Source organism: Aulonocara sp. 'chitande type north' Nkhata Bay, linkage group LG6, assembly GCF_057382095.1.
Source record: "Aulonocara sp. 'chitande type north' Nkhata Bay isolate Kocher_YH1m ecotype deep benthic linkage group LG6, A_spYH_male_GT1.1, whole genome shotgun sequence".
Taxonomy (NCBI): Eukaryota; Metazoa; Chordata; class Actinopteri; order Cichliformes; family Cichlidae; genus Aulonocara; species Aulonocara sp. 'chitande type north' Nkhata Bay.
Window position 1 is genome coordinate 39,797,366 of NC_141349.1, and position 144,179 is coordinate 39,941,544.

At 41.0% G+C, this 144,179-nt stretch overlaps 6 protein-coding genes across 11 annotated transcripts; 5 read left to right on the top strand and 1 right to left on the bottom strand.

Moving 5' to 3' along the window:
• Positions 1–3,269: 3,269 nt before the first annotated feature.
• frmpd1a (FERM and PDZ domain containing 1a) lies at positions 3,270–55,850 on the top strand. Of its 3 annotated transcripts, none has more exons than XM_086296897.1 (16): positions 3,270–3,534; positions 13,699–14,051; positions 29,182–29,304; positions 29,609–29,772; positions 34,765–34,867; positions 35,007–35,052; positions 38,249–38,353; positions 42,883–42,978; positions 43,425–43,550; positions 43,639–43,758; positions 44,268–44,404; positions 46,653–46,872; positions 46,977–47,159; positions 47,924–48,068; positions 48,150–49,421; positions 50,646–55,850. In XM_086296897.1, the coding sequence occupies exons 3-16, from the start codon at positions 29,186–29,188 to the stop codon at positions 54,065–54,067; spliced, it is 6,258 nt and encodes a 2,085-aa protein (XP_086153023.1). In that variant the 5' UTR covers positions 3,270–3,534; positions 13,699–14,051; positions 29,182–29,185; the 3' UTR covers positions 54,068–55,850. The 3 variants fall into 3 exon arrangements, with proteins under 3 accessions (XP_086153023.1, XP_086153022.1, XP_086153025.1); XM_086296896.1 differs by having other exon boundaries at positions 13,938–14,051; XM_086296899.1 differs by lacking the exons at positions 3,270–3,534; positions 13,699–14,051; positions 29,182–29,304 and adding an exon at positions 30,176–30,274 and having other exon boundaries at positions 29,635–29,772.
• Positions 55,851–59,283: 3,433 nt separating this feature from the next.
• LOC147328497 (multidrug and toxin extrusion protein 1-like) lies at positions 59,284–69,767 on the top strand. Its single transcript, XM_086296904.1, has 16 exons — positions 59,284–60,229; positions 61,723–61,824; positions 61,940–62,008; positions 62,127–62,275; positions 62,612–62,654; positions 63,190–63,234; positions 63,324–63,421; positions 63,965–64,062; positions 64,166–64,347; positions 65,162–65,270; positions 65,452–65,527; positions 67,220–67,289; positions 67,363–67,495; positions 67,611–67,705; positions 67,794–67,857; positions 67,958–69,767. Exons 1-16 carry the CDS (start codon positions 60,059–60,061, stop codon positions 68,197–68,199), a joined length of 1,746 nt encoding a protein of 581 aa, XP_086153030.1. The 5' UTR covers positions 59,284–60,058; the 3' UTR covers positions 68,200–69,767.
• A 1,189-nt stretch (positions 69,768–70,956) lies between these two features.
• Positions 70,957–85,095, top strand: LOC147328498 (multidrug and toxin extrusion protein 1-like). 2 transcript variants are annotated; one of them, XM_086296903.1, is made up of 16 exons: positions 70,958–72,010; positions 77,976–78,077; positions 78,167–78,235; positions 78,458–78,606; positions 79,644–79,686; positions 80,579–80,623; positions 80,724–80,821; positions 81,093–81,190; positions 81,469–81,650; positions 81,725–81,833; positions 82,363–82,438; positions 82,828–82,897; positions 82,991–83,123; positions 83,605–83,699; positions 83,777–83,840; positions 83,913–85,095. In XM_086296903.1, the coding sequence occupies exons 1-16, from the start codon at positions 71,837–71,839 to the stop codon at positions 84,155–84,157; spliced, it is 1,752 nt and encodes a 583-aa protein (XP_086153029.1). In that variant the 5' UTR covers positions 70,958–71,836; the 3' UTR covers positions 84,158–85,095. The 2 variants fall into 2 exon arrangements, with proteins under 2 accessions (XP_086153028.1, XP_086153029.1); XM_086296902.1 differs by having other exon boundaries at positions 70,957–72,010; positions 83,777–85,095.
• Positions 85,096–95,507: 10,412 nt separating this feature from the next.
• On the top strand, positions 95,508–106,620 carry LOC147328499 (multidrug and toxin extrusion protein 1-like). 2 transcript variants are annotated; one of them, XM_086296901.1, is made up of 16 exons: positions 95,508–95,729; positions 96,302–96,403; positions 96,493–96,561; positions 96,784–96,932; positions 99,053–99,095; positions 99,914–99,958; positions 100,066–100,163; positions 101,243–101,340; positions 101,766–101,947; positions 102,030–102,138; positions 103,285–103,360; positions 103,670–103,739; positions 103,833–103,965; positions 104,625–104,719; positions 104,797–104,860; positions 104,933–106,620. In XM_086296901.1, exons 1-16 carry the CDS (start codon positions 95,547–95,549, stop codon positions 105,175–105,177), a joined length of 1,761 nt encoding a protein of 586 aa, XP_086153027.1. In that variant the 5' UTR covers positions 95,508–95,546; the 3' UTR covers positions 105,178–106,620. The 2 variants fall into 2 exon arrangements, with proteins under 2 accessions (XP_086153027.1, XP_086153026.1); XM_086296900.1 differs by having other exon boundaries at positions 104,797–106,620.
• Positions 106,621–108,248: 1,628 nt separating this feature from the next.
• LOC147328500 (uncharacterized) lies at positions 108,249–112,288 on the top strand. 2 transcript variants are annotated; one of them, XM_086296905.1, is made up of 5 exons: positions 108,249–109,173; positions 109,442–109,538; positions 109,912–110,022; positions 110,471–110,637; positions 110,970–112,288. In XM_086296905.1, the coding sequence occupies exons 1-5, from the start codon at positions 108,296–108,298 to the stop codon at positions 112,012–112,014; spliced, it is 2,298 nt and encodes a 765-aa protein (XP_086153031.1). In that variant the 5' UTR covers positions 108,249–108,295; the 3' UTR covers positions 112,015–112,288. The 2 variants fall into 2 exon arrangements, with proteins under 2 accessions (XP_086153031.1, XP_086153032.1); XM_086296906.1 differs by lacking the exon at positions 108,249–109,173 and having other exon boundaries at positions 109,192–109,538.
• Positions 112,289–114,769: 2,481 nt separating this feature from the next.
• Positions 114,770–118,572, bottom strand: LOC147328501 (uncharacterized). Its single transcript, XM_086296908.1, has 12 exons — positions 118,048–118,572; positions 117,867–117,899; positions 117,682–117,771; positions 117,199–117,270; positions 117,002–117,090; positions 116,787–116,889; positions 116,429–116,531; positions 116,297–116,349; positions 116,110–116,188; positions 115,416–115,888; positions 115,023–115,216; positions 114,770–114,914 (listed from the first exon to the last, which is right to left on the bottom strand). The coding sequence occupies exons 1-12, from the start codon at positions 118,258–118,260 to the stop codon at positions 114,770–114,772; spliced, it is 1,647 nt and encodes a 548-aa protein (XP_086153034.1). The 5' UTR covers positions 118,261–118,572.
• Positions 118,573–144,179: the final 25,607 nt, after the last annotated feature.

Sequence of the window (144,179 nt, forward strand, 5' to 3'; positions counted from 1 at the left end):
CTGCACTCTCATGTAATACCACTTTAAATCACAAGGTGGTGCCACGGGTCGGTGTAAGCAGTGTTGCCAACTTAGCGACTTTGTCGCTATATTTAGCGAGTTTTCAGAAAAAAAGACGTGAAAGTGCATATCGCTTTTACTCTCAACAAGCAGCGGGTGCTGTAACGCAGTCAGTTCTTCTTTTACTCTTTTACTCTTATGCTGTTTTGTGGATCACAAGATTTAAAACTACTTATAAACACACACACACAAAGTAACTCCACCAGAGTGCCTATTTCGGGTCACTTTTGCCGGTCCAAGCCCGGGTAAAGGAGCAGGGTTGGAATTGTGACATTTAAAAAAAAACAATAATTGCTAAAAGAAATTTAATTTGTAGTTCTAAATAAACTCTAAATGCATTTAGGACGTTTTTACTCACTTTAAGTCTCCTCCACGATGTTATTTCTCTCTCCAACAACATAGGTTACAATTAGATTAGCATGACCAATTATGCAAATTAGGCGATGACGTCATTTAGCGACTTCTAGCGACTTTTAGGACAACCAATAGCGATTTTCCTTACTGAGGAGTTGGCAACACTGGGTGTAAGATCAGCATAGCAAGGCAAAGCCACACATCTGCAGCCGATTAGGGAGCGAGATTTAGACCTGCCCAGAGATGGTGGAGGTGTGGGTGCTGGGAGAGATGGAATCAATAAAAGATGAGTTCAAACCAAATCAGGCCTGCTGGGCTTTATCCACCATCAGCAGCAGAGTTTCAGGAGCTTCCTGATGAAGATGCAAGGAACCATGTGGAGGAGGGGGAAAAACGCTGAACCATTAAGTTTACATATGGTTCAATTCCCACCACTAACTGTCCACATGCTATCCAAAATCTACTTGCCCTTTTCTCCTTCTTACTTTGTCTGATCTTGCACTCGATGGCGCCTTTGATTCAGTCATGCTGGTGCGCTGGACTTCTAAAAGAGCTTTTTCTTTCTGTTCTTACTGTAATTTAAAATAGCGGGTTCTCTGCTTGTGTTTAGTACCAGCTGATAGGAAATCAATTCATCTATTTTAATTCAACACGGAAACATCTTGATTTGGAAATGTTTTTATCTTTACAACATTAGATAATATTGAAGCTATTATTACCTTTTGTACATAATTTATGCTTACTGTCATACTAATGTGTGATTTAGACTCCTGTGGGGAATCTATGCTCATGACATACATGTTAACCCTTCGCGTAACCGAACGTGCACCCCTGAGAAATATAACTACACGACGGTTATTGTATGGATGGCCGTATCCCATACATTGAGCGGGTAACCTACTAATCAGAAGGTTGGTGGTTCAATCTGCTCCAATCTGCATGCCAGATATTCTTAGGCAAGATTCTAACCCCAAGTTGGCCTAACCTGCATTTTAAATGAGGCACAAATCTTGGTTCTGCATTTGAATTTTACATTTTCTGTAATGTCTTGAAGCACCTCTCCACTCTGTTTCAACATTGCTCCACTCCTGATGATGATATTGTTAATCCCTGTTTGCATATTTGCACCACTACAGGATCTTCTTCTTCCTCAGGCTGCTCCCTTTAAGGGTCGCCACAGTGGAACAGCTTGCTCCACTGCATCCGATCCTTAGATCCTCTGTCATATACGTCCTCTGCATATCTTTGTCCACTACATCCATGAACCTGGATGTAGTGGATAACAATTTTTTTTAATGAGCCCATATTTTCATATGTGAAAAAAATAAAGTTTGAAAAAAGGAAATCTGTGAGAAAAGTACAAAAAGCTTGGGCTGCTGGGAGATCTTCCATGTTCCTGAATTGTTTTCCTTGATGATGCTTACACATCATGGATCTTTGCATAATCTTGTGTAGTCTGTAGTCTGTTTTTTCTCCTGTTTATTATCTTACTATGCTTCTTTTTTTATCCCTCAGCCCCATGCTGAGGTTACCCCTAACTTACTATTAAAGGAAAATCTCTTTTCTCATCACTTCGATGTACTTGCTCATAGGGGATTGTCTGATTGTAGGGTCTCTACCTTACAGAATAAAGTACCATAAGTTGATTGTTGTTGTTGTAGCGATGCTGCTCAGCATCACTATGTGCATCATCTTTCACTCCATAAAGGTGTTTGTATGTTTGAGTTCAAAATGCTGGATTCATTATGAGTGAAGAACAAAAACTGAACGCATACTTGATGCACATTTAATTGCAGATGACAACAGTCATTGCTAATTGTTGGGACCCTTATGCGCTCAAGTTTCCATCAAATAGCATTTAAATTAGCACAAAGTGGTTCTGAGTCATTGCCATTATCCTGTGATGAAATATTTCTATTCCTTTATCCATAATGTGCCGAGTGACTGGTTTGATGAAAACAAATAAATACAATTCTATGGCTTTCAGATTCAACAAACGGGAGAATTTAGATGGATTTTTTTTAACCTGTACACTCCATGGGAACCATCAAAACACACAATTATCCCCACTGTAGAGGTATGGAGTCTTCAAGAATCTATACACAGCTATACATTCGTCTTATAGTGTATCTGTTACCAGACTTGCCTACTACATTAAAATGCACCATAACATATTAATATTTTTTATAACATATTGATATTTTTACTTAAAGTCCCTCTAGGTTGTCCAGCTGCGAATACTGTAATTTGTAATACTGTAATTTGGACACGTGACCCACATAGGCTGTTTATTTTTGTGGTTTTATAGCAATAGAGCTACTGCTGTTTGGGGATACTTAACAAAACAGGTGGAAATGAAAAGATTAAGTACAACATGCAAACCTAGCCTTGGATATTTCAGGAGGTGAAACACAAACGTGCAACACAAACGCCAGTAGAGGGCGAAAGGGGACAATTTAGTTATCTCCACTACTTCTTTCTTATTTTAAGCCAGCTGGTCGTGTGTCGTGTGTGGCTTCCCAGTTTAAATAAAGCACAGGAAGGTTTTTTGTTTGAACCCAGTCCCCCCGCCCTGTTTGTATATCAGTATTCGGCATATTTGTATGGCAGCACTGGATGCGCGCAAGCGGACAAAAGATACAAAGAGATGCAGGTGTGCAAACAAGAGGGAGCTCGCGCCGTACGTTTCTTTGCTGTTTGTTTTCTCGTTAATGTCGGAGTCTGACATCACTGCTGAAAGTTCCTGTGAGTGTTTCAGAGAGAGAGAGAGAGAGAGACTGGGGAGGGTGAGGTGGGGGGAGAGAGAGACTGGGGTGGGTGAGGTGGGGGGGAAGAGAGACAGATAGAGAGGATTACCGTCGCCTAAGCTGTGCGCGCCTCACCCCATCCGCATCACACGCGCTTACCTGCGCGGGGACTTTCGTCAAACGCAACTTTTGCTTTCTGTGGGGGATTTCGAGCCTCTCGTTGCCCACACCCAGGTGATATGGATTAACTGCACTTCTTCGAGGTGCGGCGGGGTTTTTTGCGGCGCTTTTCGAAGTTGTTCCACGTACAGGACGGTCGGGACGGCCCGCCCTGCGCTCAGGAGGGGATTAGAGAGCGGAAACCCGCTACTCGGTAAGGTCTTTACACCTACAACCAACCAGGATGAACACTGAGCACACATAGAGGTGCTAGAAACATTTTCTGTGCACCGATATTACCTTTATTTCCCTTACGTGCATGAGCGCAAGCTCTCGAAGCAAATTAGACGGTGCTTTGGCTCAGTTGGCTGGACATTTGTTTTAAAAATCAAATAAGAAAAAAAACTTGCTTATTGTTAGCCTGCTAGTTTCACAGTGCAAAGAAAAGTAAAGGTTTAATTTTCAATTCATGTTCTTAATTAAAAAAGTTAATCTGCCACATTTAGAAGTCTCATTAACTTCCTCCGATCTTTCCCCTTAAAACACACGCAGCTTAAAGAGTGCAGGTGAAAGATGGCACCCATTCACAGCTTCACCTGTTTAAATCCATCTCAGTCAGATTAATGGAGGGGCGGAGGCAGGTGGATGAGGGATTTTTTTTTAAAGCTTCAGCAACAATCTGAGACGTAGACTGTGTAGAAAGGGCTGGAAGGCGTCCCTAATGTTCCACAAGTTCCACTCCATTCATTAAAGAGACATTCCCAGGCTGCTTTTAAAGCACTGGGAGTCGCTCAGTTTCTGTGTTCAACTGCTGCTAAAGAATTGATGAATAAACTAATAGTGCATAGTCTGTGTGAAATGAAAATGTGTTTTACTAATGCATCACTGCAACCAGAAACACACACACACACAGCTACATGCATTTTACAGTAAGATGTGTCTCCAGATATTTTGCTGCATCATGCTTCAGCCTTCACAGAGACTGGGCTGATGCCACTGTGTTTGGCTTATAGGTGGCACAGTCTGCTGCTGCTGCTGGACTGTGAGTCCCAAAATCGATTCGTTTCGTGCAGACACACTAATACAAAGCCTGCCCTGATGCTCAGGATTGAAACTGAAGAAGACTGTGGGGCCGACTGCGTTGTGATGGCTCTCCCGGGCTTTACTAATTTATGATGTTATTTTTAGGCTTGACTACATTTTTGATGCTGCCTATTTGTCAAGTTTAATAGCGAGTGAAAACTCGGGTGTGTCCGTCAACCTCTCTGTGTGCACACGTGCCTAAACTTGATCAGGCAAAAATGGTGTGTGGGGATACTTCAAAGGCCTTTCGGCACTTTTGTTCTGTCATTGAGGTTTGGTGTGTAGTACTGTTCAAACCATTAAAAAGTGCTTAAAATGACATTTCTCACCTATACTGAGAAGAAGCACTCTTCAACTTTAGCTCCAAATGTAATCTCCCTCAGCTCCTCCTTCACAGTCAGAGCCTTAAATCTTTACAACCAGCTAAAAAATATGAGATGGATTTTCAGCCCGAGATGGGACTTTTTGAACCCTCATTCCCAAAACTCAGCTGTCTTTCTGACTTCACATTGTGCTGTAGTTAAGCTACTTGAAACGTTGAAAGAGATAAATCCTTTCAAAAGGCTTCTCCAAACATCTGAGAATATGAAGGCGTTGGAAAATTAGAAGCAAAGAAAGCGAAAAACTCCCCAGCTTCTTACTGCAGAGAGGTGAATCTCAACCTCGGGATGGCTGCTCTAATGAGGTCTAAAAGGTTTTAGGTCAACCCTAATCTCCTCTGCCATAAAGACGGCCCTTTTAGACACGTTGGCTTCAGTGTGAAACACCTGATTAAAGAGTTTTCCAGCAACAGCAGAAGTAGTTCTCTAAGCGCTTTTACTGTATCAGAGGCTTTCCATCATTTCATACTGGATAGGGAGGATCACATGCTGACAGCTGTCTGTCTGCTGAGTTAGTAGAAATTTTTCTTACTTCAGATCTGATCTTCATTTGAGTGTTGGTGGGATTCTGGTCAGTTTAGCATAATGGGATGTGGTGTTTCAGTTGTGGGATTACACTTGAGTATATTATTACTGCTGCAAAACAAAAGATATACAGAGCGTAACATGCCATTCATTTTAAAGCACATAAACATAAAATATATGTCTCATTGTCTATTATACCTGTGTTTATGTACCTCCAGCTGGTGTATGAACAAAAAACATTATCACCTTTAGTCATTAGTCCTTGAGATTTGCATACATTTGCCTCTGACAGATATTTAATATTGGATTTTCTTCTATAAATAAATAACCAAATCTAATATTTATGATTTCTTTGTTTAATTTGTTTTTTTAGTTCTTTTAGAAGAAGATCTGATGATGTTTTAGAACCCATGTATGGAAAAATGTATTTTCCTGCAGTAGTACAATTAAATATGACATGACATTATTAATCATAAAGAGTATTTTAAGCTTTTTCTTAGGACTCACTCCATTGTCTTGTTGCCTGGAGCCGTCATACAGCTGTAGAAAATTTACATTTCAGCACTTTGTGACAGTTTACAGCACAGGCAGAGCAAGCTGACAGACACGCATATGTTTGCATGTTTGAGCTTAGAGACATAAGGTCACTCAACTTTTGGCTGAATGTCACAGTTTTGTCCAGTATATTGACACTCACCATGTCTCACACGCATACTGTGACGCACTGAAAAGCCACCAAACATCTAACAGATAGGACGAGAGTTGGGTCAGAGCAGTTTGAAATGCAACCAGTCGATTAGGACAAATTAACTTTTGACATTAGTGATGCAATTGATTGTTTTTTTTAAGTAATTGGAATACTTTGGATTACTAAATTACTATATCTCATACCAGAAAAAGAGGGACGTTCTATAGATAATAGTTTTGTTTAAACCTCTCAAAACATTTTTAGTGAAGATAATTTTTTTTATTATTGTTGTACTTTTGTTTACTCATGAATAGTATGTCTGACATTTTTTGTCGAGTTCCTTGCTTTGTGGCAGTACAAAAAAACCCTGTTGGTTATAAGCAACAACTATCAAGATCTGTGGGGTATGCAGGTCATGGAAGCAAAACTTAAAATAGCACACAAGGAACACAAGCTAACCAAAATAAAACAAAGTTTAAACACAGATACAGACTTAGACACACAAACTTGACATACACAAAATGTAAGCAAACATGGAGACATGAGCTACTACATACATGGGATGCCAGGAAGGACACACAAGACTCAGATGAACAAGAGATAACTAAGATACGAGAGTAACTAGAAACATGAAAAACGAAACTAGGAAACACTGGAAATACTGAACTAGATGACGAAACAATGAGAAACTAGAATACACTCATAATAATAACTCAGACTTGGATAAAGAACACAGAAAGTCAGAACACAAGAAAAAACTGAGGAACCGTGACAGCAGTAGTTACTCCTAAATAGTCCTCCATTTCTGCAAAAATGTGCGGCGCAGGACACCATATTTTAAAGATGTAAAGAAAATGTTATCAACTAATCCTCAGTCATGCAATTCTAATTACTAATTATATATAAAAAAATACATAATATGGCATGGGTATTTTTTTGTAATGAAACTACATTTAAACACTACGCATACTATGCAATTCTATGTATGAATGACTTGAAGGTTGCAGCTGCCGACTTAAAGTCACATTCTCCCCAGAAATGAGTTTCTTAAACATTACTTCTCTTGCAAGTTGACTACGCAAAATAAGATCTGCAGTTTGACACTTTTGAGCTTGTCAGCACAACACAGGCTTTTCTTTATTCACATAAAATCTGGAACCTATGAGCTAGAAGTGTGATGTGATGTCACTCTTATCCAGTAAAGCGTAATAATAATCTGGTAACTTGAAGCCTGATTTGCACATCCTGTGCTTTTAAAATTAACTTAGTTGTTAGTTAGCCCTGGGTAATTAATTCAGTTTTCTGTTATTTGGCTTCCAGCAATAAAGGAATAAAGAAAAAAAGATGATTGTGCAACACTTGAGTTTTTTTTTTATCGTTTTGACTCTATTTTCTGTACAGCTGTGTGCTTTCACCCCTCCGAAAAACTGAAACTTGCTCAGTTTTTGCTTCAACTGTCCCCAAGATGACTGCAAAAGAGCCTTATATCATCAAGACGTTTCTTGAAGGAGGAAAAGTGAGAACTTTTACATGGATTGATCAGCAGTGGCTCATCAGTGGTAGCTGATGTTGCACAATATTCATCTACCAGATCTTTGAGGGTCTCTCCTGCAGTTCAGTCTTAATAGTGTGCTGTAGAAGTGTATTACCGCCTACTCCCTTCCTTGGCTAGACTACCATGTAGGCGCCTTCAAGGTCTGTTGTTGCCTCGTGGTAGTGGTGTTGTGGCTGGTGAGCATAAGCAAATGCTCTTTTGAGATAGGCTTCACAGTCCAACACAATCACAACATTACATAATTATGGGAATAGACTCATTAAAAACAAAATATTATTCAAAGTGGAGTGTTTTTATACATCTGAGCTGTCTACAGGGGTCGGCACAGCAACTGTAAAGAGTAAATATTTGTTTCAAATGGATGGACCCAACCAACAAAAGTAAATACTGACAAGATCAGGTGAGCCATTTTAAAAAGCATCATCCTCATTAAAGGACTTAAGTTACCCAATGCAGCCTGCTTAAGTGGATAATCAACATAAAGTGATGTCAGGAACAGGAAGTGATGTCACTATTTGTCTCTTTCTCACAGATAATTCCTCTCAGTTTGGTGTGTTTGTCTTCCTCAGAAATATCTCTAAAATTCCTCTAAAAGAACGGCTGGTCATCTGGCCAGTTATCTTTCAAGAAGTGCAGCAGAAACAATGCATTTATTTAAATATCACAGGAAAGGTCAACATGTTCTGCTGCACATATTGGCTGTCGCACACTGGCGTTCGCTCTATTTACTTTTATGTAAGGCTAGCTCAGCAAATAATACTAGTGCATTAAATAGATGGGGAGCATAGATACTGGCTTTGTGTATAAGCCATCAGATAGCTTGTTAGCACTGGCAGCTTCGAGGCTGTCAACCTGCTAGTACACCAGCTCTGAGGCAGAACAGCAGAGCTGTGTTGCCCCAGGTACATCTCTGCACACACAATAGGTGACAAAGAAGCTTATTTAACACTTTACACTCTGTACCAGCAAGAGACGATGTCCTTAAGAGAGAATTTAACTTACTAGAAATCCTAATTCAGATACATAAGTGAAACAACATCAGCTGAACAGGTTCATTGATAGTATAACATTATCCTGGTTCTTAATTATTTCAAATTTTTTGACCTAATTTTATGACAACAGTAGGTAATAAGACACATTAGTTATTTTAGCAGTTGTATTTTTGTATGGAAAAAAGAATGGCTCAAACCCTGCAGTGATGGTAAAGATGCATTACCCTAGGTAGCCTTCTATGGTAACTTTTTAAAAAAAAACCTTCATTTAACCAGAAGAAGGAAGTCTTAAGATTAAAATTCTCTTTTGTCAGACTGCCCAGATGTAGATAGCATAAACCAGCATTCCTGGAGAAAATCCACACAAGCACAAGTGGACATGCGAACTCTACATCCAATGGCCCCACTTGGGTTTGAACTCAGGTTCAGCCTTTCTTGCTTTGAGCAAACTGTGCTAACTACTTAGTCACCATGTTGTGTGCATGTGCACCAACCTGAATGTAGAACAGACATTTATTTTAAACTGCATGTCTTGTTTATTATTGTGAGGAAAATGTGGTTTGCAACAAAGTGCACAGCAACTGGGAATAAGAATTAGCACCTGTAAGCACAAGGCTTTGTATCTCAGCTGGAAAAGGAAGGATTGCCCAAGTGGCAGAGTTTTAAGTACCTTGGAGAATTTCCTTTGAGGGAGGAAGACTGGAAATTGACAGACAGATTAGCAAAGCATCCGCATTACTGCAGGCAGCTGTAGCGAAGGAAGAGCTGAGCCCAAAGGAGCAGCTGTTGCTTTAGTCTTCGATCTGTGTTCCTACTTTTAACCCTGGGCATTAGCAGTTGGTGGCAATATTAAAATTGATCAGGAGTTAGGTTTCTGGGTAGATATGAGGAGATCTGCCATTTCAGAGGGGTGCAGGGTAGACTCTCTGCTGATGTAATTTGAACATCTCACTTGGATGCACTAGGCATACCCAGCTGGAAGGAGACCCGAAGCAGACCCATAAGCTGGAGTTCATCTTTCCAGGAAGAGTTAGAAGCGGTGGTGTATGACAGGGAGATCTGGGAACCGATGTTTCTTAGATTAGTGCTGTATCTACTCTGGATGAAAAGCAGAACAAGGACAGATGGTTGGAACGTTTTCTCATGCAGCGTATGAGACACACAACCACACCTGCATGCACAATAGGGGTGGGGGGAAAAATCGATACTGTCTAGTATCGTGATATTTTGTTCATTCATTCATTCATTCATTCATTTGTTCATTTTCAGGCACAACAAATACCTATATTGAACATAAAATGCACAAAACAAAAAACAAAAATTGCCTGAAAAAGGAGTGGGACGAAGAAAACTTATTAAATCCCACCCCTATACTCACTCATCAACAAAAAAAACAATAAACTTCCCGCAGCTACGCCCATCATTGCATACAGACCCCTCAACAGCCCCGGGCACATACAAGCATCTCAACGGCAGCTCGCAAACAACAATTAGAGCCTTCATAACTGAATACAGAATATATAAATTATAAATTGCATTACCACAGGTAACAGGCAGTAATAATTACAAGTAACAAACACACATACATATACATACATACATACATATATATCTACACACACATGCACGTATATATACATACATACGCACACTCTTCTTTATTTTTTTTTATTTTTTATTTTTTTTCTCTCTTGGAATCCATACCAGCAATGGTAAGAGGACAGACATTACAGAGCACACTAAAAACCATCATTGAGTATACTGTGACCAGACCAAATGTTTGTAGAGGAATTTAAATCTATGAATATTTTTGCATTGTTTCAATTGTAAACTCAGACTGTTCCAGATTTTCACACCACATACAGACACACAATTGTTTGCTAATAATGTATCGATACAGGGACAGCAGAAATCGATATTTTGACTTCAAAATGCTCTGACTTCAGAGCATGTTGATCAGCTCCCTTTTCTGAGCAAGAATCCTGACATTCCTTCACTGTCCAAATGTGTTTAACTTTTTTTTTGGCAGCAATAAACATGACAGTTTACTTATTTTAATTTAAGACATGTTTTATTTTAATTAAGTTTAAAACTTTTTTAATTAATGTAAAATTATATTTTGTTTTAATTTACTTTCAAATTCTTCAGTTGCTGAATGGGCTGCATAGTTTTCATAAATTGCATAGTTCAGAATAGCTATAATTGTACCAGATGGTTGCATTCAGTTAAGTTGGACTAGACTGTAATACAAACCGTCCAGTTTGTCACCAATATAACTGACTGAAATGAGAGAAAGACTGAGTGTGAGACTTTGATATTAGATAAAATGAATATTGATAAAGTTTACCTTTATGTACAGAATTTGAATATCGCAAAATATTTTTGCAATAAATTGCAATAATATCGTATCGTGCGTTAAGTATTGTGATAATATCGTATCGTGAGTTGTATGGTTAATGTTTTATTTGGGAACAGAATGGTGTGTATGTGTAAGTTTGGTGATGGAGTTTTTATTATGAATGAATGATGAATTTTTATGAATTATTATGTCTACTTTTTTATGTTCAAGGACAACAGATGAAATTAGCCTTTGGCTATAATCTGGCATGTTTACATTCATATATATATATATATATATATATATATATATATATATATATATATATAATTTTTTTTTTTTTTATGTTCATTAACATGCACTGTCCTAAATAAAAATAAAAAAAAATAAAATGGTGATTCCCACCTCTAATGCACAATGCTACACAGTCACCCAAAGTGTCACTTAACAATCGTGGGGTTCCACACAATCCTGGTAAGTGTGTGAACTCCTAATTGCATTCTGTCCCCACTGCTACCCTTCAAGCTGTGAACATAATTCATTAATGTCAAGAGGAGAAAGGAAAGAAACAAAATTAATGAGAAAACATAAACAGGGCACCAGCTCCCTGGGTCTAACAGGCCTCCCATATGCTGTAAAGCTAATGCAGAGGCCCACGTTTGTGTCCACCCTAAGGTCGTTTTCTGTGTGTCATGCCAAGGCTCTTTTTACTCAGCTTTCCATATTTGCTCCACCATCCTATCCCAGTAAAGGCTAAAAAGCACCCTAAAGTATTAAAGCATAAAGAGGCCAGTACACCTACCGTCTATAAGAAAATATTTTGTGTTTTAACGTAGGTTGTACACTGACCGTCAAATGTAAATGCTATTAATTAGAGATCTCTAAACTTGAGCGAGTTTGTTTTTGCAGCCTCTGTGAGCCAATTCTACGGTTTTACTGTGGTGAGACAAAAAGTAAAAGTCAAACTGTAACTGTCTATATGCCTGAGCAGCCAGGCAAAGGAAAGGAACACTTGGACGCTTCTTGCATAAACCCCACCCACCCTTTCTCAGAGGGCTTGAGCCCATGTGTGACATCATGGTTATAATTATCATGAAGATGCCATTTTTGTTTGTTTTTCCCAAGCAGTCAGAAAAATATCACACCTTTGTTTAAGGATTTAAAAGTATTATCTAAAGCTGCACTGTTGCCCACCCACATGAAGGTTCTTTTTAAAAACACTCTACATTTTCTCAGTAGGGTTAGAGAGAGCCCTCCTTGTGATTATTCCCATTGCAACTAAAGACAGGATTGTTTTCTGAAGCATGAGGTGGTGTACTTGCCTACACCATATAAAAATAATTTTAATAGGGTTTTCGGATGGAGCTTCACATATCAGAACAAAGTGACAGTGACACCCTCAGGAATTCTGCAAAGACCTACCATCTCACTTCCCATATTAAAAGCTAGATCATCATTCTGCCACATTCTTGCTGATGTTTGCAGTTTTGCTTAAATGTGGCTCCCATTCAACAGCCTTCCCCAGCCATATCCATCTGGACCAATTAGTGTACACAGCATTCATCAATGAATAAAACAATATGAAATTTAGTCTTCATCACAGAAATGAGCCTGCTGCAAGTCAGCTTTGGTTATGAAGCACCGAGATGAAACATACATATGGTTTTCCTGCCTCTTGCAGAACGTTGCACTGTTTCACCCTGTTCCTCTCCAGAAACATCTTTCCTCTTACCTGTGTTTCCTGAGAATTGTGACTTTCATAATGGTGTAAAACAACTTCTCTTCAATCAAGATCGCCTGACAAGCGAACCTAAAACCAGATTTAGAAATTATGAAAAACATAATGAAATATTCAAAATGAAGTGTTTTGTGTTTCTGAGGTATCAATTACATAATCAGTGGAGCACAGAGTAGGCAAACCGGATGTTCTCCATGCCCGTCAAACCCTAACCCTCTTGATCCCTTTTATTGCTCACATTTCTCTTTCTCATCTTTCTGTTCTTTGCAGCCTCATGCGTTTTCTCTCTCTCCTCATTCTGTCTTCCTTTGTGTGCGTCGGTATGCCTGTTAGTTGTTGGTAGAGTGAAGTGGCTGCATTATCTACATACATTATTGATGCTTGCAGCACTTTAACACACACATGCACAACCACACACACACACACACGCACACACAAAATCCAGCTTACCGCTCACATAACAAAAACTTACATACAGTTATACAATCACACACACATACAGTCACAAAGAGCACACGTAGCCTCACTTTTGAATGAAGAAGTGAGTGACAGCGCACACATGTTGTCGTTTTTTTAAAACAGCTGATTCCCTGTTTTAAGAAAAAATGAGGAAATTGTGACATTCTCAGACTAAAATTAATTCACAGTCACATGCTGGGCTAATAGGTTAAGACATGAATAGAAAGTGAGCGTTATGAAAGAGAAGAGACAGAAGGATTAGAATTTGAGTAGCAGGGAGTTGGAGATGGGAATAAGGGAGGGAGGGGACAGAAGAGTTCCCAGCATCTCTTTTCCCAGGGCTTTGTGAGGGCCTCATTAAATATGGATGGTGTTTGGATCAGAGCAGGGGTAAGTGGGACTCCACAAACAGCACATGCAGCCGATGCAGGCAGCCCCATCCTGCTGTGATGGAGCTCGGTGTGGTTTTTTGCTTCATCTGTCTCTCCGTACTCCTCCTCCCTTGATTCAGTTTACTGCCCTCAACCCTTTTGTCCAGCCCCTGTCGCTGCCATCATGTGGCACTGTCTGTCAAACTCTTCTTCTTTTTCTCTGCTTGTCTGTTTTTGTCTTTTTCTTAGACTCATTTTCTGTCTTCCGCCTCAGTGCCCCCCACTCTCATTCCATCTCCAGTTTGCTTGTTTTTCCCCATGATTCACCGATCTAAAAGGAAAGCTTTCCTCCATTATTCACACCCTAATCGTAGTTTTTCAGATGAGAAGATAAAAATCATGTTTCAAATTGTCAATAATATTACAATGCTGAGAGACTCAGGCTCCAACAACCCTAACTCTTAATTCTGATTCATGCCTGTCGTCAGGAGATGAAGACACGTCACCCTGGTCTTCTTCAGTGGAGTGATGGGCGAGCAGCGAGGGCAGCGGGACTGTAACTGGCACCTTCATGGAGCCCTGATACCCAGGGCAGAGAGCAGGTGTGTGAATGTCTGTCTCTCTAATACTGAAATGAAACAGATTGTGTTTGTGTATGTGATTTGTGTGTGCACACAACAAAAGATGGCAATATTAGAGGATTTAAAGACTGTGGGATAAACACAGTGAGACAGACGCACAGTGGAGAGGTAAGTGAGCAGTAAACTAGTGTCTGTCTAGTTTAGCCAGTGTGTTACTCCAAACAGACCTGTAAGGCTAAGGTGAAGCTCAGTCTAATCTGGCTCAGCAGGAGTGACGCACAAACTCCCTGTCACAGCCTGCAGACACACTCTGTAATCCCATTTGCCTACTCTGCGCGCCTGTGTGTCTCTGTGCGTGCAGTAAGAGTGTTAGGCAAAAGTTGTAAGTAATGCATGTTTCAGAATTTACTATACTCATCGTGTATGCATAGCTAATTTAGTTAACGTTCCAAAAATACAGAGAAGTCACAGGGAGGGTGCATGGGCGGATGGATTGTTCTGTGGAGTGCCAAGACTTGAGTTTGCAGCTTTTCTCTAGACCAGGGATGTTAAACTCATTTTATGTACACAGTAACCTGTAGGCCCACCTATAATCAAGTAACCTGTACACAGGTTACTTTGATTATAGGTGGGCCAGACTGGCGAAACTTCCCTTTCTGTCAGTGTAAAGTTTAACTATACATTTAATTCCTGAGATATTTTATTAAAGGAAAAAGAAGTGAAGGAAAGAAATGTGTCAGCACAACTATTTGGGCTTAAAATGTAATAAATAAATATGTAAAACTAAAGAAGAAAGTAATAGTAGCGCATTGGGCAGTGTCCTGTAATTTTAAAAGTCCCAGAACATGTCCTTTTGAAATTTCTTTATCCCAAAGTAAAACAACAGGAGCCTTTCAGTTATTTAGTTACTTTGGTATAGTGTGAAAAGCTGTGGGGAAGGTGTTTATCAGTAGGAAAACCTATAATACGTATTAAAATAGGTTTAAAAGTCAAAATATTTAAGCCCTACTTAACATTTTCTAAAGCAATTTAGGGGCTAGAGTTTTCCCGGACCAGTTCTGGTCCCTGGGCCTTATGTTTGACACCCCTGCTCTGGACATTTTGAGTGAATTGTGTTTTTGGATAATATTATTTATGTCATTATATTTCTTTAAGACTACAAGTGCCATCTGACTTTACAGACAAATTATTTTTTTTAGCTCAGTTCAGTTATATTAATGTAGCACCAATTCAGAACACAACAGTTGCTTCAAGGTGCTCGGTCTATTCCCAATGCTAACATGTTTGCTGTGTCAAAGCTACAAAATGTTTAGTGGTTATTACAGTGTTTCCCACACTTTAGTTGGCGAGGCCACCCAAGTATATTATCAGACGCCTGTGTATATTTTGTGACTTATTTTGGATTATTTGTATTTTCCACTGTATTTTGAGAGTTCAGTCTCTGCTCACAGCCTTTCCTGTCAACAGCAGCCACAGTCTTTTGAGAGACAAGAGACTGTCGTGTAGGGGTGGGTAATATAGCTTCAAAATGATATTGCAATGCTTCAGTAAATTTGCAATAAATACATTTTCAGTGATAAAAAAAAATCAAACAAAATAACAAAAAAAAAATACTGCGCAACAGTTGGGGAGTGCAGATTAAAGGTAGCAGGATTTAATAGTGCAAGTATAATCAAAGACATTTTCCATCCTTTTCCAATGAGTTTTTGCGTTGTTTTCCGATGTCTAAGGAGCTTAGAAAGAAAAGTGTCTGGACTTCTTTAAGTTGCTTGAAGACGTTTCACCTCTCATCCGAGAAGCTTCTTCAGTTCTAAGATCAAATGGTGGAGAGTCCCATATTTAAGCCCTATGGGAGTGTCCTCCCAGGAGCACAATGGACCCCCTAACGATCCTCTACCTAATCGCACAAGCCAAGGTGTGAAAAGGTCACAATCAGCCAAGGTTTCAGGTGAACTCATCGGCTGTATCCCAATTCAAGGTCTGCAGCCTTAAAGTACGCAGCCTCAACGATCCTCAAGGGCCGCGTACTTAAAGACCGCTAAGGCCGGAAGTGCAAGGCTTGTGAAATGGGACGGTCTAGCCTCCGTTGCACTGCCCAGGTTGCCTAGCAACCATGATACTAACAGCTGGAAACGTGTCATACAGCTTTGTTTGGACAGAAATGAAGGAGAAAATCTTTTGTTCATTTGTTTGTTTCTTTCTACATGAGCTTTGATCATTCTCTGTAAGATTAAGCTCAGCTATTGAACGGCGTATATTTTAAAGTAGAGGCTTTAAAACCAAGTTAGTACAAACGTCACTAATGTCACATAACTTTGCCGACATGTGGCCAACAGTAATGTTTTAATGTTTTCTTCGTTATTAAACATTTGCACATAAATAAGTGACATAATATTCAGTACTTACTTAAAGTTTACTCTTCGGGCACCCGTCATTCGCCGTTTTTTTTCGGCAAAATTATCCACACCCACCGCCGCGCTATGCATTCTGGGATACGTTGGGCCACGAAGTCTACACTGCCACAGCCTTAAAATTCAGGGAAATGAAGGACGCATTTCAGGGCCACATTTCAAGCAACCTTTGAATTGGGACAGCCTTCGGCGCGCCGCTGTGACGTAATCAGCCTTGAAACGCGTACTTTAAGGCTGCAGACCCTGAATTGGGATACAGCCATCGTGAAACCTAGCCCCACCCTATCATGTGATTTCCTAAGGTCAGAAGGCCCAGGATGTGAGTGGGCGTTAAGGCGTCTGGAAAGGGATCTCAAAACTGGATTATAGATGGGAGACAGTTGGTGTCATAAACCACCGCCTCTGTTTTATGAGGATCATTCACAGTGGACATAGATGGCTTCTTTCACTCCTCTTTCAAACCATCTGTCTTCTCTGTCCAAAATGTGAACATTGGTGTCCTTGAAGGAATGACCTTGGTCCTTTACGATGACCTGGATGATTGAGATGTTGTTTTCTGATAATCCTGAGGTCAGAGTGTGAAGTTGCTAAACTGGTTAACACTTTAGTTTAACAATAATTAAACTTATTTAACCTTATAACAATACAGGAGCTTCACAGTAATGTCCAGAATAAAATGTTTTCTACCTGGGATGTTGTATCTGGGGTTGACCTTTTTTGCTAACTGCTTTTAGGACTTTTACGACCATTTGGTTTGGAATCCTATCCTAGACCGATCAGTATGTAACCGCATCCATGCACAGTTTGCTTTGGCTCTCAACACAGCCCCAGAGCTATGATGATGCTTGGTGGTGTCATTTATTTACTTTTTTGTTGCACATCACTGGCTACCAGTGTCTCCACCTTTACGGTTGTACCTCAAGCAGTGAAACAATTTTGTTGTTTCCAGTTTTCCCAGAACCAGTTTTGTGGTGTATTGTGACGTATTGGAGGCTGTGGAAATGTTGCTCTCAGACATGTGTTAGCTTATCTCTTTGTTTTGCTCATAAATGCGGAGCTTTTCTATGCCATTGATGATTAATAGGACATTTTTATATAACAACTAAGAATGTAGTTTTATTGTCATGGACAGTATATACACACATACATTTTTACCATGATATACATGATATTCTTACATCTAGTATTGATTTAAGCGCAATTGCCACTGAGCATCATCCCCAGAGATTAATGTCACAACCCTCTTTCACATCATGGCTATACTACGATTCCCAGCATTCACCCTAACCATATTTGACTGTTTTTTTGTGGAGGCTTGAAATTTGTACACCACACTGCTTTAAGCTGCTAGTTTTTATGATGTCAAAAATTCTTTAGACGACTTCAATGTTTAACTTGTGTGAGAGGTTGACATGGTTCACATGGAGAAGAAGATGATAGAGGGAAATTCTAATAAGCATCTATTGTGTACAATTAAACGAGGCATCTAATGAAAATAAGCTTTTAATGGCCAAAAAACAAAACCAGGAAACAAAAAGACTGTAAGAATATAAACGAAATTACACATGAGAAAATAGAACTAAACAGAGTAGGTTTAAATTGCTAGCTATGACAAACATGTGGAACATCTTCTTCACAGAGGAAAGATCACTATAGATACAAACTCTGCAAAGACTAAGCTGCAGGTAATTAACACAGGTGAAGGACGTTAGAAAAACAGGAAACAAAATCCAGAAAATTAAATGAGAAGATCAACTCAAATCAAAGTAAATAAGAAACAACCAAAAGATAGCTATCATGGCAAAGTGAATGAATAAATGTACATGAGAAAACACAAGTGTGGGGAAGGAGAAGTGCTGCTGTAGCCCCTTTAGTCAGCTTGTGTGTGTGTGTGTGTGTGTGTGTGTGTGTGTGTGTGTGTGTGTGTGTGTGTGTGTGTGTGTGTGTGTGTGTGTGTGTGTGTGTGTGTGTGTGTGTGTGTGTGTTTCTCTGCAGCATTTCTTACCCTGCCCAGCTTCAGCATTAGGTAAAACTATTCTGGCAGAGATTTTTGTTTACTTCTCTAATTTTATAGCAGACACAGCTATCTGAAAAAAAACAACCTGAGCTAATATATATGTAATTTGATTACTGTGTTAATATTGTAATGATTATAGTGTGTATTGCATATCACAGTGTTGGGGGAAAAAACAACCTTGTAATAGATTTTTAAAAAACTAGGAAATGCAAACAGCACATTTATTCATAGTTTTCAGAGGATGTGTGAGGAAAAGCTCAGCACACCGGCAGTGGCATTTTACTCATTTACAGCCTGAATCATATTTTAGTTTCTAATTAAGCATTGACCGGCTAGCTCATGGTCTTATGGCAGGAGGCAGGACTCAACAAGTGGTAAGTCTGTTGTAGGGCCATGTTTAACTCACATTTTACTACACCAAACTGTAGACATTTTGTGGCATAAATGCATTCAGGGAGTCATACGGCATTAAAAAATGACTTGACTTTTCAACTAAATTTAACCGCAAAGGTTTTCTTCAGACAGATATAAAAAAAATGCCACTAATGATCCTGATCAATAACAACGGCACAGAGCCAACCTTTTTTTAACCTTTTTTGTCTGGATGAAAGCCCACTAACCAATTTCCAGTGGAAGCAAGAGTCAGATTACTGCACAGTCAAACATTTGACAAAAGTGATATCGTGTGCAAAAGGTAAATGTTTCTGAATCGCATCTTTTATCAGAACTAAAGTACATATTACACAAGATGAAGCCTCCATGTCATTGAAAAAATGCATTAAAAATGCATATTTTACTCTAATGTGACATCAAATTTGACCACACCCTATGGATCGCTTTTGAGCTCTTCTAACTCTGTGGAAACGGACAAAATAACAAAGGCAAAAACGTCATTCAACAGGAAAATGACACCATCATGCAGTGTTAATCTAAATAATGTTCTATAAATACATACACATTTTAGCATTGGATTAGAAAATAAGCTCCACTTTGAGCTGTTGCTAGTGTGTGTGTGTGTGTGTGTGTGTAAGCACACTGATGAGCATCATTGTATCACAAAATGAATTAAAAATTGTACTGAACTGGATGGTACTTATCAAAAATAACATAACAAAGCAATTGTATCAGGTGTAATAGACAATTTTCTGGTTTCTTCTTTCAGCTCCATTTTTCAGTATCGTTGAGACACAGAGAAAGCAAGAAACAGATGTGAGAAATCTGATTCCTCCCACATGAGCAATAATCTAATAGAACGAGATGGAAGGGGACACATGATTGAGTGATGACATGGTCAGTAGTTGGATGGCTGCAAGACATTCATGGGTGAAAAGGAGGGAGGAACAGAGTTACATGGACAGCACATCTTAGTTCCTGGTTATTTTGTTTATCATGCTTACTCACATTGATGTCATAAATATAATGTAATTAATTGTGGGCAAGTTTAGAGGTGATTCGGTAGACCTGAAGTTATTTTTTTGTACGACGAGTACCTCATAACACCTGTCCCAGCAGCAGGGTTGCCAGATTGGCCCTGCGTTGGAACTCTGCCAGAAACGACATGCAGGTCACTGGGTAGTGCTAATACTTGGCAGTGCATGCTGTTGCTGTCAGTACAGTAGAAGTATTTGTTGTGTTGTGGACAAACCACAAAATTATACAGTGTCTTTTCAGCTCAAATTCCAAACTCTGTTTAAATTTACATTGTACATACATTATTTATTAATGTAAAAACATTTTTTATTCATTGTCCTAAGGTCAGTTCCTGACTGTGTGCACAAGTTCCATTCATAAAAGATGATGGGAATGAAACAACATGTTAAAGCAGGTTCTGAGAGTCGCTTTTGCATCTTAAGCACCTGTTACCTGTAAATCTCCTAAGGCCAGTCTTAAAATCATGGACAAAAATGTCTTTGTGGTTTCTCAACACTCTCCATTATCTGGATCATCTAAAAGTATTGCTTTGGTAATGCAAAAAACCCAACACAGATTCTGGTTGTACTTCCTGGTTTTTGTATTAAGATGATGTTTCCTAAGTAGAGGCTATTACGTGAATCAAAACAAAAACAGCAAAGTCTATCAAAGATAAAGTCACTAGATGAGAGGTGGAATTGTACTTTTTAACACTATCAAATTTTAGATCATGGTCCATTATCTTAGCATTATTACTGGCTATCATTAGGCACAGTGATTCAGGTACAAATAACCTCACAATGCAACATGTGATGGACAGACAGGAATAAAAATGGGATAGATGGACACAAATATATGATATAAACATATATGTTTATATTTTACTGTAAAGTAGAGCTCATTGTATCTGGCTGATTCTAACTACACTACTGGTCAAAAGTTTTAGAACACCCCAGTTTTTCCAGATTTGATTGAAAATCATACAGTTTAATCTCTCACTGCACTCTGAAATGAAAGCATGGTACAAATAAGCAATTGGAGTTGAAAAAGAAATCATAGAATGAATATATGGACCAAAATGTATTCTAAACTTTTGGCTCATCAAAGTAGCCACCTTTGGCAGATATAACAGCTGAACACCCGTGCCATTCTTTCTACAACAGAAATCAAATATTCTTTAGAAAGCTCTTCCCATATCTGTTGCAGAAGTCCCCATAAATGTGCAGCACTTGTAGATTGCTTTTGATTTAATTCTTCTGTCCAGTTTATTCCAAACCAGCTTGATTGGATTTAAGTCTGGAGACTGTGCTGGCCATTAAATGTTTTCAAGCTTACCTTGTTATATGCACTTGCATATTAATAATCCTCATGCTAATCTATTTCTTTGTTGACTCTTTGTGACCATGTCATAAAAATAAATAAGCAACCTGCAGCAAATATCACACTGACGTATAGTGAAGTCTCCTTAAAACTCATCACATATGGAAACTTGTAAAAGATCACTCCTCATTGTGTTTAAATATACTGGGTAAGCCTAATTTTTTGAAGTGCAGGGCTGATCTTTTAGCTCAATGTTAATAAGATTATCATAGATTTAATGTGCCACCAAGTGAAAGCAGAAGTAAAAAGTGCAAAACACAGAGTTCCCAAACAGGATACAACCCGAGCTGACAGACATGTGACTTGTACCACTACGACACCAAGAGCCTCCGACTCTGTTCCTGTTTGCTGCACAATTGTGATGTATCAAGATGCCAGTGTCCCGTGCATTCTTTCACATTACCATACGCATTTGATTTCCCAAGATGAGCACATGATAAATTCACATAGTTTACTGTATTGTGTAGTAAAGTAGAGCAAAACAAACTAGATCTAAAGAACAACAATCTAGAGGTGTAGTTTCACAATTCAGCCTGAAATATTCCAATAACAGTCCATCCTATACAAATCACACGACTGAAAATGGATAAAATTCCTATTTTCTTAACTTTTCATTACGATAAACCAGGAGTTAGAGCTTTGAAACACTAACAATGGAGCTAGAATATTTATGAAAGAGATATTTGACATGTTGTATCATTGATGAGAGAGGAAAGTACAGTCTCAGTTTCCTTTGCTGCCTTGATTTCTGCCTTGAATATGTCCATTGGAAAATAGATTTTTTCCTATGTTTTACTGTAGTGAATTTAATTCCCTGGGCTTGTACTTCATCAGTATACTCAATCAAAGCTACTTAGGAAGGAAACCATGTTTATGGGATTAGAGGGGATTGGATGTAGATGAATGCTTTGTCCCAGTGTTTGTATTTTAAAATGCACAGACATTTGGCTACGATCCATCCCTGATTAATCTACTTTTAGAAGTAAGTCACTGCTCTGTAAATCCATTACTTCAGTGTCTCGGGGTCTGTACCTTTTCTTATGTAACCATTTAACTTGTGTGATCTTCGTGCTGCTGCGGTTCTTGGGTTAGTCAGTCCCTAGCAAAGCTGAGTACACTTCTGTTTTGGGTCTGTGCAACCTGAGAAGTGAGATACTGCAGATGAAGCAAATCGGTAGAGTGTGATATGGAATAGCGAGAAGTGAGGTGCCGATAGGATGAGAACAGAGGGAACAAGAGGAGGAGAGAGTTATTCACAGACAGATGGATGGATAATGTACTTATGAGTCAAGATCCCCCAGGAGCCACTGCTGTCTGCTTATGTCACTCACCACTTTCATCACTAAGCCCGCCTCCTGTCTCACCTTCTATCACACTTGCCTGTCTTCTGCCCTTTCATTTAGTTTCCTGTACTTGTCACACATTTCCTCCCGTCTCCTCTCCTCTCTAATCTTTTGTTTCCTCTATGTCCATCATTACACCCATCTGGGGGAAATTCCTTCCTGCAGCTGCTCACTGGGAAGGCCTTGTGAGATTATTCACTCATTGATTACATCTCTGAGTCCAAACTTTATTCATTAATTCATCCATCCTTCTGCTCATCACCTTGTCACAGGGCTAACTGTGCTTTACGTCATTGTTCCATTCAGAGCATCTCCTTATCCATTCATCAACCTGTCCAGTTACTCATTGATTCTATATGAAATCATTATCATTAATACATTTCCAAAATAAATCAGTCATTCATTCATTTGTTCACTTTTTCATTCACCCCTGTATCATTCATAGTAAGTAAGGTGATTCTCCATGAATGCTTACTGTCAGAGAATCTCTTTCCCAGTCATAGTCAGTAGGTTCAGCCCGTAAGGATGTGAAGGGGGTATAAGGTATCAGCTAATGCCCAGGTCTTTGTCTGACTGCTTCAGTCATCTGGGAGGAAGGTTGTGTGTGTGTGTGTGTGTGTGTGTGGTTAGGGAGTGAGGGAAGCCAGATTTATGGTCCCATGTTGGTTTCCATTTGCATAGCTCTTTGGTTGTGCAGAGAGAGGGATTGTGGGAATTCGGCCAGTGCAGAGGTAGTGGAGACTCACTTGTGTGCACTCCTCCAAAAAGCCAACAGAGCGTTGTGCATAGGTAGAATCCTGATTGGTTGAAAATTGAAACAAAAGGGAACCACAGAAGAAGAGCCATGAAATGGCACTCTATCAGCAAGAAGTTCTTCAAATATGGTGACTGTTGTCTTTTCTGTGGCAGGGGCTAACAAAGGACCAACAATGGCACAAACATGAGCACATGTAGCACAAATATACTGGTCCACATTCCACACAGTATCAACACTGCCACTGGGTGACAGCTAACAGCTACAGCATGTAGATGTGCATCTGCAAAGCTCTGCCTAGCATCTTCAGGTGCTACATTTAGGCTTTTTGAAAACCTGTTACTTTTCTTAAAAGACAATGGATACACCTTTCATCACACAATTAAGTGTGTTACATTTAATTAATTTAATTAAATGTGTTACATTTAATTGTATCAGTGGAGCCCAACCTATGGAACTGTTATTTTATGTAGGCACATGATCCATTTACACGATAAAAGCAGATCTGTAATCTGTAATGTTTCAGATGATATTTCCTACACATCCACTACAAATCTCATGTAGTTTGAGCTATTTAAGTTGTGTAGCTCGCCTCCTCTTCAGACCACTTTGTAACCCACCTTTACCTCAGCTCCTCCTGTTCATGATGTGCCTGACTTAATTGCTGTCAACACTACAGTTACTGATGACTGATCTTGTTTTTCTCACCCCGTTGCTTCACTGAATGCAACATTTCCTTTTGCTACTATCATCTGCCTGCACTGGATTTTATAGCGGCATGTAAGAGATGCATATGGTGGAGATCTGCTTTACGAACACCAAAATTGACTGGCTGCAGCATGTCATGGCTCGGCTGTGTGGCAGGCAGGAGGAGGACCCAAAATGCAAAACTCACACACACGGGGATGAACTCAAAAAGCAGCTTTATTGCTGATAAAAGATAATGGGAGATACAAAACTAAACTGGGAAAAACTAACGTAAAGCTCACCAGGAAACACGGGGGAATCACACACAGCATGAGGGAGAACACGACGCCGAACAGAGGGAGACTCAGACAGAAATACACAGAGGGTAAACGAGGAAAGTGGGCACACACGGGGAACACAGGTGACACTGATAATCATAACGAGACAGGGCGGGGTGAACTGAACATGACATGTAGAGGCACAGAGGTTCCGACAGGAGGAGAGAGAGCACGGGGAAAACACAGACATAACGGGCTGGGGAAACATGAAACAACCACAAAGGGAGACGAGGGCTCATCAATACATAGAGGGCACACAGGGGGGAGAGAGCCATGACGGGAAAACACTTAGGGAACGACACAGCAGGGCAACTCAGAAGACATGGCCTAAATAAGGAACGAAATACAGAAATACAAAGAACTAAGAATACTGGGCCCACATGGCCCAGGACCATGACATCACCCCCCCCCCCCCCCCCCCCCCTAAGGGGCTGGCTCCCGACAGCCCAAACCCGAGAAACAAAAACAAAAACAGAAAACAACCCACCCAGGGCGGGAGGCGGGGGACCAGGACGGAGGGACCAGAACGGGAAACAAAATAAACAACAGAAAACACGGGAGCACACGACCATAGTCAAAATAAAGTTCAGGGGGCCGACCCGGTGGGCACAGGACCAGACGAAGCACAGGCCGAAGCCGCGGCAGACGAGGCACAGGCCGGAGCCGCGGCAGACGAGGCTGAAGACTCGGAGGCTGCAGCGGACGAAGGCTCGGAGGCTGCAGCGGACGAAGGCTCGGAGGCTGCAGCGGACGAAGGCTCGGAGGCTGCAGCGGACGAAGGCTCGGAGGCTGCAGCGGACGAAGGCTCGGAGGCTGCAGCGGACGAAGGCTCGGAGGCTGCAGCGGACGAAGGCTCGGAGGCTGCAGCGGACGAAGGCTCGGAGGCTGCAGCGGACGAAGGCTCGGAGGCTGCAGCGGACGAAGGCTCGGAGGCTGCAGCGGACGAAGGCTCTGAGGCTGCAGCTGACGAAGGCTCTGAGGCTGCAGCTGACGAAGGCTCTGAGGCTGCAGCTGACGAAGGCTCTGAGGCTGCAGCTGACGAAGCACAGGCTGGACCAGGCGTAGCAGAAGGTGGCTGGATGGGCTCCTCGGGCCCTCCAGCTGATGTGGCATGGTGCTGAACGGGCCCCTCGGACCCTCCAGCGGAGACAGGAGGCTGAACGGGCCCCTCGGACCCTCCAGCTGACGAGGTAGATGGCGGCGTGGGAGCCGCGGAGTCCTGGATGAGCTCATCCGAGCTCCCAGCAGGAGCTGATGCAGAGCCAGAGAGATTTGAGACCCCTGGCTGGATGTTAAGCTGACCAGCGGACCGTACTGCTATCGGGGACTGGGCTACAGGAGCTACTGGAGCCTGCGCTACAGGCGGCACTGGAGCTACTGGGGCCTGCGCTACAGGCGGCACTGGAGCTACTGGGGCCTGCGCTACAGGCGGCACTGGAGCTACTGGGGCCTGCGCTACAGGCGGCACTGGAGCTACTGGGGCCTGCGCTACAGGCGGCACTGGAGCTACTGGGGCCTGCGCTACAGGCGGCACTGGAGCTACTGGGGCCTGCGCTACAGGCGGCACTGGAGCTACTGGGGCCTGCGCTACAGGCGGCACTGGAGCTACTGGGGCCTGCGCTACAGGCGGCACTGGAGCTACTGGGGCCTGCGCTACAGGCGGCACTGGGGCTACTGGGGCCTGCGCTGGAGACTGAACTGAGGGTGGCTGCGAGGGAGCTAACTGAACTGAGGGTGGCTGCGAGGGAGCTAACTGAACTGACCTGGGAGGAGAAACACGAGCAGGAAAAGGAGCAGGCTCAGAAAAAACTGTCCGAGAAATGGCAGGCTCAGGGTGCCGGCGGCGAGAGTGCCGCTTCTTTCTATCCGTGGAAGCGGGCGGGGTGAGCGGTGGAAGTCCCTGGCAACTCCGGGGACCCCCAAGAGCCAGTCGAGTACCCCGGAAAGAGCGCTCGTCATGATCAGGAGCGAGCCACGGCTCCCTCCCGAACTCTTCCACTAGCTGTGCGCCTGCGGCGTGCTGCTGCCCCTCGTGATCGACGTCCAGGACCCCCACAGCGTCCGCGGGACGTTTCGTGGAGGGCGAGACAGGACGTAGCAGTGCGCGACGGCGGCGCTGACGCCGGTTCTTTCTGGAAGTGTGTACGATGGATGCTGGAGCCACCGAAGCAGAGGGTGGTGTGGCGGCGATCTCCTCGTCGTCCGCCCACATCCTTGCCAGAAAAGAGGCAGGCGAAGTAAAGTCTGAGCAGTGTGGGGAGGGCGAGCGGCTGGTCCGAGGCGGTGCAACAGGTGTGAGTTCCTCCTCTGAAATGAGCCAGGGCTTCCAACGAAGCTCGTCCTCCCGTAAAGCTAGCAATACCTGCTGTCGCTCATCGTCGTCGAAATCTGTGGCCTCCACCATCTCGGTGCGCTGGGCTATGTAGCTTGACAGTGGCGGAGACGAACTGTGAGTCGATGGCGGTGCAGCGGTGAGCCTCAGAGTCCCTACTCTGACTGCCTCCGGCTCGCGAGGCAGCGGCAACGACAACCGTTTGCGGGTCGGAGTCGTAGGTGCGGAGGCGGCGTTTAACACCCTCTGGGCCAGCGTGCGGGCGCGAAGCTCCTCCTTCAGGGGGGCCAGAGAGTCGAACGCCTCAAAAAGCTGGGGAAACCGCCGGAGCTGTGGCGCTTGCTGAAGGATTGCGTCAATGGCCGCCAACCCGGTGGACACCACTCTGGGGTCCGTGCACCCACAGATGCGCGTCATGAGCCGGCAGAGCCGTTGCAGCTCCTCCCCAATCTCGTCCGAACTGTCCGCTGGGTCTGACATGGTCAGATCGTACTGGAGGTCCGCGGAGGGGTTGTGAACTGCTGGGTCCATATCGTGGTCGTGTTCTTCTGTCATGGCTCGGCTGTGTGGCAGGCAGGAGGAGGACCCAAAATGCAAAACTCACACACACGGGGATGAACTCAAAAAGCAGCTTTATTGCTGATAAAAGATAATGGGAGATACAAAACTAAACTGGGAAAAACTAACGTAAAGCTCACCAGGAAACACGGGGGAATCACACACAGCATGAGGGAGAACACGACGCCGAACAGAGGGAGACTCAGACAGAAATACACAGAGGGTAAACGAGGAAAGTGGGCACACACGGGGAACACAGGTGACACTGATAATCATAACGAGACAGGGCGGGGTGAACTGAACATGACATGTAGAGGCACAGAGGTTCCGACAGGAGGAGAGAGAGCACGGGGAAAACACAGACATAACGGGCTGGGGAAACATGAAACAACCACAAAGGGAGACGAGGGCTCATCAATACATAGAGGGCACACAGGGGGGAGAGAGCCATGACGGGAAAACACTTAGGGAACGACACAGCAGGGCAACTCAGAAGACATGGCCTAAATAAGGAACGAAATACAGAAATACAAAGAACTAAGAATACTGGGCCCACATGGCCCAGGACCATGACACAGCATGAGTAAATGTTTTGTGACCACTTTTGTAAGGTGCAGCCATTAGGGAGACAATCCAGAACCCCTGTTTTGAGGAGACGTGTATTTTAACTTTCATTCAACTGTTACGAGGCATCAGCAGCAGAACTTGATATTCTGTGTCAGCAAAGTGATGTCATGCTGCTTTTCTTTGCTGACATGTTGCAGAGGGAATTGTCAGGAAGAAAAATGCCTTTCTTACTCTTTTTTTTTCAGCCTGCTTAACATTCTTCTTAGAACTGACTCAACTTTCGCACGGGTTTTCACACAAAACAAAAGCTAGAATGTCCAAAATTGTGGAGATTTCCCCAAGTCTGTAGGTCTTAATGAGCTCACACGTGCATGTAAGCTGATATTGTATTACCTCAAATACTGTATGGCTCCACAGAGGCCCATTAACTTAGTATTGCATCATAGGCCCGTGCATTAGTCTGACCGAGCCCCGCAGACGCCAGAGGTGTCCCATGTCCATTACATCTCTCTCACCAACCAACAATCATTTATAAGTACCACCTGTCTCACAGCAACACAACAGGGACACATTTAAGGGAAACACCATTGTTATTGGAATGATAAACTACCAATATTGATGTTTATTGAGGCACCATGCAGTAAGTGATTGGTTCATAATTTGGGCTAAGAGCCTTTTAAGTAGCATGATGCAACAAGTAACATCATTGCTGGCCTCAGTTGAAATATTAAATATCTAATACCCAGTGTGTGTGTGTGCTTGTGTGCGTGTGGGTACTGTGTCTCCACTTACTGTTTTTCCTTTATTTTTTTGCAGGGTGTTTTCATTGAATTTGTATTCTGCATACACTAATGTAATAGAGTCTGATTTGTACCCCTAACATCATCATATCACAGCACAGATTTACGCATAAGCACACAAATGCCATGTGCAGGATTGTTTGCATCTGGAGTGTAGTCTTAGTGTTGCAGCTGGGCTTTCTTTAACACGAAGCAACAAAAGCTGAAAACTGTAACTCTGACCAGCTCCCTGGAGCTCTGGCTGAAGAGGGATTGTCTCTCCTGTCATGAGAGTGATTAAGGGCTTACACTCTTACATTTCATTCTAGTCAAACATGTGCTGCAGCTTTGCCAGGTATTGCCTCTTGTGTTTGCACACTTTTGTGAACGGTGCTTGTGGTCTTAGGCTTGTTTGTCACGTTCACCTAGAGGGAAAACAACCAGGAAGCTCTCCAGCCTCCTGTTTAGATTCTTTTATGAAACATTTACATTGTACATTGCATATTTGTTTAATGTGGAGCCATTTAACTAAATCTACGACACAAATGGCTCCTTTGATCTACAACCCCTGCCAGGTAAATGGAGGTGCAGGACAGGAGCCGCTCCCCGTCTCGCAGGACCAGCCGAGTAGAGCAGGTAGTGGGACGATGGCTGAGACGGTCCAGAGACTTGGGCAGCAGATCTCACTCTCTGAGCAGGTATTATGTCTTTTTTTTGTTTTTTGTATAAATCCATTATTTTACCATTTTTACTATCTTTGATATATTTTGCCTTGAGATGCACCTGTCTACAGTCATCATCAAAGGAAGCCCATATTTGTAAAACCTTCTAAAACAGGTTCTCTCATCCAGTAACAAATAAATTAATGCTTTAATCTGTGGCTTTTCACAATTATTTCCTTGTTTTTGTTATCCCCACAAATATAAGGCTGTTCACAGTAGTACTGCTCTGTGAGAAATACAGATACTGCAGTAAGATGTCACTCCTGAATTACTCCTCCAGGGATCGGGCTGCAGCAGAAGGGAAGACAGCAGAGTCCAGTAGCTCTGACCAGAGGAATTATCCCTTCCGCTTCAATATTCAGATCCAGCGCGACCCAAACCTCAACTCTCATGGCCTCACGCTTTCCTCCCAGAACCCGATTCTGGTGGAGGAGGTCACCTCAGGTAACGTTTGCAACAGCACCGTTCTAAGGAAATAGCCGTGACACAGATTTCTGAACTTTAAATCAAATGGGTCTCTATACTAAACCTTGTTGTGTTTATAAATAGCTATTCTATGCGGTGATCTGTAGCCCTCTTGTCCCTAAATCTACTGCAGCACTTTTCACTACCTTGGGAGTAGAAGGAGTGCATTATTAGTTTGAATCAGGGCCTTTTGTTTTAAAGCTGACACTGCATGTTCACCTGAGCCCTGCTATAGGAACCTCTTCACCAGCTTAGGCTTCTTCTCCCACAGAGACTTCATCCTACCTGCCAAGAGTCAATTTCTATTGCCACAGTCTGCAGAGCTCTAGTACTTTGTCAATGTCTCCCACCTAAAATCACACCTTTATTATTCTTTCTGTAGGTGAAAACTTACGACAGCGTTAGCCACTGTACACCTCATGAGTGGAGAGTAGCAAAGAACAAGTAATTCCACAGCCACAGCATAAATTAAAGGATTTTGGTATGTAAACCTACAGAATCATCATTTAATGCACCTCTGGTTTTATTCTACTTTATGCTTGTATAAGCTGCTATTACTAATATGTTTAGGACTGATATGTTTACTCAGCTAAAAGCTTTACTGACAACGAGGCTGTGATTGTTAGGAGGTAAAATACTGTATATACAGTTCACTCAGGAACAGAATATTGTTTGGCTCATTCTCCCTGTTGTCTCTAGAACCATGCCCTTATTTTGCATAAAGTAAATCTCCTCAGCAAATGAAGGCGTGGAGCTGTGCCAGACCCCTGCAGGCCTCTGGCCAGTGTACTGTGCAACACAAACTGACAAAAGTGAAGCCTCCAAGGCTGCAGATACTGCATACATGCACACAAAATTATATTAACAGAGGAAATGAACTGTGGTGCTTATGTGTTTGTGTGTGTGTGTTCCAAAACACATTTGGAAGGATTCAAGGAAGATGGCGTTTTTAGCCCTCGATTGAGGCTCTCAGGGAGCACATACATTCGGACGATGCACTGTCTCCAAGAATCACTTCCAGGCAAATGCCTGATATGCAATAGACGGATATGACTAAGATTAGAAGTATGGTTCGGGTTTCAAAGAGGTGGAATGTGTATGCAGCTGGGGGGTGTGGTTGGAAACCTTAAATCAGTCCTCTTAACTAAATTAATTTACAGAGATGTAAGGATTTGCCAGCACATGCTGCACAAAAGGCTTCCTCAGTCAGAACCTCGTTTTTTCCCTCTGGCAATAGCCTGCTATAAATCACTTCTAAAGCAGAGGTGAAATCTCTCCTTTAATCAGTTCCTTTTTAGAAGTCTGACGTTTAATAAATGTATACAGAATTTTTTTACGCCACACTATTAATCACAAAAAATAAAAAGGAAAATTATAAATATATAACTGGATGAAAAAATTTTAATTTCAACAGCACAACAGATTTTATTTCGGTTTGATGACACCATTCAAAATTGTTTTGCATATTTTAAAAAAAAAGAAGTATTTGTGAAAGAGATTTATCATGGAATCTATACAATTTTGTGAAGTACCGAGTACACTCCATGATTCAGTAGCGTGTAGAACCACTATTAGCAGGAATCTTTTTAAGTAGTTGTTGTCTGTATGACTTTATCAGTCTCTCAGATCATTGTGGAGGAGTTAGTCCACTCTTTAAAATATTTCTTAAATTAATTGAGATTTGCAGCTCTCTTAAGATCCCACCACATCAGAGTGGCTCAACCATGTTTTGTTTTTCTCAATTTGCGCCATTAGGTTGTAACTTTATTTTCACTGTATTGCATTTTTTTCAATCAATGGGCTATTGGAACACCTTTCTTCTTTTTCAGCCATTCTCTTGTAGACTTGCTTTTGTGCTTTGGATCATTGGCCTGTTGGATGACCCACTTTTGTCTGAGCTTTAGCTGTCGGACGGATGGCCTCATATTTGACTCTAGAATACTTTGTTATTCAAAGGAGTTCATGATTAACTTAGTGACCTCAAAATGCTCAGATCCTGTGACTGCAAAACAAGCCCAAATCGTCACCCCTCCACCACCGTGCTGGCTGTTGGTGTAAAGTGTTTGTGCTGATTAACTGTTTGTTTTTTAGCAAACTTGTCACTGTGAATTACAGCCAAGCGTATTTGGACTCTGTCAAACAAGACATAAGTCTGTTGTTTGTTCAGCTGCAACATTGCAAATTGTGCTGCCATGTTCTTGAAGAGAACAAACAGGGTTGTCATAACATAAGCTGTGTCCCAAAACGTCGGCTGCATCCTTCGGAGGACTCGGCCTTCACGGTCTACGTGGGCCGGGTCCTTCGAAGACCAAGAAGGCCAGAAGTGCGAGGCTGTGAAATGGGACGGTCTAGCCTTCAGATTTGCATCACCACTGTGTCAGTGAAGTTTAATAAACTCGGCCATCTGCTCCTTGCTATCTAAAATATAACAGGACACTGCCATAAATTCTTGACCGTCTCACACTTCTGTTTAATCAGTTTTCTGTTTGACTTGTATTCAGCTGTGTGAAAATCCCAGAGGAACCCACCTGATGGATTAATAAAGTTTTATTTAATCTAATAATCTAATAACTTTTTCACAGCCAAACCGATTTACTCCGGAACAAATAAAACACTGAAAAAAGCCAAACAATTACATTTTTAAGTTATCCGAGTGACTTATGTATCATGTTTAACCTCAGTAGCGAAAGACAGCAGGGGTCCGAAAACAATGAAACTGGATGAAACAATGAGTCCGCAGCTCTCACCGGCTCAAGTGACCATTGAACCCCCCGGCTAGCTGTTGAGCGGGTGGGTAACAGACGTCTCCAAAAACGTCGGCGCACTTTTGCATATATGCAATGTCTTGATAAACCAAGCAGATATTTGAAGTTTACACAGCTACTTTCTCGCCTGAAAATATGTTAAAAGTTTCTGGGATATGGTGGGCCACGAAGGATACACCCGACCCATCCTTCAAAATCGGGGAAATGAACGACGCATTTGTCGGCCGCTTTTGAAGGACTCGACGAATTGGGACAGCCTTCGTCGGCTGGCTGTGACGTAATCGGCCTTCAAATGCAGCCTCCGGAGGATGCAGCCTATGTTTTGGGACACAGCTATAGAGTTTCATACTCAATACTGATACCCAGGAAAATACTGGATATACCATTTTTGATAGCGTTGGACAGATAATGGCGCCATCCTGCACCTACAGAAGAAATGGTGAAATATTCACAGATGCTCTGTGAATGGCAACAAAAACCATTACACAGAGGTTTTTAGTAGTTTCTCCAGGCTTGTGTGTCTGAAGTGTTATTCTGTGACCCAACATTGTCACAGATCTGAAATGGTAGAAAAGTTATCATCATGTGGTCAGCAGCCTGATGACTTCAAAATTTCAAGAAATAAAACTATATGGTTTCTTTATGCATCCTAAAGTACAAAGATGGGATATCAAATACTGTAACATACAGACTCTGAAAAGAATCACTGAAATGTAACTAAACAACAGTTATTGCTATTAAAAGCATATCTGTATTATATCCTACATTTATTTCTCCTAGAAAAGCGCATGGGTCTGAATCCCCCTGAGGTCCAGGGTCAGATTACCTTCTTTCTCTTGTCCTCTTGGTCACCATCTGTTTCTGCCTGTCAGACACACACACACACACACACACACACACACACACACACACACAGTGGCCCCACCGAGTCTTGGCTCAATTCGTTCTCCCTGTCCGTCTGTCTGCAGCACGTGTTGCAGCATCTTGACTGTGAAATATGAATCCATTATTCGATAGGCTTTTTCAGGCCCATCAATATCGCCCAACATCTGTCTATGTTTATTTTAGTTATTTAATTGTGATAACATACTAGTATTCAATGCTTTCTCTGAATTATATGGTTACCTGATGTACAGAATAAACACATGTTGGTGGATGATATGGTTTATTAATAAGTAACAGAGATGATGGATGTCCCTCAGAATAGATTCACGTATGCTATTTGTGATCTGAGGCTCAGTTCTTTTGCTTTCCTGTTAGCAAGTCAGATCGATTGCAGTTTTATTTTTTAGCCGAAATCACAGACGGAGCTTCTGAAAACGGCTTGACTCCCATAATTTGTAAACACAGTAAACAAATTTCAAATGATTTTTTTAATCTTGTTTGCTAGTGTCTAGTTTTATGGAATATGATGTAATGTGCGTGCTGTTCCCGTTAGAGTTAAAAGCGATGATAAAGCAAGACATGCTGTGGGATGTGATTGACAAGTCACTACCCTATGAGAGTGCAGCATCTTTTGGTTTCTCATTCACATCCACCCTTTGCTTGTCACGCCTGACTGTAAAACACCAAATCTGCCGTGGGGAAAACACTGAGCTTAAAGTAGCACAGCTCTAACTGAAGTAGCTATTATATGCAGTCTATGGTGAAAAGTGTGATGTTGTAAAATGTAGTAATTTATCAGCTAACTGTATGCAACACAAAAATACAGTTTCTTTCACATCTTGTACCAGTTCAACCAGAGCATAGTTTAACATGCAGAGTTCAAAGGCACAGCAGCAGCAATAATGTGTAGTAGTTGAATATAATCTGTGCTTCTAATTATAGCTTTTGATCGCCACTGAAACACATTTACATGTTCATTCACCGAAAGGACAAAGATAACAGATGTCGTCAGTAGCGCCGACAGCAGCCAATCGTTTTTGGATTATAGAGATGATAAATAAAATATTATGTCGGTACTGAGAAGTACAGTAAATGAGGTGGAGATAGCACAGTTGTTATATGTGCCCAAAATTGGAAGCACAATGATTGGTCGTCCCACAGTTAGATTTGGAGAGCTGTATGAAAAATTATGCACTGAGTGAGATGAAAGGAAATCACTAGAATACAAGCTACAGCCTGTCAGCAGCGCCAGTTGCAGTATGAGCGCAGGCTGATTGAACACCCTCGGGCACGACAACACAAGGACATTTTGTGTGTGCAGGTGGGCCTGCAGATGGTCGGCTCGTCCCTGGCGACCAGCTTGTGAAGATCAATAACGTCTCTGTCGATGACCTGACCCCAGAGCAAGCTACTGAGATAATCAGGTCTGCACAGACAGCTGCATTCACAAACACACATGCATATGCCTGATGATTGGTACATACTCTGCAGTTATTTAAAATTAAGCAATGCATACCATGTGTCATCTTAACACCCTCCCTTTCTGTACTTTTTTTTTTTCAGGGAGTGCCCAGATACGTTGACTATGACGGTACTCAGAACAATGCTGGTGAGTCTGCCCTATCTATCAAAGAGAAACACACTTCAAAGACATACACAGCACAAACAGACTTACAGTTAAGTGGATAATGGCTGGTCCTCTTCCAGCAGCACTTTAGATGAACTTAATGTATTTCTTGTTTCCTGTTTTCATTAGGTAGTAAAAGCGCACTCGCACAATGTGTCTACTGTGTGCACACGTGAATACATACTGTCCATATACAGTGTTTTTATGTATGGAAGCCTGTCAGCAAACTTATTCAGATACCTCGGGATCAGGCATCCTTGCTTACAACAGTCCTGTCCTCAGGGTCTCACCGCTATATCCCCATTAACTGTGACACCATAGTACACACATTCAAACTGGCAGCTCTTCTTCTGCACACACATCTTTCATCAGTCAAACTGTGCGTGTGCGCGGGCACACGTTGTGGACCTCAGCCTGTATTGGTGAAGTTGACGTATGTGTTTGCACTGAGGTGAAATAGATCAGTAAATAAATGGCTGCATCAGCACTTTGGTGATGGAAGCGCCTCTACTGTGTGTTTCATAGCTCACAGCTCCCCCAAGAAATAATTACTGAACTCTAAGGAATTAGCAGCATTTCTTAGAAAATATTCGTCTCTGTCAAATCAAGAGTTTGAACCACGATAAAAAGAGACTTTTCTGTTATAATTAGACAGTGAGATAAGAGAATTGCTTGGCAGTTTCTTTAAGAGCTTTAATCTGCCAACTGTCACTTGTTGTGCAGCAATGAAGGCAACAATGTGTTTATCTTTGTTACCACACAGCATGATTCATATTGCAGTATAAATTTATGATAAAATAATTGTATATAAAGGCTTCCACTTGTATGGATATTCCAGTTTTAACATCTACTGTATACAGTATATGATTCGATGAGCACAAGATTCACTCAAAGAGCTTGAGAATTTTTTACAAGCAGCATTTTTAAATGTTAAACACAAATCCATAATATATTGCATTAGCACCATGTATTTGTAATGGACAACCCTGCATTTTGGAGGTCATTGCCAAAACCAATATTCTTACTTGAGTCCACATTCTTTGGAGTCATGCATTAGTTTGTTTAGATTTGTAGTTAAAGACCATCACTCGTAGTTAAGTCGTAGCAGTTTAGGATGAAGACATCACTCATTGTGGGGAATCTGTTTACTAGCTTGCTGATTTGAAACAGATTTTTCATTATCGCTGCGATATGATTATCTGTTTCAAGAGCCATGACCCATGCATCGTTCACTGTTTATGAATGCATTTTTCTTTTTAAAAAAAAAAGGTCCAACAAAAAAACAAACAAACAAGAAATCCTTGCCAGATGTAAGTTGATGGTTAATTTTGGAAAATTTATTCTCCCCTCTGCACATTAGCTTTTTAAATCCATGCATAAAGCTTCCTCAAACATTACTGGTCAAGATAACTTAGAATGCAAGACTTCAAATGAAAACCAGCTTCTGATACTAAAAAGATACTAAATTTCCTGTACATGCAAAGTTTGCTTATTCATATGCAGATATTTGTTTGATTCTGCACCACTGTAAATAAAGACACCAGAGCCATACTGGTTTATAAACTGTGGTGAAAGCTAAATTAGCAAACATCTTCCATGCAGTTTTTATAGGAGGCATATGATAACTTATGTGTAAGTAAGTAAGTAAAATTTATTTATATAGCACATTTCACAGATAAAAATTACAAAGTGCTTCACAATAAGATCAGACATACAAGTTAAAATTAATTAAAAGCCTGTTTGTATAAAAATGTCTTCAGCTGCTTTTTAAAGGAGTCAGTAGATCCCCACGTGTTTTAAATCTAGTACGTGGGACCACCAGTAGCCTCTGACCTGAACACCTAAGTGCTCGGGATGAAGCATGAGGTTTCAACAGGTCAGAGATATACTGGGAAGCTTCACCGTGCAGAGCTCTAAAAGTTACAACTAAAATTTTAAAATGAACCCTAAAATTTACTGGCAACCAATGAAGAGAAGCCAGAACTGGAGTAATGTGTGACCTCTTGTTTGTACCAGTTAAAAGTCTTGCCGCTGCATTCTGTACAGACTGAAGGCGATCCAGAGCTGATTTGTTGAGACAAGTAAAAAGACCGTTACAATAATCCAAACGAGAAGAGATAAAAGCATGAATAATCATCTCAAGTTCTGCCTTTGACACCAGTAGTCTGAGTTTAGAAATGTTTCTTAAATGATAAAAAAAGTTCAGGACAAGTTGTTTAGAGTGTTTCTCAAGAGACATTGAACTGTCAAATATAACACCCAAGTTTCTGAGACTCGACTGAAATGAAGGGTCTAAAGAACTGATATTCTGCTTAATTTCTGAGAGCGTGTGATCAGGTGCAATAATCAAAGTTTCTGTTTTATCTGCATTTAACTGAAGGAAGTTGTCATTAACCATTGTTTGATTTCTGACAGACAATTATTTAAGCAAGACAATTTATAAAACTCAGAAGCTTTGAAAGAACAGTACAACTGAAAGTCATCAGCATAGAGATGATAAGAAATATTATTGTAACGTCTGATAATTTGGCTTTAAGGGAGTATATACAGCAAAAAGAGAATAGGACCTAAAACAGATCCTTGAGGTACCCCAGAAGGCAGAACTGATGTTTCAGACAACACATGATTCATACAGACAGTAAAGGATCTCTGAGATAGATACGACATAAACCATTTTAAAACAACACCAGTAATCCCAAACAAGTCCTTCAGCCGATTTATCATGATGCTGTGATGTGATGACCAATATTACAATCATCACATTCATGAACCTTTTAGACATTTTTTACATATTAGTGTTGTTACATGTTATAAAGAACAACAGTAGCAAACAGTGGTCATTTATAACCTTGAATGTTATATATATATATATATATATAGATAGATAGATAGAGATAGGGAGATATATATATATATATATATATATATATATATATATATATGTATATGTATGTGTGTGTGTGTCTTATATATGAAACTCAACTCCATGTTATAAGTGCTTGTTTAAACTACAGCTTGGAAAAACAAAAGCCAGAGAGTGTCTTATAATGTCCTTACATGTATTTATACATCTCTGCACTGCACCAAATTCAGCCCTGATTAGATTGTAAGAAAGAAAGAGAACATACGTATCCTGTGAGAAACTGCTTCACAGCTTATTGACTCGTATTTCTCACAGGGCCCAAAGTCATCATTTATCACACCGGAGAAGAGGGCCAAGCTCAGGTCCAACCCTGTGAAAGTCCACTTTGCTGAGGAGGTGGACGTTAACGGACACACACAGGTGAGTTTGAAAATATACTATGCAGCTATTCGTAGCACTGCCAACTTTAAATCCTCTGGCTGCCTCTGTAGTGTATCATTGTGTCTCTGAGACAGCTTATGTGATTGTGGATAGATGATGTCACATTTGAAGTTTTATAGAAATGTCATGTGATGGTAATAGATCATGCTCAGCTCTCCACATTTACATCAGTGCACAGGAGTCATTAACACCCCATCTAAACCAGCTCTACACGGTCTGGGTGATCAAATCTGATGACAGCTATTTGCATTTACGTCTGTTATAAATAATTCTTCGTGTTATTTCTTTCTGCATTGTGTTCAGGATGCAAATATTATAGACTGATTTAATATAGAGAAGCATCAGTGTACTACAGTCTTGATTATGACTTGCTGAAGCACATTTTACACGACTCAGTTCACTGATTGTATTCAGTCACCTATTTTCCTGAATGGAGTCAAACTGCACAGATAATATTTAAACATGACTCTATATACATGAGGGTCTGACTGTTTTAACCAAAGGATATATCGTTACATGTTTGTCTTGCTTATGGCCAGGTTGACACTTTCAGTATTTAATTCATTATCTCCATCAAGGAGATTATGGTTTTCATAGCATCTGTCTGTAAACAAGAGAGGTCAAAATGTTGACTGTTAATTCTGATAAAACTTCATTTGGCTGTAGAGCGGGGTCATGTTAACAACTCATTAAAATTGGATCTACATCTACCAAGGTCTTCAAGGTCAGCATCATGATTTATTGGGTGAATATTGACAAAAAGCCTTATAACTTAGAAACTAGATTTCTTACAAATGCGATGTGTATTGTCAACATTTAAAAAAACACTGTAACATTTGACCTTTGGCCTCACCTTCGAAGTCAGATAAGGTCAAACTTTCATGTCTTTTGTCTTTAAAACTTAAAATTCTACTGCACTTGTTTGCATTGGCATCATTTAGGTATTCATGCTCACATATGGGGATTTTAAATATCACATTATAATCTGCATCTGAATGTCACACCACAGTTTTTATCTGTGATATCACTTTTACATTTCACATCTGCCCTTTTTTCAGGTTGGCCTCAAAATTTGTAGAAATAAAGTATTGTCATCACAAAGAGAATGAGCTGCCCAGAGTGTTGTAGTACAATAATACATAACAACCTCAAGTTATTCATGTCCAGCTATCTACAAATGAATACCTATTATCCATTATCTACTCCAAAATAATGTTTGTATACAAAATACAATGCTATTCCCTAAAAAGTAAATACTGCCCAGAGAGTGAGGGGCCTTGGTGGAGGTTTGCAGTCTCAAGAGTGCTTCTTATATTTTCGCTGTAACCTGATGTACATTTGGAATATACTGCATATACAAGTGGGCTTAGGCCACGGGCACAACACAAAATAGATCCATATAAGGCAGTACCAGAGTGCTGCATAAGCATCTCTGACCAATACATTGTCCAAAAATAGAAAATAATTTTATCTTTATAATCTTCACTCAGCCTTCCACTGTCAATAACGAGATAAAATACCAGATTAATGGACCTAAAAGCTCATAGTATTCTGATATATTTTTCAAAGCTTTTGAGACAAAGTCTATTTTTTCAGTTCTGAGACACTTCATGGATAATTTATTCTGACAGGTTTCCTGATTTGATGTGGGGTAGCACAACAGAGATGCCATTTAGTGAGCAGGTTCAGAGTCTGTGGTGTGCACATGCAGGCATGTAGGAGGTTGATTTAATACACAGCAAGTAAACATGGCTCTCATCAATGCTGCATTTAAAAAAATATATCATAATGTGTGTTTTTAAAAAAGGCATTCAAAGCTGTACTTAGATCTCAGTCATACACACTGTGTCGTTCTCTCAATAAGACTGAATGTAAAGCTCATTTATTTAGAAGAAAAGTACTTTAAGAGATTTTAAGTGCTTGAACCATGAAAATTTCTGACTGCTTACATTTAAGACATAATGTTGGTTTTTAGGATTTTTTGAAACTTTCTCAGATTTTTTGCACTAGTTTGCAGAACCGAAGTTTAGTTGATGCCATGTATCACAGTTCAAAATCAAAAGCTTTAATCCAGCCAGCTGTGGGTCATTAACAGTAGATCAGACAGCGAAGCAGACAATTAAAGTGAGCGGCAGGCAAAATCCAGAAACAGTCCTAGGTGTCATTCACTGTGAAAACAAAGAATAGTACAGGGACAATAAGAAACTGTAGGCAGTAGTTGGAAAAGCTCGACTGGTGTGAATATGGCACGCTTGCAACAGGAAGTATTGCACCAGGGGTATAAAAGGAAGTCTGACTGGCTAATTGGGAACAGTTGTAGCAAATCAAACACAGATAAGAACTAATAAAGGCAGGTAGTAAAATTATGCAAAGAGACCGGAGTTCTATTGAAGAAAGGGATATTAATGGTTAGTGGCCTCTGTGATGAGTTTTCAGTCACCCAAAGGTGGCTCTCTCTTTTTTATTTAGCTCGATCACCATGGTAACTAATGATGAACACATAACTCGGTTAGAGTTCAGATTTTTTTCTTTAAAATCGGCTGTAAGCAGGATCTTTCCTCAGATTCTTTTACTTACAGAATGCCTTAAGTATCATAAACATGTATTCTGTGCTATAGGAACACATTTTCGACACAACATACAATGCTAACAGCACCACTTGAAGTGGTGTGTCATATTTGTGAAGACCCAAAGAAATTTTTCATTTGGAATTTTATTGTCCTGAACAAGAAAATAGTGGAAACCGCAGACAAGCTTTAAAACGTGATTTATGGTTTCTAGATGTTCCTTTGCACTATGACGATGAGTGCTTGTCAGTAAAACCAACATTAGATTCAGCTTTACTGCAAACTCGATGCACTTTGTTCCTTTATAAATCTGCCTGTGGTTGTTCAGGGTTCCTACCCTGCAAGCGGATGTGAAATTAGCAGAACGAGGAAAACCACTGAGGCCGGAGAGCCCATTACTAAACACAGAGAAAACACAGATCAATATCCTCCCCATTCTCCGGTCCTAATGTCTGTGATTACAGGACAATAAATATCAGATTAAGGAGAAAAAAAGGGTAGAAGGAGATGGTAAAGAGACCAAGAGAGGTGGAGGGGAGGGGGCGGGATGTTTTTATCATCGTTAAAAGGAAGACAAAATATGTAACGGGGGATGGGAAGCTAGCAAGGGAGGGGTTGTCTAAAATTTGAACGCCCTCTGTTTCAACTTCAAAACATGTAGACATCAATGTTGCATTGTATCACAGTGTCAATACAGAAAAACACTTTCTTAAATCATAAAAGAAGAGGGATGTAGCGGGAAAGATGAGTCACCGCGGAGAACGAGCCGGGTAGACAGAAACAGGCCAGAGGATATGATGCGAAGAAAAATGCTCTGTGAGAAGAGCTGAAGATGAAATAACACTGCTCTCTCACTTTATGGTCTGTTATAATGTGCTAAACATATTCAGTATTCTCAGTCTGGATTGCCAGCATTTAAAAATAACAGTGGTTGTGTTCAAGCGACAAACATACGTCAGGAAAATTCAGCAAATCTGTCTCATGACCAGGACTCCCACTTGATGTGTCCCACATTTTAAAAGGCTCCGTTTTTCCCACTTTCCCCACTGGATGACAGACAAGACGAGCTTAATTCAAAGGCTGTGAAGAAATCAGGGTGACCGGGTGAAGCTGGCGGAAGGCAGTTCCTTGAGTTTTTTGCTTTTATTTTTGTAAAATTGATATATTTTACTCATAAAACATTGTTGGAGGTTTCATTCTGTTTTGGATGCCAGCGATGTGGCGGTACAGAGAACAGTGCAGTCGTCTCACAGCAAGAAAGTTCTGGAATTAAAACTTTCTGAAGAGTTTCTTCCTAAAAGACAAGCATGTTAGATGAAAAGGGTTAGGGTTAGATGCTATTGAAACAGCATTGAGTGGTGCATTTTTGGTGGGGTTCAAGATGGGTCTCTGAGGGTACACTATTTTGGTGATAGACTGTGATAGTGCTGTACCACTAATGTAACTTTCCCACCATGAATATATACCTACTGAAACCCAAAGATGATTATCAGACAGATCAGCAGCTAAAGTCAAAAGTAATGCAACATAAAATTAAACACATAAGTGTAAGAAGGTTGTTGTTTTTTTTATGGAGAAGAAACTTCCAGACTACAGCTCAATGATGGCAAGACAGGAATTACAGATTCAGACATGAACAGCTGTAGGCGCCACAGATCAGCAGTCAATCCTGTTATACTCTGAAGTCTGCCTGCAGGAAGCATGCCTCGTTGGTACATTGTAGTACAGTCTCTCTGCGGACAACCCTGTACCGTCATAAAAAATTAACAGGCACACGGACATTCGCTCCCAAGTGGACCCTAACAGACTCATAGACCCAGAAACTGCAACACACCTTTAAGATTTCCCACATTATTGCACACAGAAAGAGCCACCCTGCTCCCTGTCAGACTTTTACTCCTGAAACCAACTAAATTCAGACTGTTTTTATTTTCTTCACAGGGGAACTCCCTGCTCTTCCTGCCCAATGTACTGAAGGTGTACCTCGAGAACGGGCAGACCAAGGCCTTCAAATTTGAGCCCAGTACCACAGTCAAGGTACTCTGTAGCGATACTGGAGTGTGGCATTATAATGACACACACCTAGCAGCTCTAGCAGAGTTTCAGAGTTGAAGCTGAGGCTCGTGAAGCAGGAAAAAAATCTCAGATTTCCTCCTGAGACAAAAACTAAATCAAAGTTTTAAACTAGACCCTGTAGGAGTGCGTTTCTTCCTGAATGTCAATCAGTCTGACAGCAAGCTCCACATTAAACTGTAACCATATAACATTGAATTGAATTTACCAGATACAGCTGAGTGATTTACTCACTTCCTCAGCAGTTATTAGTATTAGGCATGCATTTGTTTCCTGGATTTGACAGCTACTCTGAAACTTTCTGTTACCACTCTGACACCTTAACACCTTAACTCAGCTCACCTCAGCAAATGTGTTCCCTGATGTTATAAAATATTATCTCTGAAGGTGTAATTTTCTTTGCACATCAGGACATTGTGATGACACTGAAGGAAAAGCTTTCTCTGAGCCGCATTGAGCATTTCTCGCTAGTGCTGGAGCAGCAGCACAGCATCAGCAAATTGCTGTTGCTACATGATGAGGAGAGGATACAGCAGGTATGCACACACACACACAAATTACATTTAAACAAAAAAAAAGGTATAAAATGCATTCCAAATAATATAAGCATCCGTGTTTCTGCAGGTGGTCCAGAAGAAAGAGGCCCATGACTACAGGTGTTTATTTCGTGTTTGTTTCATGCCCAAAAACCTTCAGATGCTGCTGCAGCAGGATCCCGCTGCCTTTGAGTACCTCTACCTGCAGGTAGACTGATGAATGTGCACACTGCTGGGCTTGTCAGATCACTACTCTCTTTTATTATCTGTTATAATTATTGTTTTTCTATTTAAGGATATTAATAGTTACTTTATTTATATGAAATGGCTGCTATTAATATCAATTCTGATTAATTGAGTCACTGCAAACTGACCTAAAGCATCAATAGAAAAACAGGATTCTCAACTCTGAATCAAATCAATAGGCAAAGTGTTGTAACACTTCCAAAAGTACACTTATTGCTGCAGTTGGCTCATTTCACCGTGATGCAAATCATCAGACTGAAAGGTCAGCTTGTTTGTAAGTGTGCAGTTTTTCATTAAATCCCACCTGCACCGTGATTCTCTTAAAAGAAGGAAGTTTGTGTTTGTTTTAATACCAAAGCTGACCCTGCTATTTTGGACGTTTTTCTCCAATTAGCTACAAACTGCTGCAAACAAGACAAATCAGTTGCTACACAATGATTAATTCTGATGTATGTTGTCTGTTTGTGCTAGGGGGTGAACGATGTACTGCAGGAGCGCTTTGCAGTAGAGATGAGGTGTAACACCGCCTTGCGACTTGCTGCACTACACATTATGGAGAGGCTAGCGAGCTGTGGACAGTCACCCAAAACCAACCTGAAGATGATCACGTGAGATATAGACACACCTTTATATGTGGACTGTACAGAAAAGATGGCGTAGCTAATGTGGAAGTGCTGTAAACCTGCTTTCTTTGTTTGGTCAGCAATGGCCGACAGTAGTCGCAAGAAGACATGCAGTTGTCTGTGTTAAAACCCTCAGCTGCCTGTGTCTGCGACTGTAGTAACATACTAATGTATTGTCAGAGGGCATGAAGCTGAATTTGTGAAGGTCCACCACTAATAGTTACATGTTACACTACAGCTCATGAGAAATGTTGTGTGCTGTCTATGGTGCTGAAGTTATAAGTTATAAGTTTAGTTTGAGTGTAATAAAACTTTATTAACAAAAAATTTGTTTTTTTATCTTCAAATGTTCAATAAAAACATGAATCGCTAATTCATAACGAAGAAAGCTTGGTAACTACCCTTCAAGGACCTGCAGTTCAAAAAAGCACCCTTTCAATAGCCAAACCCATCTGTTCTCTGATTGGATTGTTAAATTTGTGATTGACATGACATTGACCAATCAGATGAAAGGAAGAAAAATAGGGTCAAAATTTGTACTTGTAACTTGAAACTTGAGTGCAGTTTCACACGTATTTTTTGGCACACACAAATCTTTTTTATGCACAAACAAATTCTTTTTACACATACAACTCCTGATTTACAAGTGCAAAACTGATTTACAAGTACAAAATATTTATGACCGCAATTTGAGCCCATAGGGACCTCCAGGACAAGCTACTTTCAAAGCTACATGACCGTGACAGCTCATTATATCACAGCGGATTGCGATATAATGAGCGGTATGTATTATTGTAGAGTCTACCTTACAATATAAAGAGCCGACTGTTTTTGTGATTTGGCGCTTTATAAATAAAATTGAATTGAATTGAGTGGTAGATACAAAGACCTATACTGCCCTATATTGTACCATAATTATTATTTTTTTAATAATTGCGTGGAATGAGTCTTCAGTTGAATGTTTTTAACAGGCAAAAAATACTTCAATAAGTAAATGTTAAATTTTTGTCTTTTTTCTTTTTTTGCTGATCCGAAAATTGATCCGATCCGTGACTTAAAACCCTGATCCGATCCGAACCGTGAGATTTTTGATCCGTTGCACCACTAATATCAAATGCAAAAAATATGGCATGGACATCAGGCACAGGAAGTCTTAATAGCCCATTTTTCAATTTGATGTTTGGAATTTGTTTGTTCTGACCAGCACATTTACATTAATATGCTTTAAAATACGTTTTCCTTAATAAAGTTTTATTGCGCTCAAATTTAACTGTTCTAATTTCAGGACCATGGACAGGGCACACAGCTTTCTCATGAGCTGTGCTCTAACACGTTTTTTATTTCGAGCCTACACAAATTCAGCTGCGTGCACGTTGACAGTACGTGAGATGTAGATCACAGATACACACAAGACTTAAAAAACCTTCTTTTTTCTAAACAAATCACAATTAACAACCTGAGCCAGCCCTATTAGTGCATCGCCTGCAGCTAAAATCATCTCTTAGTTTGGGACCTTGTGGAGCCTCTGAGCCTCTTTTTGTTTGCAATGGTGCTGAATAGTTTGACAGGCAGGAGTGTCTTTGGACTGTGATGTTTGCAGACAACATTGTGATCTGTGGTGAGATTAGTTTAAACAGCTGGCCACTACCATTTAAAGCAGAAGACAGTGCACAAGAGAGTTGAAGAGGAAAGTGCAGGCAGGTTGGAGTGGGTGGAGACGAGTGTCTCAGATAGCAGCAATAGTGAAAGGTGAAGTTTACAGGATGGTAGTGACACCTGTCATGATTTATGATTTTAAGGTGTTAAGGGTTTCATTGGGTTTGTTCATAAGGGAGAGTATTAGAAATAAGTACATCAGAGGGACAGCTCATGTTGAGCGATCGGGAGACACATAGATGCAAGGCTGAGATGATTTGGACATGTGCAGAGGAGAGATAGTGGGATATACAGTATATGTTGAAGAGAAAGAAGATGTAGTGAAGGAGAGCATGCAGACGGTTGGTGTGAGGGAAGAAGATGCAATCGAGATGGAGGCAGATCATCTGCTGTGGCGACTCATAAAGCGAGCGGTCCAAAAATGAAGACGACCACAAATCTCTTTTTGCTTAAATGAGTGCCTTTCCCTGTTTAACATGCAGGTTTAACAGGCTAGTTGCTTTGTGTGTGAAAAAGTTTTAATATCCTTTTAAACAAAAACAAACCCTTTCAATCTGCATTTGTGTGTTTCCCTCAGAAAGACTTGGGGCATAGAGAACTTTGTGTCATCCACCTTGCTGAGGAACATGCGAGAAAAGGATCTGAGAAAGGCCATCGGCTACCACATAAAGAAGAGCCAATCCCTGTACGATCCCAAGCAAAAGGGCCTGTCAGTCGATCAGACACGGATCAACTATCTGGAGGAGCTGAGTGAACTCAAATCATTTGGAGGGAAATCTTTTGGTGCCACCATGATGGTAGGATTTGATCTGTATACTTTTATTCTTGAGATTTGGTTGTATATTATAATTTGAATCATCTTCTTTCTCTGCACTTTCTCCACCTCCTCTGTGTTGTTCAGCTCCAGGACAGGGAGTCGATGGTGACCCTATTAGTGGGAGCACGGCACGGGGTGAGTCAGATCGTCAACCACAAGCTGAGCATCCTGTCCACACTCACAGAATTCACCAGCATAACACGCATCGAGCTGCTGCCTGAATCGGAAAAGGTCAGCCTGGTCAAAATATACCTGCAGGACATCAAGGTGAGACCTAAAAGGATACACACCCAAACCTAATATGCAAGAGGAACAGAATACCTCATCTGCAACACTGTAAACACTTTCCTGATGACATTTCCTGTTAGTTTTGTGAGCTATGATCAATGTTAGTCAAAATGTCACCGGATGAGGAAGCCACCTCCCACAGTTTGTCACTCACCCAGCTTGACGTTTAGGATAGCCCTTCATTAAATAATGTCTTTCTCACATTAGCTAGATATTTTATATCAATGTCTATCCACAGTCTATCCATTTTTGTCAGCTCTGGAGGTTTCTGCTTAAGCTGGAAACTAATTAGTATTATTTTTCATCTCTTTATTGGTGCATTTTGTATTTAGCACATGTTGTTTTGATCTGCATGTTTCCCCTTTTCATTAGGTGAACACGAGTAATTGTGCAGATCCTTATCAGTTTTGCAGTTTGGAAACAGAGTTTTGTTCTGTTTGGATGATTGTTAATCAGCTTTAAAAGCTCTCTTAATAAGCTGCTGACTTCCAGACCTCCTTAACTGCTTAAGCACAATATTAATTAGCATTCATCTTAACACGACCCACCTTTACTGCAGTGTTTTAATGAATTAAGATGAACAATTTCTGTTTTTCATAACCTCTTTATATTATTCTCTGCACCCCCTTGCATACAATATACAAACCTCAGCAGAAACAGTGGTTGAACTTTATGCTAAGTGCCTTTACACTGCTGAATTGTCTTTCCCCACAACCTCTCTTTTTCCATTCTCTTTCATAAAGCCCATTACTTTACTACTGGAGTCAGCTGCGGCTAAGGATATGTCCTGCTTAATAGCAGGGTACTGCCGAGTGTTTGTTGACCCTGACCTCAACGTCTTTCCCTGGATAGATGACTCCAAGAAGCACAGAATCTCTGCTGAGGAAGGTACAAAGACAACAATGCGTTCATCACACCTGTAACAATCAATAAATGTTATCTCGTTTTAATTTGGATTCATGTTCACAGGTTATGTTTCACGGTGTGGCAGTGACTCCGATGAATCCTCAGACTTAGACATGGAACCGCTGGTCAACCTGGTGTCTGACAAGAAGCCCCGCCTTCGAATCAGATCTTCATCAGATCCAGATGGACGGAACAGAAAAGACAGTCGGAGAAACAAAGATGAGAGTGAAAAGGGAGAGAAACCTGGCGAGGATAAAAGGCTAAAAGATGAAAAGGGTTCTGACACTAAAAGAGAAAAGTTTCAGCTCGATAAGAATGACGAGAATGAAAGCTCAGAGCACAGGAAGGAGGTGAAGAGAGTGCAGGATTGTGGACAAATAGAGATCCACGTAACGGACAATGATTCGGGGAGACACGCTAGACAGGAAGGGGAGATGGGATGTGACGAGGATGTGCGAGCAGCAGAGGAGGAACCGTCTGTATCAGATTCATGTCATACGGACTCTCATGTCCTCACCAGCGCCTCCAGTGACACTCTCGATGGCCTGGAGGAAGATGACTTGATGTCATGCTCCTCTTCCTCTATCCACCCCAGTGCTGCTTCACAAAGTCACACCAGTGTCCACTCTTCGTTTCACCTTCACCCTTATTCTCATGGGCATGTACAGCCTCACCTGCTTGCCCCACCACCTGCGCACTCCCATCCCCTGATTCACCTCACAACTCCTGACAGAGGAGGAGGAGGGGCCTGCAGGAGATCAGGCGATGGAGCCGATCCCCAGCTCACCTCACCCGTCTCCACTTCTTCTCAGAGCCTTGCTGATGCCCAAAGATCTTCAGGTAACCTCTGCACTGATGACAGCTCCCTGTGTTTCGCGGAGCTCTCCCGCCTCGTGGACTTCCTGCCGAGCCCTCCAGAGGCCAGCGAGGAAGACGACGACGAAGAAGAGTTGAGGAGGAGGAGGAATGCGTTAAAAGAAACAGATGGGGGAAGAGAGGGAGGAAGTGTAAGCAAGGAAGGTGGTTTTAAAGAATATTCGTCATCGCCTTCCCCGTCTTCAAACACAGACTTTGTGTTTAACTTTGACCAGAGCGACGCACGCTGCTACTACAACATCTGCTCCAACATCACCCCCGACAGTGCACGCAGCCTTTCTCATAAACAGAGAGAAGAGAGGGAGGAGGGAGAGGAGACTCAAGATGAAGACCTGGAGCCAATACCCATCCTGCACCCGCCCCCTGGCTTTGGAGACAGCAGCTCTGATGAGGAGTTCTTTGACGCCAGGGATCGTTTCACCTCACCTGAAGACCCGACATCAGGGGCTGTGCCAAGAGGTGATTTACTTTTCACTGTGAGGCTGATCTCAAGAATTTTCAAGTCTTGTATACTGATCAGCAATAAAGGTTGTAAATTCTGCTTTGTTGCCATCTAGTGGCTGAAGTGGTTACTCCCTAAAAGAGTTAGAATATTTACTGGATTACTGAAAATGTTACATAATTGCCAGAACATGTTACATAATTGCCACACCTAACAATAATGGTAGATGTGGTCTACTGATCCTGATGACACTCTTATGCAAGAAAAAAACTGCCATTTCCTTTACTGCATCAGTCCAGGTGGGATAGAAGTATAGTCTAACTGCATCTGAGGGCTTTTATGATATGCCTCAAATAAATATTTCCAAAGTCCACTACAGTACTTCATACCGTCATTCTACTACATTTAAGGGGTTATGTTCTTACTGATTACTTTCCAAAGGCAAAGAATTACAGGGGATTATTATTGGAAAAAAAGTACCAAAGTGAATATAATCTTCTATAACTGCATGTTTTCTCCACACCCCATTAATATTCAGAAGACACCATCTTATTTATCTTATAATCTTTTGGTGGATGATCCAGCTTTGACTAGCTATAAAAGTTAGATTTCACTCTATTGACTCATCTATTAATCTAATACATAATTTGGACCTATATAAACATGTCAATGGAAGAACTATTTTAAATATAATTCATGAATAATGCTTATGTACTTTTCCTTTACATTGTTTAATGTTTTTGTTCTACATTTGACATGTAATGTTATGTTTTACCTCTACTCCCATGAAGGAAAAAGCTTAAACTGCTCCAATTTACGGGATTTTTTGTTTTAATTTGATTTGATATAAAAAGCAAGCTTATTTCAGAGAGGATGAGCTGATGGGCTACTCAAGGCCCCCTCTACTCTAGTAGAGTACAATAAAAATATGACACTGGAAATGAGCTGAATATATCCCCTTTAAGTAGAGTGTCCATCTACCACCACATTAGCTACTAACAGCAAACATTGGAGCAAAACTAATACAAAAAATTGCAGACAAATAGTTTAATGGCAACTGCTGTGCAAAACGAAAAACTAACCTTAAAGGAAAAAGTGATGCAAAACCTGTAATTTTCATTGAATGTACATTTATGGCCTATTTTATGTGTCTGTGCACTGCACACAGAAGAATATAAATTTTGTTGTGATATTTGTTCTGCTTTAAACACAAAAGCTGAAATTTTTGTGCTATCTTGCAGACATTTGCACAGAGATGAAGCTGGACTTCCTCAGCACACTGAGCCTCAGTGATATCAGAGTCTCTGTGCCGGACACAGACAAAGTTAGAGAAGCAGAAGATGATAGAAAATGGAGAGAGGAAGAAGGAGGAGGCAGAGAAACTTTGTTCCAGCTCAGGAAAAGATCGAAGAAGCGGCGTTCCTTCATGGAAACCGATTACACGTCCAGGGTGTCGTATCCAGAGCCAGATCCAGAGTCAAAGCAGGCCCTGGCTTCCAAGCGATGTCATAAAAAACATTTGGGAGAAGTCAGCGATGCCCAGATCCTCAGTTCAGATCCTGAACCTTCAGAGCAAACCAAGAATCCTAGCCCCACTGTCTCCTCACTTACTCACTCTGAAGGGGAACCTGCTCAGCTTGAGTCAAAGCCCATTCTGTTAACACTCTGCTCGCGTGCACCAGGTTTTGGTTCTCTTGATCAGCCTAGAGACCCAAAGCCTGCTCCCAAAACCAGGAAACAGGAAATGGAGATGGAACCTGACGCAATGGAGTCCAAATCGGTCACCGATCTGGTGAAATCAGTGTCTCCAACCATCACTGTTGTCCGCTGCCGTGTGGATCCAGACGGAAAGGAGAGTGCCGATCGGAGGGGTGACGGAAAGGAGGAAGGGGAGGGACAGGAGCAGGATAGGGAAGGGAAAGAGGAAGGGAAGCCGGAGTCAGCAGCTTTGACAGGGAATGGACCGTTCACTAGTCATATGTTTTTGCAAGAAATCACTAAACAGAAGATTAAAGAGGAGGAAGAGAAGAAAGAGGGAGTGGGAGCATACTCGTCTAGCTTAAAGAGACCACTTGTGGGTGTGCAGGCGCCACCAGAAATCCACATACTGTCTACATGTTTACCAGACGGGAATAAAAAGGGCAGTAACGGCCTTTTGGTGTCCAGTTTGATTGCACCAGAGGTGAAAGATGCAGAGGAATACATGCTTAAAGGCCCCTCATATTCACCACCACCACCCCCACCTTCATCCCCTCTACCCTCAGTACCAGTCCTTCACAAATCCCAGAGTGGCTGTCTAGTGAAGGAGGAAGAGGGCAGCGAGTACATGGAAATCCAAAACAAAATTACAGCTTCAGATTATATGGAACACAATCCCAAGACAAGCAATGACAAAGAACAGGCACACGTAAAAGTCACAAGCGTTAACGACGATGATGCCATCGGGGCTCTGACCATAAGCGATGAAGTTACAGACAGCACCACTTCTGACAATGTTTTTGATGATGATGATGATGAAGTGAGTAATTCACTGAGTGACAGGAGAGATGACAGGACTAAAGCTACAAAGTGTAGAGCTAAATCAGCAGGTCAAAGCGAGTCACAAATCAAGTCTCGCACAAGAATTCATTCTGATTATACTCGTGCTATAAACTCAATTACAGCAAAGCTCGGAGCTGCAACAAGCGCCACGTCTCCTACTTTTAATTCAGGTGTTGGATTGAAAAGCGAGATCACATTTCTCAGTGCTTTAAATCAAACCGTGGATAAACCCAGAAGTGAAACCCAAAGTGCTGAAGATAAAGAAAGTTTAGTTAGTTCTAAGTTAGAAAAAACTAGCATGGCTACAATCACCGATCTCGCTAAACAACCTACTTCTTCGACTCATTTCCTCTTCCAAACCTGTTCCCCTGCCATCATGGGCCGATTATCTGCATCAACGCTTAGGGGGAAGATTCAACAGCTGCCTCTTTATTTATCACGATCTCAAGAGTCTCTCAGTCAACCCGGGATTGGGAACGTGGCCCAGAGTCCTGCTGAGGACAACACCAAGGAAGAAGCAGAGGTCACCATTAAAGTAACAGACGTTAATGATGTCAAACAAAATGCTGACTTAGAAGTTGGCAACACTGCGGAGTCTGTAGAGTCAGATGATTCGGATACAACGGTCACAGGATCAGAGGTGGACGGGGAGTTTTTTGTAGAGCTAACATCAGCAAAGAGTTTTAATTCAGGGACAGAGGTGAAGGAGGAGGTCAGCTCTGACCTGCCTGTTCAGACTGAGCCTAAGCCCCAACATCGAAATTTGTTGTACTCTGGATCTGATAAGGACACACCAGGACCAATAACAGAGCCCCCAGCCTCCATAGTGAGCCAACTCCAAAGAGATGCCGCAGGTTTAAAGATGGACACTCCTGGTCCCATAAAAGACTCTCCAGAACCAAACTCCAAAGTCACAAGTCCAGATGCAGACGTACCAGGTTATAAAATAACCAATCGATCACCTTCCATCCCTCCTGCAATCGTGGTGACCACAGAGAATCTAAATGGGCCCAGGCTTCCTTTTCAGCCACAGAAAATAAGAAGGACAAGTAGCGACAGGCCTTTAATGGATCTTTGTAGACCTTCAGAGAAAGTTTCAGGCTCACCAAAAACACCTCCTTCAGGCTGCAGAGTATTCACTATCTGTGAGGATCCAACAGAGACAAAGGCCCAGGCCGAGGTGGTGTCTGCTCCACCTCTGAAGTCAGAGTTTGGATGTGGTTCTGTGCTATCTTCTGGATGCGAGTCGATCGTAGAGGGGGTGCAGGTGCCACTGGATGCTTGTGGTTGCCCAGCTGTTTACACAAACTGCTTCGGCAGCGAGGACAGCTTCGATGATGAGCTGACGGTCTACGAGTTCTCCTGCCGCACACAGAGCAGCGGAGTAACGCAGACTTCTGGGGCAGGTCTTCCTCTAATGAGCTCTTCCCCTGTTCCCTCCTTTCTTTCCCCTACGTCCTCCCATTCCCCCTCTTTTCCTCGTTCCATTCTTTTCTCCTCTTCTACCTCTGAGCTCAGCCCTCTCCTCTCGCCTCTCTCCGACACCTCTGACCCTTTCACTTCTCAAACGCACAAGGACACCATGAGTCGGCTGGGTCAGCAGCGCTACCCAGAACCTCCCACGGGTTTCCAAGTACTCCGCTTAGATGTAGACCAGCTTCTTTCCATTCTAGAAAGTAGCAATGCTGACCGATCTGTAGGAGGACACAGAGCTCGTCACCCAAGAGAAACGTGCCCTGCTCACTTTACAGAGAACAAAAGGGTGCTCCAGATGGAAGCACGGCGGCTGATGTCAGGCTGCCAAAAGGTGGTGGGGATCGGACAGAGCCCAGAGGAGATGCTTCACTCTCTGGCCAACAGTTTCCGGACCCTGGTGGAGCTGGCAGGCGTGTGCCTCTGGTTTTCTGGGTGCGACAGGTGCGACCGGAGGAACGCAGAGGCCGTCGCAGGTCTGGCAGATGTGGCCCGCTCATTCAGGGACTTCTGCCTGGCAGCGGAGCGTGCCAGCAGCAAACGCAGCTGCCAGGACCTGAGCACCAAGCTGCTAGCCAAACAGTGCACAGCACTCACCGCCTCAGTCTTCTGCCTCACTCAGCTGTTCCGCACCCTAACTGCACTCTGAGGCGACCACAGCCCTTCAAGAAATTACCTTCAGCCTTGCGACCTGTGGCGTTCAACTCCACATCCGTGAGGTCACCAGTGAGCTCACAGCTGCTGTAGGTGTGGATAAGTGTGACCTGGGACTCTTGGCTTGCGGTGCTGTTCCTAGGAAGCTCAAAAAACTGGGGCCGGTTAACAGTTTTTTTTCTGGTTATCAAGGCAGAGATTGCCGAGGCGCATGTGGTGACTGACTAGCTGTGCACGTACTGTACCAAACAAACCAGATGGATAGCCAAGAGCCAGACTGTAGAGTGCTGCAAGCTTGCATTCCAATATCAAAGCTGATGTACTTGAATGTATTCTATGTTATTATCTGTTTGTTTATTTATTGATTGGTTTATTTAATGAGATACTGCAGTTTGGAAGAAAGGAATGTCAAGGAATAAATATGGAAATGTTTACAGTCATAGACAGAGGAGCAGTGGTGTGTCAAAGTAGTGGGCCTTTTTCACACATGCACAAGCACACATGTAATCGATTCAGAGTAACTCTGACTCATCCATTCATACACTGGCCTTTTATTCAACAGACTGACCATTTTAACTCTTCTGATCATCTGACTGCAGTTTACGGATTCTTATATACTGTATCTTAATAGGACGTCAGTGAAGACTTTTTCTGAATGTTAATGTTTACAAAACCAAAAACTAGTGTGGGACATGATTTGATGATTTCAAGCCTGAAGCCATTTGCTGTTTTATAAACCTAGTAGTGGAATGCTCATGTATGCGCGTTGCAGGATTTTATGAAACGGCACATTGAGTTTTTTGTCCTTTTACACCAACATTTGATAGGATCTCAACATTTTCTTTCATTTATTTTCTCTTTGACTGAAACCTTCCAGTGCATGGTGACGTTACCATTACAGCTCCTTGCATTTATTTCCATATATTAATTTATTTTTGTATATTCCACAACAGTCCGCAGGCTACAGAAGATACTTATCAATAGGTATTTATGGTGTGTGACAGTTCTTGAGTTTCTGATTGCTTTCAAGATTATAAAAACCATCACACCTCTGCTTGAGTTCTGAGGATGAAGAAAAACGACTGTCCCTTATACTAAGTGCATTATTATGAATTTCCCAGTATGACTACAAGTACTACTTGACCAGTGACATAACTTGGCCACAGAATGCAGTATTGTTAGCTTTTTCAGCCTTTGACACATTATGTAGGCCGGTCAGACCCAGTGATTGGTTCACAGCCTCTTCTTAGTTTTCTTTAAAATTTGACACGAAAATTATGTAAAACGCTGATTTGTGGATAAGCTGCTGTATGGCAGCATTTTCACTGGGAATGTTTAACAGTTAAAAGGCTCGACACACAAGACCTGCATGTTCACTGCAGAAATAACCATCAAAACTCGTTTCACCACTTCAGTTCAGGGGATACAGTAAACTGCAAACGGTGTTTCTTTTTATGATAGCAGCCAAAACGCTTTTATTCACATTACTGTTTTGTTTCATTAGGTTCCAATAAGATATTTTCCTGTATTATTTTTTCCAGTTTGCAGAGAAGAATGGGTTTAGTTTTACCATTATCTCCGTGTGGACGTTTCCCTAAAAGTAATGATGGAAAACCTTTTTTTTTTTAAGTCCTCTGTGCTCACGAAGCATGCTGTTATAATCCATAAAATGCATTGTTATCTCTTCAGGGATTTTATCTGTGAATGACGGATAGATGAAGTCTGTGCTTGCTTTGTAATGCTCAATTCCCACCATTAAAAACTATGTTATGATCTTTTCATGATTCCTTTTATTGTTCATCCAATATCATCTTTGCTGAGTCAGACAGACAATGCAACAGGGGTGCAAACTCTGAGAAGGCGAGGGTGTCCAGATCAGCTTTCTCTCTCGTCCTCCTCAATGCAATATTAGAAGGATACCTTTATGATACTAACTATTAGTAATAAGCACTGGCAGCTCTTGTGGTAAGAAAACCAACTTTTGAAGATGAAAAAAGTGGACTCCCCCCTCCTGTGGGTCACAGTGGTTTGGTCCACTCTCTATATCCTTAATCAAAAAGGTGACGTTAGAACAAGGGACAGTATTTACATTCACCACTCAACAGATTAAAACGGTTATAACTATTCTGCATTTTTTTTCTTGGCTGCATTACTTCAAAGTTGAATCTTGTATATTATAGTGTGACCATATTGTTAAGATGCAGCTGCTTAATTCATGTTTCTATATCAGGAAAGAGGAACAGCTGAACATAACACAAACAAAGATAATAAAGAAGAGGGAAAAACAGAAAGTTGAACTAAACTGGGAAAATAATAAAATTAGGGAAAAATCAATCGTCGTAGTTCAGTGTGCACATATGAAAGAGACTGGAGATGCTGTGGGATCTGTCACATGTGCTCAGAGTGAACCTGCTCTCATCTGTGACGACAACAAGGCGCCAGTGGCAGTCCTGCCAGTTCTGATGTTCTCTGGCGAATGTCAGTTGATCTGTACCGTGCTGGGCTGTGAGCACGTCCCTCTGAAGCAGGGATGGCAATTATATTTCCCAAGAGTCCACATGAGAAACTGGGATTGTTGTGGAGGGCCCCACGTTGAGTCCTGATTTCTCATACAGCCTCTTGGGGAAATTAATTCCCCGCCCATGCTCTGATTCCATGCTCACAGATTCTGTTTCTAACATTTCCACCAAATACATGCACATGGGTTCTCACTGGAGGTCATTCTGTGGGACCCTCGTAATCATCTTCCTCTTCCTTCTTGAACAGAGGAGTAAATACTGGGCCTGCTGCTGGACTGATGCCCTCTACACACATGTGATGGCTTATCTCTGACGCTGTGCTGGGTGCTGGGCTAGCTGAATACACCATCTCAAGCTACAAAGACACTTTAAAAAAAAGCAAATCTGAAAAAAAGACTTTAATTTTCACCACAGCAGGTAAAAATGGATCCACAGTGGTCTGACTGACATCACTGAAGTTTAACTGACTTTGTGTTATAGGATACTGTGATGATTACATGTTGTCCTAACCTCTTTTTTAAAACAGGTGTACAATATAATTGAAAGGCAAAAGACAATAAAATCATGTGACTAAAAATCTAAAGGTTTTCCAAAAGGAAGTACTGAGAGATTTCACCCTGCAGACGCTTAATTCTGTCATTTCGGTTTTCTCTGTCACATCACATTTTTCAGGCTTTGCGGTCAGCAGCGACACAGCTGGTGGCATTAAATAGTTTTAGCACTAGAGGGCGGCAGTGCCACCTGATACTGTGTCAGCGCCTCAGGCACGAAGGCATGAGCAGAAACTAAACAAGCTGCTGCGTTTCTTGAGACTTCCCTGAGATTTTTTAAACCCAAATAAACAGAAGTTTAACAATTCTACAAACCTGCTGATAGAGATCATGTGACATGATTGAAAAGACCACATCTACTGCTGTAGTCACCTTAGTCATCAGATCATATGTTGTCTTAACCAGGGGCGATTTTAGCCTATTTTTGAAGGTGCTTCAGCAGCGCCCTTGCTGCCAGAGCGATGGTGGCTGAGCGGAGGTGGAAGTGCCTGGCTTAAAACAGGACATATTAACTGCATTTAACCTTCAGTTAGACAGATTTGCCAACCTCAAGGTGACACGGTGTCTCCATTTTTCTAATCTTTTAATAATATTTTGTACATTTCAAGGACTCTTCTATTTTTGGAGTGTATTTTTATGTATCTGTATTATGTTATACATACACTTTAAAAGTGAATCTCTGTCCAAAAAATGCACTCAGTTTACTTTTTACTCACTATGAGCATCATTCATTATTCTCCCGCAGTAATTAACGTTAGGATATGTATTTTTTTTTTTTAATTCCAATACATTTTTCTTTTGCTGTAGTAGTCTTTAGCAGCATTTAAATAACCTTTATCAGATTTGATGGTTTTGTTACAGACTTTTCAAAAAAGTGTTTTGCTTTTCTTTCACAAATGTGGGGATTAAATTGTGTTAAAGTGTACAAAACAGTGATGTCATGTTTTGTGACGAGGACCCAGGCACAGAGAGACTTGATGAATTTAAGAATCTTATGATTTAATAAAGAAATTCGCAGACTTGCACAGAGAGGGTAAAATTATGATGACTGATAATGGAGATGAAGACAACAGACGATGACAGGGAGGAACAGGGGTTTAAATGCACCAAGGAGACAGTCAGAGGGAACTCGGGACAACTGGAGACATTTAAGGATGCAGGGACTGACAGAGACAGGGAAGAAGTCTCATCATGACGAGTAAAGTTTACCTTGCCTGGACGGGCAGCTCTCTGGGTGCTCAGCACCCCCAAGCCTCTGATCCTAGAATCGCCCCTGGTCTTAACCCTATTTATCACAATGACAAAAAAATAACCAAACACTACTTAATTTATTGATTTGATTTTCGGCAAGCTAAGCTGCTTTTTGTGCACTCAGTCATGTTGCCAGTTAACTTGTTTAGTATCACTTACTTTTCCAGCGTTTTGCGTGCCATCCCAACTTTTCGGGGGGACTTATTCTTGTCTCAAACATGTTGTCAATTCCAAAATGAGCCAATATATATCATGAAATGGTAAAACATCTCAGTTTAAACAATTTTCAAACAGTTTTCTGTAAATAAAATATGAATAAAGTGAAATATTGTTTATATTTTACACAGAGTTCCAGCGTCTTTGGAACTGGGCTTTGGTCTGGATCCTTAATACAGAGGAAACTTAACTTCGAACAGAGTTTTGGATGATGTTTGGTTGCTCCTACCATGAAGAACAAATAATGTATGTAGCTCATCCTGTACCATTCAACTTATATCTGTCTTACTTCTGTGCAGACTACCTTTATGTACCAGCTGCAAGAGCAGTGTCTTTTGAAATCATTTGCTAAATGGTAAATGGCCTGTGTTTGTATAGCGCTTTACTTAGTATCTAAGGACCCCAAAGCGATTACTGTCTGCTAATGCATAGCCTCTGATGTGAAATCCAATAATAGCCCAATTGAAGTGTTTGGATCTCTGCTGATGTTTATAGTGATATGTTTGACACTTAAAATTCTGTGCTATATAAGCAACAATGAAAACGTGATTATGTATTTCTTTAAGTATTTTAAACAAAATTATCTCATTTGAATCTTTGCTGTGGCACAGCATAGAGAAGTAAACGTGCAGGGTGCAACCCACATACAGGGTTCTTTCTGCATTACATCAAAAGGAAGCCAAGAGGACATTGATGGGTGTGTGTGTGTGTGCGTGTGTGTGTGTGTGTGTGTGTGTGTGTGTGTGTGTGTGTGTGTGAGAGAGAGAGAGAGAGAGAGAGAGAGAGAGAGCTGAGATCTTTAGTCAGCAGGCTGTTAAAATGACATTCACACACTTTTTCCATCAGCTTTGATACAATTGTTTTCATAGTATTCCGATTAAAATCCTTCATACGTCAATCAGCAGTTTCCCAGTTTGTTTGTTGTTGTTGTTTGTTTGTTTTTTGTCTCCATACATGTCTGCAGATATCTCCATGAAAATGGAACAGCTGTCTTTACAGTATGACAAGCCTTTTTTTTTTTTTTACATTCTTCAGGACCATATTCGGCATTGGTCTCGTGATTCTGCTCGTGAGCGTGACGTGGCTGCAATGAAAGCAGAGGAAGACGATGTGGAATAATCTCACAAAAAGCCTGCCCGTATTTTTTTAAAATAAACTCCAAAACATAAATCACACACTGTTGTTTTGAAGACGTTTTTGTTTTAGCTTTGTTTGTTTGTTTTTGTAATAAAACACACTCATGTTTATCGTCAACAGCGTTTCCTAGACATTTACGTCACATATCGCGTCACGTTTCAGTGGAAGCACGAGGGGATTTCAGTGGATTTCTCCGCGTGGATCAAGCTGTGGGATATCTGCTGTGCCTGACATGTGTCCGTGACTGCAGGGGACGAGGCCGTAAATGGTGTCTGGGATCCAAGTCGGTTTAGAGCGTTTCGTTTCCTGGTCATGGAAGGTCTAGAACCGGTTACCGATTATTTAAGGGAAGTGAACGGACACTTGAATGAACTTCAGAGCTCCGGTGAAGGATGCTCTCCTTGCCGTAAGAGCACCCGTTGTTTGATCCCGCCGGTGTACTGGAATGAGCTGCTACAGCTTGTTAAACTGGCAGGACCGGTGGTAAGACGCATTATTGAGGCACTGAAAAATTATTTATTCCCAACAGTAAAGATGAAATTTTAAAAACCTGCTTCATTTTAAGCTAGTTCTGACCTGAGTGCAACTCCTGTAACAGTCTCGCAAATAAGACCTTTCCAATCTGGTTATGAAATGAAAAGTCAACACTCGGACATAAAGTCTTATTTTTTATTTTTTTTGCTTACTGTATGTTAAATCTTTTATAGCCTTCTGACATTCAGGCCTGAGTTACAACATGCTGCATACTGTTTAATGCTTTGATTCCACATAGCTGTATTAAAAATCAGCATTATAACTAGACTGTTGCACGTTTTACTAATTGAATGTGTTAAATCTGTTTATCAGAAAGTGGCAGGATCCTGCACGACAGAAGATAAAACACTAAAAATAGAAACTTTAACAAAATAATTTAAATTAAGTTAAATATCTCAATAAGAGACAAAGTGATGAAAATTATAAAATTCAAAAAGGTATAAAAAAAATAATACACATGCCTGCTTATTTCCCCTTAAATGATGCCACATTTCTGGGTGGTGCCCATCAAAAACTTAACAGCTTATTCTGCTATTGACTCGTGTTTTGAGTTTCTGGTACTCTAGATGCTGACAATGGGGTGCCTGATTGAAGCCTGATTGGCAGCAGCTGTGAGGGGACAGTTGGTGTCTGCTCCAAGCCGGCCATGTTTGACTGATCTGGATAGGACCTGTGCCTTGAAGGGCAAATTCAAGCTGGTGGTCTGCAGAATCAGGTTGCAGAATTATTTAGAGTGAGCCCTAGTACCATCTCCAATATAACGGGGAATGGTATGAGAACGGTCATAGCGAAGCATTGCGACAATAAAGAAAAGATCCACTGAACACATATCTTTGCTTTTTATGCAGTTTATTTATTGTAGTGGTTTACACATTACAGGCTAAAAGCCTAACAGGCTAAAGAGACACAAATCTGCCCTCTTTGGTGACCTGTTGTGAACAAGTTAGGAAAGTAAAAAAGAAAAAAAAATTAAACATCAGTCTGAAAATTGATAGTTTTTCAAGTTTCAGGCCAGCAGCATCAGCATGTTATTTTTCATATGTAAAAATGTATAACACTGTTTTAAACCACACACTTGGTCATTTAAACACTAACCATAAACAAACACACTTGTACAGTCATACTTGCGTACTTTATTGAAGCACAGAAAGAAAATTTCATGTCACAACATTTTAACAGTTCTAAATTAAATTCTTGGCTCAAATAATCTTGGTTTGTCCTTACGTCGGTATTAAATGATGAATTTGACTTCTGGTGCCTTCCTAGAAGCCTGATCTGTGCGTTTAAAAATATATGATGTTAAAAAAGACGGCAAGAAGTTTAGAAGCGAGTATATCATGAGCTATTTCTGACTAATGAAAATTCTAATGAAACAGTTCTTCCTTATTTATTTATTTATGATCTGCTGGATAATAATGATGCGTTTGATTTTGTTTTCCCAGCTCATTTCTCAGCTGATGGTCTACATGATCAGTACAGTCAGTATGGTGTTCTGTGGTCACATGGGGAGAACTGAGCTTGCAGGAGTGTCACTAGCAGCTGCGGTAAGGAGACGCACGTGAGGCGTACGTCAGCTCTTTTCTGTCGCTGCCTTCTGTAAGTCTTCTTTTGGATTCTGAACACATGCTTTTTTAAATGAATGTATCTATTTATTTGCAGGTGGTTAACGTCAGTGGTATTTCTGTTGGCACTGGTTTATCAGCAACTTGTGATACCCTGATATCTCAGGTTGGGGCCTATGTTTTTTTTAAACAACTTAACAAGGAGATTGTGGTATCAAGTTTGTTTTCCTGAACTGTTACTTTGTCATGTGATCAGTAAGTCTTTGTCTGAATGTTTCATGCAGACGTATGGGAGCGGTAACTTGAAGCGAGTCGGTGTGATTCTCCAGAGGGGAGTTCTGATTCTGCTGCTGGCCTGTTTCCCCTGCTGGGCCGTCCTCATCAACACTGAGCCCCTCTTACTCGCAGTGGAACAGAGTCCGGAGGTCGCCAGGTAAGTTCAACAGGAACAGCTAGAGCAGAATTAGACAAATTCATAATTATCATCTGTAAATGCACAATATATACTTTAAGTCAAAATCTGCACTACAGTAGAAGTAAAGCAGATGTGGTAGATCAAAAGATTTGCGACATTAATGTGCAGCTGACAAATCTGCAGCAACTCTGCAGGTCTTGCATGTCAAAATGTCTGAGAAATGTTTCAAGCACCTTTTTGAATTTAGGCCATAAAGAATCAAATCAGTTTTGTAGGCAAAGAGCACTTGTAATCACGCCTGCATTGTAGATATGTAGTTTTTTCACACATTGTGTTTGTCTCTCTGGCCTGAAGTCTCGCCCAGATGTATGTGAAAATCTTCATGCCTGCTCTCCCGGTGAGTTTGATGCATTCAGTTTTCCCTCATGATCCTGTGTGTGAACGCACAAGCTAATGGTGGAAGCTATCAGTAAAATCAGAGAATGTCTAAAAGGGAGAACACCCACTCTGAGCACTTCCTGTTTCGTAAGGGACACTTGCGAAATCATCCAAAATGAACCGGGCCTTAGGGAGGTGAACCACAAAAATGGAACTCTATTTTTTTTAAATGAGCTGTCTCAACGATCCACACAAGATTTGCCTTACTGTTGAACCCATGACATACATGAAACAAACGTAAAATAAAATATGTCAACAATATTAGTCAAACAGAACATAAGTTGCAGTTTACTGATCTTATATCACCTCCTTGATTGTATGTATCAGTTTTAAAATTTTAATAGCTATCCAATTAAAGTTTTTAAACACATTACAAAGTAACAATATACAAAGTTCTTAGAAACAATAGTTACAATCGGCAATCATACAAGAATCAACAGATGTGTTCAAAGACAAAAAAATGTTCAAACTTTTTGTCTGTTTTCTATCTCCAGGCTGCTTTTATGTACCAACTGCTTGGGAAGTATCTACAAAATCAGGTCCAGTATCCTAACATAAGACATGTATGACATTCATGACATGTAACAAAGTTAAGTTTAAATGGAAAACGTCTTGCTCTTCGTTACAGGGAATTATGTGGCCTCAGGTTATAACTGGAGCAATTGGAAATGTCTTCAATGTTGTCATCAACTACGTCTTCCTCTATCCCCTGGAGCTGGGTGTTGCGTGAGGTTTTTTTTGTTTGTTTTTTGTTTTAATCACTTTTGAATGATAAGTGGTTAGAAGGGTGCAGATATGTGTCTTTAAGTGTTTCACGGGAATGGTGTGTTAAAGCTTTAAAACAAAAACAAAAAAACAATTATTTAGTGATTTAGATTTTGAACCTGAGAGTCCATCACATAGTTCCAGTGGCACATCTGGACATTTCTTAGATTAGCAAAGACAGTGAAGTATAACTGTGCTCAAAACTGTAAACCTATTGATTCTGATAGATCCCTGACTTTTACTCAGGTATACTTACAGTATAGAATCCTTCCAGTTGATCTAATCTGGCAAAACCATAAAATCATAAAAAAAAAAATGTGCAGGAGAAGAAAAAACTCAAAGCAATTATGAAATGTTATTTTAAGACTCTAATTTAACTGCTTTTGTGGACGCTTTGTACATGTTTTAATCTTGATATTTTCCATTCATACTGTGTCGTTATATTTCTTAATAAGTGCCTACTTCTATTTTTGGTCACTTCTTCTGCTCATGGTACTACTGAAGTGGATCTGCAGCAGCCAATGCCATGTCACAGTATTTGCTGGCTTTGTTCCTATGTGCTTACATCTGCTGGAAGGGTCTACACAAAGCCACATGGGGAGGTCAGTTTTCTTGACCACAGCGTGATCTTCGAGTGAATGTTTAAAAAGCTGGCCGTCTTTTAATGGTGTTTGTTTTGTTTTTTTCTTCAAACTTCTGCTGCAGGTTGGACGCTTGACTGTCTGCAAGAGTGGGGTCTCTTCATCAAGCTGGCTATTCCCAGTATGCTCATGATTTGCTTGTCCTGGTGGATATTTGAAATCGGAGGATTCCTGGCTGGTGTGATAAGTGAGGTTGAGCTGGGAGCTCAGTCCATAGCATACCAACTCTGCATTGTAGCTTATATGGTAACTTTTTTTCATTTTTACCTTTCCTGTTTTTGGAGAGACTATTTCATCCATCCATTTATTTTCTATTGTTTTCATGAAACAGTGAAATTAATAACCTTAATAACCCCATTAATAACCTTTTAAATTAATCTTAGCTATAAAAATGCTTTAAAATATCTTAATAATCCTTCATAAGAACATATTTTATAAAAAGATTATAACAAAAAAATCTTTGTATAATCTATACTTGAGAAGAAGGACTTTGATCCCTTTAAGCATGACCACCATACAACTCTGTATTCCTGATGAATAAAGGACAATGAATGTGGGATTGTAAAATCAGTGACTGTTCACCTGCTGCATGGTTTACTTCCAGTTTGTGCAGCACACTGCACATGCTCATCAATGCTCACCACTCCAAGGGAACATTGTTGGATTATATGCAATGCAGCGCTGCAGCCCAGGAAAACTACCAGCCTTATTGGCAGTTTCCTTCTGTTCTTCTAATGAAGTTGGCAGTAGTTGCTTTGGTTTCTTTGTGTGTTTCTTCATGTGTGTGTGTGTTTGTGTTGTCTTCATCCTAATGGCAGTTTTATTTGAGCTTGTGCAAGTTTACACTACAACAAATCAGACTGGCTCTAGCATCTCTTGTTGTTTTCGTCTGTTTCTAATCTTTGTGCTAAGATAACGAGCTTCTAGCTCTACTTTTGAACTTATCATACCAATGTGGTAGTGGTGCCATGTCCCTTTAAACTAACTTTAATGAGATCATTTATTTTCATGAAATTCAATACTTCACATTATCACTGTGTAAATACATATCTTTTCACAGAGCCCACTGGGATTCTCTGTTGCTGCCAGTGTGAGAGTTGGAAATGCTCTTGGTGCAGGAAATCCAAAGCAGGCCGTGCTATCGTGCAAAGTCTCTATCATCTGTGCATGTAAGAAACGAGTAATCTTAAAAAGAAATAATTGAAAGCAAACGGCTGGTTACATGTGTTATCAACACGTATGCAAACAGTCCCTGAAAACACAGGTCGTGTCTTCACCTTCTCTCTTTGAAATTTCTACATGTGAGCTGTTCTCTCACGCTGTGCATTTTACTTTGTTTGTGCACCACAGTGGCAGTTGCCTGTTTGGTTGGGGCTTTCATCATCTCTACCAAGAACGTCATTGGCTACATTTTCACCTCCGAGCAGTGAGTGCACTCACAGACACACACTCAGTTTTACTTTGTTGCAGACACCATGGATGTCTAGCTGAGTCTGTGATGTTACACAAGTCCATTCAGACTATTATACATTATCTGTGGTCATCGTCTTCATGTTGATGCACAACGGTGATCTGTGACTGTTTAATGTTTAGCAGGTAGGTCCCTTTAACAAATCCTTCAGTTTATAGTTAGTGTTCATCCTGTGAGGCACCCAGACTTCAAATACAGTGATGTGAAAACGTTTTTGCCTCCTTCCTCATTTCCTATTCTTTTTGTATATTTGTCACACTTAAATATCTCAGCTCATCAAACAAATTTAAGTGGTAGACAAAGATAACACAAACACAAAATGCAGTTTCTAAATGATGGTGTTTATTAAGGGGGAAAAATCCAAACCTACATGGCACTAAGTGGAAAAATTAATTGCCCTCTCCTGTTATAGCATAAATTAACTGTGGTGTATCACATCTTTGGTTTAATTCCTCTAGCAACACCCAGGCCTGATTACTCTCACACCTACTCTCAATCAAGAGATCACTTAAATACGACCTGCCTGACAAAGTGGCAGATATCATGCCGCGATCTAAGGAAATTCAGGAACAAATGAGAAACAAAGCAACTGAGATCTCTCAGTCTGAAATAGGCTATGAAGCCATTTCTGAAGCTGTGGGACTCCAGAGAACCACAGTGAGAGCCCTTATACATAAATGGCAAAAACATGGCACATTGGTGAACCTTTCCAGGAGTGGCCGGCCAACCAAAATTATCCCAAGAGCCCAGCAAAAAGTGTGGTGGCACAAAACACTAAATCTTCCTAATGTGTGAAGCACGGTGGAGGTGCTATTATGCTTCGAGGCTTGTTCTCTCGGGGGCCAGAGGCCTTTTAAACAATTCCAACTTAATTAAAAGCAGATTTATAGGAGAATGTGACAGGGGTGAAGCATGAGCTGAATATTGTAAAGATGATGGCAAGATGATGACTGAAAGCATATAGGGGTTTTTGAAAATCCAAGTCAGAGTGCTGATTTTAACCCAACTGAAGCCAATCCTGTGGCATTCCCCGAAAATGACTGTTTAATTACAACAATTATTTATAAACTGGGAGACTTGACACAGTAGCCATCCTTGCAATTGTGGAAATCCTACAAGTGGTTCAAGTAAATGTCTGTAACTAGTTTTGAGATTCTTGCTCCAAAGGGAGATTCAACAATTTACTAAATGAAAGAGATCAGTTGCTTTTATGAGCAGTGTGAGTGGTTACTCGGTATATTCAATAAACACTCGAGACTGTCTATTTTTGGTTTTTTCAAATTGCCTTTATCATTAAGTACCTGGGCTCAACCATGAATAACTGGACCTTAGACGAAGATTGGACAATTTCAAGGAATCAAGGAAGGAAAACTAACACTTAATAATAAACTATATTGCCACTTTTTTAATTATGTTTAATGTTATGGTCTTACTAAATAATTAAGTCAAGCAGCTGAAGCACGCTCAATAAACTCCGCAGTGAGGAATAACAATGTCAGGTTCAAATGCAGTTTGACTGCTGCAGTTGAACTTGTTCCTTTTATTGGTTTGCTGACTAGAGATAGATGTTACATTGAAAGCATGAATATCAATTTAAAGTATGTTTCTAAAAACCCTTTTAAAGGTCTTATTTCTATATCTTTATAGAGACATCATTCAGAGGGTTGCTGATGTCATGCTTATATTTGGATTCATGCACATCTGTGATGCCATTGCGGTGAGAAATCATGCAGAATAACCATTCACAAAGCACGTGAGACATCCGCATGACCAGTGTTTGATACTTGCAGGGCGTGGCTGCAGGTGTTCTTAGAGGTGTGGGGAAACAGCTGATTGGTGCTTTGTGTAATTTTGTTGCATTCTACTTCATTGGCTTCCCCATTGGTGTGTCCCTGATGTTCGCAGCAAACATGGGGATTGTAGGTAAAACCAAACTGTGTGTGTGTGTGTGTGTGTGTGTGTGTTACTCTGTCTCAGAGGATTTGTTTAGCAGCTTTCAGGAACTTTTTTTTTTTTTTTTTTTTTTGATCGGTGACAGGACTTTGGACAGGACTTGTCATTTGCCTCTTACTTCAGATGATATTTTACGTCACTTTTTTGTGCAAACTTGATTGGAAAAAGGCTTCAGAAGATGTGAGTAGCTACATCAGTTGCTTTAAGTTTAAAGCTTTCTTATTTGAAGCTAAAATGTACAATCAGTGTCTTTGATGTCTGTGATCAGGCTCTTGTGAGAGCAGGGGTTCACATCACAAAGGAAAATGCAACAGCTGAGCTGGAACACTCAGGTAAGAACTGGTAATAAGAAACAGTCTTGCTTTGAGGCTCGCATGAACGTTTTGGGTTAATCTCAAATACTCTCTCTCTCTAACTGCCCCAAACCTCTAGATTCACATCAGAGTCAGGCCCAGGTCAGTGGAGCTGAGTCTGCGTGTTTGAGTGCTGAGGGAGGAAACACAGACCCAACTGTAGCCAGTTCAGGCAGTAGAGCCTTCACCACCACCACAGTGGGAGATGTTCTGTCTGTACCACAGTTGGCTGTATGGCGTGGTTTGGCATTAATAATCATGATCATCATCCTTCTTGCTGGAATAATCATCAGTCACTTTCTAATGAAGCTGTTAAAATGATGGATTTTTGAGTGTCATAGGGCTGCTCATCAGCTTGACCATACTGAGAATCTACTCCAGTCTTCAGCTCTGTGCAGCTTCCAGAAACTCTTTGATTTCCTGTTCTGCAGCCCTCTCATATTTTCTTTACTGCACACCAAAAGAGCGGATGCTAACGTCAGGCCAAATTCACATTTAGAATTTCTTGTATCAGGTATCAAAACCCAAAGACTGTATACAAAAGATGGATGATGCTTTCAGGTCTGAAATGTGATACCTAAAGTGTGATACCTAAAGTGTCTTACATGTGCATTCTCTATAACAGACAGCAGCAAGCAATTCTTCTGCTTGTTCTGCTTGCCCCAGTAAACATTTTCTCACCTGTGGCTCTGTCACAGGTGTTACATCTTATTAAATACAACATCATGTTCACTTAGGAAATTATGGTCCCATTAGCATCGCAAAGGAAAAAGGCAGTTATGCACTTCACTGTATGAGTATACAGTCCCACTTGGTTTCTTAGTGAGTCACCACTCAGTCCTTCTGTCAGTTTTCAAAACACGAAGATTGCAAAGGCTAAAATGTGAAGCTCTGAGTAACTTGTTTACTATCCAACAAGGGGCATCCAGCATCCAATTTTAGTATGCAGTCTATGAGGAAATCGAGTGAGTGAGTGAGTGAGTGAGTGAGTTTACTATTAATTGTAAGCAAATGGAAAATGTGTATTTTCTGGGTGGAAACAAGGAACTTAAACGTCCACCAGTAACATTTTATGCCAGCATTTTTCACGAGAACAAACATTTCACTGCACAATGTCTTCTTATATCTTCCTTTTGCTTCAAAAGACCATACTATGGACTTTTTTTTTTTAAATAGATGTATCAGAGAGATCTTTATTTTCATGATCGGTTTAGGCTTTAAACGAATAGATGAAGGTCTGTTTAGTCAGTGTTGAGACTTTGCTGAACAAATACATTTTTGAGTCATCTGCCATTCTTTTCTATTTCCTCTGTTGTTTTGATGTTTTTGAGTTCCTTCTGTTGGAAATCTGAAAATAAAGAGTTTACTGTTTAATAGTGAAGCATTAAACAATCACAAACTTGTAGCCATACTGGGTGGCTTTTAAGTGTGAGCGTGTATGAATAAATAACTCCTGAACAAAAAGAGGCTTTTCATGAAGCAAGCTTCAAAAAGTTGGCTTATGTAGGGAAATTCCACATTAACAGCAGCTCCATAAAACCCATTTAGAAATGACTGTAGGTCATCAGTCTCATCTCTGGGACAAACAGAGGTCTCATCAATTCACAATAAAGAAACCTGGTCCTGTTGATCAGTAGCAATGAGCTCAGCCACCCGTGGAAATGACTTCTGTCCCACTCAACCCCCCTCTTGGTTCAGTCATTTTCACCAGTTTCCAGATCATCTGTCATGAATGACTGTGTTCCCTTTCTGCATAATCACTGTTAAAAAGTAACTTGTTGCACAGACTGTCACGTAGTCAGGCCCAGACACATTATGTATGATTTGCATTTTGAGCTCTGTTTCATAACTATGACCATTTGTTGGAAATGTCATTTAAACATATACCATGCAGTGAAAAATTTCCCCCTTCCTGAGATCTTTTTCTTTTAATTTTTGCATATGTAAAAGGTTTAGGATTATCAAACAAATTTTAATATTGACAAAGCTCATCCAAGTAAGTACAAACTACAGTTTTTAGAAGATCTTATTTATTAAGGTGAAAAACAACTTTCCAAATATACATGGTCCTATGTCAAAAAGCGACTTTCCCCCTTTGCTAAATCATGAATTAAGTGTGACTAACTGCATTTTTTTTTTTTTTTGCAAGCTGATTTTAATTCCTCCACAGTGACGTGAATAACTCATTGCCAGTTCTTTACTACGGCGACTGTAGACCGCTGGAACAGCTGTGGCTCGCAGACACAGCGTGTGCCAAACTGCGGTTTATGTGTAACAGTTTGTGTTTGGTGAAATTTGCTGAGCAGTTTCAGACACTACATTTGAAGTTAGCTGCCCCTTGCTTACTTTGTACTTCTGTAGCACCAGCTACATGATGAAACGGCTCCATTAACTGAAGGTGCTCACTTTAACCACCAGCTGTAAAGACTATCCTTGTGGAAAATGCTGTGTCAGTCCAGCAGGTACTTTTTTTTAATCATGAAGGAAAGCTCTTACTGCGGGCCACTCTAATTTAGGTGACTTTCCCATGATAAGTCTAGTTAAACCAGATTAATTTCTTAAACTAAACCTCTTACTGGTAGATAATCTTTATCAACATTATAAAACACCCTGTAATTGTATTCCTAGACTAAGACGTATTCAGGTGTAGTGAACATGAGACGTAGAAGATCGAAATGACTCACGCCGAAATAAATACATTAAAAATCTGTACATAAATTTAAAAAAAAACCTTTAATTTGACCAATATTTTACAATTAATCTACATATAGTATACTGTTAGTTTTTTTGTTTATTTACCCATTATTTAGTTATCATTTATCAATATTTCCAGTCTTTTCTCTCTATGTTAATATTTATGGAAGTCCTGCACCACTTGCATAACCTTGTTCAGAGTCATTTTCAAGAGTTAAAAACATAGATTGTATATAAAAGAGGAATGTTGTGATATTACCATCTTATAGCCACAGATACCTCCTAAGTGCTAAGTAATATACAAATAATGCACAGCCTCTTGGGCAGGCGAACAACACACTGTATTATTATTATTTATCACGCCATTCTGATAAAATTGTTTAAAAGGCACCAACAACACAAACACAGGAGTGAGGATAGGTCAGAGGGAGAAACCAGGCCACCTACAGCTATCTGTGTCTGTGCGCCTGTCAAACAAAGCAGCCATGCTGCTATGTGTAGCACCTTCCTACTCAGCTGACCCAAACACACACGTTCATATATTGCTTTTATCTATACCTAAGGACTTTCTTACACACACACACACACACACACACACACACACACACACACACACACACACACACACACACACACACACACACACAAACAAACTCGGGGGTCAGTACCCAAGGATCCTGCAAGACAACCTGCTCAACCACCTGAACCAAAGTTGCCCAGATGCAAAACAATCCAGCATCGCAAACAGACTCTGCAGACAGTCTGACCTGCAAAAACTATTAATTTTCAACATTTTTTTCTGATGAAAGTATGTTAATGTATATTAGTTTGAGGACCGAACTTTATGCAAGTCAGTGTGAGGAAGACTGTTCTGTTTTTTTGCACCCATACTTCTACTGTTATGAAATTATTGTCCACCTAGATTTTTTATCTTTTTTCCAATTACTGAACTAAAATAAAAATTGTTTGTTTGGTTTCTCTTCCTTCCCCATAGATTAGACAGTGAGTGTTAAACACACACTTAGCGGGTCTGTCGCCGTGCTGTGGCACGCGCTATTTACAAGTGTAAACACTCCCAAACTTCCCAGCAGCAGTATACACATGCACGAGGACACTCCTCAACTTACAGCGCGTGTCTGGCCCCTCCTCATCGTGATCCCGTTATCAAAACATCAGCCTCTACTAGATACAGTAGCTGCTGAGAGCGAAGCAGTGACAGAAAGCAGTCCGGCTGTTTGCAGAGAACACTTGGATCTGTTCAATTATGGACGCTTCGGTAAAAACAGCAGGAAAATGCACAGAGGCAGCGAGGGGGGATTTAAAGGAAGGTGAAGTGGCACAGAGCTCCCGCGGCTGTTGCCAGAAATGTGTCCCTGGATTCATTCCGACAGTTTACCGCAATGAGCTTGTGCAACTTTTCAAACTAGCGGGACCAGTGGTAAGACTGTGTGGACACAACTGAATAGCTATATTTAACTGTAGTGGTGTTTTTATTCGGACATTATTTGGCATCCCTGTTTGTCGCTCTCTGTGTGATGTTACTGATTTACTACAGACGTTGTGCCATGTGTCAGTAAACTTGGGACTCGTTATTAAGACTGTGTTATATCTCGTCCCGTTTGTTTAAACTAAACAAACCCGGGACTGTAGGACCGAGCTGTTTATATCTGTTTAGTTGCTTAGACAGGTTTGTGTTAGGTTTTGTATTGTTGGTTGTCATTTATGCTTAGAAATATTTAACCATGTATGCTTAGAGGTGTATAATTAATTGTGTAGTGATAGGTTGTGTGATCTTTAACAGGCTGCAGAGGCTTGGTGTGTATTCCACACTAGAATGCACACCCACATCCTGGGAGCACGAGAGAGGTCGTACCTTCTCTTATTGTTTTATGGTAGGATTAACGTAGCTACGTCTGTTCTAGTCTAAGTGCTTTTTGTTTAGATGAGCTGCAGGAGTTCCTCACCATGTTATCTAGGGTGAACCATCTAGGGTGAGGGGGGGGGGGGCTACCCTCTTCCCGTGTCAAGGATGTTTACCTTTGTGCTTTCATGTATATGACCCTTTGATCAGCAGTACCACACACACACACACACACACACACAGTATTCTTTGTTCACATGTATACCTATGTAAGATGCTATATGTTAATGACCCTATGCATATTCATGTAACCACAATAAAGGCAAGGCAAGGCAAGTTTATTTGTATAGCACAATTCAACAAGGTGATTCAAAGTGCTTTACAGAGACATTAGAAACAAGAACAAATAAAAAGCATGATTTAAAATTGATTAAAACAAGCAAATAAACTAACTAACTAACTAATTAACAAACAAACAAACAAACAAAACAGTATATAAAATCAAAACAGATAAAATCAGAACAGTAGATAAAATCAGTAGTTAAATGTAAGTTTTGAAATTTAAGCTTAAAGTGTGGATTTGGTGCTTTATTCAAATGCAGCTGAGAACAGGTGAGTCTTCAACCTGGATTTAAATAAACTGAGTGTTTCAGCTGATCTGAGGCTTTCTGGGAGTTTGTTCCAGATATAAGGAGCATAAAAGCTGAATGCAGCTTCTCCGTGTCTGGTTCTGACTCTGGGAACTGATAAAAGACCGGATCCAGATGACCTGAGGGATCTGGAAGGTTCATACTGGGTCAGGAGGTCATTGATGTATTTTGGTCCTAAACCATTCAGAGCTTTATAGGCCAGCATCAGAACTTTAAAGTCTATCCTCTGACGGACAGGCAGCCAGTGTAAGGACCTGTGTTTAGCTGGAGAAAATTGTGGCACAACCAGTCATTGATTTCCTCAATGCATTTACCAAGAGCCTGTACAGGGCCTCGGTCTCCTGGTGACATTGTGATATATATTTGTGTGTCATCTGCATAGCTGTGATAGTTTATTTTGTTGTTGTTTATAATCTGTGCCAGTGGGAGCATGTAGATGTTAAACAGAAGGGGTCCCAAGATGGAACCTTGGGGAACTCCACATGTGATACTTGTCTGCTCAGATGTGAAGTTACCTATTGATACAAAGTATTTCCTGTTTTCTAAGTATGTTTTGAACCAGTTTAGTACAGTTCCTGAAAGACCTGTCCAGTTCTCCAGTCGTTTGAGTAATATGTTGTGGTCAACTGTATCAAATGCTGCACTGAGATCCAGTAAAACTAGGACTGACATTTTTCCACTGTCTGTATTCAGACATATGTCATTAAACACTTTGGTCAGAGCAGTTTCAGTGCTGTGGTTCTGTCTAAAACCTGACTGGAAGGCATCGTAGCAATTATTCTGTTTTAAGAAGTAACTGAGCTGTTGAGAAACTGCTTTTTCAATGATCTTACTTAAAAACGGGAGATTTGAGATCGGCCTGTAGTTGTTCATTTGTGTCTTGTCAAGATTGTCCTTTTTCAGTATAGGTTTGATTACAGCAGTTTTTAGTGATTCTGGAAACACACCTGATAATAAAGAAAAGTTGACGATCTGTAACAGGTCTGACTCTAAAGTCTTTGAGACCTTTTTGAAAAAACTTGTTGGCAGGACATCTAAACAGCAGGAGGAGGAGTTCAGTTGACCTAAGATGTCCTCCAGGTCTTTGCTGTTAATAGGTTGAAACTGTTTCATGGTGTTTAAACAGTTTTTTGGTGGACACAGTACATATCCTGGATCTGCTGTTGATGTACCAATTGCTTGTCTAATTTTTTGGATTTTTTCAGTGAAGAATTTGGCAAAGTCATTGCAGGCCATGGTCGAATGAAGTTCAGCTGCCACTGACACAGGAGGGTTTGTTAGCCTGTCAACTGTAGAAAATAAGACCCGAGCATTATGGCTGTTTTTAGTGATGATGTCAGAGAAGTAGGACCTCCTTGCATTCCTCAGTTGTAAATTATAATTGTGAAGTTTCTCTTTATAAATGTCATAATGAACCTGGAGGTTTGTTTTTCTCCATCTGCGCTCAGCTTTCCTACACTCTCTTTTTTCATTTTTCACCAGTGTGGAGTTTCTCCATGGAGACTTTTTCCTTCCAGAGATAACCTTCACCTTAATGGGAGCAATAGTGTCCATTACATTTAACATGTTAGCATTGAAGCTATTGACGAGCTCATTGACTGACCCTCTGGGCAGGTCAGGTGTTAATGGGAAGACCTGGTTAAAAATTGCACTACTGTGTTCAGTTATACACCGTTTTGTGATCACTGTTGTTGATATATTTGTGTGGGCTGAGATTTTACTTTCAAAGAAAACACAGTAATGATCAGACAGGCCCACATCAGACACAGTAACCTTTGAAATGCTCAGGCCTTTGGAGATCAGTAGGTCAAGAGTGTGTCCTCTATTATGTGTGGCCTCTGTTACATGCTGAGTCAGCCCAAAGTTGCCCAGAGTGTTACTCAGGTCTTTAGTCCCTTTGTCCTGAGGGTTGTCCACATGAATGTTAAAATCCCCAACAATAATTACACAGTCAAAATCAACACAGATCACAGACAGCAGTTCACTGAGGTCATTAAAAAAGTCTGTGCAGTATTTGGGAGGCCTGTAAACATTAAGAAACACAACTTTGGATGGGGCCTTCAGCTGTAAAGCCACATATTCAAAAGACTGAAAACTTCCAGGAGATAGCTGCTTACATTGAAATGATTCATTAAATAAGACAGCAACCCCCCCTCCTCTCCTGCTCACCCTGGCCTCACTGATAAAACTGTAGTTAGGAGGGGTCGTCTCGATGAGAACAGCTCCACTGTTACTTTGGTCCAACCAAGTTTCAGTTAAAAACATAAAATCAAGGCTGTGCTCAGTGATTAAATCATTAATTAAAAATGTTTTCCCAGCTAGAGATCTAATGTTTAATAAAGCCAACTTAAGTGTTTTAGAGGTATTACTTGTCCCCTCGTGTTTGGGAGCAGTCTGTGGCACACAAGGTATGTTTACTATGTTTAAAGATCTTTTAGAGTGCAGCTCTCTGTGTTTTGACCAGGCCACATGTCTCCTGTCACCTAAAAGTACAGAAATTTTAAAACCTTCTAGTAAACAGGGTCCCAGCTTCTCCTGGGAAAAGTCATCACTGCCATAATCCTCACAGCCCGGACCCTTCACACATCACGCATCAGACTGCGGAGACAGGGCATGAAGAGGAACTAAGGGGGGCGAGGCTGGGCAATGTGACTTCGATTGCTCTGTTGAGGGTGGGGCTCGATGGCGAACCTTTGGCCGCTCTGGTGGGGGGTTTATGGGGGACAAAAAGGGATTGGGACGGGGGGTAGATCTGAGCCCAGCATTGACCCGCTCCATCATCACCTCAGTGAATTTCAGGTGTGGGGAGGAGGGAGAAAGGGAGGGGGAGGAGGGTGATGGCCTGTCAGGGGTTTGGGGGACTGGGGAAGGTCGTGGTCCCTTGTCCTGGTCGTTGGTGTTGTTGAGAGAGTTGGAGGCAAATAGGGACCCCTCTTCTTGCCTTAGATGTCTCTCCTTTCTGAGGCTCTTCCTCAGATGCCATGGATGTCTCTCCTTTCTGAGGCTCTTCCCGGGTGGGGGCAAATGGAGCTCCTCTTCAAGGTTTCTGCTGGGCTTTGTCTGTTCTTGGAGTTCTGTTTGTTCCTCTTTATGAGATAACTCCTCGTTTATCTCAGCCTTGGCACCAAGCACGGATGGATGACGTATGAAATAAAACAAGTTGGAGATGAACAGTTTCACCCCTGACTTGTTAAAATTAAATCCATTTGCTTTGAACAGATGCCTGCGTTCCCAAAAAGTATTAAAGTTGTCGATAAAGTGCACTGAGTGGTCAGCACATGCTGATATAAGCCATTTATTCAGTGTAAACAACCTGCTGAATCTCTCGTCTCCTCCTCTGACCGGCGGTACAGGTCCACTGATGAATACAGCTGCATTCAGAGAGTTTACAGTATTTAATAATCCAGTAAAGTCCCGTTTCAGAACCTCCGACTGTTGTTTGGACACATCGTTTGACCCTGTATGCAGAACAATGTTTGTCACAGTTGGATATTCATCTGCAATTTGAAGAATTCTCTCCTTCAGGTTGTTGACCATATCGTTAGGAAAGCAGAGGACTTTAGTGTTCTTACCGCACATCCTTTGTACATCCTTTACGGCAGAGTCACCCAGAATCAGAGTTTCAGGCCTAGCCTTTAGCTTTCCCTGTGGCCTTTCACTTTTTAACAGATTTTCAGACCTTATTTCGCTGCTTTTAGATGGATGGTTGTCCGATATAGATCCAGGGTCCTTTGATAGTGGAGCAAATCTGTTCTGCAGTTTCACATTCAGTTGTTTTGGAGGTTTGTTGTTAACCTTCCTATTCACGGTTGTCCAGTCCTGTTTCCTCCCGTATACAGGGGTAGAAGAGCTTCTCTGTCTCGTAGGAAGTGAAGGCCAGTCGGTTTCAGAGATTTCAGCTCGCTGTGCCCTGCCTGTGATACGTCCTCCCCCTTCCAGGAGACATGATTTATGTCTTGGTTTTGCACCAAGACAGTCTAAGGGGGGATTATCACTTGAGGATTTATAATAATGCACAGAGTCTACTTTCTTGGTCATGTTATCTGTGCTCCTTAGCTGTGTACTAGCTTGCTCATCGCCATTGTTTTGAATCAAAGGCAAGGTTGTTTCATTTCCACACAGTCCATTTACCTCCACGTTTACTTCTAAGCGATGAATTTTTGTCTCCAGTACTGCAATCTTCTGCAGGAGGCTGTGGTAGTCATCTGTGGAGAGGGAAGGCATCTTGTTGCTAGTTAGCCTAGCGGTTAGCACCTTTCCAGGCTATTGAGGCTGCTCGGTGCCCAGACGCTGTAATCAGGCTTCAGCTGTGTCTAGGCCACAGACACACGGAGCGCTGAGGACAAGGTAACCATAAAATGTTGCTGTTTCTGTTAAGAACACTCTAGTCCTAATGATCTACAAGTGTCCAGAAGTTATCGCAGGTAAGCTCACACGGAAAAAAGGGAAAAAATCAGCCAGGAGTGCTATGGGGAGCCTGGCTGAGAGTCTGATGGAGGTCAAGTGGTGGGACGACACTTGGCTCTAGGCAGGTCTCCCTCATGCATGAGTAAACCAGAGAACTTTGGTGCCTTGTGTCTTGCTTTGCTGTGTAATTATATTGTCTTCAACGTTCCAGCGAATAGGTTCAAGCTACAAACCTATCAGTTTGGCATCATGTTTATTTAATTTTAGATGCATTAATTGTGTTTTTATGGCTTATTTGGATTATATGTCAAATTAGTCCAGATTTTGCTTAAAGCTCAACAACATACATTTGCTTCAATATTTCTTAAATGTTTAACATCCTTAAGTTACTAAATGTTTTAACCATATTCATTACTTATTTATTTTTCCTTTAAATGTATTTCTAAATACAACACAGAGTCAGTATCTCCTCTTCTGTGCTTCAGGTCATTTCCCAGTTCATGATTTTCATGATCGGTTTTGTCAGCACGGTGTTCTGTGGTCACCTGGGGAAAACTGAACTTGCAGCTGTAGCATTATCAATTGCGGTGAGCAGACATTTCAGTGCCTTTGTTGTTGAACTGTAAATATGCATCATTTTTTACCCCACTTTATGCATGTTGTGTTTCGTTTGCAGGTAGTTAACGTCACTGGTATTTCCATTGGCACCGGTTTGTCATTAACTTGTGATACCCTCATATCTCAGGTAGGGTCCTCACCAGAGCTTTCACTTTATTTGTGTAACCAAGACAAACACAAGCAGCACAGCTGGGTTCCCAGGTTCTCCTGGAATGCCCTTTTAAACATCTCAACACTGAGCTTTTGTGTGGAGTTATTTTTCTATGATCAGTCATACCCTTGTTCTTTGGTGGGATTCTGTGTTTTCCAACTTTTCTCACCCGAGCGTCTGTCTACCTGTTTCACGCAGACGTATGGGAGCGGTAACTTGAAGCGTGTGGGTGTGATTCTCCAGAGGGGAGTTCTGATTCTGCTGCTGGCCTGTTTCCCTTGTTGGGCCATCCTCATCAACACTGAGCCTCTCCTACTTGCTGTCAAACAGAGTCCAGAGGTCGCCAGGTGAGCTGTTATTAACCAGCAATAACAGACGCGTGGATGTTGTGACACTGCTGAGCATGTGTCTGTCTCACTCTTAAAGAAACACAAATTATGCAAAATGCCAAGCACTGTTAGTTTGTGCAAAACAATGCAGTAATCTAAAAGCACATTATACCTGCAGTGGCAGTGAACAGTTAACTGAGCACTGGAAAATTCAGACGTTTTCCTGAACAAAGGTTTTAGCTAAAGCCAAAAAGAAAAAGAACTGTGGTACCAGCTGTGTAAAAATATTTTTAAACCAGTTTTGTTCATTTGTTGAAGTATCATAGACTAGAAATGTCTGTTTAACTGCTAAATCCTCCACTTTCTTCACCACCGTTGTTCAGTTTTTAATCTGAACTGTCAGTGTGCTGGTTCTTACTGTTTACTGTTCACTGACTTTTTTCTAAACATAACACAAATATGTGAATTCAGTAATGCAAAGGCATGAATTTTTCATTCAGGAGAACAAATTATGACCTCTTCACACAGATTATGGAAATATTTAACTTTGTACTTGCAGGGCTTTAAAATTAAACTCAGGAAAACAGCAATTTGCATGTCAGCTGTTAAAGTCACTCAGCTTTCTATGCAAGTGAGTTTAGGGTTCATCATTACTAACCTGTGAGGAATAACTGGTTAGATTTGTGTACTGGTTTACAGCCCAGCAGCGTCTCAGACTACATGCTATGTTAACATGCCAGTGACATGTCTCGACTTTTGGGTAAAGTTGCAAAAAACGTAATTGACATCACGAGACCTGAGATGCATTTTCAGTTTGTCTAAACTATTTGGGATTAGTTGGATCTGATAAGTTCAAAAATGAAGCATCATCATTGGTCACACAGGGTTTATTTTACAGCATAACACAATGAAGTCACTGTTGTTTACCAAAGTAGGAAACAGTAATGTGCAGAATGAAGTAAAAGAACAAGAAAAATACAATGTGCCCATAATTTATGTGCAGTCACCATCAACAGTGTTGCAGGCTTACTTTGTCTTTTCATTTCCACATGAAGCCTTTCCCAGCTCTATGTGAAGATCTTCATGCCTGCTCTGCCGGTGAGTTTGATTTGACAGAGTTTTGAAAGGTGTTAAATAACCAATTTCAGCACAGCTAAAAGATCTGTTAGATCTCTGTTCCAGATGCAAAGTTCTTAACAGTTTAATAGATTTACACATGGTTAGGTTTGTGCGGTCTTTCATGTTTGACGCCTGCTGATCTTGGTTGATGACGACTTTTTCTCCAGAAGCAGCTTAACGTTTTAGGTTGTTATTACAATGTATTAACATCAAACACTCATTATTCCCAGAGGATTCAGTTCAAGCCATCCGTAAATTTTCTTCCACTTGTTCAAATCAGGGTTGCAGGGGCACTGGAACCTATCCCAGCTGTCACAGGTCTAGAGGCAGGGTACAACCTGCACAGTGTATAGCAGGGCTAATGAAGAGACACGAACCATTCACGAACACATTTATATCTCCAGCCAATTTAAAAATCACCAGTTAACCTAATATGCATGTCTCTGGACTGTGGGAGGAAGCTGGAATTCCCAAAGAGGACCCACAGGCACAGGGACAACATACAAGCCTTGCCTAGATTCAAAGGACCTTAGCTAACTGTCCAAATTCTTAGCTCAGTTCATTTTTTTAGCAGCTCCAATTCACAACAGTCACATTAAGGCACTTATATTGCAGAAAATCAGAAAGCAATCCCACAAACTCTGGGACAGAGTAGACAAGGGTTAATGACATTCAGTGGAGGCATATAAATGCAATGAATCTGTAGTAACTGTAACTTATTGTCATTTGACATGTTTCTCAGCTTTGGCTGTTTATTATCTTCAGTAAAAAGTGTTAGCGTGCTGATTAACCTAAGATCCGATCATGTGCTCAAATTTGTTCTTCGCTTCTGTCAATGAGTCTCTTATCATTTAATGTTTGCTTTCTTCAGGCTGCTTTCATGTACCAGCTGCAGGGGAGGTATCTTCAAAATCAGGTGCTTGAACGTGCATATGGCCCAACATTACCTTAATAGTTGGCTGTGCATTTAAAACATTAACATGAATGTTATGTGTATTTTGTGCTTTGGTGTACAGGGAATTATATGTCCTCAAGTTATAACTGGAGCAATTGGAAATGTCTTTAACGCAATATTCAACTACGTCCTCATCCATCAGCTGGATTTGGGTGTTGCGTAAGTTTTCCTCCATCATTCCTGTGACATCATTGGTTGAATGTAACTCTAAATTCAGTCAAAGAAAACTAATGTGTTTTAAATTCTTTATTTAATGATTCAGTGAATTTAACACAGATTGCACGATAGATTAAATGACTAAAAAGTCAAATAAAACTTACATTACCTTCTAATTTTAGTTTGGGTAGCTCTGTTGATAGCGTTTCATTTGATTGTCACTTTAAATATGTGGCATTAAATGTTTATTTTTTACGGTGTTTTTGTCTTTAAGTGGATCAGCAGCAGCCAATGCCATCTCCCAGTATTTGCTGGCAGCAGTCTTATTCATTTACATGTACTTGAGAGGTCTGCATAAGGCTACATGGGCAGGTCAGTCATTTTACTTCTACAGGGAATCTTGAACTTGCTGAAATGTTTTTATTTTGCTGTGTCATTCGTGACAGTTACTATTCTTTAACAGGAGGGTTTCAATAAACTTTAAGACATCTCTGTAATAGTTAAAACGTGTGGGATTTAAATAACATTTCATGGTAAGGTCAAATATATGTAAATCCTTCATTGGTAATTGTTGATCCTAGGCCTATCATAAAATTATAATTTAAACCAATAGTTTGAAAGATGACATATAGAGTCACTCTGACCCACAGGTTGGTCCCTTGACTGTCTCCAGGAGTGGGGACCCTTTGTCCAGCTGGCTGTCCCCAGCATGCTCATGCTCTGTCTGGAGTGGTGGATGTTTGAAGTGGGAGGATTCCTGGCCGGTGTGATCAGTGAGGCCGAGTTGGGAGCTCAGTCAATAACCTACGAGCTGTCCATTCTAGCATACATGGTAACTCCACTCAGTTTTGCTTGCATGTTGACTTGGCGTTACATTTTGGAATTACACATGGACTTTTTCCATAGATTCCACTAGGGTTTGCTAGTGCTGCCAGCGTACGGGTTGGGAATGCACTTGGTGCAGGAAACATCGAGCAGGCCAAGCTGTCAAGCAAAGTCCCCATCATCTGTGCATGTAAGAACCGACGTATTATTGTCTGTGTTACATAAATGGAAAGCACTAAAAATACTGATAACTGAGCAGTAGCAGCTCTAGTTTCATTTCATATTGAGCCTCATGAATAGAAAATTTTGAATAAAATATTGTTAAATAAGCATATGAAGCATAAATGTAATAAAATATAAATCCATCCGTCCCGCCACCTCCTTAACAGCTTATCCAATACCATATTGTTGATGGGAGCTTATCCCATCATTAGCTAACCTAGCATGGATGTCTTTGGACTGTGGAAGGAAGCTGTACCGAGCTATAAACCATGCAGGAAGGTACTTCACAGCAAAACGGTCATGGGTTTAAATCCACTGGCTGCCTGTGTCCTCTTGACCCATCAGAGTAAATCAATAAAAATGTAATCTAATAAACCTGGCTGCTGTATTTAAAGTGCTTTCTGTGTTCTTGTCATCGCTTTTTCCTTCAATATTAAAATTGAATGATTTTAAAAGAGTGTAATGCATTTTATTCTGGTTTCTTTTTCTCGTTGCAGTCATAATAGCGTGCTTTGTCAGCGCTATTTTCTGTGCCTGTAAAAATGTAATTGGATACATTTTTACTTCAGAGCTGTAAGTATAATTTCTGACCTTTAACCTCTACTCTAGGACGAGTTTCTCCGTTACTTATTTTGGTATTCTTGTATAGGTCACATCAGGTTGTTTTATGTGGCTGCTTGAACTGTTGAATGTTAAGTAAGGCTTTAACTTTCATGCTGACTCACAGACACATACGGGTGCCAAATTAAAAAAAAACAGTTACGCTTGTTATTCATCCCTTTGTCCCAGTGTCCATTTCATTAACTGAAACAAGACTGGTTTACATTGTTGATTAGATAAAAACGAACACAATAATCAAATAATTTCATGTTACATGGAGCTCATTGCATTGAAGGTCGTTTTTCAAGTTTGTGTATGCTTCATGGTGTTTGACTGTATTTTAACTGCACATATTTTTTTAGTGATATTTTGCAGAGGGTTTCTGACATCATGTTGGTGTTTGGTTTCTTGCATCTTGGTGATGCAATTGCGGTAAGAAATGATTTTACAGCAGTGATCAACATTTTAGGCTAATACTGAAAAATATAAAATGTGATTCAGAGAAATCTGTGTTTGTGTTTACAGGGCGTGACTGGAGGAGTTGTCAGAGGTGTAGGAAAGCAGTCGGTTGGTGCTCTGTGTAACCTGATCGGGTACTACTTTATTGGCTTACCCACTGGCGTGTCCCTGATGTTTGCAGCCAAAATGGGAGTTGTAGGTGAGGGTGGCAGAGCAGTGAAGTCATTCCAAGTTCTTTTATTTTCCTTCACAGTAAATTAATGTGACATATTCAAGATAAGAGAAAATATTATTTGCTGTTGTTGTCATCTTTCGGTGATTATTTACAGTTTTACACAAAATCATGAAATACAAAATGCTCAGAATTACAATTACATAGAAAAATAAATACATTAGATGTAAAGAAAAAAAAGTACTAATAGGAAAAATTAAATCTTTAACCTTTTAAATGAAACATTTTAGACAGTATTCTTTATCTAATCTTACCTTAAATTGTCTTTCATTAAAATGATGCATATACTGCTGACGCTATGCGAAAGCGACAATCACCGCATGTTAAGTCTTTCAGGTTATGCTGTATTGGGAACAAATGTGTGCAGCAGTCAGAAATTAAATGTACCTCCGGCCTGACAAGCAGGCAACCCATTAAAACTCTTCTTCTTCTGTTTTTTCTGCTGTAGGATTTTGGGCAGGCCTTACGGTTTGCGTGTTCGTGCAGTCGATCTTTTTCATCACATTTTTGTGCAAACTCAATTGGAAGAAGGCTGCTGAAGAGGTGCACACCTGCATCTATTGACAGTTTATCACACTTTCACTCATCAAAGCATGTCATTAACTGTTGTGTCTGATCAGGCTGAAGTGCGAGCGGGAGTCCGCGTCAAAGAAGAAAAAGACACGATCAAGATGGAAAATAGAGGTGAGTGGGCAAACTGGCTGAAACATCCCATTATTACAGTGTCTTATTCATACTTCTCTTTCCAAACCCTAGACTCTAATCTCATCCAGACCCCAATCAGTACTATTGCATCCAGTGGTGAGAGCGCCGAGGTGGACCACGTATTGATGGAGATGCAAATACCAGAAGAGAGTCAAACCACCAACACCACTACAGTGGGAGATGTTCTGTCAGTGTCACAGCTGGTGTTACGGCGCGGCCTGGCGATACTCATCATGATCCTCATCCTCGCTGCTGGAGTCATTACCAACACCGTCCTCACTCCACTGCTGAAATGATGCAAAGTTGACAGTTGGACAAAAAGCACAAAGTTTATCTAAGTAAAACAAATGCACCTTCTTTTGTGGGAGGGTTACTTACACTGTTGATTCAACAGAGGAACAGCTGTGTGCAGTCTGTGCCCCGTCTTACAGTGTCCGGCCACAGAGATGAATTCAATAAGATGAAAAGGGCGGAATATGTAGTAAACAAAGGACAGCTTTATTAAGGCCTTTAATGAAAATGTGTGTAAAATGAGGCCACTGTTTGATAATGATAATCAGTTTGATGATATTTTTACAGTCAATTTGTAACATACAGAACCTGCAAATAATTTAATGCACATTTTATGAAGCGTCCAGTCCTCTCATTTCATTTTATATTTTGCTGTAATACCATTCACACTGTAGCAGTATGTAGCAACTTTAAAGATATTGTTTGCATACAGTTAGTCACACTCCTTTTAAACATCACTGATAAACCTGTGTATCCTTGCTTGCAACTGTTGGAGCAGTCCACCTCTTTCCTTCATGTACATCTTAGGCAGGGTTAAGACAAGGAAACACAAAAGCACGCTCTCTTCACTGGGACTAGGCCTGCTCTTGTAGGCAAAAAGAAAGCACTGTGTATCTTTACACACTATATAACTTTTTTCTGCTGACCTTTGTCCAGTGTTGGTGCAGGACAGTGAGATCCAGGCCACATTTCAGTTTGAGAACAGAATATAACAGAACAAAAAACTTTTATTGTAGGGTGGAACTGGTTCCAGATTGGGCACTTGGTCTGTTTTGGTGGAAGGAAGATACTGATGTTTTAATACTAAAGTAACATTCTTTACAGTCTGTATTTTCAGAATAAAACTATGACTGTGGTATGAAAAGTGGGACGTCTTCCAGTAATGATTTATAGAAATATTGTTTAACTGTACTCGTTTTGTCAATAAAAGGTCGAAGTTACTTGACCAAAACAGAACTCCAGTGATAGTTTTGTTTGTTTTTTAGTTGAGGGTTCGTGCATGAACCTTGGGGTTATTGTTGTATATACAGTGTTGGGAAGGTTACTTTTAAAATGTATTCCATTACAGAATGCATGCCCCAAAATGTATTCTGTAACGTATTCCGTTACGTTACTCAATGACAGTAACGTATTCTGAATACTTTGGATTACTTAATATATTATCATGCTTTTTACAACTACATGAATGTACTATTGCTGTGTGATTTATTACTATTACTGAAGGTCCACGGCTCCGAACTGTAGTAAAGGGAGCTCTGACTACTACGGCGGGGTCCCTGTCGGCTCGTAGCTGAAAAATAGCTTTACTTTGTTGTGTGGGTCAACTTTTCTTGCGAGAAACAGAGAGAGGCGTTGAAAGGCTGCTTCAACGGAACTTATTGTTTTCGGAGGAAAACACGAACACGGTGTACAGTCGAGTCTTAATAGCTTACTTACAACTGGGCTCGTCAGGCACTCTTCTTGGCTGAAGTCGTTATTATTATATTTACATGCTTCCAGCTCCCGTTATTGCTCGATGACAACTCGTACCTTTCCACTCCCCTTTTTCTCCCTCCTCGCACTCACAGACACATAACGTGTATGGCAGTCCATTCTCCCTGCAGCACGGACTACACTGAACATGATGCTACATTCTTTAGAGCTATGCTTGTAGCATTCTGCTTGTTAGCTTAGCACAACAACAACAACAACGAAAAGGCGCTCTCTAACCCAGGAAACACACAGTCGCAGAGAGAGAGAGCGTCGCCCTGTAACCATGGCAACCGTAACGCTGCCGCCTGGAACAACAGAACGTAGCTGTCAAACAAAACCCAAACAGTCCTGACCCGCGACAATATGAAACAGGAAAGTACCGCAGTGTAATCCATTTATTTCAACAAAGTAACTGTATTCTAAATACCACCTTTTTAAACGGTAACTGTAACGGAATACAGTTACTCATATTTTGTATTTTAAATACGTAACGGCGGTACATGTATTCCGTTACTCCCAAACACTGTGTATATATGTAGTGTTTTGTATGCACACAAAATACATTTCAATGCCTTTGCCAGCATGTCCCCAAAACACATTGAATAACTGATTTCTCTGTGTAAAAGGATACAAATACCAAAGAAGATTTATCAGAATACTTTAGTGATCCCTAGGGGAAATTCTTTTTCGTTACAGTGCTCCATTATAAACAACCATTAACAAAGACAGACAATATGCTAACTAAGAATAGCACAATATATACAGGCATATATATACATAAAGGTCACTTGTTAATAAATAGCTGAAAAAGGAAGAACATGCGCAAAAAGGGTGTAGCTGTTGCCGTAAACAGTGTGTTAAGTGGATGCGTGTGTTAAGTGGATACGTAATTCTTTAATTACTTGTTATAGTCACGTAATTAAAGAATTGTTTTAATTTTGCAGTGTCTGTCTAATTATGTTTCCTTTTTCCCCCAAGAGGAATGAATTGTGAAGCTTAACTGAAGAACTATATCTGTTTGGTATCATGGCTGCAGCACACTGGATACAATCACAGTTAACAGGTGTTGCCAATAAACCGCTCCTCTACTGCATGACTCTTTCATCTTCACAACAAGACGTTATTGCCATGGTAACACCTACCTTTAGACTGGCGTGATTTCCCCTCTGGAGCTTTCGATTCCATCAGTGACCTGACTGTGCTCAAGCTTCAGTAAATTTAGGTCAGAGTAATGAGTAATAGTAACTAACTAACCACCTCCTGTTACCAGTTTAAATTCAATTATATACATTTTATATAAATAAAATGTATACAAATTTGGACATAATGTATATAAATATGTAACTTAAGATATTTGGGAGTAACTTAAAAAGGAATTTCTCTCATTACTGCAGTACTTTTATGGCCCACTTGGAGCCGCCCCACAGTGGGACTCACAGATATAGTAATGTTAGTCGACCTTTTGTTGTTTTTAGCCAGCGGTGAACACATTTACATGAAAGGATAGCGTGCTGAAATACCCAGCTAACGTTTGTTAGTGAGCTGTGTGGGTACAAAACACGAGTACAGATATTGACTATTTAGAGCGACAATTCTAGACAGACTGTCCATTAAAAATGCTCAAAGCCATAATTCTAGTGACACAACAATATAAGTCTGACTGACTCAAAATAGTGGACTTTAGGCCTTGTAGTTATCAATCGGATCAAACTACCTGCGTCCAGACAAATCAAAGCAGCCATACCTCTAATTTGAGTATCCCTGAGAATGGGGTTTCAAAAGTTCATGCAGTTGTTATCAGAGTGGAAACTATCCAGTGATGCCAGAAGCTGTGAAAATGCTTTTTAGTGCCTTAAGCTGTTCATGGGTCTCTCTGAGGACTGACACAGCCAGCCTCAAGTGGCACCAAGAGGAACTGCATTCCTGACTTAAGAAAAAAATTATGCATTTTTGTCAAACATTATAATGAGTTGACATCACTTGAAAAACACTTTGAATTTTGTGAAATGCCGGTTGCGGTTTGAGGAAGGAATCAAAGGGCAAAAGGGTAGATCTCCATTTGCTAATAAGATGTGAATGAAGTGGGGGAGAATATATAGAGCTGGAAGGGTGTGTATCGAGGTGTGGTTTCACTCCTGAAATTCAAATAAATTATCACCAAAGCAGGTCTCTTTGATGTTAGATCACAGAAATGGTGGCATTGTTCCTCCTGGTGACTGTTCAGATAAGCCAACTGACTGGCCAGTCTTCAACAAACCGTGAAGTTGCGTAATTATTCAGCCCCCTGAGTCAATACTTTGTAGAACCACCTTTTGCTGCAATTACAGCTGCCAGTCTTTTAGGGCAGCGGTCTCCAACCTTTTTTGCGTCACGGACCGGTTTATGCCCGACAATATTTTCATGGACTGGCCTTTAAGGTGTACAACAAATACAACAAAATAAAACTAGTACCGGTACCGAAAAAAAGAAAATGTATTCATAACACACGTGAAAAGACCCAGGAAAACCGAGTAAACGATAAAAACGATAACAAAATAACGCTGAAAACTGATAAAAACCCTGAAAACTATACATTTCACACCTGAGCCTCAACTCTCGCGGCCCGGTACCAAACGACTCACGGACCGGTACCGGTCTGAGGCCCGGGGGTTGGGGACCGCTGTTTTAGGGTATCTCTCTACCAGCTTTGCACATCTCCAGACTGAAATCTTTGCCCATTCTTCTTTGCAAAACAGCTCCAGCTCAGTCAGATTAGATGGGCAGTGTTTGTGAACAGCAGTTTTCAGATCTTGCCACAGATTCTGGATTGGATTTAGATCTGGACTTTGACTGGGCCATTCTAACACATGGATATGTTTTGTTTTAAACCATTCCATTGTTGCCCTGGCTTTATGTTTAGGGTCGTTGTCCTGCTGGAAGGTGAACCCCGCCCCAGTCTCAAGTCTTTTGCAGACTCCAAGAGGTTTTCTTCCAAGATTGCCCTGTATTTGGCTCCATCCATCTTCCCATCAACTCTGACCAGCTTCCTGTCCCTGCTGAAGAGAAGCAGCCCCAGAGCATGATGTTGCCACCACCATATTTGACAGTGGGGATGGTGTGTTCAGAGTGATGTGCAGTGTTAGTTTTCCGCCACACATGGCGTTTTGCATTTTGGCCAAAAAGTTCCATTTTGGTCTCATCTGACCAGAGCACCTTCTTCCACATGTTTGCTGTGTCCCCCACCTGGCTTGTGGCAAACTGCAAACGGGACTTCTTATGGTTTTCTGTTACCAATGGCTTTCTTCTTGCCACTCTTCCATAAAGGCCAACTTTGTGCAGTGCACGACTAATAGTTGTCCTATGGACAGTGTAGCACCCTCAAGGATTGACGTACGCACGATGTAGTTATAGAACAGGGTTTATTCTGGTCTTGGCAACCCGTGAGAACTGCTCACGGACAAAACAATAAAACAAAACACATCAAAATGCGCTCTTGTAAGTAGTGTTAATCAATCAAAAATCCTTGATTACAGAAAATAAAACACACAAACCTCGTGAGCTGACATCCAGGAGGTGCTAAATAGTCCTTTAGGGCAAATAATTACGCACACCCCGCTTTTCAGTTATTTATTTGTAAAAAATGTTTGGAATCATGTATGATTTTCGTTCCACTTCTCACGTGTGCACCACTTTGTGTTGGTCTTTCACGTGGAATTCCAATAAAATTGATTCATGTTTGTGGCTGTAATGTGACAAAATGTGGGAAAGTTCAAGGGGGGCGAATACTTTTGCAAGCCACTGTATTAGAAGATAACATGGTCACATCCGTCCGGAAGAAGAGACAGAGTTTGAATGCACAATGCAGTTTTTACTGTAAGTGTTTTTTATTTTCATTCACAAAAGGGGAGAAATCTAGGAGAAAGAACTGGGAGCAAAATCCGTGAATAGTGTGATTTATACTCTGTATCACGCTGCATCTGATGAAGCTGGACCATAGACATGATCAAGAAAACTAGTGGTGCGGGGGGCCCTCAGGCCTCTGGCCTCTGGGCCTGCGGCTTGGTTCACTCTGGCACAGCTGGCTGCCGGCAGAGCCGGCGGGCACGCCGGTGCAGCCCCCTCTAGCTTCTGCTCGGTGGCTACTGGGTGACGCCTTGTCTGGGGATCCTCAGCCCTTCCCATGAAGGTGGCACGGATGCCCCTCCGGTGGTCCTCCTTGGGCTCTCGCACTCTGGGGCCTCTGGATGTCTGGGGCCTGGATCTCCTCCATGCCTCCTTCATGCCCTGGGGGACGGGGCTATGGCTCTCTACATCCTCTTGCAGACCATTACATGTGGAAACCATTTGAATACAAGCGCGCTTAAATAATAAAGTTTAAATAATAAAAACAAAGGTCGATCAAATGGACCAATACGGCAATGCCACGTTGATCCATTTGGCAAAATAAATCCATTGGGTATCCTTGTTGGTCTTCAGACAACAATTCTGACGGCTAAAGAACCAAATGGGACAGGCAAAAAAAAAAAAAAAAAAGAAAACTAGTGGTGAAGTAACAGAGATGAAGAATACTCCATCATGGTCAGGAGTGGACCGAGGTTCCCTCTTTGTCCCCAGTGGAAAGTGGGTCCTCTTTCCCTTGATGATCCAACAATCACAAACTTCTGCTTATTCTCAGCAGCTGTTAAGTGTGACTGTGTGTATTTATATGTAATGAAACAGCTCCTCTGCAAACAGGGAGAATTTTGTAGAAATGACTGATGTCCCACTCAGCCCTCTCGTGGTTCAGATGTTTTCAGCTGTTTAGTGATTTATGAGTGTCAGTTCAAGTCCAGGATGACATTGTTTCTTTTCTCTGCATGATCACAGTTAAAAAGTAACTTCTTTGTGATACCGCCAGCAGACTGTGTTCAGGGCCAGATTTCCTTTTTTGAGTCATTTGACACCTGTTACATAACATAACATAACGTTTATTGGAAATATTGTTTAAACCTGCACATTTTTTTGTCAGTATTCAGCACTTTCAGTACAAATAGTTTTTATTCTCTGTTGTCATCTTTTGGGCCACATGGTGGAATGGTGGTTAGCACTGTTGCCTCACAAGAAGGTCCTGAGTTTGGCTCCACCCTCTGGCCACAGGTTTTCTGTGTGGAGTTCACATGTTCTCCCCATGTTGGTGCAGGTTCTGCCCAGTTTCCTCCCACAGTCTAAAGACATGCTGTTAGTGGGGTTAGGTCAATTGATGATTAAGCAGTGAATGGTTTCCTGTCGGTGTGTTAGCCCTACATCAGATTGGCAACCTGTCCAGGGTGAACCCTGCCTCTCGCCATATGGTAGCTGAGCTAGGATCCAGCCCTCCCAGCAGGAACCCTGATAAGGATAAACAGAAGAGGAAGGATCGATGGATGCACTATATATTTGTAATACTTTGTCATGTAGACAATATGGTGCTTGGAGTCATGCTGTCACAATGTAACTTAATACAGATACATTTTAATATCTAAGCTCTGTGTACTAAAAAAACCCCCCAAAAAAAAGCACATGAACCACTCTAGCACTGAGGCATCAGTTTTTAACTTTCATTTTAACGGTCAACTGGGCAAAAAAACAAAAACTAAAAAAAATTTCATGTGCAAAAGTCAAATCTGATTTTAAAAGAAAAATGTGTAAATTTAGAGTATAAATACTTTTCTTGTGAGCTGAGTATATTAGCTCTCAGAAAACATAGCTTTAAAATCCAGATTTGTTCCAGTTTCAATCCCTCCAATTAAATCAACAATTATGAATAAAAATGATAAAATGCTGAACTAGCTTCACATGAAGCGGCAATACATTCAAGCAACTCAGAACATTCATCTTCTCTGACTCGATTATCAATAATATGCACAGTCCAAGCTTCCTGTTAACACCTTCAATAATTAACCTTAATCTTAATTAACCTTAATCTAGTCTGGGTTTCTTACTGTGTCTTCTGCTGATTGAAAAAAAATTATATATATACATAATTTGGGGTTTTTTGCTGTTAAGATCACTTTTATTAGGTCACACAGCAAACCTGGATCCTGACAACCGGTCCAAGATTCTCAGCTAATCTGGTATCTGAGCTTTATCGAGTTTTCCATTACATATCTCCTATACTACTTCCTGCCTTAAGGCCAGTATTACTCCCAAATTTCTCATTGTGAGTCTTCCATCTTCACCTAACTTCTGCTATCAATCAATGACTTTCATCAGGTTGCATACCAGATCAATTAAATACAGCCTGTTAAAAAAAACTCCCTAAATTTCACTGTGTTAAAGAATTACAGGCCATTGATTTGTAAAATCCCCAAGGAAGCTGTGGCTCATCAGCTACTTGTAATAATGATTTTTTTTTTTTAATTAACATGAATAATCCTCACAGCAAAAATCACCCTTAAATAGAGTCATGAGTTGGAGCACAAAGTTTATCTAAGTAATAAAAATGCACCTTCTTTTGTGGGAGGGTTACTTACACTGTTGATTCAACAGAGGAACAGCTGTGTGCAGTCTGTGCCCCGTCTTACACTGTCCGGCCACAGAGATGAATTCAATAAGATGAAATAGGCGGAATATGTAGTAAACAAAGGACAGCTTTATTAAGGCCTTTAATGAAAATGTGTGTAAAATGAGGCCACTGTTTGATAATGATAATCAGTTTGATGACAGTTGATCTTTGTGACTCATAGAACTTAATGTACATTTTATCAACAATCCTGTATAAAGACAGTGAAAACAAGGAGATACAAAACAGAAGTATGAGAAAGCAGATGTCTTCAGGCACACTCTGTTCACTGGGACTAGACCTGCTCTTGAAGCAAAAAGAAGGCGCTGTGCATCTTTATACATTATAAAACTTTTTTCTCTTGAGCTTTTTCCAGTGTTGGTGCAGGACCATGGTGTCTGATGAGATCCAGGTCACATTTCAGTTTGAGAACAGACTATAACAGTAAAAAAAATTATGGTAAAATGCAAAGAAATCAAGGACAGAATCCCAGGCTACATTTGTGACTCATTGGTGGTTATTGTAAGGTGCAACTGGTTCCAGATTGGGCACTTGGTCTGTTTTGGTGGAAGGAATGTGATATTTAAGATGCCATATTTCAGCAGCTCAGGTTGGGTTACTGAAGACTTTACAGATTTGTTGATGCAAAGGTAACATTCTTTACAGTCTGTATTTTCAGAATAAAAATATGACTGTGATGTCACATGATGCCACAACTCAGGTTGGTTTAAAGTTTTTCAAATTGATAGCTTCGGTGCAGCTACTAAAATTCTTGGATGAGTTTGAATTTCAGTGACTTTGATCTCAAGGTCAGAGGTAACATTTTCTGAAAATGTCATGAATGCTGTAACTCAAGAACAAGAAACTTATATGTGATTACTCATGAAAGTGGCCACTTTCTCATTACTTTCATACATTGTTTTAGGAAGTATCCAAAACATACAAGTTTCATTATATAATTTTTCAAGGGATCTTATATCTGTTTTCACTCTTATATGCTTTTCATACAAGTTTCACACAAGACAGATACAAACTTTATAAGATTTATATATATCTGTTCCATATGGGAGGATTCTGAAATTGATAAAATCATGTCTCTAGTAGGATTTTTTTGTGAACTGTGGGGTATTTTTGTTGTAGCATTAAGCATAGAAACTGATTTGTCTGCCTAAAAGCTAAGTCAGAAGTACCAAAGAAGATTAAGGATTTAATTAAATTTTGCCCTGTCTGTCTAATTACGTTTGACAATCATTTATGGTAAATAAGACCATATCTGCATGTCTTTGTACAATCACAATCAAACGGGTGTACAGGTGTTCCTAATAAACTGCTCCTCTAGTGTGTGACATTCTCACAACAAGGGGTTGTTACCATGGTAACACTTACCCTCAGACTGACTCAGTTTCCCATCAATGACCTGACCCTGCTCCCTGATGCTCACCTGTTCGTCTCCACTTCTCCAGAATCAAATGTAAAAATTTTGGTTTTATATTTTTATGCTGGTGATTCTACTGAATTTAAATGTCCAGGTAACTGAAACCCTCTGAGGAAGTTGCTGTGTAAAAGTATTGTCCTGATTCATAATAATGTAACAATAAAGAGTCTGCAAAGCATTGAAGCAGTCACTTGATAATTTATGAATCACTGTCTTCTGGTCATACTGGGCAGCTTTAAGTGTGAATGTGTGTATTTATGTATGATTAAACAGCTCCACTGTAAAATAAATACATAAATAAGAATCTTATTGAAGCAAACGTCAAAAAGTCGTCTCTTTGAAGTCACTCAGAGCTCACTGTAAGTCATCAGTCTCATCTCAGAGACAAGCACAGTGCTCATCACTGAGCTACCTGTGGTAATGACTTCTGTCCCACTCAGCCCCATCTTGGTTCAGTCGTTTTCAGCTGTTTATTTATTTCTCATCTTCAGTTCAAGTCTGGGATGACAGTGTTTCTTTTCTCTGTTAAAAAGTAACTGTTTTGTGATGCAGCGAGCAGACTGTTACGTATTCAGGGCCAGACAAATTACCTCTAATCATTTGCATTTTCAAGCCATTTGAGGTCTGTTGCATAAAAGTCTTCAAATATTTGTGGGAAATATTGTTTAGAGATTTATATTGTTGTCAGTATCCAGCGCTTTTATTTACATGACATTTAAAAGAAGAGCCATTTTTCAGCTTTGTTTTCATTTCACTGCATCATATTTGAATATCTGCAATACTCTGTCAAGTGGAACAGACTTTTTAAATGAAATTTTGAGTCATTTTTTCACAGTGAAACTTAATAAAGATGTATTCTGGTATCTGAGCGCTGCATATTTTGATGACCCCAGGTGATGGGTGTCTCTGTTTTGTTTTTTGTGCTGTGCTTCGTTCTGCAGGAGCTGATTAAAGAAGCTTGCTGCTTGAGGTACAGCTAAGCCCAGTGAGTTTAACTATAAAAGCTCCCTCTTTCCTGCAGCAGATCCTTCCCTTGCTCTCTGGTTATCCTTTCCTCACTGCTATTGTTTGGTTTGGACACCAGCTTCCTAGACTACACTGGCTCAGCTACAACATGTGTTTTTGATTCTTACTGACCTTGTCACATGCTCATGCACGTTTTACACTACTGACTTGCTGACATACACATTCACCTTAATTATGTTCTGTAAATAAATCATCCTTTGCTACCTTTAGTTACTTTAGTTACAACCTCATCCAGTCTCACTCTGTTTCATTGGACCCTGTTTTATTTGCAGGTGGAAGGACCCAGTGCAATCGAGGAAAGGCTCTAATCCTTCTGGAAAGTGCTACTTTCCAGAAGGATTAGAGCCTTTCCTCGATTGGATTAGGGGACAATCGTGCCTCAAGAGTTGGGAGTTCGCCTTGTAATCGGAAGGTTGCCGGTTCGAGCCCCGGCTCAGACAGTCTCGGTCGTTGTGTCCTTGGGCAAGACGCTTCACCTACCGCCTACTGGTGTGGGCCAGAAGGGCCGATGGTGCGATATGGCAGCCTCGCTTCTGTCAGTCTGTCCCAGGGCAGCTGTGGCTACAACTGTAGCTTGCCTCCACCAGTGTGTGAATGTGAGAGTGGATGACTGGGTGTGTAAAGTGCTTTGGGGTCCCTAGGGGGGACTAGTAAAAGCGCTATACAAATACAGGCCATTTACCATTTACTAAGGAATATCACCAGCATCTTTTAACTGTCATTTTAATGATCAACTGTAAGTGAATGCTTTATTTGTACAAGTGTATTGAGTATTTTGCAATAGCAGAAATCACACCTAAACAGAGTCAAGAGTTGGTTGGCTGTAAGGTGAGGAGGACAGTATGTGTCTGGCCCCTCCTCAGACTCCTGCGCTGGTTATCAAACCAACAACATTTTCTTCTGCCTGAGTGACAGAAATCACCCAGAGCTGTTTGTGAAGAGGATCTGTATTTGTTCAATTATGGACTCTTCTGGGGAAAAAACAGGAAAATGCACCGAGGCAGTGAAAGAGGATTTAAAGGAAAGTGCAGCGGCTGCTTGCGCACAGAGCTCCCGAGGCTGTTGCCACATATGTGTCCCTCGGTTTATTCCGTCAGTTTACCGCAATGAGCTTGTGCAACTTTCCAAACTGGCGGGACCAGTGGTAAGACTGTGTGTAAATTTGAAGCTCATTTGAAGTTTGTCACACTCTCTGTCTGTTGTTACTGACAGGAAGAACGGATTTACTACAGAAGATGCACCATGTGTCAATAAACTGTAATTTGATTTAAACGTGGGACCTGGACCCTGGTTTAGTGTCTTATTAATAAATACATTAAATGTTATTTATGTTATTATGAAGTCCTGTTTCTGAATGGACCTCAAGCACTGTAGGACTGTACTGTGTATATCTGTTTAGTATTACAATCATTTAATTTTAAATTAAGTTACTATGTTTTTATGCATTATTTGGATTACATATCAAATTCCTCCATGTTTTCTTTAAGCCCCCAAAACATACAGTTGCTTATGTTTTTACTATTTTTACTCTTTATCGTGCTGCTGTAACACAGAAATTTCCCTTGTGGGAAGTATCCATCTATTTTAGATATTTGCTATATGTTTAACATCCTTAAGTTACTAAATGTTTTAACCATATTCATTACTTATTTATTTTTCCTTTAAATGTATTTCTAAATACAACACAGAGTCAGGATCTCCTCTTCTGTGCTTCAGGTCATTTCCCAGTTCATGATTTTCATGATCAGTTTTGTCAGCACGGTGTTCTGTGGTCACCTGGGGAAAACTGAACTTGCAGCTGTAGCATTATCAATTGCGGTGAGCAGACATTTCAGTGCCTTTGTTGTTGAACTGTAAATATGCATCATTTTTTACCCCACTTTATGCATGTTGTGTTTCGTTTGCAGGTAGTTAACGTCACTGGTATTTCCATTGGCACCGGTTTGTCATTAACTTGTGATACCCTCATATCTCAGGTAGGGTCCTCACCAGAGCTTTCACTTTATCTGTGTAACCAAGACAAACACAAGCAGCACAGCTGGGTTCCCAGGTTCTCCTGGAATGCCCTTTTAAACATCTCAACACTGAGCTTTTGTGTGGAGTTATTTTTCTATGATCAGTCATACCCTTGTTCTTTGGTGGGATTCTGTGTTTTCCAACTTTTCTCACCCGAGCGTCTGTCTACCTGTTTCACGCAGACGTATGGGAGCGGTAACTTGAAGCGTGTGGGTGTGATTCTCCAGAGGGGAGTTCTGATTCTGCTGCTGGCCTGTTTCCCTTGTTGGGCCATCCTCATCAACACTGAGCCTCTCCTACTTGCTGTCAAACAGAGTCCAGAGGTCGCCAGGTGAGCCGTTATTAACCAGCAATAACAGACGCGTGGATGTTGTGACACTGCTGAGCATGTGTCTGTCTCACTCTTAAAGAAACACAAATTATGCAAAATGCCAAGCACTGTTAGTTTGTGCAAAAAATACAGTGGTCCCTCGCTATACTGCGGTTCACCTTCCGCTGTTTCGCGGATTTTTTTTGTGCAATTTTGCATGTTTTTTTGTTTTTGTTTTTCTGTTTTCACAGTGCATTGTGTCCATGATCGGCTGTCCATTGTCAATCGATCTCCTCCGTGCCGTGTCTCCTGTACAGTACAGAATGCATTCAGCTTGTCAAATTTACATAAATCTTCGATCACTAGCAGTGTGACTCTGAAGTGCTGTACTGTATGTTTGTAAGTTTTCTCCCCAACAAAAACAACAATGTCGACGAAACGTTTTGCACCGTCAAAGGCACCTGCGGTAGCACCCAAGATACAGAGAAAGATGCTAACCATCTCACAAATGATGAACTTCTGGACATGCTAAAGGAAGGTAGAAGTTACCGTATTTTTCAGACCATGAGGCATTAGGCAAAACAAAACAGTCAGATGAGTTAAACTTTACTCAACTCATTGTTCTTGCTTCCTCTACTTCCGTACCATTGATTCATTAATGTTTAATTCTCTGGCAGCTGCTCTATTCCCATGTTCTGGACATAAAAACAGGGTTTGATCTTTGGCTTCATTCTTTAATACTGGACTTATTTTTCTACGAAGGTTTGAACTTTGAGAGTCTTTAAACAGGAGAGAAAAGTGTGAAAATGTTCATGCCTGTCAGAGAAAAGTGTATAAAGTGTGTAGTGACGGTCAAAGGAGCTTGCAAAGAAAAGCGTCTGGACTTCTTTAAGTTGCTTGAAGACGTTTCACCTCTCATCCGAGAAGCTTCTTCAGTTCTAAGGTCAAATGGTGGAGAGTCCCAGATATAAACCTAGTGGGAGTAACCCCCCACAGAGGGACAAAAGGACCCCCTGATGATCCTCTAATCGCCTGAGCCAAGGTGTGAAACTGGGTGTGGGTCCCAATCAGCCAGAGTTTCGGGTGAGTTCATTGTGAAACCTGGCCCCACCTTATCATGAGATCAGATGGCCCAGGATGTGAGTGGGCGTTAAGGCGTCTGGGAAGGATCTCAAAACTGGATTATAGATGGCAGAGAGTTGGTGTCGTAAACCCCCGCCTCTGTTCAAAGATGGTCGCTCACAGTGGACATAGATGGCTTCTTTCACTCCTCTTTCAAACCATCTGTCCTCTCTGTCCAAAATGTGAACATTGGCATCCTCGAAAGAGTGACCTTTATCCTTAAGATGCAGATGGACTGCTGAGTCTTGTCCTGTGGAGGTGGCTCTTCTATGTTGGGCCATGTGCTTGTGAAGTGGCTGTTTGGTCTCTCCAATGTAGAGGTCCGGGCATTCCTCGCTGCACTGTACAGCATACACCACGTTGTTAAGTCTGTGTTTTGGCGTTTTGTCTTTCGGGTGTAGTGACGGGTTTTACAGCCTAAAAACAACATATTTTTAGAACGTAACTCGACATAAACGGGGCGTCACTGTAATGCAGTAATCGAAAAGCACATTATACCAAACCTCATAGTTTGACCACCTGTAGCAGCAGAAACCAGCTGTTAACTCAGCAGTGGAAATGCATGGAAATGTGTGCTGGTTCTTACTGCACACATTTCTGACCTGTGAGAAATAATTCAGTAGATCCTTGTACAGGTTTACAACCCAACACTACTTAAACTACGTGCTGTGTTTGTTTGTTTGTCACATTGTTACTGTGCCTCGACTTTTGGATAAAGCTGCCAAAAACTTTTAAAAAGATAATTAACATCCTGAGACCTGAGATGCATTTTCAGTTTGTCTAAACTATTTGGGATTAGTTGGACCCAATAAGTATAAAAAGGAAGCACCATCATTGGTGGGCTTATTTTACAGCATAACGCATTAAAGTCACCATTGTGTAACACAGCATGAAACAGTAATGAGCAGAATGAAGTAAAAGAACAAGCAAAATGGTATGTAACCTTAATTTATGTGCAGTCAAATGTCACCATCATCAGTTTCACAGGCTTACTTTGTTTTTTTCATTTCCACATGAAGCCTCTCCCAGCTCTATGTGAAGATCTTCATGCCCGCTCTGCCGGTGAGTTTGACAGGATTTGATGCAGATTTGGAAGGTGTTCAATATTTAAACAAAAGGCAGGTTGATATCCAGAACTGAGGGTCTTAACAACAGATGCAGTGCTATTTAAGGTCCAGAGAGCATCGGTCACACCTCAGCACACGGGGTGGTAGAGAAAGTCATCTACTAAGGGTTAGGGTTGGTAGTTTGACCCCTTAGCTGCTCCAGTCTGCATGCCAAATGTCCTTCAGCAAAATAGTAACCCCAAGTTACTCTCCAATGAATCCATTGGAGTGTGAATGTTAGATAAAAAGCACTTAGGCATGCTCACCTAACCCTAAATGTGATCTCCTCCCTTTTGTCCCCAGATCTATGGGCGTTGGTGCTTAAGAGGTTAAGGATCGGATGGGTGAATGAGACGTGTTGTAAAAAGCACTTTGAGTGCTCTGAGAGATTAGAAAAGCACTTTATAAGAATCAGTGCATTCACCATTTATCATGTTTGACTTGGTATTCGTTTCTAAGGAGATTTACATTGTTCAACAATACTGCTCAATCTCTAACTTTGATGCCCCCCTCTCATTTATTCTTGGTTGAACTTTGAGGCATAAACTATCAGACAAAGTGGATGAGGGTTAATAACTTGCAGTGGAGGTGTATCAATGTATAGAATCTGTGATAAATTTTATTTCTTTGATTTATTACTAATTATTTGACATGTTCATTGTTTTCATTGAAAAGTGTTAGCGTGCTGATTAACCTAAGATCCGATCATGTGCTCAAATTTGTTCTTCACTTCTGTCAACGAGTCTCTTATAATTTAATGTTTGCTTTCTTCAGGCTGCTTTCATGTACCAGCTGCAGGGGAGGTATCTTCAAAATCAGGTGCAGTGCTTTTGAAGCATGCATATGGCCTACATTACTTTAATAACTGGTTGTGCTTTTAAAACATTAACATGAATATTATTTGTATTTTGTGCTTTGGTGTACAGGGAATTATATGGCCTCAAGTTATAACTGGAGCAATCGGAAATGTCTTTAATGCAATATTCAACTACGTCCTCATCCATCAGCTGGATTTGGGTGTTGCGTAAGTTTTCCTCCATCATTCCTGTGACATCATTGGTTGAATGTAACCTCAATTCAGACAGTGAAAACTATATGTGTTTTAAATTCTTTATCTAAATTCATGATCCAGTGAATTTAGGTGAATTACCACAGGTTTTATGGTGTGTTGGTAAATTTGCAGACCCAAATGCAGGACACAAGGATCAAGTGTCCTGCATTTGATCCTTGTGCACTTGAAAGACGAGAATACACTGACCGTCAAAGTAAAACAGGAAACAGACTGGGCACAGAACTAAACCTAAGAACTAGACACAGAGGCACCAGAAAAAAACCCTCAAAACTAAAATACAAAAACAGAACTCAGAAGGCTAGAAGTCATATACAAAGATGAAATCATAGAATAACACCAATAATACACAAAACACTGGGTCACCGATTCAGGACCATGACATCATGAGCTTGAGCACAGTAATATTTTTAGTGTCAGTGTCAAGGTATCAGACAACATGCTTTCAAACTGTGGCAGATGTGTGCGGATATAATTTCGTAGTTGAAGATATCTTAAAAAATGGCTGCACAATATTCCAAATCTATCTTTTAATTGTTGAAATGACATGAAGGTATCGTTTGATTACACGTCTTTTAATTTATGAATTCCCAGTTCATGCCACACGTTGAAAGCTCTGTCTGCACATGATGGAAGGAAAGAAGGGTTAGATGTAACAGGCATACACATTGATAGTGGTTTTAGTTTAAAGTGCTTAATTTGAAGCAAACAACATATATCTAATAAGAAATCAATACCAGGCTTCGGAAGACTATAAAACCCATAAGCACAAGGAAATACAAAGCGGCACTATTGAAAAAAATATATAACAAAATGTAGAACATGAATATAAATTGTTTCTCAAAAACCTAAAAGGAATAATGAACTGACAGCAAATTCGAAACCCATCCATCCATCCTCTTTCACTTGTCTTTTTACAGGGTTACAGGGGGCTGAAGCCTATCTTAGGGTGCTTGAATTGTCACCTGTAAATATGGAGCTTTAATTGTTCATTTTTTTTCCTTCTTTTAATCTCTAATGTTTTTATCTTCTAGTGGATCAGCAGCAGCCAGTGCCATCTCCCAGTATTTGTTGGCATCAGTCTTATTCATTTACATGTACTTGAGAGGTCTGCATAAGGCCACATGGGCAGGTCAGTCATTTTACTTCTACGGGGATCCTGAACTTGCTGAAATGTTTTGATTTTGCTGTGTCGTTCGCCTTATTTCCAATTCTGTCCAATAATTTCATCATGTTGCATCATTTAGCTTTTGGCCTTTCATACCTGAAGTTTTCCATTATAAATACTCAAGAGTTTAATGTTTGACAAAAATAGTCATACTCTATAACTGTGGAGTGCAGTGTGGAGGAGAGGTTATTCTTTAACACTGCGGTTCCAATAAACTTCAAGACATCTCTGTAATAGTTCAAATGTGTGGGATTTAAATATTGTTTAATAGTAATGTCTGATTTATGCAAATTCCTCATTAGTAATTGTTGATCCGAGGCCCATAATTAAATCCTAATTTAAACCAATAGTTTGAAAGATGACATATAGAGTCACTCTGACCCACACAGGTTGGTCCCTCGACTGTCTCCAGGAGTGGGGACCCTTTGCCCAGCTGGCTGTCCCCAGCATGCTCATGCTCTGTCTGGAGTGGTGGGTGGTTGAAGTGGGAGGATTCCTGGCTGGTGTGATCAGTGAGGCCGAGTTGGGAGCTCACTTGATATCCTACGAATTGACTATTACTGCATACATGGTAACTCCAGTGAACCTTTTGACTTTTGCTTATATGTTGACCTGGCATTACATTTTGGAATTACACATGGATTTTCCCACAGATTCCATTAGGGTTTGCTAGTGCTGCCAGCGTACGGGTTGGGAATGCACTTGGTGCAGGAAACATCGAGCAGGCCAAGCTGTCGTGCAAAGTCCCCATCATCTGTGCATGTAAGAACCAACACACTAAGTATTATTTTCTGTGTTAAATGAACAGAAAAAAGTAAAAATACTGCTAACTGAGCAGTAGCAGGATTAGTTTTATTTCATGCTGAGCTTCATGACATAAGAATATGAAGTAGAATACATTTCATAAAATATAAATGAACTATTCATCCATCCAGCCACCTTCCAACAGCGTAGCCAATTAATGGTAGATTAATGGTGGACTCTCGGTGCCAAGTCCATCACAGGGCCAACTCAGAGATAGACAACCATTCATATTCATGTATACAGTGACATTAGAGCCATTAACTAACCTAACATGCATTTCTTTGGTCTGGGAGGAAGCTCGAGTACCTCCACAACCCATACAGGGTCCATGGCTGTTCCGTCAACATAAGGGGTCACCACAGGGGGTAGCTTTGCATGATTGATCTGGTCAGTTTTATGCCGGATACCCATCCTGACACAGTCCCAAAGGGGATTTGTCTCCAGTTGAAATTGAACCAGTGACCTTTTGCCTATTATGGACCAGTTTGTTTACCCGACCCTGGGCAAAATAGTATGTAGTTGATATGCATTAGAACACATGTTGAATAAGCTGCAATAAATTTGTGGACTATGTATACTTCATGTAATTTTGAGCCTGCAGTTAAACTTGAACCCTTTAAATCCCAGCGTATCGTATTTGATACATGCCTTTTTGTGATCATCAGCGTGACTCCCCCCACCCCACCCCCAAATGATTTAAATTGCATGACACATTTTAATGACTAAATTGCAAAAATATCGCTCATGTAGCGAATGTGATTCAAGTTAAACCTCATATATGCTGATTAAAATTTGATATATATTTTGTCTAAAGGTTCAACAAACAGTCCATTATCAAAAAATGAAAGATTTCTGGCAGTTATATCATGGTTTAGGTTCTAAAGTGTTAACATAAATTCAACTTGTGCCTTGTTTTTGAACTTGTTTTTGTTGTTAAACGTGAATGCTGTACAATCGTTCTACTTTGGAAAAAGAAGAATAATGAAATTACAGTACATTTTTCACCACAACTGTATATAAACTGTAAAGTTGGCCACCTTTTGTGTTCCTTGTTTTTCTGTTTTTCCTGTGATTTTAATATTTAAATGGTTTTTCTCATTGCAGTCATAATTGCATGCTTTGTTAGTATTATTTTTGGCGTCTCAAAGGATGTCATCGGATACATTTTCACATCAGAGCCGTAAGTATCTTTGACCTTTAACCTTGATTCCAGGAAGAGTTCCTCTCTTATTTATTGCTTCTTTAATTACATGTATTATTCAAGATAATCATTTATACCTTTGTCTCAGAAACATGTTGCCCTTGTTATCTAGTTTCAGTTAACTAAAACAAGCCTATGTGAGTGCTATAATCAAATAAATTCATTGTTCATGTGTCCCATTGTATTAAAGGTCTTGTTTTCATTAAGTTTCATATGTTCTTGATGTTTGACAATATTTGTGAATGTACAGACAGATGTACTGAAGCTGAAACTGCACACTGTTTTTAGCGATATTTTGCAGAGGGTTTCTGACCTCATGTTGATAATTAGTTTCTTGCATCTTGGTGATGCAATTGCGGTAAGAAATGATTTTACAGCAGTGATCGACATTTCAGGCTAATACTGTCAAATATAAAATGTGATTCAGAGAAATCTGTGTTTGTGTTTACAGGCTGTGGCTGGAGGAGTTGTCAGAGGTGTAGGAAAGCAGTCGGTTGGTGCTCTGTGTAACCTGATCGGGTACTACTTTATTGGCTTACCCACTGGTGTGTCTCTGATGTTTGCAGCCAAAATGGGGGTTGTAGGTGAGGACTGAGTGAGGGTGGCATTCCAAGCTCCTTTGTTTTCCTTCATAGCATTGGATTGATATTACATATTCAAGACAAGAGAAAATAAGATATGTCGTACTTTATTTATCCCTAATTTTATATAATAACAATTAATTTTATTATATTCATTAAATAAAACCAGACATTTTGGTAGTTTTCTAGTCGAGTATGTTATAATAATGCCAGGGAGGAAAGACATCAGCAGTGACTTTGGGGAAGCATTTGTTGCTGTCCATGAAGGTTTGACAGAAGAAAGTCTCTTCTGTCCAAAAGGAACATTGCAGCATGGATTAGGTTTGCAATATTGCATCTGATGGAACAATGTTCTTTGGACAGACAAGAATAAAGAGGAGATGTTGGGCCATGCAAACTTCAATGCACACCACAATCATCATCCCAAGCAAAGCACCTCGCTTTTGCGTTTTTTGCTTAGTTTTTGCTAAAGACGTATCATAATATGCCATATGCTGCTATTCATCTACACATCTACATCTCTATATATAACCAGTGTATGTTGTGTCTTTCAGGTTACAGGTGGATTGTGACAAATGCGTGCTGCGGTCAGAAATTAAATGTACTTCCTGCTTGTCAGAAAAACTATTAAAACTCTTCTTCTTCTGTTTTTTCTGCTGTAGGATTTTGGACAGGCCTTACGGTTTGCGTGTTCGTGCATTCGATCTTTTTCATCACATTTTTGTGCAAACTCGATTGGAAGAAGGCTGCTGAAGAGGTGCACACCTGCATCTATTGACAGTTTATCACACTTTCATTCATCAAAGCATGTCATTGACTGTTGTGTCTGATCAGGCTGAAGTGCGAGCGGGAGTCCGCATCAAAGAAGAAAAAGACACGATCAAGATGGAAAATAGAGGTGAGTGGGCAAACTGGCTGAAACATCCCATTATTACAGTGTCTTATTCATGCTTCTCTTTCCAAACCCTAGACTCTAATCACATCCAGACCCCAATCAGTACTATTGGATCCAGTGGTGAGAGCGCCGGGGTGGACCACATATACATGGAGGTGCAAATACCAGAAGAGAGTCAAACCACCAACACCACTACAGTGGGAGATGTTCTGTCAGTGTCACAGCTGGTGTTACGGCGCGGCCTGGCGATACTCATCATGATCCTCATCCTCGCTGCTGGAGTCATTACCAACACCGTCCTCACCCCGCTGCTCAAATGATGTAATGGGTTAAATGTATTGTTGTGTATATACATACACGCTTAGTATATTTAGTGTGCACACAAAAAATACCACTTTTTATTTTATTTGCCTTAATCAACATATCACAAAAAGATATCAGAAATACCAAAAGAAAATTAAAGAATTTAATTTAATTTAGCTATCTCTTCTGTCTAATTATGTGTCTTTTACAGAAACTATGTATGAAATAGCATATTTATTTATAGCTAATAGCTAATAATAGTTGTATTTCTGATTTCATATAAGGTTTTTTTTAGTGTTTATTAATGTTTGCTAATTATATGTTTTAAATAAAGATTAGATTCACATTCAGATACATATCAGCCCATGCAATAAATGACATCTTCTCAGACAGTTTCATCAAACAACCAGTACTGTTAATTATCAATGTCCATAATAGCAAATCTAGCACAGTTCGACTCTGAAGTCAGGTTTTTTACCCATCTAATCTTGGTGGCTGTTTCTGTGCCTCCCTCTGCTAACCCCACATGTGACATTATCCACTCTGTCATAGCCAATTCAATTCAAATTCTTTATTGTCCCACAGGGTGAAATTAGTTTAGCAGGCAAAATAAAAGTAAACAAAACAATAATATAAAATAATAATGACAATAATAGTAATAGAAAGTCACAGGATGGTCATTTGCCACTAAGGAGATGGGATGCAGTAGGGATAAAAGAAACCTGGAGTCTTGGTCTTCCTCAAAGGTACTCAAAAACGGCGCCCAGAAGGCAACAACTCAAACTCACTGTGAAGTGGATGGTTCAAACAATTAACAATAGAATGAGCCTTCCTAAGCACATTTTTGTTGTAAATAGCCAAAAGTCCATCTTGCCAGCGCCCTGAAATTTTGCTAGTAGTTTTTACCAGAAGTCCCAACTTATTCTTATTCTTCACCGTCAGGTTACCAAACCAGGCAGCGAAAAGACATCATTCAATAAAACTACAAAACAAAGACAACATCTCAGATGAGACATTAAAGGATCTCATTTTCCTTAAAAAGAACAGTCTTTGTTGGACTTTTTTAGTAGTGGCATCAGATTGAAATGCAGCTGGATGCCTCTCTTGTGTCCTGGATTGTTGACTTCCGCCACTGCACAGAGACCTGTCATCTTCAGAGGTTTTCTGATGACTCTGCAGTGGTTGGATGGATCAGTGTGGGTGTTGAGAGAGAGAACCGGGCTGTGGTTGACTCCTTTGTCAATGCGGTGCGAGCACAATCATCTTGATTGTGGACTTTAGGACGAGCAGGAAACCTGCGTCCCCTGCTTCAATCCATTGCCACATACCTAGTTTCAGGGACTAAGATGCACGGAGAGGAATGGAGAATTTGCAATTTGAGAAATGAGACCCAATAAAAACTAAATGTGGAAGACGATAACAAATCACAGCACAGTGTGGTGCATGACCTTAATCATGTGATTTAGGGACGATCTGATTTCCTCGTGTCAGCATTGTTCCCACATCATCATAATTAATGTTGTTCCAGGTTCAACATTGCAAGTGACCAATCACCTTCTTGTGACGTCATTCCTTTGCGACTTCGAAATACCCGCCTTCGAGTATTTCGAAATACAAGTGAAGAAGCGAAAAACCGCCGCCTGTCCGCCGAATTTGAAGTCAATTCGCCTGTCCGCCGAATTTGAAGTCAATTTAGGATACTTTCCTTTAATAAACGGTAAGCATTATACATATGTTCCTCACTTGGCTTGCTGTTTGTTTGCTAGCGATAGGCTACTTGACGACAGCATTAGCTAACCAGGGACGATCTGATTTCCTCGTGTCAGCATTGTTCCCACATCATCATAATTAATGTTGTTCCAGGTTCAACATTGCAAGTGACCAATCACCTTCTTGTGACGTCATTCCTTTGCGACTTCGAAATACCCGCCTTCGAGTATTTCGAAATACAAGTGAAGAAGCGAAAAACCGCCGCCTGTCCGCCGAATTTGAAGTCAATTTAGGATACTTTCCTTTAATAAACGGTAAGCATTATACATATGTTCCTCACTTGGCTTGCTGTTTGCTTGCTAGCGATAGGCTACTTGACGACAGCATTAGCTAACCAGTGTTCTCTAGACCAGCGTTCCCCAACTTTTTGGGTGTTTCGTGGCCCGGGGGTTGGGTCAGGCAAAATTGCAGTAGCTTCCCTGATCATTTTACAAACATAAGTGAAGAGAATCTGGACTAAAAGGCCTAGACTTATGGTTGTGTGCTGAATCTATGAATCAAACTATCACCTGGAAACATAATTAACTGGTCCATAGCTGTGAAACTGGACATGAGTTCTTGATTCTATGGAGATTAACAGTAATCCAGAAATTTACAAATTTGTCCTGGTACATCGCGTAAATGTTGTCCCTGAGACATCGCGTAAATGTTGTCCCTGGGACATCGCGTAGATGTTGTCCCTGGGACATCGCGTAGATGTTGTCCCTGGGACATCGCGTAAATGTTGTCCCTGAGACATCGCGTAAATGTTGTCCCTGGGACATCGCGTAAATGTTGTCCCTGGGACATCGCGTAAATGTTGTCCCTGGGACATCGCGTAAATGTTGTCCCTGAGACATCGCGTAAATGTTGTCCCAGGGACATCGCGTAGATGTTGTCCCTGGGACATCGCGTAAATGTTGTCCCTGAGACATCGCGTAGATGTTGTCCCTGGGACATCGCGTAAATGTTGTCCCTGAGACATCGCGTAAATGTTGTCCCTGGGACATCGCGTAAATGTTGTCCCTGAGACATCGCGTAAATGTTGTCCCTGGGACATCGCGTAAATGTTGTCCCTGGGACATCGCGTAAATGTTGTCCCTGGGACATCATGTAGAAGTTGCCCTGGGACATCGTGTAGATGTTGTCCCTGGGACATCATGTTAAAGTTGCCAGAGACATACCATATGAAAGTTTAGCTTCTTTTAGCCCCTGTTTGTTTTATATTATTTTATATATATATATTTTTTAATATTATATTTAATATTTACATTGTATTGCAAAAAACCCCACAACAAGTTAAAACGAATTAATGAATATTGACTAATTAAACCTTCGTTATTTTTCCACCAGAAATGGACGACATAATTAGAAGAAGTGTTCTGAATGACGAAAAAAAAAAGAACTGGAAAAGACACACAACTTTGTGTGCATGTGTCACAATGCCAGGAGGACCCATTCAGTGTTGTGTTAGAAAAATTGAACTCATTAACCCTTCATGGACATTATAAATGTTTAAATGTTGCCTCAGGTAAAGACAGGAAAAGAGACTATTACAAATTCAACTGCATCAGAGCTGGGGAAAAAAGTCGAAACAGCTACAGAGCAGTGGGCTGTAAGGCCTATGTTTCATTTAAAGTACTCAAATGTTGGAAAGACCACACAGTCATCGTGCAGCGTACATATGATAAGCATGATGGGCATGATCCTTCGGACCCAAAAGACGCACATTTCAACAATATTTCCAGTGATTTGAGGAGGAAGATTGAGGAACTGCTTTCCCTTGGAACTAAGCCAGCCATCATACTAACCGAATGTCATAAATGGGCCAAAGAACATGGACACAGAGATCTTCACAACAGAGAGCATTTTGTCACACCACGTGACATTGACAGTGTTAGAACCTGCATGATGAGGAAGAAGCACTTTAACTGTGGAGACAGTCAAAGTGTACATACCTTACTTAATGGAAAACATCAAGAACATGTTCTCTTCTATCAACCATACACATCTGACCAAGAACTAATGATTGTTTTGCAGACACCTGTAATGAAATCAAACATGGAGAACTATGCAAAACAGTTAGTATTTGTTGACACCACGCACTGCGTTAACCAGTATTCATTTCCCTTATTCACACTTGTTGTAAGAGATGATCATGGGCATGGAGTCCCTGTGGCCTATGCTATTGTCAGCAACGAAAGTCAGAAAACCCTGGAAACTGTTCTTGGAATAGTTTGTGAGCATTTCCCAACTTCCCCGAGGTAAATAATACATTGACAGCTATTGATTTTGAAATAATTCCTTTTCAAAAAAGTTATAACATGCCAGAATCTAATGCTATAGCTGCAGCATGGGCTGCAAAAAACTTTCCTTTCCAGTTGTTAAAGTTATTCCTATAGGCTGTATGCAGTATTTTATATATCTACTTGTGAGTTGAAATGTTTAATTTGGCATTGAAGTGGTGCTTTGAGATAGCAAAAACATTTTCATACTGTTTAATCTCATTTAGTGTTTTCTTTTTTTCTGTAGAGCATTTATGGTTGACAAAGACTTTGCGGAAATAAATGCTTTGCAGAAGGTTTTTCCAGAGTCAGCTATCCTTCTATGCTGGTACCATGTCTTGCAGGTAAACCACATTGTTTTCTTTTCACGTTGTCTAAGATGCACCTGAAACACATTTTTACAACAGGGTCCTGTTGTCATGATTTGCCTCATTGTGATATTCACCTACTCAGGTTAATGAATATAAAGGGATAAAATGTTGAGTGACTATGTCCATCCATTTAAGACCACAGTGCACTCATCTTCTGGTGGCTGCTTCCCAAAGCTCTTTTTGACATTTAAAAATATGTTTGCCTGGTTGATTTCTGTAATGCACAGGTCCTCTTGTCCAGTGAGTGACAAAGTTATTTTTGGACGTCAGCTTTCTTTTATGCTTTTTGTACAGCTGCTCCTCTGTCTCTCTCTCCAGATTAACTTTTTTTCTCTTACATTCACAGGCTGTTAATCGATGGCTTTCAAAATCAGAGTCCGGGGTCCATGGGCTTTCTAACACCCAAAAGAGAAATGAAATCATTTCTTTCTTTTGTAAGCTGAAAGCTTGCACATCTGTAAGTGTAATTTGTCTATTTCACATTTTGACTTCTTGATTACACTAAGAGCATAATAACTTTCAGTTGCTAAAAAAAGTTACAGAGAGATACAAAATAGATTTTTGAAACAATTTCTAAAACTGGCTTCTTATCTTGCTTATCAAAACAAGTACTTAAGCTGTGCAGAACATCATTGTGTCACCCACTGTGCAGTAGAACTTGTGAGTGGGATTCTTTCACAGACAGATGCTGAAACCAAATATGCTTATAGGTTTAGTGTTCCTTCTTAGCCATTGTAAGGGAAGAAATAATTGCTTCTTAATACAAAAACACGACATATTATTAATAACTTAAAATTCTTAATGTTATTCAATAAAAGGAAAAGGGCTTCAATACATAATATTAAAGATTTCAATAGGTCTGTTAAATGGATTGAAATATATTCTGTTGCATCCAATTCTCTTAGGAGGACGACTTTAAAGCCACATCAGCAGAGTTCTGCCAGACATTTAAGCAATACCCTTTGGTGTGCCAGTATTTTCAGAAGCACTGGGAAGGCATTGGCCACATGTGGTGTGACTACGGCCGTCGCTTCAGTCACGCTCGTTCTGAAACAAACAATGTGATTGAAAGGTATGATTTATTATTTTGACCTCATTCGATTGTATTGCTGAAAAAAAGATATTATGCTTTAATCCAAGAGGCTAAACTGAGTAGGTTCGTCATGTCATTGCCAGAACAGGTTTTAGGCAAATCCTTTAAATTCTAGCAGCGTTTTTTATGTTATCACAACAAAAAACAGAGTAGGTGGATTTGCCTAAATCAGCTAAACCGGCACAGAGCATTCCTTTATAAAAGACGTGTGCAATAGGTATTCCAATTTTTAAAAAAATAATACAGTCTTGATTAAAACTTTAAATTCCTTCAATTACAGTTACTAATCATTTCAAATAACTGTTTTTCAGATTTTTCCACCGCCTGAAATATCAGTTTTTATCTGGCTACAAGAATAGGCGTCTGGATGATCTGATTGAAGTGCTCCTAGGGAAGGCCGACGACTACTTGTCAGTCATAAAAACCCTGCAAGATGTGGGCCGCATGAAAAACAGGTTTGCTGACACCTTGTCTCAAGTTTCAGACTCTGCTTCAAGACTGATGGAAAGTGGTTGGGCTCTTAAAATTACAGTCAAGAACAGCCATGGAGTTAATGCATATCAAGTCCCATCTGAGTCAAGAGAAGACATGGTGTATGATGTCTGCCCTGTTGAGTCCTACTGCAACTGTACATATGGCTTACGAGGACTTCTTTGCAAGCATCTAGTGTTACTTGCAAAATTAGCAGAGGCTGACAATGACATCTATCCAAACATGGAAACAGACATTTCTACCTTGGCAAGAATTGCAGTGAAAGAAAGGCATTACTTTGTACACTGTGAGGACTTGAAAGTGATAAAAATGCCAAGTTTGTTTGGAAATCTGTGTTTTTTTGCATCGGCTGCAACACTTCAGTGCACTTGTTGTACGTTCTCTCACTATAACACATGTGCTTGCCTGAAGGTGGCTTGCCATTTTAAACAAATGAAAAACTCTCTGAAAAGTCCTCTATCAACTTTGAATGACACTCCTGTAGTTGAAAGCACAGACAAAAAATGCACAGAAGATGCAGTTGGAAAACTAAATGCTGTTTTAGACACAGTTAAACAGTGGGCATTCATTCCAGAGGGTATTACTCCAATGATAGATGAACTGCATACAAATGTCTTAAAAACAAAACAAGTAGGCAAAAGTATATGCCAGTACGAAATAAAGACGACAGATAATGCACGCAAAATTAGGCCATTGTATTCTAGCAAGAAACGTTCGGCCAGCATCGACATTCCAACAGTCTGTGAAAATGAATGTGAACAGTCGATAACCACTGAAAGAGAGACATCCTCTGGAGAAAATGAAAACCTTTTGGAATACAAAACAAAAAAGAGAAGAGTTAAAGCTAAGTATATGCACAAGTAGACTTTTGTGTGACATTTCAAAGGGACTGCATCCATTACTTCTGTTTATTGAAACCTAAAGCTGAATAGCTGTCTTAACTTTCTGCCAAGGAACAGTTGAAAAGAAATTGTTTGGTCTCTCAAGCAGTTGTTATTTATGTGTGTTATTCATTACTTTGGCTTGGTTGCTGTTTTTGATACAAATTCATCTGTGCCCATTGTAATATTTTCATATGTTACTATTTTTATATTGCTATGCATTATAAATAAAGGATTACTTATTACTATTAAAGGTCTGCATTTGTAATTGTTGGTATTATTTATAAAATATGCGCTCTTAAGTTTTTTGCTCCATAAAACGATACCTGTCACTTTTTGGACATAGAGTATCAGCTGTTGAGAATCCTGGCTCATACAAAATAGAAGTAAAAGGTTTCAACATCCAGCCTTTTTATGATTAAATACAAAGTGTAATAACAGAGTTATTGGGGTGTGATTTTGTTAATAGTTAGTCTTAAGTATAAGTTTAATAGTAATGAGTAAGAAAATATAGCCGGAATAATGGAATGAGACTAACACCTGACCTCACACTGAGATTTGGTATGAAGTGGCATGTTTGTGCTAATGCTGACATTGGGGCTCAGAGTTCCTCTGTGTGTATATATTTGTGAACGTTAACTTGGCTAATGTCCAAGGGTTTGACTGCTTTCCTGTTGGATTGTATCACAAAGAACAGGGATAAGAGCACCAGTGGCCGTGCACACCCTCATCTCTCTCCTTCACCCGATCATTAGTGTTGGAAACCGGCATTAGCTCAGAGTAGCTTAGACTTCAGTATAGTGCAAGTGATTTGATTTTATGATTATTTGATTCAGTTTTTTCTGTGTTCAAGCTCAATTACTTTAATAAAATATGTTGAATTCAAACAAATAAATAAACAAATAAACTGTGGACATTACCCTTTTAAACCTTTCTGAAACAAGACAGGTAAAAACCAGTGTATAAAAGTTTACATAGGTATAAATAGCTCTAACACTTTACTCCAGCCTGGCGTCCACACATGTGGACATCACATTTTGGGTTATTTAGACCAAAATACTAAATCTTGATCAACAAGTGCCTGATATACAGTTATGAGGACATTATACTGCAACTGTTCTATCGAAATTTCAAATTAATGTCCTCATATGTGGCTCTCATTTTTCTCAGAAACAAAAATTAGGTAAAAAAAACAAAACCTGGTAATTCTTTCTTTTTACATTCATCGGGTTCCAATCGGCCCAAATATCAAAGAGAAATTAAAAATGCATGCCATGGAAGATTTCGGGTCTTAGGGGGTTAAAATGACCAGACCCCTCCGGCCTGTTTTCCAGGCCACTAAATTAAACCCAGTCAATTACCAATTGAACAGAATAAAAACCTACGAGGTCCACTAATAGTCCAAAAGTCCAAATCTTTAATAGAAAAGACAGGCAGAACTCAAACAAACAATAATCCAAACGAGGAGCATATATACACACTGGAAAGTAAATAATTATAAGTTATTAAATCAGACTAATTAAATACAGTAAAACTAATAAGGGAAGACGAACACACGGGAAATAAAAATAACAGTGTAAACATACCAAAACTCAAAATAAAACAGGAAAGCTACTACAAACCGAGTGTGACACAATTACATTCATATTGAAACATATGTGATAATTTTCTTTCTTTGTAGCATTTTTAAGATATGTGTTAGAACAGTCATTATGCTGTTTGGATTAGGAACCAATCATTTTTGCCAAATAGTTAACACAAACTTAGAACAACAATGAACAATTTTCAAGATTCTGTCTGGGTGAGGGACCAGACAAAGAGCGATTCAGAAGACCCCCATGAAAAGAATATCGAGGGAACAGTTTACCCTGCCCGGGATAGGGTTACCGGGGCCCCGCCCTGGAGCCAGGCCCGGGGAGGGTGCCCGAGGGCGAGCGTCTGGTGGCCGGGCCTTAGTCCATGGGGCCCGGCCGGGCACAGCCCGAAGAGGAGACATGGGCCCATCCTCCCGCAGGCCCACCACCCGCAGGAGGCGCCATAGGGGTCGGGTGCATTGTGAGCCGGGTGGCGGCCAGGAGCGGAGGCCCTGGCGGACCGACCCCCGGCTGCCAAGACTGGCAATAGGGACACAGACGGATTGGGGCTGCGGCTGCAGTAATGCGGACGCTGCACCGGTCAGTCGTGGTGAAGAGGGAGCTGAGTGTAAAAGCGAAGCTCTCAATTTACCGGTCGATCTACGTCCCTACCCTCACCTATGGCCACGAGCTGTGGGTAGTGACCGAAAGAACGAGATCGCGGATACAAGCGGCGGAAATGAGCTTCCTCCGAAGGGTGGCTGGCCTCTCCCTTAGAGATAGGGTGAGAAGTTCGGCCATCCGGGAGGGGCTTAGAGTAGAGCAGCTGCTGCTCCACATCGAAAGGAGCCAGCTGAGGTGGTTCGGGCATCTGGCAAGGATGCCCCCTGGGCGCCTCCTGGGCGAGGTGTTCCAGGCATGTCCCACCGGGAGGAGGCCCCGGGGCAGACCCAGGACACGCTGGAGAGATTATATCTCTCGGCTGGCCCGGGAACGCCTTGGTATTCCCCCGGACAAGCTGGAGGAGGTGGCTGGGGAGAGGGAGGTCTGGACCTCTTTGCTTAGGCTGCTACCCCCGCGACCCGACCTCGGATAAGCGGATGAAGATGGATGGATGGATGGATGATTTACAGAACAAACAAAAGTCACAAAAGGTTTCATTATTTAAGAAACAAGATCAAGTTTTTCACACAGGAATGAAATGACAGAATCCAGTGCAGCAGGGCCAAAGGTGTGTGTCAGCAAACTGAAGGTTGAGGAATCAGTCAGCTCATGTTTAAGATTGTGTTGGATTTTGAGAAGAGTCTGTCTGTTATTAGAAAGTAAGATTAACAATGTTACACCAATAACCCAAATACGGGGAAATGACAAATAATACCAAAAAAGATACAACTTTCATATTGTTTTACTAACTTACTTTGTCATATCAGCACTTGAATGGTCGATGCCTTTACAGACCATGTCTGTTGTGACATCGCAGGCCAATCTTCCGGCAAACCCGAGGGCTAGCTCCCCAGCCTCCTCTTCACTCAGAACACTAAACACTGTTACTTTAGTTTTGGCCTTCTTAGGCCTGTCAAGAATCATTGCGGGCAGTTTGGCTTTACGGCCCTAAAAAAGAAAAAGTGCAAACACCAAAAGAGCAGAGAGAGACACACACACGCGCACAAAGTTAAATGCTTTTGTTTACATGGTGTAATTGTGTATATGTTGCAGCAAATGCACAATTTCCAGCCACATTGTCACTTCATTGATACGAGTAACCCGGATTTATTTCAGGTGACATCAAAATCACGAAATGTATACCTACCCCAATCAAACCTCTGAAAACATGAACTGACATGTTCTCTGCGTTGATTCTGCGCTTGATCTCGTCTTCTGTTATTGTGTAGGTTTTCTTTTTTGAGCTTGGTACAGATAAGCGACCATGCACTCTGTAAACTGTACTAGTTCCTTCTGAATCAGTTTGGAATTCTGTATCTGCATCGATCCTGTCAACATCATCAGCAGCAGCATTATCTGTACTCAGACTTGTGCCGTATACTTCTGTTTCTTTTTCTTTGTCTTCAGTCTGTGTACCTTCATCTCTGACTGTCAGTCTTCCTATCTCACTGTTACTTGTCGATTTGCTGCAGATGTTCTCTCCCTTAGGAACTTTTCCTTTGTCATTCGCTGCCTGATGCTTTCCCTGATGACATTCTTCACTGGCTACTTCTATTGCTCCTCCTGTATAGCCACCCACTATGCTGCACAACTCCTTTCCCTCTGCTGTGCTGCACTGTGCTGTTACATAAAGAAGAATGATATAAACAGCACTATATCAATTTAATTGTGAAGAGAAATCCCCACAATACGACACAGTTATGTCTAAAATAGTTTTGTGTAAAAACTGGATCTTGAAACGTCCACTTTAATTACACAGTCCTGGTGTGCAAAGGCAAAATTACGAAAAAAAAATTCACTTTAAACATTTTTGGACGTTGTTTAGTTATATTGTGACTTACTCTCACAGAAGATACAGATGCCACAAACAGACTTTGAACAACGCATGTGCTTGTATGCACCACATTTCTGGCACTGCACCTGTGAATTTAAAAAAAAAAAAAGAAGAAGAAATAAACAAACAAAAAACAAATGAACAAAGTCCATTAAATAAACAATCTATATGGCTAAGGACATGTCATAGTGTACCCGGTCTTTGGCTGCAATCACACACCAGCACTGACTGCACTTCCTAGTTCGATCTGCAAAATATAATTTGTTTAAGTACAAGTTACATTTTCCAATGTTAGAGAAAAAGAAGGCAGCTAATTTTATCTTTACCTATTGAGGAAAATAAGTAGTGGCAAAGTCGGGACCTGAGCTTTGTGATTTCAGTGTTGTACTCCTCCACTTGTGTTTTACCGTCAATGAGAGATTGGGCAAACTAATAATTGACGAAGAAAAAAAAAAAAAAGAAGAACAAAAAGAATTAGATTAACAAAGAAATGTTTGTTTGTTTTTAACCCCCCCCCGAGAAAAAAAAAAAAAAACAGAGCAACCAAAGCAAAGCATTACTGCTGAAATGGTTCAATCTACAAAAAAAATTGAGATTTTACCATCCTGCCTCTAAGGCTTTAAAAACTGAATAGGCAAAAATGTAAACATTACTTATATAGGTTAAAGCTATAGTTTTCAGTACCATTATGACATGCACTCCACATGAGTTCCCATCCTGTTGATGTGGGTGGCTCACATGTGACAAGGTCCACTCTCCAGCGCAGCCTCTTGCTGAAGCAAATGAGCTGAGAGATCGCAGTTATTACAAATAAAAAGCATATAGAGAAATCAATAACCACGTTCGGTAATGCTTTCAATTAAATTAAATATGTTATGTTAAATATGTTAATTAATTACCTCCAGTTTTTCAACACCGCACTTTTTCTGACCTCCGACTCGCCAAATGAATTCATATAGACTATGGTCCTCTTGGGTATGTCACAAAACTGTTTTGTAAAAAGATGGATATGGTAGGCTTGGGCCTTGAGAATTCCTAATGAGGGACACTGAAAAGTATCATGCACTAGAGAGAGTGCAAAATCTGTGCAACTTACAAACAAGGTCCAGTGGCTGCCGTTTTCCAGACAGGCTCCAATCAATTTCTCATACATCTGAAAGATGTTTTTCTGGAAATAAAAATAATGTGACAAGTATGTTTTTCTGTCAAGAATGACACTGCAAAACTGCAAAAGCTTGTCAGGTGAGACTTGTAATTAATTCTGCAGATACACAAACATATAGAAAGTGTCATTTTTGGTTTACATTAATTAATTTCTACAGTGTGTACAAAACAAATCAAGACCACAGACTCAACACGCACCACTCAATTTTTGGTGTTCTTTATCAGTTGGCCAAGACAGAAATGTTTTAATCTGTGTGCATTGCTTTTGAACAAGTCTTTACACAGAAAAGGTTTCAGAAAGGTATTTTTCAGGTTCTTCTGACAAGGTTTCAATTTTGGAAAATGCTGTTTGTTTATAGTGGCAACTTATAAACCCTTTGTGATAAGAACATAGTTACCACAGTCCAAGTCATACCTTCAAAAAGTATGCACTTTGTGCTCTTGTGGACCCATCCAAAATTTTTCCAGTGATTTGGCTTGGTATTGGATAAATGTGAGGGAAATTCTATAAAAATAACATAAATACACCTATGTTTTCAAATACATTACAAAAAACGTAAAATGCTATGTCATTATGATCAAACAAGCTTTTCAACATACCTCACACTGCAAATAGATTAGGCCATCTATTACCTTATAAAACAAATAAATAAATACATATAAATAAAAACAGAACTAAGGAACACGATTCATTAAGTAAATTGTACAATAAAGTGTATTTAAAGCAGAATTTAACATTAGTTTTATGACAACATAAAAGGATTTTTATGTCAAGAGGTACCTCATCTGAAATGTTAGTCTGGTCAAACAGGGATTTCAAACTTGAAATACCAATAGAGTTTGGTCCAGCTACTCCCGCAAGGTAATCTGTGAGAAAGCATATGCTGTAGTCAACAGATATCATTTTCTTTTTGCATGCTGCAACCATCATCCATTTCAGTCTTCTAGGAGCTTTGTCTGGTTGTAGTTCTTTTTTCTCCTCCTCTCCCCTCATCTATTAATTAAATTGTTTTCTGACCTTCCTAACTGTTTCCGACCTGTCTTCCCAATGTGATGTTTAAGCAATATATGTATGGTCAGAAGGGGGTGAAATTTTCATTGCAGTTGTACGTGTAACATTGCATGTGATAATAAAAGGCTTGATTGGTTGATTATTCAACATGAGTTGACATTTACCTGACATTGTGAAGGAGTCACAGTTTCTGTAAGGGTGTAAGAACATAACATGTGGATTTGTTACACTTCTTTTTCACAAGTTAATAACAATCAATAATTTTCATTCCATTATTTACAAGCTATCACACGATGTCCCTGGGACAACATTTACACGATGTCCCTGGGACAACATTTACACGATGTCCCAGGGACAACAATTACACGATGTCCCAGGGACAACATTTACACGATGTCCCAGGGACAACAATTACACGATGTCCCAGGGACAACATTTACACGATGTCCCAGGGACAACAATTACACGATGTCCCAGGGACAACATTTACACAATGTCCCAGGGACAACATTTACGCGATGTACCAGGACAAATTTGTAAATTTCTGGATTACTGTTAATCTCCATAGAATCAAGAACTCATGTCCAGTTTCACAGCTATGGACCAGTTAATTATGTTTCCAGGTGATAGTTTGATTCATAGATTCAGCACACACTTCTTCACTTGTATTTCGAAATAATCGAAGGCGGGTATTTCGAAGTCGCAAAGGAATGACGTCACAAGAAGGTGATTGGTCACTTGCAATGTTGAACCTGGGACAACATTAATTATGATGATGTGGGAACAATGCTGACACGAGGAAATCAGATCGTCCGTGATTTAGCATGTTTTGGTTTTCTTGTTAGCTCACAAAATTTGTGGCATTGTTCCTCCTGATGACTGTTCAAATAAGCCAACTGACCTGACATAACTCATTTCCAAGACAAGCGGCTTGTCCACTCGAGGGCTGGCAGCAGGAGTCAGCCAACATCCTGTTATACAAGAGGCATATAAGAGGTCAATAGAGTCACATCCTGAGCTGAGGTCCAGAAAGACAGTGGGAGTTTGAGTGCATAATACAGTTTTTACTATAAGTTTTTTGTGTTCACAGAAGGAAAGAAATCCAGGGAAGCCTTGAAATATTGTCATTTACCCTCTCTAACACTCTGTTTCTGATGAAGCTGGACGATAGAGATGATCAAGAAAACTAGTGGTGAAGCAACAAAGACAAGTGATACACCCTTGTGGTTAGGAGCGGAGCAAGATCCCCTTTCCCCTTAGTGGGGTGGGTCACCTTCTCCACAGAGCCTGATTCCACCCAGTAATTCTTCCTCCCAGAGGAAGCATTTGCTTTGCAGGACCTCACGGTCACTGAACAGAAAGACTCCCAATTAGGAGTTTTCAGAGCAGAGACACTGTAAACGCCCCTAGAGAGTTATTGCATGTTTGGTTGTGTAATTAGTTATAGCAATGACAAAGGACTAGAAAACAAAACATTTAGTTTTATAGACTTTATGACACTTTTTGCTGCCACTGAAGATGGAAAAATAAAAACCTAATTCAAGCAAAAAAAAGTGCTCTTACTCAAGTACAGCAGACTGAGGAGGAACACCACCTGGTGAGTAAAACAGCTGTGATCTGTCCTTTTTGAAATTCAGTTTTGGGTAGGAAGTCAGTCACAATGTGGATTAATCTGCTGTTTACCACCCGTCTGTCTGTTAAAGATTATTTAAGATAATTTTATAGTTTGAATAAGCTTTGTAGCAGTACTCTGTTTATGTTATTCACTGCTTTCTCGTCTGTCCAGATAAACCAATATCTGACACTAGAGTACAGTCTGATCTATATACTTACCCAAACATCACCATTTATCTTTGCAAAACCATATTCACCGTTTACTGACACCATACAATAAGCATTGGTGCTTTAGAACACCCTGCTGGTGATATGTGGTTATGTCACTTGTTCTGTGGTTTTACAGTTGAAGTAATGGAACGTTTTCTGGGTTATTACTTAATTAAGGAATAATTAAACCTGACAGGCAGTTTAAGGCGAATACTGTCAAGCATCCACTCCTTGCACCCACCACATCATCCCTGCTCTAACGTTTTTTTCTCCCTCATGCTTGTCATACTTGCAGATGTCAGTAAAGTTGTATCGGCTACATGTGTCAGCATCTAGCTACAGAAGCACAGCTGGTAACTTTTTTGAAGTTTCGAGTAATTTTGGATACAGTGTTTCAAACACTGTATCCAAACACAAGAGAAAAGTCACACATGAAGTTTGTTACACAAAATGCATATCGTACTCCAGCACCAGAGAAAAGGGTGTGAGAGCACTGGCTTGAAATAGAGGAAATAGGTGAATTAAAACTGAAAGTTTTATCTGTCATGTTTTAGAGAGTAAAAATGGACTGAAATGCAGAGACATTGGAAGCAGAGTATAATGAGCCATTTATTTTGGCTGATTAAATAGAGTTAGCAATGTGGTGCACAAAGTTCAGGATTTCAGAGGGAGGGTATGCACTTTTCATGCTTGCAGTTTCTGCATCTGAGCCTGAATCAAGATTTTTACCAATGACAGACCTCTCAGCTGGAGTCAAGGAGCAGTACTTCAGCATTACTACAGCTGTCTTGGCTCTCTGCACAGACTCACTGTGTCCTTTTTAAATATAATGGCATGCCACTGTGGTCGAGGTTCTGCAGCAGGTAATCTGAGATCATTGTACATCAAGTGCATCATTTAAAAGCAGTAAGGCTGCAGCTTCATGGATTATTGCAGTTCACTAATTTTCTTGTTATTGCTAATCTGGTTAATGCAGATTAATGGCTTCACAAGTTAACACACATAGCAAACAAGGTGATTGTTGCAAGCATCAGTTTATGCTTCCTCCAAAGACGTAGCCTGGTTGCCTAGACTGAAAGAGAGAGGGCTGTTCAGAGACTCCGTATTAATTACGATAGTGCCAGTGATCCATGCAGATGTTGTTACTGTCTGTATATGGTTTCCTCATGCATTCAGCAGACTAAACTTTGCCCTCAGTAATATTTGGACAACTACAGTGGGATGCAAAAGTTTGGGCAACCTTGTTAATAGTCATTGTTTCCCTGTATAAATCATTGGCTGTTACAATAAAAAATGTCAGTTAAATGTATCATATAGGAGACACACACAGTGATATTTGAGAAGTGAAATGAAGTTTATTGGGTTTACAGAAAGTGTGCAATAATTGTTCAAACAAAATCAGGCAGGTGCATAAATTTGGGCACTACAAAAAATAAATGAAATCAATATTTAGTAGATCCACCTTTAGCAGAAATAACAGCCTCTAAACGCTTCCTGTAGGTTCCAATGAGAGTCTGGATTGTGGTTGAAGGCATTTTGGACCATTCCTCTTTACAAAACATCTCTAGTTCATTCAGGTTTGATGGCTTCAGAGCATGGACAGCTCTCTTTAACTCACACCACAGATTTTCAATAATATTCAGGTCTGGGGACTGAGATGGCCATGTTGTACTTGTTCCTCTGCATGAATGCCTTAGTGGATTTTTTGATTTTGTTGTCTTGTTGAAAGATCCAGCCCCGGTGCAGCTTCCGCTTTGCACAGTGACTCCATCAGCTGGAAGATGATGTTGTAGGTCTTTGGTGCCGGTCTGTGGGTTGACTGTTCTCACCATTCGTCGCTTCTGTCTATCCGAGATTTTTCTTGGCCTGACACTTCGAACCTTAACTTGAACTGAGCCTGTGGTCTCCCATTTTCTCAACATGTTCCTAACTGTGGAAACAGACAGCTGAAATCTCTGAGACAGCTTTCTGTATCCTTCCCCTAAACCAGACCTTCCCAAAGTGTGGGGCCCGCCCCCTAGGGGGGGCGTAGAGCCATTGCAGGGGGGGGGGCGCAGTATGAAAAGGGGGAAAAAAAAAACAATGCTTCGACACTGCTAGCACGGGCACCCACACAAATGCAAAGCAGGAGATGAAGCATAGCTGAATATGTTTCCAAACCAACTTCATTCTAAGCCAAAGACTAGAAAATATGGTGAGGCATATCTTCCCTTTGGCTTCACCTGCACAAGTGCTGAGGTAGGTCTCCCCTGCAGAATTGGTTTTCCCTTCGTCAGGAGCAACGCTGGGCTGTTTAAATTACGGACAGTATCCCACATTCTTGATTTTTAGTTCACAAACACTTCTTGTAATGACTAACTACTCCTGACATTTTGGAGATGTTAGATCTTTATACAGTAAAGTTACAGTGGGACACAAATAATATCAGGCTGATCCTGCCACGATTTGTTTCCCCGGTTCAAATCATGGACAAACAGTATCCCACAGCTGTTTATTTTTTAAAACCCATTTTGCACAGAGAGGCATTTTTTGAAAAATGTATTGATAGCAATGTTGAATATTATTAAACAGGAGAAAAAAAACAACTACATGTAAAATAATTACACCGTGACGCCTCTGCCTTTGTAAATGGAGGGACAGTAACTGCATGTTTATATGTAAGCATGTAAAACCTGCAGATAGATTAACAGTATTTTGTCTCTGACTATCTGCCATTCTGCAATTCATCTCATGTAAACAATAACGTGGCGCACAGCGTGACATGAAAAAAGGCACATACCTTTGACGTTGCGTGATGAACTCTGTATTCCTGTCCACACATAAACGCAAAAAAGGAGTTTTAAAAAATCTCCATTTTCGGTGATTCAAAACGCCGTTTACGTGTGGACGAAACAGCTGCGTGTTCAAAAATACCCGTGTAGGTGCGGACGTAGCGTAAAAGAGTTAGTAGTTTATTTTCTTACTACCTGTAATTTATTGCAGATTACTTCTATTTGCTTAATTGGTTACTAAATGTTTGAGGTGTGAAATAAACCGCAATGGAGCAAAATATGGGCGTGTGTGGTTGGAGGATGTGTTTGTGCATGCGTGTGCGCGGGGGGGGATTTTTCTTGGGGGGGCCTAGCAAAAACAGTTTGGGAACCACTGCCCTAAACCATGATGGTGAACAATCTTTGTCTTCAGGTCATTTGAGAGTTGTTTTGAGACCCCCATGTCGCTACTCTTCAGAGGAAATTAAAAAAGGAGGGAAACTTACAATTGACCTCCTTAAATACTCTTCCTCATTATTGGATTCACCTGTGTATGTAGGTCAGGCAAGGGTGTGGATTTGGTTTTGGCATTGGTGGGGACGGATGATTCAACCACCGAACTCTGCCCTGTTTCTTTTTTTTGCTTTTCGTTTTTGCTTCTTAATAAAAAGAGGAGAAATATACTTGCCTACATATGCTATTCTACATGCTTTTAAACCATTTAAAATCACAATTCATAGTTTTATATGTGAATTACATAATGTTAAATTACTATTAAACAAATGACTGACTAAGTATTTTAGGCTTTAGTTTACTTCAGCCATAATCCATATAAACCAGGTATCATACAAAAATATAAATAGCTTCAAATACAGTCATGACAATAAAAGAATATGACTTTAAGGACTTAACAACATTACTTCAGTTATAGTACACTGAAGTAATGTGTACTATAACTATACTGCCCCGATCAGATCAGTGAGCTGAGATTTTCTATTCTAAACATGAACTACTGTTACAGCTACTGGTGTCCCACACAACAACTCAATGTCCACTATGTGAAGGAGCCAAACACATGCCTGCTCCTCTCGTTAACTGAGATAAACTGCTGGCATATTTGTTTTACATCTATACCGTCCAGTCTCTCCTGGTGGACATACAGCAGCATTGTTTAAACTCATTTGAGTCATTGTTAACCTTACCTATCTTTGTAGTCTTCTGAGAGCACTGACACTTCTTTCAGCCTCAGTGCATGCGTTTTATCCTCAGATTAAAATTATTATTCTGTGCTTGATGTGCCTCACCTTTGGCCCTGGCTCTTCCCCTCTGACTGCACTAGGACATATTGCCACCTGATAAAATAACACATGGATTCGTGCCATATAAAAAGTGAGACGTGTCAATTCAGATTTTTTGTCAAATATACACTAATGAATCAATTTACATCAGCAGCCTAACAACTGTCATGATAATAAATACTAGTTAATCTATAGCACCAAATCATCAGTCAGTCACCAGTGACCTTGCCTCTTCACCTCTGTCCGAGCTACAACATGGCAGAGCTGCCTCTGTCACCTGATGAATAACAGTGAGACATTCCACATACATGTAGTCACACATGTGCTTCAAATACAGTAATGAACCAACAAGTCATCATCCAATTTCACCTGTGATCTTGTGTCACCATTACTCTCTGAGCTTTGTGTTGGTTCTTCTGTCACCTGACAAATAGGACATACATGACAATAAGAATAAAATGTGGAGCTGCTTCAGTGTTTCTGTCAATTTGTGCAGATCTTGACTCATCAGTAATGTTTGTAGCGTGAGTGCATTTTTAAAACAATTTGTGCAAACTGCACTACAAGGTGGAATATTTGCAAAATCATCACTACCTCGTGACATTTTGTCTAAAAAATTAACCCTATGAATATGTCAGTACCATTAGGATGAAATTATTGTGTCACCAACATTTTAATGTTAGACATATAATTTTAACAGCCTCTGTAACCCAATATCCGGGCTTGCTCGAGGCTGCAGTTTTCTCTGACAGTTTCAATCAAAAATAGAAATGCTGCTCTGAGACTGAGAGAACTAATAGTGTAATAGTTGTGCAGTTAGTTTCCAAAACACATTATTCGTGGTTACATACAATTTGGTGGTTGTTGAAATTTTGTGAGGTTTCACCAGAGATTCTGGCATTTCGGGCAAAAAAATTTATATTAAAAAATCGATTCAGGATTTTAATGAATCGATTTCACGTTATCCAAGCCAGAATCGATTTTAATCAATAAATCGATTATAAAAACCCACCCCTAACTAACAGGGCCAAAGCCTAGCATAGCCTGTAACGTTATTATGACGGACACATTTTATGAGTTAATTTGGCTTTAAGTGACTTGCAAGTTTCTATGAAAAATACTGATATCCAGGTTCTTCCTTTTTGCTGCCATCCTCCTCTCCTCCTCGCAGCGCAGGTTTGCCGCTGCTAAAACTAAACAGAGCTCCCTGAAAGGCACAGCCAATCACATTGGCCGTATTTGTCACATGAGGTAGCACTCCAGTAGAGAACGTAATTTAACTCTTTCTGCACCGCTGGGTGAATGAGACGTTGACAGCTCGTTTTTTTTTTCTTTCTATCGAGTTTGATTTTCTTTACTCGAATAGATCAAATTATTGGTGGGGACAACTCAATAATCGCTGAATATTGGTGGGGACATGTCCCTTCCGTCCATGCCAAATCTACGCCCTTGAGGTCAGGGGTCACTGAGCTTACCAAGCCAATTTGAGCTCCAATAATTAGTTCTAAAGGTTTTGGAATCAATAAAATGACAACAGTGCCCAAATTTATGCACCTGCCTGATTTTGTTTAAACAATTATTGCACACTTTCTGTAAATCCAATAAACTTCATTTCACTTCTCAAATATCACTGTGTGTGTGTATCCTATATGATATATTTAACTGACACTTTTTATTGTAACAAACAACGATTTATACAGGGAAACAATGACTATTAACAAGGTTGCCCAAACTTTTGCATCCCACTGTATATGCTCACACTTGCGACTGTGCTCGTCTTGCACAAGAACCCACACTACTATAAACTTGTGATTTTGTCCTCCTTTTGCAGCTACGTGGGTCAGAGGAGGATTTATCCTGGGTGTGGCCGAGGGTGTACACTCCCAACATGGGTTTAATATGGGCTCTCATGCCTTTACAGTATTCAGTGTCCTTCATATTAGGTAAGACCACTCATGTGCCATTGTGATGCGCACTTCCTAATCATATCAGACATGTCAGCACATTGTTTCTGTGTAGCTTAGCGTAATCCAAATCACATAGTTCAAACAGTATCTCATCCACTAAGGCGGTCTTTTCATTGCCAAACCATTGAGGGAGAGAAAATACATCACTATGATGGACCCGTTCCAGATAAAGTATAGAAAATTACTGAGCGGTGCTCTTGTAGTGCCATGTCTGCTGGTCGACGTCCTGTGGGTGTCGTGTACTCTGCTTGGCTTAGGTAAACATGCATGCTTAGCATCTAACAAACTATTTAGCTTAGCCTTATGCAACATTTAAAAGATTGTGCTTATTGTTTTTTTCTAACAGGTGCAACTATGAGCGTGATACTGGACTTACCTTATGGCTACTCTATTTGGATCTCTGCAGCTGTGGCCACACTTTGTTGGGAGGCCTTTATTCAGTGGCCTATACCGACATCATCCAGCTGTCTGTGGCTTTCCTCAGTTTAGTGAGTTGCAGTGCTACCAAAGATGTCCTTTATTTGCTATAATTCTGCCATCTGCACTACAATATAATTTTTTCAGGCCTTAGGTGTGATCATGTCAATCTGTTTGCAGTGGTGTGTCCCCTTTGCGCTCCTTAATACAACATCCGTAAACATCGCTGAGACGGCTTTCAACCACACCTTCCAGGAGCCTTGGGTTGGCACTCTGAATAAGGACAATATCTGGAAGTGGATTGATGACTTCTTAATGCTGGCAAGCTGAGCATCCATCAGTTTGATTCCTCTTTGTGCAGAGGAAGTTGGGTATGTAATGGTACACCTACAGTAAGGAATGAGATTCTTCTACAGGCACTGTTACTTAATTTTTTGATTGGACCTTGTATGTTCTTTTATATATGTTAATTCACTGCAGTCATTTTCACTGTAAAGAACGGCTTTTCTGTCTGCAGGGTGGCAGCAGAGTTTCGTTATACTGAGTGTATCTCACAGAATTTCATCCACATAAATCATACAGTTTTAACACTGGGTATGTGAATTTGGTTTACATTATAGCTTTAGTTTTTACCTTTCCGTGGGTGGAAATGTCTAGTAATGTGAACCACTTAACACTAATCTATGAATCATTCAAGCATAAAAAGGCAACTTAACTCAAGTGATGAACCAGTGTTGCGTCTACACATGAGACAATTTAGAAAAGGACCAATGTTGAACTGCATCTTAAGGCACTTTTTTACTAGAAGCCTGTCACAAAAACACATCATTTGTTCCCAGTGTGAACACTAGCACTACTGTACTTCTTGTCAGCTGCTTCTTTTGCCCTGTTTAAAATTGTTTAATGGAAATTAGCAAGTTCACTGCCTCTAGACATTAAGACTGGATGGCTAACGGCCTCTTTACAAATAGGCACTTCAAGGCATTTTGCATGTATGCAGTATTGTGCAGAGGTCTTTATTCCTCCTCATTTCTTTATAGGTCATTGCCAAGGTGCCAGACTTTCTTGTATTTTTTAAAGTGGTCTTCAGTCCAGTCCTTGTACCAGACCATTTCCAGAGAAATTATTTTTCTTATTTTTTTAAAGCCACTAAATACTGACCTATAAGTAATTCGAGCATAAAGATGTCAAACATAACACAGTTTGACAGGTATAATATAGTTTTTTTTTTTCCAACAAAAAGGTAATTCCCAAAGAGCTATTAACCGAAAACTTGTCTTGGCATGATGTACAGCATGTCCTTAAAAATGAAACTGGACAAGTGGAGGACACTAGAAGAACTGGCAGGTCTGAAAAAGTATCTGCAGAGAAGGAACAGAATCTTAAAGTCAAGTCCTTCGGTTGGAACAAAATACAATAAAGAGCTAACAAAGGACCCTGAACTCAACATTAATGAAGTAGTATTGGATATCTTGACAGACATGCACAAAATACAGCCCACATCCAAAGAAGAGCTTCAAAAAGCCTGGAGAACTGTTTCTGAAGAATACTTAAAGAAATCACAAGAAAACTGCTAAGAATAAAGGAGGAAATACAAAATAAATGATAACATGAGACTTTCAAGCTCATTAGAATTGCACAAACTCTGTTTTTGCCTTATACACTTTATTTCCATGTATGTTTTCCACATTTCAATTAATTGCTGCACATATTTCCAATTTTCTTAGCAAAATATGAAGAAATGAATGCTGGTTCAAGACTTTTGCACACTAGTGTACATTTCAAAAAAGAAAGGGAAGCAGGGAAAGTATTTCTGACACAATCAAAGCATTATTCAGCATTCACTTCAGATACACACCCATTTTACATGAAAATTTCTACTTACTGTTTTCCCTACTTTGTCACTAATATTTGCCTCATTATTGTCAAAAAACTATTAAATTAAAAATTATACCGAAACCACAGACAAGTAGCAGAGTGAAGTTTGTAAAAGCTGGCAAACTCCCAGTTTTCAAACAAAACCAAAGCCAATGCAGGCAGATGATAAAGGTTAAACAGTTGATAAGAGGCCATAAGCAGATTTAGGCAGATAGAAGTCGATGGAGATGGGAAATGTTGGGCAACACTGAGCTGGCTGAAGTTTGCTCTGGGACCGGATTATAACAGCTTGGTTTGTGGTGACTCATTGCTTCATTATCAAGTAATCTATTAGAATAAATACAGTGCTGTGCAAAAGTCTTGATCCACTGCTCACGTTTTTTACCCCCCATAAAAGGCTGATGGTGTACTGCTGTCGCCCCCTCTGAGCTGATGAGCAACATGGATACCCAAGTTTGTGAATGCGATAACTAATTATCAGATTGATAGCATAGGTGTTTCAACTAATAATCTCAGATTAGTTTGAATGTCTATGGCATAGAATGACTCTCATCTGCTGTAGTTTTTCAGGTCTGACTTTATAACTGTCAGACTGTTTTATTTTTGGCAGTTTTCATCCATTCAACTAAATAAATGGGAACAAATTATGTTTTTGTGACAGGCAGCTAGTAACACAATACCTAAAAATACAGTTTAAAATTGTTTCTTTGCCAAGTTGTCTGTTATATGCAGACAAAACATTGGTTCATCCCATGAGTTAGGTGCCTTTTTTTATACTTAAATTATTCATAGATCAGTGTTAAGTTGCATACAAGAGAGGATTTCCGCATAAGCTTGAATGAAAATGTCCTTTTTTGTTTGTCTTGTATTTCCTTGCCTCACTCATTTTCTTGCACTTTCCTCCCATATCCTGCTATTTTTCTCCCAGGGTCTCGGCAGTCTCTCATTTCAGAGTTTCCACCAGAGGACGCTGTCTGCCTCCTCATCACAAACAGCCCAGTTAACCTGTTATGCTGCTGCCATTGTCATTGCCATACTGGGAATCCCTCCTGCCCTCATCAGGGCTGTTGCTGCTTCCACAGGTGGGATTTCCTGACACTGTATGTAACATGTAAAGTGCAGGTAACACATTTTCATCTTAAGGTTTCACAAAGCTGTTTTTTACTGTATTTATGGTATATGTCCAGCTGAAGTCAGATGCTGATAATGACAAATACTGTCGATAAGTACATGCTATAGGGATCAAACTATAACACTATGAGTGATTGTGAAATGTTTTCACACACTCCTGTTTACTTTACTGCAGCATGTTGTTTAATGGAGCGTTTTGATTTGGTTTAATCCCATTCACTCTAAAAAAAAAAAAAAAATCTGTGACAAACTTACTGCACTTGTACCTGCCAGGCAGCTGGAGCTGGAGGGAGATCAATTTAAACCTTAGCTGCATGCAAACACATGCTGCCACAGACCACCAAGATAAACAGGCCGAGCACACTTCCATAATGGAAATCGCACTGCAGAACACAGCACTGGTCTCCAGTCTTCCCAGAATCCAATCCAATAGTTTGTTAACAAGTGCGACATTTCAGACCTATACTTTTTTAGGCAGCTGCTTTTAATATTGTGGTTCAAGAATGTATGTAATGTAGACAAGGCCACGCTAACTACATCATCACTGCCACTACCAGAGTTGCCACTCAAGAAGAACCCACATAGTACCAGGTTCTTTTTTAAAGTTATGCTTTATACTGCCTAATTACTTTAATATGTTACTTACTGCATTACTTTGCATTGCTAACTGGTGTGTAACATTGCATCTCAGGCCATGCTATGGAGTAATGTAAAACTTCAACTTACAGTCCCACACCAACACAACTGACTCACGAGATGTTTATTTGGGGGATTTAAGTCATTACCACAAAGCCGAAAGCAGAGCTGGCAAAAGCCAGCCTGAAGAGGACAGAAAATCGATTCTGCAGTAGAAATAGGTACAGATAGAAATGGAGGCAACAAAGGCTGACTGTGCATCTCTGCTTTTGTTTCCTGCCAGGCTCTGGCTGCTCAGCTGGGGTCAGCCTGCACTCAGCTTCATCATCACTCTAGGTTGTTCACTAGGTTTGTGTTTGCAAGCATCTGCACACACCTACATGCTAAAAAATGAAAAATAAAATAATATTCATGTCTCCTCCTCGCAAAAGTTTTAGACCACTCCAAGTTCGTCCTTCCTGCACACGAACTGAAATCAGCTGATTATAGAGTGAGTGCACAGAAAGAAAAAGACATATTCAGGGTTTTTTCATGCACCCATCATCAACATAATCATACACAAGTAACAACATAATTCCAAGTGATTACTAAACAGAGGAGAGTAACTCAATACCTTGCTCCATTACAGGAAATTGTAGTGTTATTACTAGTAATGGGTACATCTGAGATAGGCTGTAGAATATGTCAGATGTCATAAAATGAAAGTGCACATCCTGGACAGGTGGCCAGTCACAGATGTAGAGAGACATTTATGCTGTTTATATCCACAGTCAATCTTTGGACTGTGGGAGGAAGCTCGAGTACCCAGAGAGAACCCACAGAAAGGCCCCTTTTCGGGATTCATAAATATGCAAACTGCCTTGAGCAATTTTTGTTTGGCTCTACATGTGATGTGATTTGGTGCTATATAAATAAAACTCAACTGAAAATTGTATTGAATTGCATTTAGCAGTGTAATACAGCTTGAAAAAAGACTATCAGACAGGTAAAGTTCAACCAGACTGCTAGAATTTTAACAAAAAATAGGAAGAGAGAGCATATCACTTCTCAACTCCTTATACTGGCTTCAGTAAAATGCAGATTTAAATTTACCGTATTTTTCGGACCATAAGGCACACAGGATTATAAGGTGCATTAAAAGTGAGACATTTTAAATGAGAATAAGAAAGAAAAGTGTTTATTTGTGCCCCCCTTTCCCTGTTAATGCCCTACCTGGCCCCCTGGCAAAACTTTGCTAGATCCGCCCCTGCACAGTTACCAGCTGTCAGCTACATAGAAAAGGATCCTGGTGTTATTTGTCTCTCAGAAACAGTTCATAACTTCCCTTCAACTCATTCATGTCACCTAAAAGGTAAACCTGTTTCTCCATCACCTGTTCAGCTCTGATGATTCAGTGAGGACATCTCCTGGTTTCATCTTCATGTTTCCCTCTCACCACATAACCAAACCGATATTATGACCAGCAGCTTTACAGCTGTGGCTCCAGCAAACATCAGCTGATACTAATTCTAACAACAGCTGATCAAGCTTAAACGTGCCGCTGTTGTTTAGTGCGACATCCTGCGGTTTCCTCTTTCTGGCAAAGTGGGAGATAAACAAACAAGATAGACGGGACTTGCGTCAGAAAAGCCGATCAGCTGATCATTGATCCTTTCATGATTGAAGTAGCAACAGGAGAGAGAGGGGGAGAGAACGAGAGAAGAAGAAACAGCTGTGCAGCCTAAACAAACGGAATAAATCCAGTTTTGTGTCTTTTTTTCATTCTAGCTGAAGTCCGAGACAAACTGTGTTCATTTTCAGCTCAATATGAAACGCGTGATATTTTCTCTGAATGCGGGACGATTCCGTTTTTTACGGGACGGTTGGCAATTCTACTAAGTAACCTTATGAATAAAATAACGTTCACTATCAGTAACATCATAGCACCCACCCAGCAGTATATAAACTCCGTCATGCTAGCTAGTACGCAGCACGAGTTATTGTAACTGACTGTAAAAAGTCACAACGAAACAAAATAAAACAACGTAAATAAACTACACCTAAACTTGGTTTATATCTGACCCAGATAGACTGCAGATCATAACTTCTTACCCGAAGTTCAGTTCACCTGACACTCAGACCGGCAGCCACACCGGGTCTCTCCTCCTCCTGCCTCCCCTTTCCCTCATCCACCTGCTGGCCTCTGTGGAAGCTCCGCCATAGCCACCACCAAACAACTGAGTTATTTTTACACATCGGCCAGCATCTGGCCAATCCACCACCTTTCATTGTTTATACCGTTACAACAACAACAACAACAAAAAAAAAACATGTGTCCATAAAAACGAAAAATCACCATCAGGCAAACCGGGCCAGTCCAGCTCTGGTCTTGCCATCAGTTAACCCTTTGCGTGCCAGCTGTGGCACGCATGCCCAGGGCTGCCGACCCCTGCAAGCAGCATTTTTACACATGCAAACACACATATCTGCTAATTTAGCTAAATAACACACTAGACAAATAGATGAATTTCAACCACTAAAATTACAGCAAACACTTCTTGGATGGGTTTTGCCACACAGCAGGTCACGTGATGAAAATTCTTCAAAAGGCATCAACGATACAGAGTCAACTAAACCCACTGGACACAGTGTCCGCACCCCTAAACCCCCAAATCTAGCAGGTGCACCACAATGACCGCTGACCTTTTTAGAGCTCCAGTTTCCATCAATGTTTCTAAAACCTCTTACCTAAAGATTTTTAAGCCAACCAGCTATGAGGTGAATCATGTCCATAAAAAGACTCGACTTGGATCAAAAAAATAAAATAAAACAAATATAAAGGCTAAGATACAAGATTACTTACTTTTAACATTGAACACTAACCCCATAACCCAGTCCAGAGCCTAGATTTAACAACAAGGACTTTCCCTCTTGAATTTAATCCTTTTAATTATTGTACTGTTGTATTATAATAATAGTTTTGAATAGTTTGTGTTGTGTGTGGCTGGTACAGCCTATTTATCAGTACAGTAGAGTGCTTTGTTCCTGCAAAAACTTTGTTGACTGCAATAACCGCTCTCGTGGTTTCTGATGTTTTGCGCTCACGCCTGTTTAAACATTTCCGTGTTAACATGAGCTTCCACCCATCAGCGTTTTGGTTTAGGACTGGGGGTAAAGTAGTTGTTTTCTGTAGCATCATGAATGAAAAAAACGTATTCTTATAGGAGGTTGAGATCATAGAAACTTGTCGTTTCTGCAGAAGAAAATGCCATCTCATGTCTCTCCATGTTAATCCAATAAAACCAATGAAACCATACGTGTCATATCCGAGACAGGTTCCTGTCTACGCCAGTTTGGGCAGCAGCTTCATGAATTTTGTGCCATACTTGGCACTGGAACACAAAACTTGTAACCAGTCCACATGGATGAGCTGAGCCTTACAACACAATACCTTTTACTTCACCAGAAATGACCAGCAGAAGAATAACAGCAATGCACCTACCTGACTGTGTGCTGCATTTATTTTAATAGCACCAAGCTAAATGGGCACATTAAGAATTGTAATTTTAAGCTGGACCTGTGTTAGGCAACATAACTGAGTCACACACAAGCATGTTTACGGATTTACTCACAATTCACATTTCTCTTCTGCTTATTCCAAAGGCCAGACTGGATTGCAGATATGCCGTTCAGTGTTTGGTTTAATCATATACAAATCATTTCAAGGCCAGTAACAATAACAAGTGATTATCTTTTTACTGAAGACAACATAACTGATAATAATAATAGTGTTAATAATAACATCCTATGAAGTTGATCTGGTACAAAAAAACAACTTACTGGGTTACTGAATATCTTAAGAAAAGCTTTCTAATTTTCTGAAATATTACCTTTCAAAACCACTTGGTATCAGCATGTGTACCAAAGTCTGCATGACAAGTGTTTCCTCTCACCACTTTTTTTCATATCTATGTGTGGTAACACCATGGCACACTTTTTCTTTTGATTTATTCAAGTGCTCACACTCCCTGGCTTTCATAGTGCAGCAGATTGTCTATTTCTGAATAAACATAATGTGACATAAAAGAGAAAAGTCTCTCATGCGACAGAGACATCATGGAAAAACACTGAGCCAGCACTCTTGTGAGGTAGCAGAGAGAGCCAGCTAGTACGTTGTGTGTGCACTGCTCACAGAGATGTTGGTGCAAACAGGCGGGGAAAGCATGTATAACAAAAGCAAGTTGTTGGATGGAAGGATGTGTTTTTGCTTTTACCTTTGAGCAGAGCGTGCACAAAATGCCACGGGTTACAGTGAAGACACTGATGACTGTATGAATAAAGGCTTATCACATCTCCATCACTGAAAACCAGGCCTGCCCTGCATCTGCACATAGAAACAGGTTTCAAATACAGAGCTTTTTGCCCTTGCCATCAAAATGTCCGGTAGCTTGCAACCTCTAAATGAACTAAAATGTATAAAAACAGGACTCTACTGCTGAGTGTGCATGTGATGTCAAGTTGAGGTTAACGCATTTCAATGATATTACAGCCTTTTCAAAGCACACACTGTTCTGTCACCATGTAACCGTATTCTGTTTAAATAGATTTTCCCTGAGAAAGTTACTCTTTAGTGCCCCCTTTTGGCATGACCTGGTGTAACGTGCTCAAATCCGTCTCTGTTCTATGATGTCATCAGAAAGCGCATGTTATTGTTTGGGGAAAGGACTTCTCCCGTTCTCCCGTCCGCTGCTGTAGTGGCATTTGTCTCCCTTAAGACGGTCTTTAAGGGCATTGTCGGTATGTAATTCTGTTCCATCTTTACTAATGAACAATCTACTTGAAGAAATGTGATTGCAGTGTTTGCTTAATAGAAACGTTTGTAAAGAGGGAATTAGCTAACGCTTTCGGCTAAACAAGTCATTGTACTGTTATTGTGTATTTCTCCTCATCTATGGTTTCTAAGAGCATTTCATGTCATGTTGTTTCTCAGTTTACCCTACTTCAATTGGCCTAAGTAAAGGGAGTGAAGTCAAACCCTCTTGTCTGCGTGGTCATTTTGAAGAGGAGTTTAGTCTGAATGTCGACTCTAGCAAGGCGTTAGAGGCAGAGGACATTACAGTAAAACGACAGCCTCTCAAAGACCAGTCTCGTGGGGAACTGGACAGCAATTAGAGCTATCCTCCGGAAACAGCTCAGATGTAGGAAGAAATCCAATCGACAGCAACATGTCGCAGAGAACCAGCGCATCAATGAAAACCAGATCTAATATATCTGGCTCCTCCAGGCATACCAGGAGCTCAGCTGCAAGTAAGGCAGCCGCTGCACAAGCACGTGCAGAAGCTGAGGCGGCTAAGGCTGAAGCAGCATTTGTGGATAAAGAGAACGATCTGAAGCTGCAGCAAGCGGAACTGGAAGCTTCTATGCAGCTTCGAAAAATACGTCTTGAAGCGTCATTAGATAAAGTACGCATGGAAAAAAGGGCTGCAGCTGCAGAAGCAAAAGCAGAAGTTTTGGAGGCTGCAGCGATCCAAGATGATGGTGAGGGTCTTAGTGAGATGGATGTTCCTGCTGACGACCCAGTAACGCGCACAAGAGAATATGTGAAGGGTGCCTCACACGGCAGCCAAACCACGCCCATTCTAGAAACCTCCAATGATAACACGGAGACGAAACTCCTTCAGCATTCACCGACCATAGACTCCTACTCCAAGATCTTTACGCCAGGATCTGATGTACATTTTCGACCAAGCCTCAAGCCAGTTGCGACACCACACATCCAAACCCAAACCACACCCATAATAGCAAATCTAAAGGATCATTTCCCAGGCAAAGCTGATCAAAGTGAGACCTACACCCCTAAACAAGAACCAACGGTCAATTATGCACGACAGCCTCTGGACAGCGGCTACACCGGCGCGGCGTATATCACAACCCCAGACAACTCCGGTCACCCACATGAGACCACATGCCGGGAAAGGGGCCCACTGTACACTCCACTAGAAATGGAGCAGAACATGTCAGACCTTGTTAGATTTATGGCTCGACGTGAACTGGTGACTACAGGGCTCCTTCACTTCAACGACCGTCCCGAATGCTACAGAGCCTGGAAAGCATCGTTTATGAATGCCATCAGAGGTCTCAACCTCTCACCAAGTGAGCAGCTTGACCTCCTCGTGAAATGGCTAGGTAAGGACTCAGCTGAACATGCCAGACGAATACGATCCGTGTATGCGAACCAACCAGCTAACGGACTCAGAGCTATGTGGGACAGGCTTAATGAGTGCTACGGTGCACCAGAGGTCATCGAGGGTGCCTTTTTGAAAAGATTAGACAACTTTCCCAAGATTCCAAGCAGAGATGGTCGTAAACTAAGAGAGCTGGGAGACTTGCTGTCGGAGATACAGGCTGCCAAAGAAGATGGTGACTTGCTTGGGCTTAGTTATCTGGATACCCCTCATGGTGTTACCCCTGTCGTCCAGAAGCTGCCATTTTATCTCCAGGAAAAATGGCTTTCTTTAGGCTTTAAGTACAAAGAAGATCGCGGGGCTCCCTATCCCCCATTCGGTTTCTTTGTAGACTTTGTGTGTCGGGAAGCACGGATGCGCAACGACCCTGGCCTCACACAGACAGCATACAGTAGTGAGTTATTAGGCAGTAAGCAATCGTCTAAAGCCGAAGGTCACAAAGCTGTGGCAGTTTTTAAAACGAGGGTCTCGCCGGATCCTCGGCCCCTTTTCAACGGTACAAGGACTGCATCGTTTCGCACCCAATCTGGAAGCGAGTCATCCACTAGAGATGATCCAGCAGAGCGCTGCCCGCTACACAACAAACCCCACCCCTTACCCAGGTGTCGCGGGTTTAGAGAGAAGCCAATGGAAGAAAGGAAAGCACTCTTAAAAAGGTATGGAATATGTTACAGGTGCTGCAGAGCCACACATTTGGCAAGGAATTGTGAAGACGACATCTCCTGCTCAGAGTGTGGAAGCAAGAGCCACATTGCAGCCCTCCACCCTGGATCTGCCCCATGGTCCACCAACACAGCACATTCCGCACCAGATCAGGGCGGGGAGGGAAATTCCAACCTGAATGAAGGTGATGTTTCCACAGCATGTACTGAGGTCTGCGGAAATTATCCCGCAGGGCGTTCCTGCTCAAAAATATGTCTGACCAGGGTGTACCCAACCGACTGCCCTGAAGCTGCAGTTACGGTATACACAATATTAGATGATCAGAGCAACAGATCACTTGCACGTACCGAGTTTTTCGACCTATTCAACATTGCAGGGCCTCCTTCACCATACACTTTGAAGACATGTGCCGGAACACAAGAGACAGAAGGCAGACAAGCACGTGGCTTTGTGATCGAACCCATTAACGGGAGTGTCACACTCTCTTTGCCGTCACTGATTGAATGCAACGAGATCCCAAATAACCGCGCAGAAATACCAACACCAGAGGTAGCATTAAACCACAGTCATTTGAAGGCCCTTGCAAAACACATTCCAAAGCTGGACTCCCAAGCTTCCATCCTGCTCTTGCTAGGCAGAGATATCATCAGAGTTCATAAGGTCAGAAGACAAGTGAATGGCCCACAAAACGCACCCTATGCCCAGAAGTTGGATCTGGGTTGGGTTATTGTAGGAGATGTGTGCATTGGAGATGTCCACAGACCTACGGTTATCAGCTCTTGCTACACTAACGTACTGAAAAATGGACGTCCTTCTCTCTTTCAGCCATGCCCAAACGATTACTATGTAAAAGAGAAGTATAGTAGTGGTAGCTCCCCCTCATTTCCCCTAACATGCAAACATCTCCCTGCTAGTGAGAAATGGGCCACCTTAGACTGTAATGTGTTCCAGACAACAAAGGACGACGACAAAGAAGCTCCTTCAATCGAGGACGGACAGTTCATCCACATCATGGAGCAAGAGGTCTATAAGGACCAAGAAAACAGGTGGGTGGCTCCCCTGCCTTTCAGATCTCTACGACCAAAGCTCCCTCATAACCACGAGCAAGCACTTGAACGTCTCAAATCTCTACAGCGGTCCTTCAGAAGGAAGCCTAAAATGAAGGAAGAGTTTGTCTCGTTCATGGCAAAGATCTTTCAGAATGGGCACGCTGAAGAAGCCCCACCTCTGAAGCCTAATGAGGAGCATTGGTACCTACCTTGTTTTGGGGTTTACCATCCCAAGAAGCCCTCCCAAATAAGAGTCGTCTTCGACTCCAGTGCCCAGCACAAAGGTTTGTCTCTGAACCAAGTACTCCTAACGGGACCAGACCTCAACAACACCCTGGTAGGAGTCCTCCTTCGGTTTCGGAAAGAACAGATCGCCTTCACTGTGGACGTGCAACAGATGTTTCATTGTTTCAAGGTGCGTCCTGAAGACCGGAACTTCCTCAGGTTCCTCTGGTTTAAAGAGAACAACCCAGAGAAAGAGATTATGGAGTTCCGTATGAACGTGCACGTCTTTGGAAATAGTCCTTCGCCGGCTGTGGCTATCTACTGTCTTAGACGTGCAGCACAGGAAGGCCGGAAGGAGTATGGGGAGGACGTAGAACAGTTTGTCACTCGTGACTTTTACGTAGATGACGGGTTAAAGTCCTTGCCCACAACAGACGCAGCTATCGACCTGCTCAAAAGAACTCAAAAAATGCTGGCTCGCTCTAACCTTAGGCTGCATAAGCTGGCTTCGAACAGCAAGGAGGTCATGAAGGCCTTTCCCAGTGAAGATCATGCCACAGACCTGAAAGATTTGGACCTTACTGCTGACACTCTACCAATGCAGCGTAGCCTTGGGCTGTACTGGGACTTGGATTCAGACTGTTTTACTTACCGCGTCCAGGACGAGAGAAAGGCATTCACTCAACGAGGAGTTCTCTCAACGGTGAACAGCCTGTACGATCCTCTAGGATTCGTCTCCCCCGTGACAATTCAAGGGAAACTGCTGCTTCGAGAACTGGCCTCACAGTCTTCAGATTGGGACACCCCATTACCAGCAGAAAAGGAAAAGGTGTGGGAAAGTTGGAGAGATTCTCTGCAGGAGTTAAGACATCTGAGGATCCCCCGACCATACTCAAACATGTCACCATCTACTGTCAAGTTAACAGAACTCTGTGTCTTCTCAGATGCCTCAGAGAAAGCAGTAGCTGCCGTTGCCTACTTGAAGACTGTGGATGCAGATGGGGGATGCTGCACTAGATTGGTTGCAAGTAAAGCCAAACTGGCCCCACGTCCAGAGCATACTATACCTCGGTTGGAGCTTTGTGCAGCAGTCATGGCAGTAACTCTGTCTGAGGTCATCACCTCCGAAATAGACATTGTATTTGACGCAGTCACCTACTACACAGACAGTAAGGTGGTGCTCGGATATATCTACAATGAGAAGAGAAGGTTTTATGTATACGTGAGCAACCGAGTCCAGAGGATCAGACGAAGCACTACGCCACAGCAGTGGCGATATGTCTGCTCAGAAGACAACCCCGCAGACATCGCCTCACGGTCTATCACAGCAGACCACCTTGAGAACACAATATGGTTCTCTGGACCGGCATTCTTGTCTCGACTTGAAGGGGCGTCACCGGTGGTACAGAGGTTTGACCTTTTGGAACCAGATCAAGACAGTGAAATCAGGCCTCAAGTCACAACACTGTCGGTCACTGTCCTCAAACATCTCGGCTCTGGGCGGTTCAATCGCTTCTCATGCTGGGGTTCCCTCATAAGGGCTCTTGGTACCCTTATTCACATTGTTCAGAGCTTCAAAAAAGGAACGGAGTGTGTCGCTCAGAAATGTGAGGGTTGGCACCAGTGCAGCACACCCCCAACCAGGGATATTCTTGAACAGAGTAAGCTAGTCATTATCAAAGCAGTTCAACAAGAGGTCTATAGGAAAGAACTGGAGTGTCTTGCATCAAACGCCAACATTCCCAAGAGCAGCCCACTCGTTGCCCTGGATCCTTTCATTGACTCAGACGGGCTGTTAAGGATCGGGGGTCGCCTCATTGAGGCAAAAATAGGATTCCACGAGAAACGGCCACTGGTCCTGCCTGGACGGCATCACGTAACCACTCTCATAGTGCGTCACCTTCATGAGCAGGTACGTCACCAAGGACGTCTTTTCACTGAAGGGGCTGTCCGAGCTGCAGGTTACTGGATCGTTGGTGGCAGGAGATGCATTAATAGACTCGTTTTCGAGTGTGTCACTTGTCGAAGGCTGAAAGGGAGGTGTGAAGTCCAAAAGATGGCAGACTTGCCACCTGACAGGCTCAGCATGGAACCACCCTTTAGCAACGTCGGCATTGATGTGTTCGGGCCCTGGTCTGTATCAGCCCGTCGCACGAGAGGAGGCCACGCCGAAAGTAAGAGGTGGGCTGTCCTCTTTACCTGTCTGTGTGTCAGAGCTATACACATTGAGGTAATTGAGTCATTGGATGCCTCCAGTTTCATAAACTCATTCAGAAGGTTTATGGCGATTCGAGGACCTTTGAAAAGCATACGCTCCGACCAGGGTACTAATTTCACCAGAGCTTGCAAGGATATGGGGATTCCCTCGAATCTTGATGGGAAACACATGGAGAGGTTTCTGTCAGAACACGGATGTACGTGGACCTTCAACACACCACATTCCTCTCATATGGGAGGAGCGTGGGAAAGGATGATCGGCATCACACGTCGTATCCTGGACTCGATGCTTCTTCAGATGGGCTCCTCCAAACTCACGCATGAGGTACTCACAACATTCATGGCTGAGGTCTCGGCCATAGTGAACAGTCGACCATTGGTGCCCGTGTCAAATGATCCTACAGATCCTTTCATTCTTACACCGGCTTCATTGCTTACTCAGAAAGTAGGTCCATGCCCAGTACCAGAAGGAGATTTTGGACATAAAGACCTATTGAAGCAACAGTGGCGCAGGGTCCAAAGCTTGTCTAACACATTTTGGGACAGGTGGCGGAAACAGTATCTGTCAACACTACAGTGTCGAACAAAGTGGACTTCTGACCGGCCAAACCTTAAGCAAGGAAGTGTGGTGCTTCTTAAGGACAGTCAGTGTAGCAGGAACGACTGGCCCTTAGGTATCATCGTCGATGTGTATCCCAGTAAAGACGGAAGGGTGCGCAAAGTGCAAGTGAAGGTCATTAAGAAAGAGGGACCAAAGCTTTACGTCCGACCCGTGAATGAGATGATCTTGCTTATTCCTCCAGATGACTGAAATGTGTTTGACCTTGTCATATTAGTAGGTGAAACCCTGCTGAGTTTCAGACGGGGAGTGTTCTGTCACCATGTAACCGTATTCTGTTTAAATAGATTTTCCCTGAGAAAGTTACTCTTTAGTGCCCCCTTTTGGCATGACCTGGTGTAACGTGCTCAAATCCGTCTCTGTTCTATGATGTCATCAGAAAGCGCATGTTATTGTTTGGGGAAAGGACTTCTCCCGTTCTCCCGTCCGCTGCTGTAGTGGCATTTGTCTCCCTTAAGACGGTCTTTAAGGGCATTGTCGGTATGTAATTCTGTTCCATCTTTACTAATGAACAATCTACTTGAAGAAATGTGATTGCAGTGTTTGCTTAATAGAAACGTTTGTAAAGAGGGAATTAGCTAACGCTTTCGGCTAAACAAGTCATTGTACTGTTATTGTGTATTTCTCCTCATCTATGGTTTCTAAGAGCATTTCATGTCATGTTGTTTCTCAGTTTACCCTACTTCAATTGGCCTAAGTAAAGGGAGTGAAGTCAAACCCTCTTGTCTGCGTGGTCATTTTGAAGAGGAGTTTAGTCTGAATGTCGACTCTAGCAAGGCGTTAGAGGCAGAGGACATTACACACACTGTTGATTGGCACCAAAACAACATTTTGTGGGTGTGTCACCATCACTGAAGTGAAACGCTGCCGGCATGGTACACCTTGTAAGCACACAGGAGCATTCTGATCATGTTGTGCGATTTGAGCTGCACATATTTTGTATCCGAACAGTGTTCCTCAAATAAAGCAAAGTTTTTAATATCGCTTGTTTTACCCCATCTCTTTTTACCACCATGCAGCTGAGTCACTACATGTATAACCAGAAAGGAGACTTTGGTTGTTAGTCTTTGCAAAGTCCACTCAATCCTTCTATATCCAGGGAAGAATGATGCATAAAATTAACACTGACAAAGGCAGGATTTACATTTTAGAGGCAAACGTTCAGTGTCGCACCACTATAGGAAATCATCTCAAAAGCAGCCTAGTTGTAGTTTTTGCAAATGGTTATAATCTACAACTCAAAGCTCTGACTTAGATATAAACACTGTTAGACTTTAAGGATTAAAGTCTAACAGTGTTTTTTTTATATATATAAAAAAAAACACCCAGCACCGCCCGCAGGGGTGTGCTGGGTGTTTTTTTTTATATATATATATACACATATATACATATATACAAAAACACCCAGCACGCCCCTGCGGGCGGTTTATCCTTCAAGCTCGGGTCCTCTACCAGAGGCCTGGGAGCTTGAGGGTCCTGCGCAGTATCTTAGCTGTTCCCAGGACTGCGCTCTTCTGGACAGAGATCTCCGATGTTGTTCCCGGGATCTGCTGGAGCCACTCGCCTAGCTTGGGAGTCACCGCACCTAGTGCTCCGATTACCACGGGGACCACCGTTACCTTCACCCTCCACATCCTCTCGAGCTCTTCTTTATCTGTATAACTGGCTGATATCAAATTCTTCACCAAATTAGTTCCTATGCACAATTTAAAATGGGTTGTAGTGTTAGATTACTTTCACTTTTTATCACACAGGTGCAGAAAACAATATGTTATTCATTATTTATTTATTGTTCCTATTATGCTTTTGGTGCATATGCAGAGGAATTTTAAACATCTGCACAACCTACACACTGTCCTGTTATTTGTGGGAATTTTCAGTACTGAAATGACTTAATTATAACAATGTAATTTCATTGCAACTTTGAAGGAGGAGGGGGTGGGGTGAGGGTCCTTTTGAGTATGCATGAATTTCTTTTTGTCTGTGTCACCACAGACCCTCTTATTAAGTGATTAAACTTACGCAGAAGCACATGCCGAATAAGAACACATCCATGTGGGTTACTCCTGTTGCAGAGCTCTGACATCCTGCTGTAACCATCAGTCAGTGCTACATATTTTGTCATACGATGAAAAGGACACGTAAACATGCTTTTTCTTCAGATGTCCTGAGCCCTTGGTATTTCTCCAGCTTCTCGTGTTCCTTCTTCCTGATATTGCTGTCATTCGGAACCGCTACATCGATCACTACGGCCGTCTTCTTCTGTTTGTCTACCACCACTATGTCCGGTTGGTTAGCCACCACCATTTTGTCCGTCTGTATCTGGAAGTCCCACAGGATCTTAGCTCGGTCATTCTCCACCACCCTTGGGGGCATCTCCCATTTTGACCTCGGGACTTCCAGGTTATACTCGGCACAGATGTTCCTGTACACTATGCCGGCCACTTGGTTATGGCGTTCCATGTATGCCTTGCCTGCTAGCATCTTGCACCCTGCTGTTATGTGCTGGATTGTCTCTGGGGCATCTTTACACAGCCTGCACCTGGGGTCTTGCCTGGTGTGATAGACCCCAGCCTCTATGGATCTTGTACTCAGAGCTTGTTCTTGTGCTGCCATGATTAGTGCCTCTGTGCTGTCTTTCAGTCCAGCTTTGTCCAGCCACTGGTAGGATTTCTGGATATCAGCCACCTCCTCTATCTGCCGGTGGTACATACCGTGCAGGGGCCTGTCCTTCCATGATGGTTCCTCGTCTCCCTCCTCTTTCTTGGGTTTCTGCTGCCTGAGGTATTCACTGAGCACTCGGTCAGTTGGGGCCATCTTCCCAATGTATTCTTGGATGTTCCTTGTCTCATCCTGGACTGTGGTGCTGACACTCACCAGTCCCCGGCCCCCTTCCTTCCGCTTAGCGTACAGCCTCAGGGTGCTGGACTTGGGGTGAAACCCTCCATGCATGGTAAGGAGCTTTCTTGTCTTTATGTCAGTGGCTTCTATCTCCTCCTTTGG

Coding starts and splice junctions, on each gene's coding strand:
- LOC147328499 (XM_086296900.1), top strand. CDS start 95,547: ATGGACTCTTCTGGGGAAAAAACAGGAAAATGCACCGAGGCAGTGAAA. Junction 103,361..103,669: donor TACATTTTCACATCAGAGCC/GTAAGTATCTTT, acceptor CACTGTTTTTAG/CGATATTTTGCAGAGGGTTT. Junction 104,720..104,796: donor GGAAGAAGGCTGCTGAAGAG/GTGCACACCTGC, acceptor GTGTCTGATCAG/GCTGAAGTGCGAGCGGGAGT.
- LOC147328498 (XM_086296902.1), top strand. CDS start 71,837: ATGGACGCTTCGGTAAAAACAGCAGGAAAATGCACAGAGGCAGCGAGG. Junction 78,236..78,457: donor GTGATACCCTCATATCTCAG/GTAGGGTCCTCA, acceptor TGTTTCACGCAG/ACGTATGGGAGCGGTAACTT. Junction 83,700..83,776: donor GGAAGAAGGCTGCTGAAGAG/GTGCACACCTGC, acceptor GTGTCTGATCAG/GCTGAAGTGCGAGCGGGAGT.
- LOC147328500 (XM_086296905.1), top strand. CDS start 108,296: ATGACGAAAAAAAAAAGAACTGGAAAAGACACACAACTTTGTGTGCAT. Junction 109,174..109,441: donor CATTTCCCAACTTCCCCGAG/GTAAATAATACA, acceptor TTTTTTCTGTAG/AGCATTTATGGTTGACAAAG. Junction 110,638..110,969: donor ACAAACAATGTGATTGAAAG/GTATGATTTATT, acceptor ACTGTTTTTCAG/ATTTTTCCACCGCCTGAAAT.
- LOC147328501 (XM_086296908.1), bottom strand. CDS start 118,260: ATGAGGGGAGAGGAGGAGAAAAAAGAACTACAACCAGACAAAGCTCCT. Junction 116,350..116,428: donor CTACTTATTTTCCTCAATAG/GTAAAGATAAAA, acceptor TATATTTTGCAG/ATCGAACTAGGAAGTGCAGT. Junction 116,189..116,296: donor TGATTGCAGCCAAAGACCGG/GTACACTATGAC, acceptor TTAAATTCACAG/GTGCAGTGCCAGAAATGTGG.
- LOC147328497 (XM_086296904.1), top strand. CDS start 60,059: ATGGAAGGTCTAGAACCGGTTACCGATTATTTAAGGGAAGTGAACGGA. Junction 67,290..67,362: donor ACATCTGTGATGCCATTGCG/GTGAGAAATCAT, acceptor TGATACTTGCAG/GGCGTGGCTGCAGGTGTTCT. Junction 67,858..67,957: donor AGCTGAGCTGGAACACTCAG/GTAAGAACTGGT, acceptor CCAAACCTCTAG/ATTCACATCAGAGTCAGGCC.
- frmpd1a (XM_086296897.1), top strand. CDS start 29,186: ATGGAGGTGCAGGACAGGAGCCGCTCCCCGTCTCGCAGGACCAGCCGA. Junction 42,979..43,424: donor AGCCCAGTACCACAGTCAAG/GTACTCTGTAGC, acceptor TTTGCACATCAG/GACATTGTGATGACACTGAA. Junction 43,551..43,638: donor ATGAGGAGAGGATACAGCAG/GTATGCACACAC, acceptor GTGTTTCTGCAG/GTGGTCCAGAAGAAAGAGGC.